The 130,412-nt window shown below is 29.9% G+C and overlaps 7 protein-coding genes across 7 annotated transcripts; 3 read left to right on the forward strand and 4 right to left on the reverse strand.

Annotated features, from left to right (window-relative positions):
- Positions 1-68,677: 68,677 nt before the first annotated feature.
- Positions 68,678-74,989, reverse strand: LOC119669985 (DNA repair endonuclease XPF). The gene is made up of 9 exons (XM_038080059.1): positions 74,633-74,989; positions 74,417-74,578; positions 73,764-74,360; positions 73,548-73,702; positions 72,920-73,488; positions 71,479-71,802; positions 71,181-71,417; positions 69,211-69,726; positions 68,678-69,143 (listed from the first exon to the last, which is right to left on the reverse strand). The coding sequence occupies exons 1-9, from the start codon at positions 74,893-74,895 to the stop codon at positions 68,943-68,945; spliced, it is 3,024 nt and encodes a 1,007-aa protein (XP_037935987.1). The 5' UTR covers positions 74,896-74,989; the 3' UTR covers positions 68,678-68,942.
- A 1,283-nt stretch (positions 74,990-76,272) lies between these two features.
- On the forward strand, positions 76,273-79,334 carry LOC119669986 (SWI5-dependent HO expression protein 3-like). Its single transcript, XM_038080060.1, has 2 exons — positions 76,273-76,587; positions 76,651-79,334. The coding sequence occupies exons 1-2, from the start codon at positions 76,299-76,301 to the stop codon at positions 79,221-79,223; spliced, it is 2,862 nt and encodes a 953-aa protein (XP_037935988.1). The 5' UTR covers positions 76,273-76,298; the 3' UTR covers positions 79,224-79,334.
- Positions 79,335-90,130: 10,796 nt separating this feature from the next.
- Positions 90,131-91,882, reverse strand: LOC119670044 (dentin sialophosphoprotein-like). Its single transcript, XM_038080150.1, has 4 exons — positions 91,360-91,882; positions 91,135-91,275; positions 90,662-90,700; positions 90,131-90,352 (listed from the first exon to the last, which is right to left on the reverse strand). The coding sequence occupies exons 1-4, from the start codon at positions 91,721-91,723 to the stop codon at positions 90,183-90,185; spliced, it is 714 nt and encodes a 237-aa protein (XP_037936078.1). The 5' UTR covers positions 91,724-91,882; the 3' UTR covers positions 90,131-90,182.
- Positions 91,883-96,453: 4,571 nt separating this feature from the next.
- Positions 96,454-99,318, forward strand: LOC119669989 (bifunctional lysine-specific demethylase and histidyl-hydroxylase NO66-like). The gene is made up of 3 exons (XM_038080063.1): positions 96,454-97,204; positions 97,261-97,869; positions 97,932-99,318. The coding sequence occupies exons 1-3, from the start codon at positions 96,667-96,669 to the stop codon at positions 99,056-99,058; spliced, it is 2,274 nt and encodes a 757-aa protein (XP_037935991.1). The 5' UTR covers positions 96,454-96,666; the 3' UTR covers positions 99,059-99,318.
- Positions 99,319-101,851: 2,533 nt separating this feature from the next.
- Positions 101,852-103,587, reverse strand: LOC119669990 (importin subunit alpha-like). Its single transcript, XM_038080064.1, has one exon. It carries the CDS (start codon positions 103,444-103,446, stop codon positions 101,959-101,961), a length of 1,488 nt encoding a protein of 495 aa, XP_037935992.1. The 5' UTR covers positions 103,447-103,587; the 3' UTR covers positions 101,852-101,958.
- Positions 103,588-103,991: 404 nt separating this feature from the next.
- Positions 103,992-104,452, forward strand: LOC119669991 (39S ribosomal protein L33, mitochondrial). The gene is made up of 3 exons (XM_038080066.1): positions 103,992-104,085; positions 104,157-104,260; positions 104,315-104,452. Exons 1-3 carry the CDS (start codon positions 104,045-104,047, stop codon positions 104,362-104,364), a joined length of 195 nt encoding a protein of 64 aa, XP_037935994.1. The 5' UTR covers positions 103,992-104,044; the 3' UTR covers positions 104,365-104,452.
- Positions 104,453-117,732: 13,280 nt separating this feature from the next.
- LOC119666670 (protein mono-ADP-ribosyltransferase Parp16-like) lies at positions 117,733-118,881 on the reverse strand. The gene has a single exon (XM_038075951.1). It carries the CDS (start codon positions 118,879-118,881, stop codon positions 117,733-117,735), a length of 1,149 nt encoding a protein of 382 aa, XP_037931879.1.
- Positions 118,882-130,412: the final 11,531 nt, after the last annotated feature.

Below are 130,412 nucleotides of genomic sequence, written 5' to 3' on the forward strand. Positions count from 1 at the left end.
TGTGCGCCTTCTTCAATCTCGTACATCCGGTTAGAGCTCCCACAACTTAATCACTCCACCGGAGACACGACCTACCTCTCCGCCTTCTTCCCCCAACTATTGATTCAAATAATTTTTTCGCATTGGAGCATCTTCATCTATTCTCAAGACATGGCGAAGTCAACAAAGCCATTGGAAGTTAATACGCTGAATTATATCAATGTAGTGATAAAGTGGTAGTTGTCGTATGGAATTTTATGATATAAAATTATACCATAATATATTATATAAACAGAAAAGTCCACTAGCCAAAGAGTGTTTGGAAATGCGTTTTGCAAGAATTGAAAGTTTTAATGCTAAAGAATTATTTTGTCCAAATTTAATCATATTTAATATTAATTAATATCATATATATTAATCATATTTAATTCATTTTTAATTAAGTATAATTTAATTTAATATAATTTAAAGATTATTGTAATGTATTGAAGAAAACTTGGTCCACCTTCAGAAGAGTATATACCTTGATCAGTTCGATGAGTTGAATACATTTAGTTTTGTCTCTTGTCGGTCTGTCAGTTTGAGTTAAAACTAGTTACTTAACAAAAAATTACATCTATCACTTACATCTATCAAAAACTAAGTAACGAAACCCATAGCGAATAATGATAATTATGTTAAAATGGTAGTAATTTCAATAAAGATGAATGAATGTATGTACAATGTATGTTCCAGCAGGTGTTAAGGTGGTAGGTACTAAGTATAATCAGTTAGCATTATACGAGTATCTTATTTAGATGGTACCATTTTCTAGCTTTTTAATAGGAAGCACTATTTCGGCAATTAATTATTAGCAAATTATTACCTATTGAATTATTCAAAAATAATGGCATTTAATAATTAATTATTTATTAATATTTATTAATAATATTTAATTATAATTAATTGTTTATTAATTACTTATTATTATTAATAGAATGTATAACTTTCAATATTCTTATCTATCTCTATCCAATTATTTATTTTACTATTTTCTAAATTACTTTCCATATTCAAATATGTTTTTGGAAGCAACTTTTTACGTATATTTAAACTTTATATAATGCATTTTATTCATAAAATCTATTTATTGATTCAAAAAAAACAAAAATATATTTAAATAAGACTCACCCAACTGATAAGAGAATATACATTACAATAAATTAAAACATTTTCTAAAAATTTTGATAACCATAAGCTTGTAATCTAAATCCTAAAATTGATTGAATTCCTTCAAATTAACAACTACCGTTTTTGGTTTTCATAGAACAATTTTATTTAAATTAACAAGCAAACTCAAACTAATTGAACAAATGAAATATTTTGGAAATAAAATCTGACTCGAAACATATGCAGTGTACTATGGTATAACATAATACATGTGTACTTATAATCTTTTCATCTACACTGAAATCATATCGACATGAAATGATGTGCTTTTGATATTATGTATCAACTACTGAGCTTATTGAATTGTAATGGACATTCATTTTGGTAGAAATTTTCTAAAAAGTAGCTGCATATGAAATACAATAATACCGACTATATAAACTTTTCAATAGTTAAAACTTACAGTCATTATACGATTTGGAAATTTTTGATTAAAGAAATACACACTGGGGAGCAACAAAGTTCTCTTGTAGTATAAATATATTTTCCACATATAAAAGGATTTGAGGTATTTTTAGTTAATAAACTTAGAAAGCAATTGTACATATATAGTATATATATCTAATTATATATATGTAAATCTATAAAAATAAATGCATTGTAAACGTACGAACTTACCAAGTCAATTGTATTTCATAGTTTTATTGCGAATGAATGCATTTTAGTGATACTTATTTGAAGCTTATAACTGTTGCTACGTCAAAAGGACTCGAACACAAAGGATTCCTACAATCTGCCTAGGGTGAAGCTTTATTGAACTCTGTTCTTCCTATAAATGTATCCAATATGTGTACTCGTAGTACTTTTGATACAATTTACTTACTTCTGCTTTCCGTTCGTTTGCTACTTTTTTATTTATTATCCTTAAAATTTTGTTTATTGCATTGTTACTATAGTATATCAATATTTTTTTGTTTATGGACTGAGTTGACGAAATTGAAATTTCTTCTTCTTCGTTTATTTATATCGTTTGTTTTTGGTTTTGTCATTTTTTTAAACAAATTTTTATGTTTAATTAAACTTTTTTTTCATTGTTTTTTAATTTTTGAAATATGAAAATTGAAATTTATCTTCAGTAAAAAACACCAAAAAAAAATGACAAATGTCTATTCCATTCTCTCCAAGAATTTAAACGCCAACATTTTTGTAAAATTAATTTAGAATATTTTTTGATTAATTAGCATATATTCCGATCAAATTTCTAATAAGCTTGAAATAAAAAATAAATGGAAAAAAGTAGAAATTAACAAAAAATAACAGAAAAATAAATAATATAATTATTCTATGTGTATTCCCAAATAGACGAAAATAATGGATTCACATTACGGAAAATTAACATGGAATATGAATGTGTGGTATCTATAAAATATTGGATTTATATATTTCATAAGTGTGTATACCAAAATAGATTAATAAATAATGAAATTATATTTTGAAAAATTGAAATAAAATATTTATTCAAGCACGAATAGAATTATATTACATTGAAATAGACGAATTAGCCTTCCTACAGAGGGAAGGCTAATCCAACTTCCTATCTGAAGTGGGGAAATACATATCCCTAAAGCCTTAAAGATTTTAAAAATGGAATGTGTTTTTTTTAAATTAGGACTGTTTATTCAGTATGTGTGTATAGCTCCTGAATAAAACAATAAGCAACCGTGTGAAATGGATTATTGCTTGCAACAACAATGACAGTGATGTGAAAATAAGAACATCTTTTATTGATGAGTTTTACTAAAACTTAAAAATTCATTAATAGTGTATATTTATATTTCACTTGCAGTAATAAATATCTAAAATTACTCAAATGAAAAATATAAGGAATATATCAATCTTAAGTAGCAAGATTTCTTAAAATTAATGTTCACTAATACTTCTATAAAACTCATATCGTAAAAAAAATTATTATAATTTTTACAAATATTTTTTTATATTAAATTTGATGTTTCTGAATTTTTTTATAGTTTATTATAATAGTTTACTTTTTTATAATATGTTTTCACATATATTTAAAAGTATTTTTTTATATATTCTTTTTTACTTAAAGAAAATTATTGTATTTATTAGAAAAGCATCGAAGAGTAGTGAATTGCAACAACAAAATATTTTATTTATTTTTTCTAAGAATTGAATTTATGGCTGACCATATAGCTGATTATATACAATTATTCGTAAATAAATTTTTAAGACTGCAAGTACTAAGAGTTGATGCCATACCCTACCAAATTTGACTCTCAGAGTCAGTGTTAATTATCCAACTGACCCAAAGCCGTACTTAACTTGTGTGTTTGCACTTGGAATTTTGTTAATTTGTTAATTTGCTGTGAAAGTTCATTAAAAAACCAGCTGCATAATAATTTAATTAAACAATTATAGTTATTTACAATTATTAATTTTCAATACTATTCTAGAGGTAGAGGTAGTTTTTATTGTGTGCTTTTATATTATTCTTTCTTGTGTATAGAAACTAATTTATGAAAGTAGTACGAAGAAAGTTACGAGTTAAGTTAATAAAATATTTACGAATATTAAAAGATAAGAAATAATTCCAAGACCCGTGATGATAGGTATTTTGCAATATTCGAAACAGATGTACGCTTAGCCAAAAAAAATTCAATTAATTAAAAATAGATAAAAATTATGTTGCTACAGTTCACTATTGTTCGAACCTTAAAGCACGGTTTTAACTTCAAGAAATAAATCTAAATATACATAAACTTACAGAAGAAATAGCAGTTGGATAAGGTTGTGATAAATATTAATAATAGTGAAATATATATGACAAATAAACTTTCTAGTACACAATTTTTAATATTGAAATCCCATTTTAATTCAATAGTAAGCCAATAAACACCATCATATTCGGTAATGGTAATGAGAGTCTCTAAATAATGATAACATAATCTCATCAAAATGCCTACTAATAGATGACTGCTTTAAATTTTTGCACCATTCAGTATACCATTCACACTGGTAACTCTTTGACTTTCTTAGTACTAATCAATTCGTAAACTCTTATTATTATGATATAAAATTTATTAACAAAAATCATGTTATCTGTTTCTATAGCGTATAATGAAAACTAATTATTACTTAATACTTTCAAATGTATTTGAAATACAATATATCTTTATTTTTCATACTTTTAGCCACAATGTATGTTCGAGACCCTCAACGTATATTGGTTTATATTGATTCAACCTATATGTAGGTTGAATTTCATTCCAAACTACTTCTTGTCATAAAATTTAAACAAAGATCCTTATAATATTTGAAGTAAATTTTGTACTATTGTATGACACTATATATAATATAAGAAAGTCTGAAAAGTCAGATTTTAACACATTCAAATCTGATTACTGATGTAAACAAAAGAAGAGAAACATTATACTTACTTAACTTAACTGGAATGTAAAGATATTCAAAATTTAGTTAATGTATTAGACATGCAAATGGCACTTAACTTCCGCTACCATTTAATGATTACACTTTCTAGAGTTTCACTCTCATGTAACTACAAATTTCCCTTTTTAGTTTAAAAATTTTCAAATTAGATTTTCACTGTAGTCAAAGATGGTGGAAGGAATGCTAATGACTTGTACTTGCAAACATGGCAGAAGGATATGTGAGCTGACAAAAACTGCTACACAAAAGGACTTCATACTCTTACAATAAAAAATTGGTCCTGGTATGGCATTGTAGAAGCTGCTGCTCTCTGCTTTTCCACACAATATTTGTTAGGCTTCAGTCAGATACATATTATTTTTTTGTTTTTGTACTATTAGTAATTTTTATTTAAAGGGGTTGCCGTCAATTTATTGTACTAAATTACTTTGCACTTAAGAAACTCATTAAGCAGAGATGCAAGCACAGCCTTTGATTTTCTCTCTATTATTCTGCAATTTTGCTGGCTTACATGGCATATGAGTAATTAATTTTTTTCACTTTCTAGCTTTATATTGAAACCTTATAAGGCGAGGATCCTTATATTGTCTTAAAAGCTTTTATGTACTTTTTCTACTTTGATATTTTTTTTATTATTTATGTTTGCATTGATATGACTTTCTATTTTTAATACTTTATTTAAATTAATACTTAAAAGTTGTGTTGATTAAAATTTAATTACGAACACTTTGAAGAAAATATATTGTTTGTGTTAAAATGTATGTGTTTCATTTAAAATTTTATGTATTCTTTTTTATTTTTATATTGTATAATTTTATTTTGTTATAAAACTTGGTGTGAAATAAATTAGCCCAACTCCCCGCACTCACTCACTGCATTGGTACGTGCTTTCATTGACATGTCATCAATTTCAATTTGTAGGATTTCCTCACTCGTTTTGAAAGAAGTACGTCACTTTTATGTCATAGAGCAACGTATCTTTCCTTGATTCTTCTCTATTTTTCCATTTTTTGTTTTTTTGCTTTTCCATGACACAGAATTGCTTAAAAAAAGAATTGCTTTCGTTTATCCGAAACAAGTAAGCCAGATACAAGCAACTTCGCGTATCTACAAATGTCATTTGAGTCATTTGTAATCATTTGGGCGTCAAAATTGTTGGCGCTTTCAAAACGTTTCAGTTTTTACTGTGTTCATAAATCTTCATTTCGAAATTTTATTTTGCCTGCAGCATAACTTGCGGCAAATAAGAAAAAATTAGCGGGAGGCTGTTAAAATTTTTTGCAACTCAGTCAGACATTTTTCGCAGTAAACGTGGAGATAAGAACTTTTAGTGGTGCGCAGAGCAAATGCTCTTTGACTTTATGTCGTTCCGGTATAGCTAAAATATAGGCGAGACAAATTGAATAGGAACAGAGATTAAAGTTGTTATGAGTTTTTGTTTTTCTGTCAGGATATTACAAATGCCTGAGGCAATATCGCGCCCAACAAATCATAAAATTGGTTTTAAGTGGTTGATAGTATTGATTTTTCAAATTAATTTTTTTAGAAAAAGATTCTTCGATATATTAAAAATAGATTCAACAAGTAATATTAACAATATTTTAAGGTTAATTTTTTTTGTCGAATGTGAACTGTCTTCTGACGAAAAGAGAGCTAGACGGGTTTCAAGCAGTTCGAAAGAAACAACAGCTACAAAAATTTTATTAATTTATTGAAATTTGACTGACCCATTATCAGTGATGCTAGGAAATTTGCGAATTTTTTTTAATTCGTTTATACGTATATACGGACTATATAATTTGTTGGAGTTTCTAAGCCAACAGCACTTACAGTCCAACAAATTTTATACGAGCTGTAACATAAACTAACTAAATGAAAATTCATATATTTAGAATTCTCGAAACAGCGTTGTATGGTCAATCAAATTTTAATAAATTATTCAAATTTTTGTAGCTGTTGTTTCTTCATTATAATATTTTATTTAAATGAATTTATTTTGAAAACAGAAAAAATTCTATAAAATTGTGAAAAATAAATTCACAAAAATTAGAATAAAATAATCTGAATCAATCTTCAACATTTGTTGCTTAATTAAATCTACCATATAATTTTTAAGATTCTATACATATCCATACTCTATAACGTTGCTACCCGAACGAGAAGTGCTAGCCGCGCAAATTGGTATATTCTCACCAAGGACGGTGACAGAAAAAATGATGGAATATAAAGTAAACTAGGATTGCAAAGCAGTATTTACTGAAAATATTATGAGGTTGAAAAAATGAGATCTCGACAGCAAGCAGTTGGAGACGAAATGCAAGGGTTGACGAAGTGCAAGAGTAGGTACTTAAAGCAGCAGCAGGACGTGGACACTGGTCACACCAATGGATATCTTAAACAACTAATACGGATACTATCCTGATGTAATACTGGCATAGTCTCGGGGTAAGACAATAATTTTGATAATTGGTATTTGTAAGTAAAGTTACTTTTTTCTTCTTCGTCTGTTTCTTTATATAATGCTGCCTATAATTTATTATCTTCTACTTTTACATCTCCTTATTTTTTATTAAAGAAACAATAATAGCACAACTATAATTCGATTTTCATAGATTAAATACTCATTATTGCTAGCAATTTTCGAATCATTGAAGCCATTTCGTTGCAAATTAATTCAACCACTAAAATTTAAATAGTAGCAGTGGTGTTATGGATTGAAATCTTTGCCATACACATTCCCATCTCATCCAATGCTATTAGACTTCATTTCGTTTTTTTTAATAATACAAGAATTTTACCATTTGTAAATAGTCAATTCTTTATTTTTCTATCCATTTATTCATATTCATAATTTCTATTCATGTTCATATTCTAAATAAACACTTTTATAGAATCAATAGTTTCCTTGACGAACTCCAGTTTTGTTCATTGGCACTCCTTTTTTATGGTCCAAGTATCACATTATAATGTAGGTATTGGGCATATAAAATGTCTCGCATATTCTCAACTATGAGGATATGATATATGGGACTATGATATATATAAAGTATATATGAAGCAGCATTTCTTATTATTTACAACTCTCAATTTTCTTTTCTATGGGATCAACATATATAATAGAATTTTATTCTATTGTTTTTTATATATTTTATATATCCAATGTACAATCGCCGGACTGATTCTCTTAAGAGTCTAGTTATTTAAAATTAATAATTATCTAGAAATTATTGTTGTCAGTAGTCAAGTTCTAGTGTTTGTTATTACACAGCAATATTTATATTCATTTTTTATATCATTCTTTAATCATTCTTTAATATTCGCTTGTCAGCAAAAATTGTCTAGTCTTAAGAATTATTTTTATTTTGTTCACGGAATTGGTTTCAGTATTAGATCGTTGGAAATGGATGTGCATTCCTTATAACCTTGTCTAAAGCAATAATGAACAGTTCTGTTCAAAAGTCAAAAGTCTTGATGGACGACTGATTTTAACTAAAGGATTGCGAATAGTCCTACAGGATCCAAACAGAACAATATTCTGCCTACGCGATTAATCGTTTCCGTAGTCGTTTCCGTAACCTACTTGAAGATAATAACTTTCTGATTGGTAATTAAAGCCAATTAAATGTAGAAACACTATAAATTGTTTCCTTGTAAAATCTTGTTGGTCATATACTCTAGCAAAATTCTTTGTCGCGCAACTTCCTTCTTTCCGACTGAAAAATTTTAATTCGATAAAATTAATTGCGTGTCTGGAATTTATTGTGCTTCTCTGCATTTAGAACGCACTCACTGGTGCATCTTTTGTCTGCATGTGGCAATTGAAAATTACTTCCCACTTTATTTTCCGCAGATATTTTCTGCTAGTTATATGAAACGCCTTTTAGGTTTTAAGCTCATGTTCGCCGTCTTATGGGTTGCACTGCCAAGACTAAGACTATTTGTTTTCTTTGTAGAATTTTAATTAAGCTTATTAACAATTTAACACGCAAATTCCAAAAACCTACGTTAAGACGCCATGAACAGGAAGTAGAAGAGTGGAAAAAACTTGTATTTTACAGAAGAAAAATAAAGTAAAAGGTGACTTGAGGTTCTTTAAAATATTTGTTTTTTGTATTAGTTTCAAAATAGCAAAATACGTAATTAGTACGAAGCAATTACACTTCCGGTTATTGTAATTTTCTAGTTTATGTTTGTCAGGCTAAATAGATTTTTTTAAGTTCCTACATATACATAAACCTTAGCATAGTTGCTGGCTAAGGTAAAAGGATTGATAATACTCCAGAAAAATATTATTGTAAAGAATTTTAAAGTTCAATAATAAATTTACATTAAAAAAACAACCTAACTTCCGAACATAAATTAACTTATATTTGCCGCAGCACGAAAGATGTGAGGGACTTAATGTTGTCATCATGAGTTATAACACCTCTTCTCTCTCGCTCTCTCTCTTCACTCTTTTCATTTCTTTCGTTTGAAAGTCTGTTTGTTTGCTGCAGCCACGGTTGCCACTTATGGTACTTTAGTACCAAAATTGGTACTTTTTCTTTTTTTTTTTTTCGTTTGGTACTCACGTTCAAAAAATGGTACATTTTTGACGACCCAACTTTATTGTGGATATTTCCAATTAATTTTTTTTATAAATGCAACTTTGAACTATTCTATATTTTGTTCATTTATAACACTATGAAAAACACAGAACGAGAAAACAAAAAGGTCCAAAAAAATTTTGGACCTTTTTTTACAGAAATGGTACCTTTTTAAACTAATTTTGGTACAGAAAAAAATTTTCAAGTGGCAACCGTGGCTGCAGCATAAAAGATGTAGGGAATTAATGTGGTGATCAGGAGATTAACACCTCTTCTCTCTCACTCTCTCTCTCTTTTCTCTTCTCTTCTTTCATTGGAAAGTCTGTTCGTTTGCCGCAGCACGAAAGATGTAAGAGACATAATGTTGTGATTATGAGACATAACACTTCTTCTCTATCGTCTCTTTTTATATCTTTCATTTGAAAGTCTCTTCATTTCCATTAATTTCTAGGCGAAAATATATCCTCGAAGTAGTTTTCAAAATAGGGTTAGATAATCTGATGTAATACCATATAGGTAAACTTTCGCTTTTCAAATAAAATCGGTTCTCAATTGAGATATACCATTGAATTTTTTTGGTTTCAGTTCTAATATTCGCTTCTGGAAAAATATTGCTTTCTTTTTTAATTTGGTTTCAGTTCCAATTCGAATAAAGATGATAATTTTTTAAATAAAATGTTTCAAATAAAAATATTTTAATGATAACTTCTGCTCAAAAAGTACCCGGATTTTGTTGTTTGTTAACTACTCCTTATTACTTAAGGACCTTTTCCAAAAAAATTTTTTTTTGTTATGTTGGTAAATCCTTTAATGTGAGACTACCTCAAGTGCATTTAATGATTTCTACTATGGAAAATTCTCGTTGTACGCGATTTTTTGATCAAACACGGCACCACAAGCACCATATTCGCCAGATCTGGCGCCGTGCGACATTTTCCTGTTCCCGAAACTTAAATTGCCCATTGGTAGTAAGCGTTTTGAGTCGATTGAATCGGTAAAAGAGAATTCGCCGAAGGAACTAAAAGCCATACCTGCATGGGCCTACGAAAAGTCTATGGAAGATTGGGTAAAGCGTTGGCATATGTGTATCGGTTTACAAGGAGCATATTTTGAAGAAGATAAAATAAATTTGGTATAATATTTACTAAATTTTGTGTGTTTTATTTATAAAATCCGAATACTTTTTGAGCAGAATGTTTAATCTACGCATCTGATATTTAGAGTCAATGAGTATATATTGAAAAATTTGTTAAATAGGTATATTACTTAAATTCTCAGAAGTTGTTGTTTTTTCATATAATCATTAATGCCATGTCAAAAAAAAAGTTCAATATTGATATTATAACATTTGCATTTGCATTATTATTACACTTTTATGTTTCAAAATATAGTACAATTGTATCTAATTATCATTAAAATATCTTCCACAAAAAATATCTTCAATGAAATATTATCATATTTAATTTCCTGCTGAATTTCGTGCCGCAGTTGAGATACATTAATATTCATTAGAATGAAATGAGAAAAATGTGTTCTTGAAATGAATTTTGGAATTAATTCTCTGTTTTCTTAATTCATAGCAAAAATAATTGCAAACCATTAATTAATATATGGTTAACATGGTTTTACATTAAAGAAGATTGAATATCAGATTTTCGCATTACTTAAATTAGTGATGTAGTTGTTATTGGTAATATGAGATTTATATAAATTTCATCGTATTAATATATATATATATGTAATATATACTTCAAATGAATTGATGATATTGAAGTAATAATTTCTAAGTTCATTTTTTTCTGATGAAGTCAAAAAGAAAATATATATTATGTTATTTAAAGATCGGATATTTTTAGAATCTAAATTTTAAAAATTTTGCTTATTTTTTATTTTTATTCTCATTTAGACATCTTTGGCTTATGATGTTAGGTTAGGTAAAGTTGAGAAAGATACGAGTCCTTCTCAACTAGCTAAAAAACCGTTTTGATTTCACAATTCCTCGTAAGGGTGGGTAGAAGAATGGTTATGTTAGAACAAGCCGCAAACATTGATAAGAGCGAGAGCTCGACAGCTACTAATGGTGAAAATGTCGCCGAATGTGTTGAAGAGTGCGTCATTCAATAGCTTAAGGTTCTAGAAAAGTTTTGATATAGATACAACAGGTGTTCTGGTGTCTTTTCTAGGAGGGCCGGTAGAGATGTACTGCAAGGGACACTATAGGATAAGCTAAACTTGGAGCAATGCCAAGTGCAATGACCTGTTAGTACAGATTTTAACCTAGATTCTACTGATTTGCTTCTGTATATTAAATCAAAGATACTACATTTTGCGTATGTCCGCCAAATAGCCCCTGATTTGAAGACCTGCTGAAGAAGTCTTACCCCATTTCCTTTTTACCTATCGCAGAAAACGGTCACAAATCAAACTACGAGTGTGACTGGTATGGGCAGCGATTGAAACAGGAGTTTTTATAAAAGTCGCGCGCGGTCTGACTAGTTAATCTGCGCGCTCTCTCCCTACTATATGAGTATAGCCTGGAACCCAAACTACGGTTACCTTGGACCACTCGGTTACCTCACTTAGTACTATAATACATTACCAGCATATTTATACTACTCTAGACGAAATGCAGACTACTGATATACTTTCAATAGCTTTCTGACTGTATATAGACATCCTCTTCGTGAAAGTCCATGCTCGCAGTAAGAACATAGATGACTAAGATTTCTAAACGAAATATTGAAATGGAATCAGAGATGTGGTACGATTTTCTAATACCGTAAAAAGATGTACTTTGAAAATAATTCTTTTAAATTGTATTTTATTGAAACAAAAATATTTATAAGTTCATTTCGCATTTAGATTCCTTTCACTGCATATACTTATACTTATTTATAGAAAATATTGCACAAATTATGTTTTTAAATAATTGTAGTATATTACTACTATTTTTTTTTAATATACTTTTATATAATAAGAATGATTTACAATATTTTCCTACATAACGTGTATTATTTTATTAAAATTTTTAAAGAAATGTTATTTATTTTCGTAAAGGAAGTAATAATTTACTGAAAACTAACTTTAAAAAAAAAAGTTTTAAGTTAAAAAATACAAATAATTCTTATTTTTGAAAATTTATTAAAACAATTAAAATATTTATGACAATTGTAACTCATTAATCTGCACTCGTTGCGCAAATCTTTCTATGTAATATATTTATGTGTGAATCTACAAATTAAACAAATTTAAGGTACTTCCCTACCAAACCTTAACATAAATTATTCCATAAATTCTGACAGGAAAAGAGCATTAAAATTTGTTGCATTACGGTTATAAATTTAATAGACCAAAAACATTGTGTGCATTTCGTTGTGCGGCAAAGTCGTTAAAAATTACCCCAAATGAGCAAAATGTGTTACTGTTTTCTTTGAATTATTCCTTCTCAGTTGCCTCATTTCTTCGAGCATTAACAGCTTCACTTTCTACTTTTTGGCAAGACGTTACCATTTCACTTTCTGCCATCTTGCCAGGCAACCTATCCAACCTACGAGATATTTGCTGAATCATTCTTCGAGGCAGCACAAATGCTGCTCAGTTCAGTTTTGTATGAGTCCTGATACTTAGATATGAGCTCACATAGATTGCGTCATTATTGCTGATGTTTTTCTGCAGGAACAAACAAATTGTGTACTTTCTGCTCTTTTGCTATTTGGAATCCTAGTAAATAGTAAGATAAATGTGAAAAGGAAAAGCTATTTTCCTCTTAAGTAAAAGGAAATATTTTTGTTCACAAATATTTTTATTTGCTTTATTTGGTGCTGAATAGGTTTATTTTGTCAGCAAACGTATAAATAAAATTTGAGTCAAAACTATATATAATTTTGTTTTATAAAAATATTATGATATAGTAACAAAAATATTTTCTTAATCTTTTAAAAGATAAAACAGTCATCTTTGATATATGTAACATTGGTTTGCAGTATTAATAATTAAAAAAAAATCTTATTGATTCTTTAAAATCTTCAAGTTTTGTTGTTAAACAAGGTTTAGGTGGTTAACTTATTCTAGTTAAACAATTAAAATGCTTTAATAATATATTATTGATATATTATGATGAGCATTATATGTACATATGATATGTAGCAGATTTTTACTTAAGAATATATGCAATATTATATATGAACACCCCTCAAGCAACAATATATGCCATACATTTATTCTGGTAAATCATGATCATGCCTGACCATTCCGCTGATATAAACGGAACATCCAGTTGTTTAATCACACAACTAAAAATATTAGGTTGTTCAGAAAGTAATTTCGTTTTTTTTTTTTAGAAATGAAAAACATTTTTCGTACATCTTACTTTGAGGATAATCAAAGTAAGTCATAAACTGTTAACATAAATATAAACTTGATTGATAAATTTAACCATAATCCGATCTCACGTTTTGTTATTCGCCGGTTGGCATCAACTAATGCCTTTATCGCATCGCGTCTTTATCAGCTTCAACTGGCCTTCCCAAACGTGGTGCATCTTCGACATTAAAATTGCCGGATCGAAATTTAGCGAACCAGTTCTGACACTGACGTACTGTCAACACAACTCCTCCATACACATTGGTCAATTTCTTTCTAGCTTGAACAGCATTTACCCTTTCTGTAATAAAACAGTAAGATATGTCGAAAATGCTGCTATATGAGCTCTCAAAGCGTATAAAAATTATACGGCTTAATTGTGAAATTGGGTGCAAAAAAATACAATTACATCCTCTGTCGGGAAAAAACGAAATTACTTACCGAACAACATAATAACTCAGATACCTTTTTTCTCCTAATCTCACTGACAACAGTTTTATTTGGATGACATGATTTATATTAACTTTGCCTCTGATCTGCTTTATTCAGATTAAAAGCTAAAACTGATATCATCAAATGTGCAAATCTTAGTTTTTAGTCTCTTGCATGGTATGGTGCCATTACATCTATGCTTAAACAGTTAGGCATTTCAACATGTGAATTGGGTAGATGAAGCCACAATGAAGAACAGACTACAGACTTCTTCCTCTTAGAAACCATTTCTTCACTCATTTATATAACGAAAGGTGGATCTTATCGGATCTTCTTTGCTTTATACTGCAAACTAAATAGATTTTTAATGACAATATATGTAGATAACAAAGGTCTGTGTAACTCACCTCTCCTAAGCAACTTTAAAGGCAGTACGACATATGATATCTCTAATTGGAAATACTGATAGTTGTATCAGCAATCACTCTCTCAATCTAACGGAACCTACCTTCCATATGTTCTCCATTCTTTGAAGAAGTGTAAACAATTTTTATAGAGAAATATACGTTGTGCTTTTTTTCATTGCACATTTTTATTTTTTGTACTATAAAGTATTTATGAAAAATGATCTGTAATTATTAAATCAAACATATTGATACATCTATAATGTATCGAAATATATACTCTCACCTTCAAAGAAGATTCCATCGGGTGCGATTTAATTACACTAACGTTTGAATAAATACGTATATTTATCATTGGCTATGGTTGATATCATCTTCAATTCCTTCGAAAACAGAAGAATGATCTGACAGCTGAATACGATATATGATTTAATCCTATTTGTTGAGTTTTTTTGTCAAGTACTCTTGCAAAATCTTGATTTTGTGTAATGTAATGTACATTATTGTGAGGTCAGATAAATAAATTGATGTTCAAATTCAATTCCATTTCAAATTGAGCCACAAATTTTGGCAGATACGCTCGGTATAACTTTATTTGGATATGATAATATTTCTTATCTAGTAGAAATTTAGATTACATCACACCATGGTAATCACAAAAAAAAACGGTCAGCTTGACCTCGACTTTCGAGGAACTTCAATGCAGTTTTCTGGATTTCGTAGAATTTTAAAGTGCCATTCCAAAGATTGGTGGCTTGTTTGCATTTCGTAATTATAAAGCAATAGCGCCAATAGTATGTGCTTTCGAATAGAATTATTTTGGACATCAAACTTTTTGTCTTGCACAAAATATTAATCATAATAATAATGGATGAATTTATTCGCTCAACTTATCTCCTCGTCCTCTGCGAGTACCAAGAAACTAGTACAGCACTTTTATTTGATTTTCATTGAGCTGAACAAGGTCTGAGAACTAAAACCAGGAGACATTTATTAGATTTATCGATACCTTAATTTTTTTTCGTTAATTTAGGAAATTGTCTCCAGAAATAGCACAATAGATCTTTTAAGTCGCAGTAAATTATTGTCATTTCTTTAAATAATAAAAATAATAATAATTCTAACAACAATAATAATTATAGCCCTCTAGAGCCAACTAATTTTTCCATCATTAAAATCGTAGAATACTAAAAAGCACGACCGCAAAAACACATTAGGTAACAGATCACACTCAAATATCGCATTGTTACTGAGCACAGTGCTGCCAACTTAGAACAAAAAAATTATTGATATATTTTTTACGAAACTATTAAAATATTAATAAAATTTAATAATATAATTTTAAATTCGTTTTACTATTATAAAGTGAATAATTGAATATATTTTCTTTGTTTGCCAAAAATAATTTTTTCTTTAATGGATGAAAAAGTTTATTAATTTAATTAAATGTTTTTAAAATGGCTTTTAATTAAATATTCATTATTCTAAAGTAGCTGAAACCCCAATAATGAAAATGCTACGAAGCCATATATCACTGGACGAAGGATGAATAGTAAAGGCGTAGCTATGTAAATAAAAAAGCAGAGTATATGTGAGAAGCCAAAGCCCAACCGATGAGGCAGTGCTTATTTGGACGTAACTTTTTATTTTGAAACAGCGAGAAAATTCAGCAAAAGAAATTGCACATAAAAAGCCTTTCCACATCAAAAATAGAACAAAATTGGATGAGAATGGTAGGAACATAAAACCAGACATATCACGTAAACCGACAAATCTGTCCAAAAAAATTTGCATCAAAATGCAGGAAGAAAACTTCTGTGACAATGTTGCTGATGACAAAGTTCTACATATTTTCGAATTCTGGCGATACATGCTGGCGAAGGATAATAAAATAGAGTAGAATAGAAAAGTGCGGATTAACAGTTCACAGAGGTTATTGTCATGTTGCAGTAGATGTCTAACATCAAATTGGTTTACTAGAAGCAACTGCGAGTGGGTGTGATGACAATATTTTACTCTAGATTTTTTTGTCACTGTACTTTTGTGGAAAAATAGTTTCTGTCACTTTTGCAGTCTTAGTTCTTGCTTACCCTGTCAGATATGTTGCTGCTGCTGTTGACTTCTGTAAATAAAACTTTTCATATGGAATTTTGCAAAAGGGGTACTAACACTTCCACAAAATTAAATTAGATTTTGTTTTAAAAATTTTAGAAATTTAATATATCAAATTAATTAAATCTATTCATGCATTTAATTAAAATATATTTTATAACTCATTTTAGAATTATTATAAAATAATTTAAAATTTAATTATGTTATTTAAAACATTTATGCATATTCATGCCTCACTTATATTCTATATAGTTTTATTTGAATTAGTTTACCAAAAGATTTTTTCATATATTCGGTACTTCAATGGACAGTAATTGCATAATTTTAAATAAATTTCAGTTCAACGTCCACAAAATTAAAGTCCTTGCTATTTGCTATGAACAAAAACTTATGTATGTAAATATATAACTAATTTGTTTATGTACAAGGATATGGAATCTGTGTAAAATATCCCTACAGTTGTTATAGTTTGTGGCCATTGTGTTTATTTCGTGGTTAAATTCAACAAAATTTTGTTTTTATTATGGATTTGTGTTTATTTTATGCGCATCCTGGGAGGGATTTGTAATATTTATGCTCTTAAATAAATTATGTGTCTGGACTTTTACTAATTTCACAGACAAACTGTGGCTGTGACTATATGTAAATACAGGCATCATGTGATTCATATTTTGGAAGATAAATAATTTTTTAATGAATTCATTCTTTTTTTTTTGACATACTCTTAAGATCCACTAATCATAATTAAAAATATGTTTTGAATTTATAAGTGAAGAACTACTTTTAAGAGTAAACAAATAAAAACAATAGCAAAAGTTATAGGATTTTAATATAATATTCTTTTTTAAAAATTTTGAAAAATTGGTTTTAATGGGTATTATATAAAATATTCATTGTTTTTTGTCAATAAAAACTTGATGAAATTTTGCAAATCGTGAAATTAGACTGACACGCAAGCTGTCAGAAAATAACAGATGCTATATATGGATGTGTTCAGAAAAATATGCTCTAATCACATACTAGTTAAATTAACTTGATCATTTTGTTAGAAAAATTTTAATTCATGGTATGGTTGAACCCACATGATGCATCCAGTAAGAATATTTTGACCTGAGATTTATATCTCAGATATAGTAGTTAAAAAGTAATTGTTTTATTATAAGATTAATATTAAGTTATATTTTGTTGATGTGAACTCTTATTATTATAGACTCTTATTTTAACTTTTGACATGAATAATAAATGTCAAAGATATATATACCGAGATTAGTGTACAAAAAAACTTATTTTGTTTTTTTTTGCCAGATCTGACGATCTTTTATTTTATAAAAAATTGAAAACGTTCACGGTCTTTTATAATCATCTAACGAAATTGCCCTACTTAGGCTCTGCACATTTTCTCCATGCATCTGACCTAAAGCTTTAGGGTTACTTTATTTTCTTAACTTAATTAGATAAAACAGTTATAACTTTGTTTATTCTTATTTTTTCTTAAACCGGTTTTCTAAATTCTTTGCTAGTTGTTAAATAGTTTCCAATTTGTAAAACAACTTCACAAATTTTTCTTCACCGAATGAAATTTCATATGCAATTCATCTTTACAGACAAAAGTTAAAGCATTATTAACTCCTGCAGGCTATTTTGAAAAACTTCCACAAACTTTGCTAAATATTCCCTGTTAAACAAATTGTAATATGTTATATTCACCTGTTAGGGTGAAACTATATTCCATCCCTTTTGTTGTCCTTAAAATTGTTCATTGAAAGTCTGATAAAAATACAGAAAAGGTATAAGTTTTATGACCACAGTTAAGGAAGAGTTTCTTAGTAACTTCATATGATATGATTTTCAGTACTTAAATACATTGCGAAGCTCAGAAAGTTTATATACATAGTTATATACATATAACTTAATAAATTTATTTCAGTAAGTTATGTTCCTCATTACTAATGATGTCATAATTACAGTTTCTTCACCGTGCCATTATTTGTTAATACATTAATAGAAGATGTATAGTACTTATATTAATAAAATTACGATAAATAAAAAGTCCGGAATTAGTAGGAGTCACTTAGATTTTGTTATATCAGAATTTGTTAACTCATTTAAATTTTTCTGGGAACTATGGTTGAAATAGCCAAATTTTAGACCGATAACTCCTTAATTGTTTTTATGAAATAAACAATACCTATAATCCCTATACTCGCGATTTGATATTAATCCTTAAAGATCAGGACGTAATGCAATTTCTGACAAATATCGGATAGTCACAAATCAGATGAACAACACTTTCCTATATTGTCCCACCGCTTTAATAATAGTCATTGAAAACTCTCTCCAATAGGACAAATAAGACAGTGCTCAATTAGCAGAACTAATCATGTGTTCAACTTTTTTTTGATTGTGAACGAAACATGTCATACTAAGGATAAAAAGGAAACCGTGCTCACTTCATGTTTAAGTATACACTTAAACAAGACTTAAAATCTTCCGGATTTATAGAACTGTCAGATTGGTTCACTTGATGGGGGAGTCACGCCTTTAAGCGTTGCTTGAACCCTTACCTCTAGTTGGCGCACGTACAAACGCTTATCCGTGGAACTAAAATGAGCCATTATTTGTGCGTAAGTGAGCTTTTAAACACAAGACCTATGTCATTCTAAGATGACTCTTATTTTTCGAAAAATGGGTTTCTTATATAAAATATAGCTTTTTATTTTTACAATTAATGCAAATTTAATAGTGGCGCTCTGCATTTAATATATTGGAAAATCAAGAAAGGTATCCATTTTTTGCAGGTAAATAAATATTGATTTCAGAAAGCTTAAATGTCCCACTGATCCATATTATTTTTCAATAATACAACTTTCTTTCATACATTGTAAATCTTTGTCATTATTGTCGACATCTTTTTTAAAAGTTCATTCTCTTTTAACGATTCAGTTCATATCTAAGACTAAAGCATATTATTTTTTTATAACAAATTTTTTTCTATTAAATTACAAAAATCTGTCCCAGAAATTAATATCACTTTCCACACAAACGTAGCTCATTTAATGAAAGTGAACGGTTTTTGGGCTGCTTAGGAACTAAATATTAGCTTCAGAGGATTAATGTTTATGACAAACTTTTATAAATTTCTTATAGGGAATCTTTGCTAGATACATTACGAATCACTTTTTCAAAAGCATAGAACACCTCCACACAAAAGTCAGTTTTTTGTAAAAAATCTTCATTTATAATTATTTAGTTTTTTTTGGAAAATTTGTGAGATCTAGTTCTTTCTAAAACTTTACTTTTAACTTTTAATATATGGTATATAGTATCTTCAATTCAATTGAATTCGATTGTTAACTTTCCAAACCAAGATTCATGTTTTTTGTCCAGCGTCACAGCTTTCTTAAGAAAAAACTAGCAGTAACAATGTTGATCAAAAAGGGAAGTCCCATAAGTCACTATTTTCCATAGATGTTGGTTTATACAGAAGTATACTGATGTATACTAAGATGCTTGCCTTCCTCAAACAAACAATATTCCGACATTCCATTATGAGTGTCCTCAAGTATAGTTTTTTAAAGCTTATTAAATTGGTCTCATAAAGTGTGAGCTTATTTTTTATTCCTTAAATGTATTTTATTAATATGAAAAATATTTTAAAGCTTATCAATACAGCTTATATATGCATGTGCAGTTAATAAGAATTTATGTTTCAATCAAGGATATAAGACTACTGTGTATTTTCACTTACCAAACCACAGAAGTATTTCATTCATTGTGACTTACAACGTTTGTCGGCAGTATTTTAGAATCAAAAGAACTTTATTAACAACACAAAAAAAATCCAATTTTCTTTAAATTTATTTTGATTTTGTTTTCCACTTTTCCTGTTCCCTTCTTCAGAAAGAAATAACCACTCACATTGACAGATTAAAACCAAGGAAAATCTTCCTTAAATCCAAAGAATGAAATGAGTGCAAATGCCAATAGTCAAATGTCAGCTAAAGGCTAGATGTCACTACGTATACATAAATTTAGTATTTCATTGCATATTTTTAGGTGTGCAAGCACATTTTTTGTGAGTCCATAAATAGAAAAGCAGTTTTCAATTTTTGTGACCAAACTGACATTTACGTGCAAAAAATGTTCTTACCATTGTATATTTTTGGTGCACTTCTTTACTTTACTGCCTCATATCCGTTTTATCTGATAGCTTTTTTATGTGTTGGCCTATTTCCCACCTAACAACTCAATACGTTTTTTGTGTATTTTACTTAAAAATTTTTCGATTTTACAATATTTGCCAATTTAATGCTCGGATTTTTAACTTTTCTTTACAAAATTCAATCTTCTCAACAGTAGTTCTTTTTTTTTCCTAGCAGCACTATAATTTGCAAAGGATTTACTTTGTTGAAATTGCTTCTAAGCTTTGCCTTGTATGCTGATCCTTACCTAAAATGCAAAGACTTCACAAAAGAAAAATCTTAAATCCTTTCGTGCTTTTCATCAATGTGCCGGTAAAACTATAAATGTGTGTGTTGGTTGATAGCAAATGTATGTGTGTGTATCTATGTTAGCTTTAGTGTTGGTGTTAGTATTAATACACTTTTGGCCTCATATGTTTTCTTGTCTTTATTGCTGTAAGACACTTAAAATCTGTTGATAGTTCAGTTTATTACTGTCTTATGTTCTTTGTATTTGTGTTGATGTTGGTGTTGGTGTATTTGAAAGTATCTGTGGGTGAATTTCAACTTCGTTTGTTTAGTTGAGCTTCACTCGGTTTATTTGTGTGGTAAATGTGCTTTATACCTTCTGATCCAGTTTCTTATTTCTACTTCCAATGATAAAACTGTACACAATTCAGAAAGTGTTGAAATTCACTTATGCCTTGACTGTAGTATGATAATTCAGGGCAGACATTTTAATGCACTCCAGTGCAAATGGATTAACTCAAGTAGTTAGCATAAATTTAAGCCTTTTATGATACTGCATTGGCTTTCCAAAAGCAATTAATTGAGACACAGGTGCTATTAGCCTTAAGGCGAGTTGTTATTTTCAATATGTTGAAATTCATTAAGATATTAAATGATATGAGTTGACATATTTGGATTTAATATGCCCTTACTTTTACTTTATGTGATTTGAAAGATTTTATATTTTGTGACTTGGAGATATGAGAAAATCACACAGTCAATTTTGAATTGTTTCAACAGCATTTTGTTAGCAGCTTTTAATAATTATTTTAACTTAAATTATGTAGAAAACTAAAAAATTTAATAAAAACGTTTTCTTTCGGGATTATCTGGTTAAAAAAATATAAAGTTATATTAATAACTACTAGCTAATAAAGTTTATTATCATTTTATTTATTTACTTATGTACTATTAAGTACCTTTGTAAAAATGTTCTTCAACAACTAAATTTTATTTCAGTTTAATTTTAAATTAAATTTATAAAGCTTTTCTATTAAAAAGTATTTAATAAATTGTAATTTAACGCCAGTGACCACTTTATTTAATAGTAAAAGTATTGTATTTTGTTAGAGAGATTTTGAAAAGTAGTCTTGTGGATAAACACGATTAGTCATCGCTTCTAATTTGACAGGCACGAGTTCTAAGCCTGGCACTTGCAGTCCAAACAAATTATATACGGACTATAAACTAATTAAATAAAATTCGATTATTTCCAAAGACCAGTGATGAAGAGTACTTAGCAATACTCGAAACAGCGTTGTATGGTCAGCCAAACTTCATTAAAATTAAAATAAAGTTTTGTGTTTGTCCTTTATTTTTTCTTTATTATTCGAAACCCCTCTAAATTTTAATAGAGCTTCTTTGTCACTATACAAAGAAAGTCTAGCTTTACAGCAACACGAATACTTTATTCATAATAAATTAACTTAATAATAAATTAACATAATAATAAATTAACATAATAATAAATTTACATAATAAAATTAATTTTCGAAACTTTACAATATTGATCAACCAATATAAATTACTAAATCTTAATTGATTAATTTCAATATACTTCAAATATTTAAAATATATAATATTTTTATTATAAAAACTCTACTTTTAAAAGGCCAAATAAATCTCGTTCGTATGGAATGGGTAACTACTGATGTTTAGATTTAGTTTGAACAAATAATACATTTTAATTTTAATAACTTAAGTTCCTTTTATAAATTTATACTATTTTCAGACATAACTTAATTTCACAAAAATTTTAATTTCATCTTCGTTTCAGCGAAATTAAGTTGTTTTTTCCAACAAAATCCAATTTTAATGTTAGAACGAAATTAAGGAAAATTTCCTTAATTTCCTTTAAACGAAGGCTGAAATTAAGGGACATTTCAAATGCAACTATGAATTTTAAGCAAAAGATAAAAATGAGATTACGAAAAAGTGATATTATTTTTATAAAAATGACAGTGACAGTTGACTTTAATGAAACCGGGAAAATATTTTGAAAGTAGTGCAAATTTTTAAATTTGCATATAGAGAAAAAACTATAACTGTTATTAATTTAAAATAGAGTGAAAAATAATAATTCACTTTTTTGAAATTCACTAAAGCTAATAAAACTACTGAATGCCATCCTTTATAGTTATAATAATCAACTTTTAAAATTTCCCAGATACAAATGGTGTTTGGAGCATATAATTTTTAATATTCGATTTGTTAAAAAAAAACATATGATATCCTTAATTTGGGCCAGTATGAACACGATCGAAATTAACTTAATTTCATTTTTCCGAAATTATGGAAATTTGGCTGTCTGAACATAGTATTACAATTGAAAAATATAGTTTTCCTTAATAAGTTACATTATACCTTATAAGCTTACTAAATATTTAAAAAAGTATTATTTGTCTAAAACTTATTTTAATTAATCTATTAAACAACATTATAGTTTTTATTTCTACATGTAAGCAATTTCTGTTACACATACCAAGTCAAATTTCATTTTAGTGTCCATTAATCTTTAATAAAAATTGTTTACATTATTGTATTAAATTTCCAAATTAATTACTATTTTTTGTAATTTTTCATAACACCTTTCTAAACATTTTCCTCTAACATTTACACTCCATTATCTCACATCCTGAACCACTTGTGCAAAAAGTAACGTATACGCACCGTGTATTTTAGCTTGGCACATATAAAATTGATATGCGTGCACTGTTTGTGCGTGTCACACTAGATTTCAAGCATGTTTATCTATTATTATATTAAATCGAATAAAAGGACAATATTTTCACCTCCCGAAGGTAACAATAAGTAAAAATTATTATTACATTATTATTATGTCTGCAAGTAATTTAACCACAGTCTCAGCAGCGACCAACAGAACCGCAACATTACAATTTTATAGAAACCACAAAAGCTTAGTGTTTTTCGTTACTGCATGCTTTCTTTAGAAAATCTACTAGCATGAATGTTTATGTACTTCAGTAGATACCAGTGTGCTTAGTTACAATAACAATAAATTTTTATTCACATACATGTATGTATCTCTGAGGTTTTCAACCTTTTGCTACAACGGACTCTTTTACACTTACTTATCCGAAATATACAAGCATATACAAGTGTATAACTTTTGATACAAGCTGCGACGTACATTTCCCTTTAATATTAGTTATGTAATTTATACACTTTATATTTAGAAATAATAACAGTCATTAACAGGGTGTACTAATAAATAAAACAGATAAATTTGCTGGTAATGAAATGCAGAGTACACCAAATATGCAGTGATATTTTTTTAAGGTAGGTAGGTAGGCTCCTTAGTATTTACAAAAAAGAAAGTGAAAAAATTTAAAATAGAAAATTCTTATAATTTAGAAATATTAAACTATAATCTATATAACTTACGTTAAGTTACACCGACGATCCCTAGGGGATCTATATGGGCCGAATGGCCCATTGTGTTTAAAACCACCTAAAATCTTTGGTGAAGCTTAGAATGCTGTTTAGTGGAAGGTATTGTAATTCATCAAGATTCTCAAGAAAGGAAGCCCCTAAAGTGCTGAGTCGCCGCTGATTTATATATAATCTATATTAAACTATATGAACCTCGAAGCTAAGAGTATACAATAAAAAATTATTGTTGAACTCGATGAAATATTAAGTATAATGCTTGCAGTTTATTTATAGTACTAATTTATAAGTTTTTTACTTACTTAGTTGGCCTTCACAGACATAAGTCGTCCTAAATCACACCAAGTAACCTACTTCAGGCAATCCAATTTGTGACTTGCTGTAATATAGAGCATAATCTATTAGCTATAATTTATGGTCTATAAATTATAATCTATAATCTAATGCGTGTGAACTAGAATAAATAATCTATAATCAATAAACTACATATTATAAGCTATTGTATACTCTAAAGTTCATACTCTATCCATTAAAATCTATAATCTATACGCTTGATCTACAATCTATAATTTAAAATATCAAATCTATAATAACACATATTCCATAATTCATAATGTGTGATCTGTAATTTATATCTATTCCATAATCAGAAATATATATTCTATAATCTGTAATCTATGATGTATAATATATATTCTATAATATATAATTTATAACCTATTACCCTATTAGCTATAATTTATAAGAGGTTGTATCTAATATAATTTAACTTGTAACATAATATATATTATCAGAGCGTGAATGTCCTTACAACTGTACCTATGTAGTTGGAACTAATAGAAAAGACCTATTATTATAAAATTGTAAATCGCTCTGCAAAACTATAAACTTCTTCGGTTGTTAAAAATTATACGTAAAATATTGAAAAAATATTGAGATCAATATTAAACATCTTTTACGTCTAATCCTAAATATAAGCAGGAGTTGAGAATATACATTTAAATAAGAATTCTATACAATATATTATTGATGTTAAATAAACTCACGTCTTCAGTTCAAAATAAAAATTTCCAAAAATTTGATAAAAACTTTTTAAGAATATTGTAAAAAATTTAATTTATTAAGATTATTTAATTAAAACTGAACTTTTAGAAGTCACCCTGTACATACAATGTGCATCATTGTATATAGTTTTATTAATATAGTGAATAAATTTCCGATAGTTTTCTTACTTGTATGCCTGGATTTTCCTTCAAGCAAACATTTTAAGTAAAAAGTTTTCGTAGGTAAGGTTTTTCAGCCACGTGAACATACCAAAGATTTACTCACATGAATTGTTGCAATTAAAATTTTTTGCGCTGGAAACCTGCGTCATATGTTTTTGTGGCATATGGAGTGGGGAACATTATTCTCAGTGTAAATTTGTACACAAAATATAAAAAAAGATAAAAAACAAATAAAAGTTTAAATATGAAATATAAAAGAAGTTTTGATTAAATCTGTTGAAGAAAAAATAATTGCTGTTTTAATATTAATAGAAACTGTTTTAATATTAATATAAATAAAATCAATATGCTAGAGTTGAATAAATTAAAAATATATAATTTGTAGCGGGGTCTGGACGTAGGTCATACCGATGGAAGTCTCAAATGACTAATAGGAACCCTACCTCGAAGTAATACTAACGTAGTCCCGGGGTAGGGCAAGGTCTCTAGGAATGAGGGGGACTACGTTAGTGCGTGCGAGTTGGGCACTCACTTTCCGGGGCGCCGGATTGTGCTCAGTACGTTAGCATTTCACTCCTCCTTGCCACAAAAAAAAAATGGAGTCATAACATAATTTACTTGATAGAAACTAATGTATTTAATAAAGAGGTTACAAACAGTAGTAAATTAGAACAACAAAGTTTTTTTTATTACTTTAATTGTTTTTATTTTTGGCTGACCGTACAGATGTTTCGAGTATTGCCAAATACCCATCATCAGTAGTCTTCTTTTGTCAACTACTGCTTCAAACAATTTTTTCGCCGGAGCGTCTTCATCCATTCTCACGACATGACCAAGCCAGCGAAGCCGCTAGATGTTAATGCGCTGAATTATATCAATGTCGTGATAAAGCTCGTACAGCTCGTGGTTCATTCTAATGAGGTAGTCGTCGCCAACTCGTAGAGGACCAAAGATCTTAGGAAGAACTTTTCTCTCGAACACTCCCAGTGCTGCTTCATCATTCTGTGATAACGTCCATGCTTCTGCGCCATACAGAAGCACAGGGAAGATGAGCTACATCCCAATTGCCTACTGAGCCCGTAGTAGCACCTATTAGCAATGGTGATTCTTCGTCTGATCTCCAGACTGACATCATTTGTATTCGTTACGGCGGTGCCAAGGTAGATGAAATCCTTGACAGATTCGAAAGTATAGTCGCCAGCCACTAGCCCGGTGTCCGAGCGACCCACATTTCTACCAGTAGCCGACATATACTTCGTTTTTCCCTTATTCACCGCTAAACCCATTCTTGCAGATTCCTTTTCGATAGCAACAAAAGCAGCTGTAACATCACGCTTGCTACGCCCAATGATATCAATGTCGTCGGCGTAAGCAAGGAGCTGGACACATTTGTAGAATATTGTTCCATTACGATGAACACCTGCCCTGCGCATGATCACTTCCATGACGAAACTGAAGAGATCACATGATAAGGGATCACCTTGTCTGAAGCCTTGCACGGTATCAAAAGGTTCAGAGAGACTCGATCCTACCTTGACGGAGTTACGAGTATTACTTAGCGTCATTCTGCAAAGTCGAATTAATTTTGCAGGAATATCGAGCTCAGACATTGCAGCGTAAACGCGATCCCTAAAAGCGAAAGCTGCTTTATAATCGACAAAAAGGTGACGAGTGTCGATGTTATGTTCGTGGGCTTTTTCCAGGATTTGTCGCAGTGTGAATATCTGATCAATGGTGGAGCGACCAGGTCGAAAGCCGCACTGATAAGCTCCAATCAGTGAGTTGGCATGTGGCTTCAACTTTTCACACAGTACAGTTGAAAGAACCTTGTACACGACAGGTATAAGGCTAATCCCGCGATAGTTGGCGCAAATCGTCGGGTCACCTTTTTTCAAAATTCTATTGATTAGTTTAGAATATTCAGTCTAAATTTCAACCCTATTAGCAAATACTATTCTTTCTTAAATTCTGTAATCTTTAGTCGGTATAAGAAAGCCAATTGAAAACTATTGAACACTAGTTATATATACATATCTCTCTCCAAACGATTATGCGAACTGAATTCGTACAGCAATAAAAGGAAATTTATGTAACAACTTCTTTATTTCGCCTGAAGTGCAATGCACATAAAGTAAGTAAGTATGTAATGCCAAAAGCCATTCTTCATACGCATTTTTACATATGAAAATATGCATAAATCCAACTTTAGTGAAATTGGAAACGGAAAGAAAAATAAAAATGTGAGTAATGCAAATTTAACGCAAATACAATCTGTGCTTTAATCAAATATTGACAGCTGCACGTACTGCGATCGAAGGATTAAGGATAAAGCATTTCCATTTCTTCCATAAAGCAAGCCAAAATGCAATACGTAATGCATTTAAAATACCTTGATGCAGCCGTATTGAAGAAGGCATGATGAACACGGATGAAGTTAAATAATTATTATTAATGTGATTTATTAAGATTTTTGTAAATTAAAAAATATTTGAAGGGGATGAAAAATTCGATAATGGATTGAATACTTAAGCAATTATTTAATATGGTTCATTATGGGCTTAGCTATAAACTTGTGATGATATTAATTAATAATATCAATTTTTTATTATGCAGATGTTGATATAATTATTGAATACTCAATCATCAATCAATAGTATCTTTGACTATTGGTTTTCTTTATTTTTCTTCGTAAATATTCATTCAAGGATTAATATATATATGAATACTATGTATTATATTTATATAGCAATAAAATTCAACAATCAAAAATAAAAAATATAACTAATTAATTCAATTATTCTACTGCTGGTTCATCATTTCGTTCTAATACAACACAGCAAGTGAATTTGTTAATGAACTTTCACAGCAAAAAAACTCCAAATCAGAACATACAAGGAAAGTACGGCTTTGGATCAGTTAGTTAATGAACACTGACTCTGAGCTTCAAATTTGGTAGGGTATGAGTTCACCCCTTCGTACTTGCAGTCTCAAAAAAAATTATTTACGATTCATTAAATATAAGAAATAATGCCAAGACCTCAGATAATGGGCACTTAGCAGTACTCGAAGCACCTGTATGGTCAGCCAATAATTCAATTATTTAAAAATAACTAAAAATTTTTATTGTTGCAATTCACTACTGTTCGATTAAAACTTCTCTAGTGAGAATAAAATTTTATCAATAAATTAATTACTTTTATCAAAACGGACGTTAAATATCAATTTAAGTATATATATTAATAAAATATATATTTATAGAAAATTTTATAATTGAAAACCTACGTTCACCTACTTCAAAGTATAAAGTATATTTCAAAACTAATGTTTAGTGCATATACATTATACACTAATATAATATTCTTTACATTCAGTTGTATTTTAAATTTAAACTATGACATATTTTTAAAACTTTAAATAAACACTGCGTTACTCCCATTGATTTAAAATCAAAACTATGACAATTATTCAGATTTATATTGTACAGTTTTTATTACTTCAAACGATTGCAACAATATTTACTATCAACTTAATATCGCCAACAACTTTAATAAAAAATTATTTTTGGCAACATATGTCCAAAAGTTTAAGTAAATATCACAGGATTAAATTAAAAAACTGTGAAATTGTGTAAATAAGTGCTTGAACAGAGCACAAAATGAAGAGAAAATTTTATACGAATAATTTTTCGCAGCTGTAAAAATCTATTTACATTGCAGAAGTTACGCTTTTTTGTTTTTAAAAACTTCAGATTTTCAGTTATTTTTTTATTACGTATTTCAACACTTTAGAAGAAGTTTTCAATTAAAAACAACAAAAAAAATTATAGGAAATATAGTGAATGGATAAAAAAAAGTGATGCAAGGCGTAAGAACTTTGCATTAAAAAGTTTTTTATTCTCAGAAGAGAATAATTGAAAAGGTAAAATAAATTGAAGTGATTGAATTGAAGCTATAAAGTTAACAAAATTTTAATGAAGTGATTTTTAACTTTTTCATAAATAATAAAAAAAAGGTAGCCGAAATTATTCCATTAAAGGTATTAATACTTGGTTCAACTAATTAACATAAACTTTTATTTATTCAATCTTCTTACGATAACGAGTACTCAATTGTAAACGAGCTCTTGTAATAGTTGCTTCAGAAAATTAGCTTTTATTCTTAAAACATTTTATAAGGTGCATAATACAATTTTAAAGTAATAATCCAATTAATAATATACAAAACTATTTGTGTACTTAAATCTTAACTGCATATTTATTCAGTTAAATTCGGCTTTTTAATCCTATAATACTATCCTTAGTCTAATACCCATAGTCGTTTTACCAAACTTAGCAAAATGCTTTACTTCCGTTATATCTAACATACAAGAGTTAAACATGACACAGAGTTGAAATAGAAAAAAAAAAGTTTGCTTTATATTTAATCAGAATAGGAAGAATACAATCTAACGGATAAAAAAATATATATTAAATGCTTTGAAGAAAAAATTTGTTGATAAAAGATATGGAATCCAAAGTTGTTCAACGTAGTAGCCTCCATTGAAGGCTCAACAGCACGGTGTTCTAAAAACACATATATCAAGATAATGAGCCGATAAATGCCCCATTGACAATTTCAAGGTATTTTCACTAGCACCAACTGAAATTATGTGTTTAACATAACTTTCTCCTTGATAAGGAGCGAGAGCTATCTTTCCTCTGCTGATCTTTGAGTCTCAGCACCAGGTGTAAATATACAACTCCACGCCGAATGAAAGTAAAATACGATAATTCTTCCCGCGTAAGTTTGGGTTTAAGCACAGCCACCACGAAACTCTCGACCTTAATTGGTCAAGACATTCGAAGCTGCGGGCACTGTGTGGTACCAGATACACTCCTCCGGTCGGGTGTCGCAAGTAAATTCCACTCAGTACTATTTATCAATCTCTGATGGTGCTGGGATTTCAGGGATTTCAGTGGCCTCTTACGACATGAATGCTTTACCTGTCGGTAATCCTTACCCGCAGGGGTGTGATTAATGTACAGTAATTTTTGACTACTAAGTAATATACAATTACTTTTTAAAACTTTTCAAATCTCAGACCACAAAGATTTTGAAACTTCTCCTAGCTTATAATAATCACCACATGAGGTCGTATAAAGAGTGCAGTTAGAGGGTTATTAGAGTGTAAGTCTTATTGCGTGTCGTCTGATATGCTGTGACCACTTAGCATCGATTTTGTTATGCTATGTAGGTTCCGCTTTAGTTAAAGCAGCTGATGGGGTCGAATCATATCCAAATTTTACAATATAATAGTAGCAAAATAAATGCGCTAAACTCTGCATATCACAATATCTGCAGGTGTCCAGACTAAAGTTTTAATTTAAGGATTTGAACTACAAATTATATGTATTGTAATAGGAATTGATTTTTAAACTTTATGTCCTATGTCAAAAAACCCATTTTCGATTAGTATAGTAGTGTATAAATTCTTAAACTTAAAAATTTAAATTTTAATAAACTAAATTATTGTTATCAAATGTAACGTAATTTAATTATATTTCGAAGAAAATATTATTTAATTTTTTTTTTCTTTCATAATCAAGAACATATACATGCAATCGTATCCGTATAATATGATCATCGCCATGGTAATCATATCTATCCATAAATGGATCATATCTACCTATTTCTATATTTAATTTCTTAGATTATCTGAACAATTATCACAAAGGAATAATTTATTTTAATACAAAATATTTTTTTTTTGTTAGAGAACACAAAATTCTCATTTCTTGATATACACATTTCTTTTTCAAGCTCAATATATATGTTAAGAGTAGAATTGGAAGTTATTTTATTTACTTCACTTTTACTTTTACATCAATTCGCGATCTTCATCAATGTTATTCAAGAAAAGTAAAGAAATACGTCGTCTTGTTCGTCTCATGAGCTACAGTTTTTCTAACAATATTATCAGCTCAATTTGACTAGTATGTAATTAGAACATATTTTTCTTAGTGTATTTAGTTATTTACTTAACTGGCTTTAACAAGTCTTTATCCGGTTTCGATCGGACGTAGCACTTCACCTTAGACGCCTCTTCTGCCTTCTGCTTGCCTGCTATAATCTCAATAAAAATGAAAATTAAACTATTAACTAAAATTTTTTTGAGAATTTATCAAAGTCAACAATAAAAATATACATAAACTTGCAAAAACTTAGAAATAATTTATTTTAATTTTATTCAATACAAATTCCTTCTAAAATCATCTCATTACATTCTATTTGAGAGCACTTTTTGCACTTAAGCGTATTAAATTTAAATAAATAGTTTTTGAATGCCTTGCAGAGAACAGTATTTTCCTTCCACTATAAAGTGCAAGAAGAACCCAGAAAGTTTTAAAGTAGCAAAATGCTTTTGCCCGCATTATGGCCACTTGAAACGATATTTTTTCCTTACGAAAATGTAAAATTTGCCGCAGTTTCTTCGCCATCTTAATGCCATCAACAGTCGTTGTCGTTAGCCAAGCAACGAAAGGAGCAAAACTTTTCGTAATGTCCTTGTTGCTATATAAAAAAGTATGATAAATTAAATACTTTTTCGAAATATCAAAGAGCAAAAATATCCTAAGGCAGCATTTAAGCAGCATTGACAAAACAACTCAAAGAGAGCCTAAAGCAAAATCACTCAAAAGGACAAAAATATTTAAAAAATAAACAAATTAAACTTAATTTTGAAAGCAAAAATTATTTTCAAATATAATTCGGCGAATTTGGGTTACAATGCCACTCTTAACAATTGTTAAATGGCATATAAAACATTTTGTGGATGCCGGAATTATGAGAAGGACTAAGAAAAACATTAGAAAAAAAAAACAAAACTTTTGAGTATGAAGAAGTTGTACGGACGAGGAGAAAACTTCCTTAAAATAGGCGATATACTATCGGTTACTAATAGAAGCGTAAATCATTGTCATTTGATATTTATGGTTCGGAAGGAATATTCAATATCAACGTAAATTAATAAAAATAAAAATATAAATTCTGAGCGAAGAAAAATGCAGCAAATGCAGCGTAAACAAGTAAAAATAAACGGAAATGCCAGAGCAAACAATTTAAGCACGAAAGTTCTAAAAAATTAAACACAAACTTCCGGTCGCCATAATGGCGTCCGTTTATGCGACGTTTTTTATTGAGTTAAGTGGCCCTTAGACATCAACGCGCGTTGACAAACACACGAAGTCTTCTCTCTCCATTACACATTAAATTTACCAACAATTTTTTAAACACGCCTCCAGCAAACAATGCAAAATTTGTTCACTCATCAGTATTAAAGCAATCGCTGAAGTGTCAACAGCGGCTGCTATGTGTAATTTCCTTACGAAAAATGATGTTCTATATTTAATTTATAATTTTAATATATATATTTATATTTATTTTTATGATTTCAATTTATATATTTATTTTTATATATATTATATTTTATATAATTTAATTTTTTTTTTTTGGTATATTTTAATAACAAATTTTCCGTAAATGCACAATGCAATTAATATTTAAAACAAAATTTTCATTGTAACTTAATGTTTAGTTATTTTTTTTTAGCCCAAGGTTATTAATATTTTAATCTTCTTAATAACATGTTTTGGAAATTAAAAAATTTTACCTATTTAGAAAATACAAATATTTAAAATAAAAGATACAATTCATTCATATTTGCAAAGGATCGCTTGCTAACGACGAATCATGCGTGCATTTAAACGATGTTTACGCTTCTACTCCTCAAAATAAATTAAATTTTGCATGCCGACCAAATCCGACTGTATATGCAAAAACACGAGCGTGGTTGAAGAAATATCAAAATTTTTTGATTTTCGTCAACACATTTCTTAAAATTTCAAATGTTACTATTACACAAACAAATTTCGCATTTCACAAAGTAGTAGGAGATAAGTAGGAGAAAAAATTCTCATGTGAGAGCAATTTTTTAGTATATTTGTTGTTTTATCTGGGGCGTGTTTAAAAAATTTTTAAAAAATTGTTTGTGTAATGGCAAGCGCGCGTTGACAACGAACGTTGCTGTCTAATGGGCCCTTTATGTGAGCGAGCCATTTACTGTTATTATTTCCACTACATTTTCTTGAAAGAGCCTTTGTGTCGATGTAGATTTTATGCGCTGCTTTACGACTCGGTGCGAAAATTCCAATAAAGCTGGCAACACTTGAGACACATAATAAAGCCAAAAGCGGCAACAGCGCTGAAGTGCTGGTGTGCCTCAGCTAATGCCGCTGTGTGTGGGTGGGTCTGCAATTTTGGGGTATTCCTGAGAAAGTCTGTGAATATGTGTATATATATATGGCTAAGTCAATTTTACAATTTATTTTGTGCTTATTTTTTACAAAAGAAAAATAATGAGAAGGGAAAACGTTGTTTGTGTGCAGACAACATGTTTCTGAAATTGACAGGATCAGCAGTATTAGCGAGAAGGATGTCAATTGTTGCTGGCAATTTATTAAATAAACACCAAATACATAAGTCTAAAGGAAGTGAATGGAATGACTTAGTTTGGTTCAATTACTACGTGAACTAAGCTGCAGCTGTTGGGAGTCTGCGGTCTCCGAAATAATAAGAACACTTATTATTTTCTTTTGAAAATTGTTGTATTCATACTTGAGAAGACTTTGAATATAAATTAATTTTATATAAAATTGAATGTGGAGCTTTTTTTTTATATAGAAATTGAAAGCAAATTATTTGTGATAAGTTGTCAAACACGCAAGGGTTAGAAGACTGCTAGAATAAAATTGTGAAAATGACAAATTTTATTAAAATATTTTGGTTCAGAGATTCAAGTGAATAGTCATATTATTAGTTCCAGTGTTAGTTATTTGTAGTTATTTGAACTGCTTTTCCTAGCTTAAGCTCAATTTGAGAAAAATGGTTTGTATTAATAAACAAAAACTATTACACGCTTAATCCATTTTTCCATTAAAACCAGACCATTGATTTACAATCAATTGCAGTCGTAATTCATTTATTTTAATTTATAATTTTTATTTTTCCCGAATATTGGCTAGTTTGGGTTACAAAAGCAATGAAATTCATTTACTTCGACGGAAAAAAAACTAGCAAAACTTCTTAGTTTATATTATCGCACATATGCGATTAATAGTACATTCACACTGTCTCATTTAAGCACTTGCTCATTTATAATAATGAGTGAACGTTCACATTATAATAAGCTTATTTATACTGCTGATAGAACTTTCAAAAGCTTCACTTAATAATACATCACACAAAAAAAATTTAATATATAATTGATATTTCAAATAATTTATATACAATTAATAAAAACAAAGATTTTATTAAATAGTTTCTTTCTCAGTATATTTGTTTAAAGCTCAGCTGCTGTTTCTTTACATTTTACATATAAAACATATGACGCCAGCTAGAAATTGCACAAAGCTAGGCTCTGAGAAGACTTTTCAAAGTACCATGGTACATTAAGACAAATGACATCCTCAGGGGCCTCAAGATTGATCCCATCAAAAAATACATAAAGGATAGAGCCCTGAAATTATTTGTCAAATAATTATCAAATCTCAGAATGGTTACAGGCTCCTCGGGGAGGTATGCAGATCTGAGATTAATTATTGCGTAGTCTAATAAAGTAATAAACAATAATCCATTCAAGGCGTAAAGTGTTTGTTGTTTGTAATTCATTAATATTTACTCTTTCAGATATAGTTCTGTATAGAAGAGATAAGTTTTTATCTCGTATATTGAAAACATTTTTTGTCGAATTACACAGTTTACCTTGTTACCATTTACCTTGTTTATTCATTACGTAATCAATTTTTTAAAAAAAAAAAATGACTACTTTTTGCTCAAAAAGGTCAATCCAATACTTTTAACCTACAATTACAGAAATAATTGAATATTGAGAATTAAGTCTTGTTAAGAAAGAAAAAGAAAACAGGAGCAATCCTTCTTCATTCAATTGTTTTTTTAAGCTTTTCAAGCTTAATTTTTTAATTCCAAATGAAACTGAATGTTGACTTTTTCCTAACTTTTTATCAACAGTTCTTTATTTAAGGATTTTGGATTTTGTAAATCATTGAATGCTACTTTTTCACTTTATAATACAAAACTTAAGTAAAATGCACAAAAATGGACAAAAAATCTATTGTACCACAAAAGGCAAGTCCATTTATTGCTATTATTTCGTTACGCTGATTATCCTTGGCTTATACTGCAGCCATATCAACGGAACCTTTATATGCTTACTTTCAAGGATATCTTGCATTACCTTTCCCATTCGAGCATAAAATTCCATTTCATTTCATTTTGATACAGATTTTGTTCTTTTCCCTCCATTTTTTCGTTGTTTTTTAGGAATTCACTATTTTATTGTAAGGCATTTGTTATAACAAAAACTTTTGACATTTTTTATGCGAAAATATGTTGACTTCTGACAAAAGTCTTAGGGAAATAGAAACACACAAAAATGAAAACAATCTACCCAGAAAGCTCCATGACATTTTGTTTTTTTTTTCATTATTTCATTTAGTTTCGCATTTTGTATCCTTAAGTTCATCTTTAGTGTTCTTACTATATTTTTTTTATTTTATATTTTTTTCCTTTTCTTTTTATTTTTTTGAGAAGTTTAGTATGTTTTACTTTGTGCATTTTGTGGCTTATTATTCCCTTGAGTATTTTTCTACTTAAATTGAGGGGGAACATCATAGTTTACCTACCTTTAGAGCACTTCAAGTATACTTCTATTGTGTACCTTATTATTTCGAGTGGGGGAAAGAGGGTTGTTGAACTACCATTTCTTTCTTATTAAATGATGCAATTACAACTTCATAAGTTCTATTTTCAGTCTACCAAACTTTAGAGTGAAAAAGGCATCGCCGTAGTCAATTTATGAGTGCGGCTAAGTTTCTTTAGTAAAAGTTTGTGTTTTCACATGTTGATATATGTTTCAGGTGCAATTAAGTTCTGTATTTAAACGAAAGGTCAATGGAGAGCTAAACTTTGCTTCACATTTGCAATTTTATACATAGTAAGTAAATTTTCTTAAGCATAAAATTTATTTGACTTTAAAGTAGTTTACCTCATAGTTTTATATACTTTTATTTATTTCAAAAAACTTACTAACATAGGTCTTATACCTGGAAGCATTATACATAGAAGTAAGTTGTTTTTTCTGTTCTTAAATGGATTAAGTATAATTTAAAGTCAGAAATCTTTGTAGAATCTTTTCTATTTATAACTACTCTTCTTATTTATTATATTATATTCATTACTTTTATCCGTCACCTGTCTTCTCCAATTCAAAACTAATTAGTGCTTCTTTAATTACTTATTGGAATATGTCATCTACTTATCACCTGCCAAACATTTTTCATTTCAGAATTTTCCTTTTATAGAAACCATTTTACTGTAATCGTCATTCAAAGCAAGACATCGAAGTAAGATAAGAGTCTTAAATTCGACAGACAACAAGATGTTGTCTATTCGCATCTCAACAAGAAAAGCCTGTTTTGAAAGCAGATAAGACCTCTTTATACAGGGGGGAATACTAAACCTAGAGCTTCTATCTTCGTCTGGTATTATTAAACCGTCAACAATTTTAATTTTGGTTTTCATTCAAGAGTATTCATCTTTAAGGGGAGAATACTGAACCTAGAATTTCTGCCTTCGTCTGGTATTATTAAACCCTCAACAAGTTTCATAGTGGCTTTCATTCAAGAGAATGCATCTTTAAAGTGGTGGCATATATAACTGGTTAAGTCCCATTAATGTATTTTGCAGAAGCTGTGAAAATGAAGAGAAAGAAGAAACAGTGGATAGCAGATCTTCTGTAACTGCCTAATTCTAGCTAGAGTCAGAGCGAACGTCTTGGGAAAACATATGTTTAGCTGTCCTATAGAGGTATCTAGAGCTAAAATGAAAAGCATCCTACTCGTTCACTACCATTTATACTCCAAATAATATCGGGTGAAGCCTATTTAATTTTAATTCCACCTTACGTAAAGTCATATCTTACGTCGGGAACATTCGGGCCAGACAAAGAGACCCTAAGTTAGTGAACTGATCTAACCTAGCCAGGATTGAAGTAAGATGTTTTAATTTTGTATTAATCTTTTTATCTATTAACTGCTTGTATTCATATTTGGATTGCTAGCTTAATGTCTTTTAGCTTACCGAGGTATAACCGAACATAGGGTAACTGCAGAGCGGACGAGCTTTCCAAAGCAGGCACTCTTCTCCGTGATAATCACTTCTCAGATATTGGTGTACCACTTGCAACAATTAAACTGGCAATTAAACAAAAATATCAGTAACAAAACTAGGCAGATTAATCTTAATCTAAACTAAACCAAAAATGTACCAGTCACTACTTAAACTAAAGCAGAGCCTGCTCAGCACATCGGTAACGCTGCTTACCCACTTCATAATAGGGAGCATGCTATAAGACTGGGTCTACCCTATTATGACTTTTGTCTCGGAGCAGAAGATGAGGAAGGTACTGTGGTCCATCTCATGTGTAAGTGCCCTTTTCTTACTGATCTAACGAAGCTGGCATACTGCAAAAATAAGATTTTGGCCAAATTCATAGAATTTTGAGGTTGGTTCACCTTAACCTATTAGAGTACTCGTTGCCTTTCAGCTTTTAGTTTATGTATAAACTAATGCCATTCTTGAGGTACCACAACGGGCTATTATTTGAGCTCAAATGGAGTCTTGGACACTAGACCGCCAATCAAACTTAACCTAACCTATATGTCTTTTTTAGTGTTTAGTATTAACTGGGATATTTTAATGTGAATAAGATTTCGAAACAGACATTCTTTAGAGTGAAAATATTTTGGATTCTTCAATGACTCATATGCATCATATGAATCTTATATATCGGTTTATAAAGTATAATTTGTTTTTTAACCAATATTATTAGCTAAACAAATTTTTTTGATGTTTGATGTTAATTTATTGAATCTTCCTAACGAAAATTTTCAATAATTTTTAAGATATAAACTGTGTTAAAAATTTACTTAGTTCGCAATAAAAAATAAACTATAATTTGATATAAATAAAACAAACTCAGTTCAGAAGATTATCATTATAAGGATATTAATTGTTTCCTACATAGTCTGCTCTGTCAAAGCAGCTTGTTAATTTGAATGAACATGATGTTTCCATCTCAGCTTTAATCTTCGAGACCACAAAGCTGTAAAGATCTTATGGGATATTTTAATTTCTGACATAGCAGAAATCCGCAGTAAATTGTTAAAGTCTTTGATTTTACGTTCCTTAAATTCTATCAAATTATATATGGATATATAATCATAGCATCAGAATTTTTTACCTTTTCTATTTGAAGCATTTTAAATTTCTTGAAATTGAAAAAACAAGATTTATTGATTCATAAAAATATATTATTAATGGGTTCAAACCTTTATAAAATTATTTAAATAAAACAAGCTTATCTCATATAAAATTTATTTACAAATCAATAATGGTACTGATTTCATAACTAATTCAATGACCGTTACTCTGTTTCCTTAAACAACTATTTTCTTTTACTATATTAAATTCTTGATTATTAATTTAAATGCTTAACAAATATGTGCTCAATTTAACCAATAAATCTCATATTCAACTACTGTAAACCCAAAAAATCCCTTTGCTTACATTAAGATTTGTGGTTTTGCATTTCATGAAATTCAATTTGAAGCATTCAAAAACGACTCGTTTAATTAAGAAATGTATTCAAACATAATTTGATTAAATATTTAATCATACCCTGCACTGTAAATTATTTAAATTGTGTTTAAATAATTGACTATTTACATTGCATTTGTCTGCATGAAATGTTGCAATACGAGTACTTAGCATTTGTGCCTAAAAGCACACTACACAATTTGTTCTGGCAATGATAAATGTGGTCATTGGTATTCCAGAATTTATGTTGTGACCATTCTCCATTGGATAAACAAGAAACTTTGCCAACAATGTCCAGAGGGCAAGAACGTAGCTATTGAATTTGCTAAACACGATTTCGAATTGCACTAAAGCACAAATATTTTGAATATTTTTTTCACTCTACTTCACACTCGAAAGCAAATGCTGAATGTGTTAAATATTTTTTACTCAATACTTTGGCTGCTCACTGATGTGTGCATTTATTTAAACGTCATAAAAACGTTTGTCAAATCATTTAATATTTACATTCGATGCATCCACATCCATTTAAGTGAAGTAAATGATTACGCAAACATGAAATTGAATTTTATTCCCCGACATGACTGCTTATGGTTGGGTTTAATGCATTAAAATTCATAAATAATTTTTTAAATAATTTACAGCTGCAATGAATGCATACACTCTAGATGACCAGAAATTTATTTAAAATCAACATTGCAGTTCGCAAGTTATATGACATTTGTGTATATCTTTAGAAAAAAAATAATTTTTTACTGCAGAAACTCTAGCAAGTAGTTAAAAGTTAATCAAATTTCACAACACCCCGACTCCATGATCCTAAAGGAAAAAGAAATTATATTATAAAAATTAGAGTAAAAATAATATTATAAAAATGAAATACAGCATAATCTGTAATTAGTATAGAGAACATATTTTTAGGCGAACACCATCGGAATCTACAATTCAAACAAGTTAGGAGAACGGTTTATTTTGAAAAAAATTAATTATATAAAAATGAAAACTAAGAACTAACAATATTGCAAGATTAAAAAAGGTAACTATTTTCTCAGCAACCAATTAATAATGATCTAGTAACAATGACCAATTAACAATAATTAATAATTAATTAATTAATTAATGAACAAATTAATTGATTCTTGATAATTGATTTCGATGGTAAATGGTAATAGTATTGGTTTATAGGTTAGGCTAAGGCCTTTATGCACTGCGATTACCTTGAACTATTGTCCACCCCTTTATATTTAGACATTTAGTATCTCAAAAAATTAAACCAGATCCTTCGAAGGGATTTTGTATAGATGCATCCCTTTATATTTAGACATTTAGTCTATTTGACTAATCTCAACGTTTGATACATCTCAACGTATCAAACCAGATCCTTGCAAAGAATCCCTTCGATCCTTGAAGGTTTTCATCCTCTAGTTAGTACACACCTAAAATTTTGTGTTTTCTATGGCCTAGTGCATCACAGTTGTTTTTAAAATGTAAAGAACTGTCTTGTAATCTAAAGAAAAATGAAAGCGGGTCAGTAACACTATAAGAATAAAATGATTGTATTTTACTTAGAAAAAAATATATATTCAAGTTTTAATAAATTTCATTAACACCTCCTTCATTTAAATTGTAATATAGTTCCTCTGGAGATTTTCTATAGGAAATCGAGAGTTGACTTTGATATAATATTTCACAATAGTTTGAATAACAACTCAAGATTTATGAATATTCTTAATCACGTATTATGATACAAAGAAATAAATTTTAATATATTTTTAAATAAGATATTCCATAGATTAGATTTAGGACAATCGATTACACATTATGCAGCAATATTATCACATATGTCCCGACTGTCATTAAATCTCTCTAAACTGTTGAGACTAAGTCAAGAGTAGTGAAGTCATGAGTATATCCCATCTCACTAAAGGATCTTAACGAGATAAGCGAATAAAATAACCCTTATTTAGTTTGGGATTAGATCACTTTAACATTTCGCAAAACAGTAGAGACAATAAACTGATCAAATGTTTCAGGAAATAGTGGAACAATGATCTCTGATTAAACGCGGCACTTACCTTCGCAGGAGATACAATATTAACATTATAAGAATTTCTATATTCTCGTACAAAAGTCTTATTAGACATAATATCACTGAAAGGCAGAAAATATCTGGCAGTTAAGACACGCTTATGACATATCAAAGCAAATTTGGCGAAGAATTTGTTCAAAGAGAACTACCACCCTCCTAAGTCCAACATGAAATAGAATTTATCTTCTTACAACCGTAATTTCAGGTCATTTTTTGATATATATACAAGACAAGATTCGACGCCTCTAACGGAGACTTCTGTAGAAGTTGTCAGGATGAGGCAAGAGGGAACCATGCCATCGAAACCATTGAACAATTATTGTATCAATATCCATAACACTATCAAACCAGTTTTGTAGAAGTACTACCGATTTTGAACAAGCAGAGCATACAGCATCAAGGCTGAGCTTTAGCTAAAGCTACGACAGTAGTCGGTCAAAGTAGCCCCCGTCGGTAAGATAAGATCATAAGACAGTGAAAATCAATGCAAGGTAAACAGTTGCTCTATTACTATTTGGTAGTAGGCGGGCCATGCCATAAGTATTGTTTTACATGTGTGTTCTTTAAGCTTTCTTTGGGACGCTATTTTGATAAATTCAGTACTATAACCCCATTGTATTGAGACTATGTCCATTGGAATTAAGTTGTATGCTACAACTGATCAGTTATCAGAAATATTTCAGTTAGTACAGTCAACCAACATAATGCGTCGAGTAAGAATACTCTATCCTGAGATTTAGTTAAAATTTCATTAAATCAATCAAATTATTATTCTGACTGTGGACAGTTTGTTATTGTTAATTTATACTACAGTAAAATATATTGTATTTAATTACCATATAAACTAAATTATAGCGTAATATGTTTTTATAAAAAAATATAAGTAAGACTTTTTAATTTACAATATTTTTTTTTTGTTGAGCTTTCTTTAAAAACGAAACTATAATAATTTTTCTACTCTAAAGGCCACTTAAAACAATTTACATACACAAAATTTTTAGAAGTCCCATAGGTTCACATAAATAAAACACGGTCAAAAAATATTTTTTATCTTGTTTTCCACTTAAGCCTTGCTGATATGGGAATGCTTTCATAAAAATGTACCTAAAGTGCACAACAGAGTAATGCAAATAAAGAATATTTTCATTGTAGCTCCAAAAATCCTTAGAAAATTGCAATGAGGCTATTTTTTATAAAGATAAAAATTCTGTAAATTCCACTGAGTTCCAAAATTTTGAGAAAAAATACTATTTAATTATTACGACATTTATTTGAGCTTATTTCATTGCTCAACAGTCCTAAAGTCACTGATAATGAGTACTTAGCATTACTCGAAACAGCATTATATGGTCAGCCAAATTTCAATAAATTAACTAAATTTTTTGTTGTTGTAACTTCAACTTTTCAAACTCTTCTAATTTTTAAATAGTTTCTTTTGTATTTTAGTGAAGTATCCATTTCACAAAAGCGGAAGACTATGGTTTTTAAAAAACTCATTTTATTGAGGTTATGTCTCAGTCTGTACAGCTCTTTCATAAAACCTAGAGAGAATTTTGAAGTCCTCTCTGCTAAGCGTAAGGAGTTTATTTAAAACTGTTTCAGATGGATTGATTGATTAATCTCTTAACTTGTCTTAACCCTTAAACAGTGCATTTTATAGTTTAAAATTGGAAATCTTCCTAGTATCTGAGTTTGTCTACAATGTATCCCTTCTCCAAAGTGCAAAAGGACTTAGATCTTATTAATTGATATTGAGGTCACCGTTTCGTAGGACAATCAGACAGTACTTTGCAGTCTTGCCTTTCATATCTCGGAACTCATCTTAATATTAGACGGTTGCTATGTCCCAGCTTAGTAAGGAACGGTAAGCAATTGCTTAGCATACCTGACAGATCTAAATGGCAGTAAGTTCGTCTAGCTAACTGATATTATACTGATTGCCACTCTGTATTACTTGTGAGACATTTTCAAACACAGATTTTAAATACAGTTGGTTATATATATATTACCCAAGTGTAAGAGTTCTTAGGCAAGTTCTATAATGTTTGTCTCAGTGTTAAGGTCTACAAGCCTACTGTTTCCATTTTTCATTTTTTATTGCATACAATATTTATAAAATTACTTATGTATATGTGTGGATTCGTACAACAGATAAAGTTATTTTTAAAATAAAAAAATTCAAAACTTTTAAAAATTATAAATATAATTAAATGCATACTTGGACTTTAATAACATTACATTTAAATATAAAATTCATATAAAAATTTTAAATGAGCAAATTCAAAAACTGCCAAAATGCAACGACCATGAATTCCATTAAATACTCAAGTACCACAATTACCACAATATAATTAATGTGAAGTGGCTGTGACGTTTCCATTCTTATAGTGAACATCCTTTCCTCCTTGCTATATTAATTTATCTGAATGCCCACATGAATTTCCATTTCAAATATTTGACTTTATTCGTGCAGTTATTTTACTTTTTGCCCGCAGGCGCTGATTTTAATAGGCCGGATATTTTCAAACAGGATATTAATTGTCGTTTTCGAAATTGCCTCTATCAATGAGATTACCATGTAAAAGAATTAATAATTGAGTTTTGTGAAATGATTGACTTTAAATGAAGGGAATGCCTTCTCAAATTGCAACAAATAAAAGTTGTTCAAAACAATTTTAAATAAGTGATATTTTAATATCGGTTAAAACCCCAATTTAATCTAAATTAGAAATAAGTACTTGGTAAGTTTTTTTTGTAATTAGGGATATACGAGTGTTGCTAGAAATGCTTTTAAGAAATCTTGTAAAAAAATTATGAGTTCGATTTTTTGGGGTTGAAAATAATCAAAAAATTGTTATGCTCTGTCAAATCTTTAAGTTCATAATTAGAAATGTTGTAAGAATTAAATTATCGTTTGAAAATACATATATTATTTATCGTATACTTATTGATGGGTGTTTATTTGGATGGACTACGACACGTACGGTCTAGATTTAAATCCAACTACTCAAAAAAAAAAAGAACAGTGAAAAAGATCTTTTATATATGCTTTATCTCTTCATATCAGGAATAGAGCTTTAAATTCAAAAAGAATATCTACTATAAAATTTACATTAAGGTTCATCTCAATCTATCGCTAGGAACCAATAGGTTTAGTTGTGCGCTAATGCCAGCTGAACCTAACCTATTGCAGTGTTTCACAACAAGCGCTTTTAAATCATCTTTAAGCTGTGTTGCAGTATATTTAAAGTTTCTTAGAAATGTATGAATAACATAATTTACTAAAATATTTTTATCATATATCAAACCATATTTAAACTTAATTTAAATAATTTAAATGTAAAACTTATCATCAACATATACTAATTCGCGGGATCCATCTACTCATTAGTCTATATTTATTTCCAAATGGTAAAGATGTGATGAGGGGGGGGAGGAGGTTGTTAACACCCTTAAAAGCAATGTGTTGGAAGTGTACTTGATTGTTTAAAAGTGATTGTTCATGCCTTATAGATAACGCATAGATATAACATTTTAAAACGATATCAGTTATCGTCGTAAAAATACAGAATATTTTCAATAAGAAAATCACAGTTTAACCGAGAGAGACTTTCTAGAAGTTCTAGATACTTTATTATATACGGTAAATAATAATTTCATCACAAGCTTCGTACTTAAAAAAAATACATACACAGTAGATGACTAAAAACACATTTTAGACACAGAAAAAGTTGGTTATTAAATTACCTCCAAAATAATAAACTCATATTATATTTAAAACCTTTTAGCATAACTGAAGACAAAAATTTTCAAATAACCCACTTTACAAAATAAAAAATATTTACCAACAACTTAACACAAGAATCCAACAACTTACACAGTTCAAAAAAAAGTATTGCTAAAAACAGTATATTAAACTAGCACTGGTAGCCTTTTTAACAGATATAGCTCTCTTTGACATCTAAGAAGTTGCTTTATAACCAGTGGCATTCTCAAAGATTTGGCACTCTGAGCCTATAAGATTCACCGCCCCGTATCTTAACGAAAAATAAGAAAACTATTTTAATAATGGCAAATGTCACATTACTTACTTACTGTTGTCCTCGTCTCCTCGTGGAACACTGGGCTTCTACCATTGATATAAACCCAACTCTATATGTTGCTTAATGGCATAAATCATTCCAGTTATAATTTGCAATATTGAGTTTTCTGTCTATAGTTCTGCACCAGGTTTGTGTTGATGCACCTGGTTTTCAAGAGCCTTGGGAGGTGCATCTGTGTTCTGTTCTTGCAATATGGTTCTTAGATGTATGAAATGTGTGGCTAATCTATCGCCATTTGCGTCGAACAATCTGAAATGGAACGGTTTTTTGCTGTGTTCCGCACCAAGTCTTGATTTCTTATACTTTCAAGTCATCTTATACCAAGTATTCTGCGCAAATACTTGTTTATGAAGGTCTATATTTTTTAATCAATGCGGTTGAAACCTCTCCATGTTTCATAGCCATAGAAGAGCACAAATTTTATATATATATAAATTTTATATATATTTGGTTGAATGTTGGTTACAAATTTGTCATAAGAATCCTAAAACTAAATGTTTTAAGCAAGAGTTTGATATATCTAAAGAAGTAATAAATAATTAGATAAGAAATAGATAAGACAAGAGATTATCTATATTTTATCTAGAGAGATAAAGAATAGATAGTATTACTAAAGTGGGGTGCAGACTATCATACTGGTGTGTCATACGAGTTGCGCTCTCTCTTGCTCAAATTTCTTCTAGCGACCGAATTTGAACAGGTATGACACACAAGAGTAGGCAAAATTTTTGAAGAGTGCTTTTGCGGGTAATGTTGTGAAAATTTGTGTGTTTAAAATAAAATTTTAAAATTGAAAAAATTGATAGTTAACGTATAGGTTGTGCTTTGCTTATAATTGATTATAATTTTGTATATTTTATATATGCCGCGTTTTTTTTGCGATCTTTATATTCACAGCTTTGGACATCCCACAAACAGCGATTACTTTTATTAACATTCGATGAAAGCATCTAAAAATGCTTTATCTGCATCCATATTCTTATTTTTTTTAGGTTTATTGGTCATTAAGCACAGTAGTTAAAATGAAAAGATCAGTAAAGGACCGTAGTTAATTTCATTCACTACCTGTAAAGTTTCTTAAGAAATTTTTCATAAATAGATCATACAAATAATGTATATGTATATATACATATGTAAGAATGTATATATCTTCATTGTTTTTGAAGAAATTTGATCATTTCCATATTTTTGTTAGTTAAAGGTTATTAACATTTAAAATTCTTTTATTTTAATAACAAGTTTTAACAAAGAAAAGATATTTAGAATACAAAGTATTATATCTTAAATTTAGGTTATTAATTAATTGTTATTACGACCAATTTTCAATATGTTTTTTTATTACTGGGCTTAGATCATAAATTTAACGATATATATATATAGATGTTTTTTTAAAAAAAATTTTACTTATAACCATCGTTTATAAATTAAAATAAAAGAAAATAAAATATTTAATAAATTAAATAAAATATTTAATTGTATTTTAATTTTTTATAAGAATCTTATGTAAAAATTTATATTTTTTTTAACTAAGATACAATTAAATATTTAACACAAATTTATAAGTGTAATTTTAATAATAATAAATATTATAATAATAAATATACATTAATAATAAAATAATAAAAAACATATTAAATTTATATTATAATTCTACATATTCCACCTGCTTACAATAAATTTGCAAGGCAAAAATGCTCTTGTATGACGTATGAATCGTTAGGGGTGACAGACTATCATACACAACGCGTATGCGAGAGCTGTTCACCAAAATTTTGGTGAGCACGCCAACACGTTGGTAAAGGTGGCAGACTATCATACCTGTGTGTCATACGACGTTTTTCTCTCTTGTATGACATACCAGTATGATAGTCTGCACCCTACTTAATTACCAACGTGTTGGCGTGCTCACCAAAATTTTGGTGAACAGCTCTCGCATACGTGTTGTGTATGATAGTCTGTCACCCCTAACGATTCATACGTCATACAAGAGCATTTTTGCCTTGCAAATTTATTGTGAGCAGGTGGAATATGTAGAATTATAATGTAAATTTAATATGTTTTTTATTATTTTATTATTAATGTATTTATTATTATTTATTATTATTATTAAAATTACACTTATAAATTTGTGTTAAATATTTAATTGTATTTTAATTAAAAAAATATAAATTTTTATATAAAATTCTTATAAAAAACTAAAATACAATTAAATATTTTATTTAATTTTGTTTTAATTTATAAACGATGATTATAAGTAATTTGTTATCTAAATATAAACATCGTTAAATTAACGATCTTAGCTCAATAATTAAAAAACGTATAGAAAATTGGTCGTAATAACTATTAATTAATAACCCAAAATTTAAGACATAATACTTTGTATTCCAAATATGCTTTTCTTTGTTAAAACTTGTTATTAAAATAAAAGAATTTTAAATGTTAATAACCTTTAACTAAAAGAAATATGGAAATGATCAAATTTCTTGAAAAACAAATAAGATATATACATTCTTATGTATATACATATATACATTATTTGTATGATCTATTTATGAAAAATTTCTTAAGAAATTTTACAGGTAGTGAATTAAATTAATTACGGTCCTTTACTGATCTTTTCATTTTAACTAATGTGCTTAATGACCAATAAACCTAAAAAAAATATGAATATGGATGCAGATAAAGCATTTTTATATGCTTTCATCGAATGTTAACAAAAGTAATCGCTGTTTGTGGGATGTCCAAAGCTGTGAATATAAAGATCGCAAAAAAAACGCGGCATATATAAAATATACAAAATTATAATCAATTATAAGCAAAGCACAACCTATACGTTAACTATCAATTTTTTCAATTTTAAAATTTTATATTAAACATACAAATTTTCCCAGCACTCCCCGCAAAAGCACTCTTTAAAAATTTTGCCTACTCTTGTGTGTCATACGTGTTCAAATTCGGACGCTAGAAGAAATTTGAGCAAGAGAGAGCGCAACTCGTATGACATACCAGTATGATAGTCTGCACCCCGCTTAAAACTGAACGACCAACACAAAACTTCGAAATTGAAAATCTTTTATGAACACATATGCATTTCTAGATGATTTATCTCATTCTGTATATTTCAATACTTGTTATTTTCTGATGTTCATTATCTAACATTTTCAATTAAGTCGAGAAGAAATTAGTTTTAATATACCCTTTCGAATGGAGCAATATTATGTGCAAGTAATAAAAATTTCCAGTAATCCAATAAGCTATGTATGGAATTCTTTTCCATAAAAGTTTTTTCGACGAAAATGTGTTAATAATATTGATTATTTATTTATTTATCATTTATACGAATCTAGACATAAAAATCAAAAAAAAATTGGAAAACAAGAGCTTTTAATTAAATTTGATTGAAAAAATATTATTAACAATTGTATGATATCACATTGTTACCTTAAAATATATCATTTTAACTATTTGTTGGAAATACCAGTATTTCAATCTATTGTTTTGATTGAAATTCTATGAAAATATAAATAATTGTTAAAAATTATTCAATTTGCGATATTGGTTTAAAATTTCTAACTAACTCAATATGTCCATTTGCAAAAATATTTTCATCTACCAAATATCGCAAATATTTCCAATTTAAACGTTTCAACTTTTTACGACTTTTCTCAATTTATGAGAAGAGTTGAAAAAAACTCACTAAATTGAAAACTGAAATATTATTCATCCAATAATAGCGACACTATCAGTATCCACATCAGGATGAACGGCAACGAAAGCGACAGTAACGACAGTAGCGACAGCAGTACAAGTAATAACTCCCAACCGCATCAAAGGAAGAGGAAGATACACAAACACCCAGTATCAATGGCGACTATTAAAAATGAATCAAAAAAGGATATTCATGAAAAGTGAACACATTTTAGTAACACTTAAGCTGTGGGCTACTACTAGGACGTCCTCGTTGTTGCTGCAATTGTTATTGTATAGCTCCAATATACACAGTTGACCAACGATATTGTAGACATCCTTGAAAGCGCTGATGCTGACGCTGACGATGCGATGGCGATGACGATGAGTAAGGATAACGAGGGGGTGTGTTATATGCCCGCATTATGGCCACAGGGTTGCAATATCAATTTAAGTGCAATTTTTTACATTTTTACAGTTTGTGTAAAGATTTTTGATTTCTTAAGAATATTTTTTTTTAATTTTTTTTATTCCTTCAACAATTTTTATTCTAAAATTCCTTTTCTGTTATTTTTCGTTATCAAAATTTTGTGGCGAAACATTTGTCGTGTTTGTGTGAGATTTTTATAAGAGCAAGAAGAATCAAGAAATTCAAGAAATATTTTTTAAGGATGCAATAAAGCAAAATTATATTTTGCTACTGGTGATTTTTTGTATAATATTTTTTTTTTATTTCTGGACACGTTGTCCTCGCAGTTGTTGCCAAATAGAATGCCAATTATATTCAAAATCGATCTGATGAATTTTTTTCACTATCAAAATAAGTTGGATAATTTAAATTTCTGCAAGCAATATAAGCCAGCAAATTAAAACCGACCTACTTATCCAAAATATAACTAAAATTTAAATCAAGTTTTCGGAAAAAAATATATATTCCGGAGAAAAATACGTATGATATAAGTTATTCACAAGGAGACATTACCTCGTTTTGGATATCTGAAGTAGTAACATTGCAAAAATTCATCATATTCGAAACCCCAAACAAAAAAGGAAGTAGAAATGGTGTAATTAAAGGTATATATCGCCTGTTCTAACTATAATAACAATATCGATAATGTCTGTATCTCTCCATAAGTATCTGAGATCGAACTGCAAACATCGAACTTTGCACATAGCAAAGTATTTGTTGTTATAATTTAATCATCTATAAAGTTAGTGCTTGTGACAAGCACTAAAAACATAATAAAGATAATCCAATTGTCTATATTTGCAGACAATTGGACTGGTATGAAAGCAATTTAATCGAAGTTTGTGTGGCAATACCACACCAATGCGCATTGAACATAAAAAAATCTCTGGATTCTCATATAAGTGAACCTAATGAACATAAAAATATTGCAGCGGCCAGCTTATTATAGTACGTTACACACATAAGTGTGGCCGACACCTCTATAGAAGCCACGATGTGTTAAATGTTAAAAAGTATAAATCAATTCTCCATCGTGATAACAAATGAGTTGTGAGTTGTAACTTGAGCCTGGATCACACCTGGAGCCTGGAATAAAACGAAAAGCCTTTTAGGCTTTCTGCAGTTCATCTACTCACCAGTATAGTAAGTTATCTAGTATTAACTTGGTACTGTGTTATTGCACTAATACTTCAAGGTCAGAATATATCGAGAAATGGATTGTACAAGAGTTCCCATGATAAAAAGAAGATGAAATCTATTATACATTTACTATATCTCTATACAGGAATACAGACGAAGCAAGTTCAATATCTTCGGGACCGTTTCTTCAATGACGTGACAAATATAACGAAAGTGGACTTGTGGGATCTCATTGGATTGGTAAGGAAAACCATATGCTTTAACCATATGTTTTCACACTAATAATATTTGTAAAAAATAACATTGAAGAATTGGAAAACATTGATTGTCAGTTAACCAAAAAGAAGGATCCTTATCGATATAGATATTAGGATTTAGAAAGCGAAGACTTCGTTTGGACAGTTAATGTAATATTAGACATGTTGAACTAAGATAAGTTCAAAGATACATTTAAACTATATTAGACGTTTCATGACCCATAACCAAAAATTGAAAGAGGTATTTTGCGGAAGCAAATACAGGAGAGTTGGTTACAGTTAGTGGAAAGCAACTATGGTATAGTTTTCAAGGCATTTGAGTGCGTCTCGAAAGGATTAACGTGTAGAGTAGGGCTAAAAATGAAGTGGTGGGGGAACCTAGCTCTCCCCACCACGTCCTTCTGCGAACTACTGGCAATAGCTATCAACAAATTTCTAATTATTAGTTAATTTTATTTGTGAAAATTGTGGTCGCAGCATTCAATTATAATTTCATTAATAAATATTAAATGAAATAACATTTTAAAATTACTATCCCAACATTAATATATATAAAAAATTTTAAATATTCTTTTTTAAATCAGAGAATTTCAGTGAATGAATATTAATAAAATTCATATTCATTTTATTCACTGAAATTATCCATTCAATAATGACAAAAATAATTAAATATACTTAGGTGTACGCACAAAGCAGATTATGTAAATTGATTTTAAAAGATATTAAAAAATTTAAACAAATATATTTTATTTTTGAATTTAGATAAAAAATTCATATTTCATAAATATTTCTTTTTGTTAGTTTTTTTAACCTTTCTGAATTAAATGTGTTGAGAGATTTTAACTAAATTTTTATGTTCAGTGTCATTTCCATTACAGACAATAAATTCAAAATCCTTTGAAATTCAATTATTTATATGAAAATATAATAATAAAAATCTATTCTATTCAGATTTAGTAAAAAGTTCACATATTTTTTTTTTTGAAATATTTAAAATATTTTTCAATTATATTTTTCATGCGAATGGCTTCCTTTTGATTTAAACATGAAACGAAAGCTAACTGGCAAAAAAATTGGGTTTTTATGTTTTTAGTCCGATAAAGGACTTTTAAAACTTTTTCACTGCAATTTTCAGCTCGATTGCATGTCTGGTTGAGAGCCATCAAAGAGTTGATTGCTTAAAAAAGCAGAAAAACAATTTGTGTTCTCGTGTAAAAATGCAACTAAAATTGATTTACCAAAAGCCATTGAGTAACCCGTAAAATGAACTATTAAACCATTTAATGTTTATTAAAACTTCAATACGTCACTCAATGATATATTTCCAAAATACTAACTGTTTATTATAATAACAACAAACTTGAAAAAGTTTAAATATACAGGCAATCTCTAATTTATGAACCAAAAATAGTTGGTTCATAAACTATTATCAATCAACACAAGAAAGTATCAATCAACAAAAATTGAATTTGGCATTATTGTGTCAAAATCAGTGATCACCCAAAACAGGGTGGACCCACATTTAATATAGGTCCTAACAAGTGCAACTCTATTGTCCGAGCGTTTGAATTAATCCTCTTTACATTTCTTCTCGATTGAGATATGACATTAAACTATTTCATCCAATTGTCCTTTTTACTGTAATTTAGTAAAGGTCCTAACAAATGCAACTCTATTGTACGAGCGTTGGAATTAATCCTCTTTATATTTCTTCTAGATTGAGATATGACCTTAAACTATTTCATCTAATTGCCCTTTATGACTGCAATCAGTTCAATCATTTTTTAAGTAGTTGCACAGATCGTTAAGGTGTTCTGAGTAAAGTTCTGAAACACCCCATCTGGCTAGCCGAAAATATTCCTATGACCGGAAACCAAGATTAAAGAACTGTTGAACTGCGACAGCATCTCATTTAAAAGATGTTTAGCAGTCAAAAAGCATTCTAGATGGAAATTGGATTAAATTCAAGGACTTTAAAGCAGCTTGAATACTTTTAGACTGCCTGATAGTACGCATATATTCCTGTTAAATAAATACTTTTTAGGAATACTTTTGATGGCAAAAGAACAGCATCAAATCGATTCGTTTGGACTTAGTGATCAAAAATGTATGTGGTTCACACTATTCCAAATATTTTCTTCTTTGTTTTAAATGTATCGTGTGCAATTTAGTGTACTTCAATTGTACTACTAAATGTGTGTGAACAGTTCGACTAAGTAATAAAATACTTTTCCTTTGAAGATATAATAATTATTACACAAGATTCAATTACAGAACTGAAACCCTTTTCGAAAGCAATTTATGACCTCATTCCGGAATCTGCAAGGACACACTCGGCTACCGTAAAAACGAGCAAAACGAATGGTGGTCGGCAAGCTCAAGGGAGCTCTTTTAACGCACAAAGAAGGTGCGTTAAAACGAAAATATTAAGCGAGGCGGATCCGCTTAAAAAAACCAAATACAACACAACGTACAGAAGTCTTAGTAGCTTTTTTTAGCTTGAAAGCGCAAGTAGCATCAAAAAAGAACGACACGAAGGAGCTGTTTAAGCTAAATAAACAACTGGGTAGAAAATCTTTCCAAAGCCGGGCTTCAATTGAAAACGAAAATGGACAGCTGGTGTTTGCTAAAAACGAGCAGGTAGAAGTATTTTAACATTTTAAGAAAACCCTGAATATCATACACAATGAAAGTGACGAGCTCACAATACGAAGACATCTGAATCCTAATAGACAAATAGATACACGGTACTAACCGTTGGCATGCATGTATTGCCGCAGGAGGAGAGTACTTTGAATGGGATAATAAAGAAAATTATTAAAAATTAAATTTTTGCGTGTTTTTTAACTTCTCTTTTAATCAAATGGTATATAGCACTGTAATGTATACAGTAATATATGTTATATATTAATATACATGTATTATAATATATGTGTAATATATAAAATATGTACGTATGTATAATATACATATACCTATATATATGTGATATATAAAAACCACAGTGTACAACGAATTCTTTGGAAATTTTAAACTAGTACAAATATATTTCAAAAAAATTTAATATATGATAAATTCACTACTTTTTGTACTGAAATATATTTAAAACTCCTATTTCATGCTATACTCCAATAAGAAGCCACATTTGGTAGGTAACATAAATCATTTCCTTATTCATGCATAATGCAAAATATATCAAATATTTTAGGTACTGTTCCATTTACTTATTGCAAGTATATAAAAAACGCAGGGATCGTGATTCTCATATATTGGGATATATGTTGGGATATATGAATGTAGGGATGACCCTTTGCTCCAGGAAATATTTTGTACTCGTTTCTTGAAATATTTCCAATTTTTTTATTCCTTTCATTTATTACATTAACTTGGAATTTCTTAACTGACTGCATTTTTTCACAGTCATGCATCAACGTCGGTATTTGCTTTCATATGCTGGAATATGACAGCATTTCCGGTGCAACATGGCGACGTGCTCAAAAGTTGAATTCAAAATGATGATTTTACTTAAGCAAATAAAAATGTTGTAGTGAAGCACAAAAAAAAAATTAACTTCAACTAAAATGCCATTGCGAAAAAAAATGTTGAAAATGACAGTCGACCTCTAAAGTTTATGATGTGGAAAAAAAAAGAAAAAAAAAGAAAACACAAAAAAAAAACAAAAAATAAATAAAATGTATATTGTAGGAATTTTTGTAAATAAAAAAATGTATCTAGCAAATTGTTGACCCTGCAGGTTGTTTGACAATATTCAGGCAACATTTTTGCTTTTTAACTGAAGTTTTTCTTTAATTTTATATAAAGTAAATATTTTTTCTTACTTGTCACACAGAAAAAAATTTCAAAAATCCTTTTTGTTTTTCAAATATGCATAATAAATTAAATTATTTGCCGTAAGTCACAATATGTTATAATATTATTAATATATGAATTTCTGTTTCTTACTAAAATTCTTAATAAATAATAAAATTGATTTGAATTCCTTAATCAATACACGCACAGAAAGTTAAATACTTCAATGCTTATTATGTGCTTCCTGAAAATCTTATATTAAATCTAAATACTCGAAAGATGTCTTTATGAACTGCTCTAAAGAAGTTAGTTGTGTGGAGTAGCAGCTCACGTGTCACTCACTTACTCAGCCACTCCTGATTTACTTCTACTTAAGTGCGGAAACATGTTTAAGTATGCTGCGAGCTGCCTCTGAAGCTGCTTACAGATTGTAACTCTTTTCTACTCTTGCCACTACAGTAGATACTTTACATGCTTCGATTTTTCTTACTGAAATATTTTATAAAACTTTTTGTACTTTTTGTTGTATTTGTTTTTTTTTTTTTTATTTTTTTGGCACTTCTAATGCACTTCTATGCACGAGTATTGTAGCTCGTCAGCCAACTGTCACCTTAGTTTTTCTTGCAGAGCATTTGGCATTTAAATTTGCTGCTGCAAGTCTTCCACACCGAGTACACGATTTACTTCATTTTACTGGATGGCAAGTGCCATGTTGCTTCGCTGCTTTGATATTTCCCAGAAGCTATTTTTTTTTTTGGCTTTAAGTTGATTTTAATGTTCGTTTCCGGCAGTTACATTCTTTTCCGTCTTTATTTCACGTTGATTACTTACTTAGAGTAGATTTATAATAAAAATTTTCATCATTTGATTTAGAATGAAAGTTTCAAGATATATGAAAATATCCAGCACACCACTTGATAATTGGAACATCAGTATATAGAATTAAAATAGGAAGAAATCATATTTAAACGAAATATATACAATATATATAATAAATATATAATATATATTAAAAGTTGCATATTGATTCAGTTATAAAAATAATGTATATATGGTATATTGTTTCAAATTCAAACTGAATTTAGGTCAGATACGGGTAAGATATTTCGAATACATAAACAAATGTCATTGTAAGCACTGATAACATTATCTTAGGCCGTGTGCGAGTTCGAGTAAATTGAGGTAAAGTAATTTGAAATTTCATAGGGATTTTTTGCATTGCACTTATGTAAATATTTATTTAATTATTTATTACACTTATTTATTATTTTTGATTAAAAATTCTCAAATATATTTATTTAATATAAAATTTTTATAATGGTAACACTTAATTTACCCAATTTTTATCTAATTTACCCAACTCGAATTTCGGGTAAATAACAACATTTGCTGCCATACCGACATAATTTACTATTTCCCTCAATTATATATATTTACAATATAAAATTGTTATAATGGTAACACTTAATTTACCTAATTTTTATCTAATTTACCCAACTCGAATTTCGGGTAAATAACAACATTCGCTGCTATACCGACATAATTTTATCATAATTTTATGATTTTATCGATATCATAATGTTAGAGATATATTTCCAAAAATTCTATATGGATAATTTCAACAATCTGGTTTAAACGAAGGCTGCCATTTAAGTCGTGCGCCTAACAATGAAAACACAGTGGTTAATCAATGAGAATTGTTTTATAATTTATCGAAGAATACTCCGTGATGATCAATACATTTTTGCATTCGATTGAACTAATTTTCGAAACAGTTTTGCCACTCTTGAGTTGATTTTTCCTAAACCATATTTTCAGTTTTGGAAACCTCAACGGCCTCTTGGGGTGTACACGATTGACGTAATTTTTTTTTTTAATGTTTGGAAGCAACTAATCCATTTGTTTGGATTAATTCAGTCCGCGAACAACTTTGGTCGAGTTCTACTCACTTTGGAAGATTGCTATTTTGTTTCGAGGTCATTGAAATAGGTGTATGATTCGTCACTTATCACGATGTTGTAGACATATTTTGAGCTACCTTCCTTGCATCAATCAATACGTGCCTTCTTTAAAGTGATTATCAAATTATGGTATAGGGAATCCAATGGGAAATAATCTTTCTGGCATCCAAATGTGTGTGAAAAATTGAATATGTGCTGATCTCACTAATATCCAGGGATACCTTTACCTAACGGTAGGTAACATACCGATTAATCATTTCTCACACTGCAACGATGTTTTCTGAGTCAACAATTCTCTGTAAAATTTTTTTCTTTAAAATCACCAAGTTGTCAAAGTCTTTTTAAGTATTTTTTTATCCAAGCTAATTATATGTTTGTATCATTTTAAATTCGTAACATCGAGACTATAGTTTCTAAAATTCGTATATACTTATATTATTTTATAACCAACATATTCACCTGAATTAGCACCCTGTGACTTCATGGTATTCCTATAACTCTAAGGACTGTTCTGGGGTTACCGTTTCGAAACAATTGAGAAAATAAAACCGAATTATTTCGCTCATTTCCAAATCATTTTGCACATTTACCAATTATTTTGCTCATTTCGTTAGAAAAATATGCTCTAACCATATACTAGTTAAATTGACTTGATCACTTTGTTAGAGAACTTGGACCTTATATGGTAAAGAAGTTCATATCAACATAAGGTATGATTGAACCAACATGATGAGTCGTATAAGAATAATTTGACCTGAAAAGTAATTAAAATCTAGTTAAATGAACTAAATTATTTTTAAGAATGTAAGTACCGAATGTAAATACCTTCAAATAGTGCTCCTTAACAATATTCGCCACCCTTGCTGAAAATGGAGTTTGCAATACAGTCATCCTTTACTAATGTCAGTTTGATGTGATGCTTTATTCGGTAAATACACGCAATCACTCCAATTTCATTTAAATTAAAAATGTATTTTATTAACTTTTTAGCAAAAATTAATAATCGCGTTAAACAATTTTTTATTTAACAAATTTCATAATTAGATTTTATGCCGGAAACTGTTGGTAATTTCTGATACCCATATTTGCATTACTTAATTTTACACTTAAAGCACATGAAAAAGTAATTTAACGAAGAAATTCTATGGTAATTTTTACACTGTATAAAAGCGTACACAAAATATGGTGGCACGGAAACGGAAGTTCCACAAAATAGGTTTTGCGTTTAACCGAGTACAAGTATTTCTGCAGCCTGCAAGCACAATTTAACACAGTACTCAGCATAACAACAAAACCAATAACAACGAGGACATAATGAGTCAACTTATCGCTCCTTGGAAATCTCTAAATAAAAACAAAATATTCTAAAGGAAGGAAAAACTCTGAGGAGGCAACGACAAGGTAAACAGTGGAGTTGTTAAAGTTACATGTGCTACAGTTGGCAAGCGTGTATGTCGCTAAGTCGCTATGTGTGTACGTGTGTATGGTTTGAATTAAGCCAACTTCCGGTTGCTGGCAATAATGGGAAAACACTATCAAGCGCTGGCAATCGCGTATGTCTGATTGCCGTTGATATGTGTGTTTCCTTATGATTTCGTTGCCTTAATTCTTGTGCTTCAATTTTGCGATTTTATTGTTTCCTACTTATCCCGCTCTTTCACTTTCTTCCAAACTTTCCCAAGGAAAAGTTCTGTAACAGTTTTTATTGCCACTTTTATTTTGCGAATTTCTATTGCTTTCCAGTTTTTATTTTTTTTTTTTTTGAAACATTTTGATTTTATTGTTATTTCGTTGTAACGCCATCAGCTGTTGTAATGACATTGAACAAAATGGCGTTGATGATTGTCCCTGTAATAACACAGACTTCCTAGCCCAGTTCTTCTTATTCGGATGCCATTACACTGAAAGAAAAAGAAGCGCCATTTGTGATAAGCCGAATCTTATCATGAAATTGTTTCTGTGATCGTTATGACTATAAGCGTGAAAGTAAATTATCCTGTTAATGTTTGTTATTTTTATTTTTCTTACTATTTAATGTAGTAGCAATCAATTTTAATGTTTGTTCTAATTTCAGTTAACAAAAAAAGTTTTAAGTCAAGGAAAAGATTCTTCAAAGATAACGAAAAAAATTTAAATTATTTTACTTACACTCATTTCAGTTTTTTAATAATTTTAAAAATTAAATTACTGAGCTCAAGAAACTTAAAATACACAAATATACAGGGTAAAACACATTTTTACAAATCACTGGTAAAGTTATTATTATTTATTTCAATCTAATTTATTTATTTATTTATTTATTTCTATTTGAGCCATTGCACTTGAGCAATTTTACTCTTTCTTAACTCGAGATATTTTTAAAACCCCTCTTTACGTCTTGACTGGATTATTGTTTATAACTTCATGACACTAAGCAATAATTGACCTCAGATCTGCATACCTCCCAGAGGAGCCTGTAATCATTCTGAGATTTGATAACGCTGTATTGGTAAGTCTGTCAGTTTTCGCAAATAATTTCAGGGCTTTATCTAATGTGTAAGGTCACTATAAAAAAGCGAAATCAAAACCACCACTACGAACTACAGAAATTTTTGGTCCATCCCTGATAAAAGCATCTAAATTGCAACAGAAATAGAATAACTCGTGAAAAAACTGATATAATGCATAAAGCTAAAAAGAATAAAAAAGGAGACTTAAAATGATTGCGCCTTAAGAGCATCTAATAAGGGATTCATCAAGGTTAGAAGATATTTGCGACCTAACCGAAAACATGTATGGAGAAAATCACCATAACGACAGAAGTTAAATTTGTCGACATTAATCCAATTGACCCAGTTCTGCGTTCATCGTTTGAGTGATTTTCCCTGCACATGTCTTAAATATCGCGCAACATTCATATATGGATGGATATGTAGGCTCCCTTTTAAGTCTTACGCATAGGCAACACTATTGGCAGATGAATATTTATATTTCTGTTCGTAAATTTGGCATTTTTTTAGCATAAATGTTATTAAAAAGTTTTAGTTTACGCGTACTTATTGTATTGCTTACATCAACTCTAAATTGTGCCTCTACGAAAGAAGTGATGTGATGATTTTTTACGATTCCCGAAGCGAATTCATCAGAAAATAATACATCGATCAACTTAGTTGGATATTTATTGTCATAAAATGCCACATCCATCAAATATACAATGATGTTTCAATCAGTTTAAGAGTGGTCGTCATTTTTTCTACGACGAATTTCGTGAAGGTCGTCCAAGAACAGCATAACATCAATGTAGTGCAAGAAATGATTGAGATGGATTGGCATGTTACATACCAAGAAATAGAGAGGTCCATAAGTATTATTGCGACCAGCATATATTCAATATCACAAATATATTTAACTTACAGAAAGATTTGTTTCCATCAGATTTCCCAAAATTTGACAATCGCTCATAAGAACCCACGTATAGATTGGTGCAAGGAAATGGTGAAAAAATACGACCCAAAACACAAGTGATAGGTGATGAATTATGGATCTATGTCTATGAGTTTGAAACAAAACAACAATTCACTGTTTGGGTCTACCAAAGTAAGCAGAACCCGACAAAAATTAACCGGAGCAAATCCCAATAAATGTTCGCATGTTTTTTCAGAAATATCGATCATTTCGCAAATGTACCACTTAAACAACGTAAAACGATCAAATTAGAGTAATATACAACCATTTATTTGCCGAAAATCTTCGGAAATTTAAGAAAAACCAACCGTTGAAAGAAGATTATCCTCCGTCACGATATTTCACGCGCTCACATATCAGTTCAAACAAAATAGTTTTTGAGCACTCAAAACGTCGAATTGATAGGTTATTTATCCGTTTTACAGTCCCAAACTTCTTCTTATTCCTAAACATCAAGAAAAGAAATGCATGGCGAATGTTTTTCTACGTCCGAACAGACCCTGGTTTTGAGGATACCAACTTCAAAGTGGCAGAACTGTTATGAAACCTGATTCAATCGAATGCAAAAATGTGACTTAACATACATATAATGTTGATTTCTTTGGATATCGTTAGTACTTTTAGAACACGTTGACATATTATCGAGTAGCTTTAAATGGAACCCCTGTAAAGCCTCCTTGTTAGATATCGAAACCAGGAGTATCTATTGATCGGCTACTGTAAATAACCTATCAATATTAATATTAAAATTAATACTGTGTATTAAATTTTATAGTTAATATTATTAATGGTAATTTCTTCAGTAGTGGATTAAAAAGTATAATAAATAATTTAATTTTAAAATACAATTTTATGCAACTCTGAAATGAAATAAAATAAATAGTGCTGTTATTGTCGAAAAGGGTATAAATGTTTCAATTTGTACTTTGTGCATTACATCTCTTCTCCACAGAAATGTTAAGATAATTAAATTTGAATTTAAAGCAACATTTTCTATATTGAATAAAAGCAATAAAATACACATTTTGTAATTGAATTCGGATATTTTATGCAAATACACAATTGTGTCAAATTTGTTACATATTGCAATTCATTTCAATTAGTAAAAAATTGCTTAATTCCTGACTAGCAAATCGAATGAAATAAATTACCGACAAGATATGTAATCTTTTATTTGAATAAAAATCTAGCATACTTTTAGGTGCAATTGCCATAAATTACAAAAACTAAATATCAATAAATTAAGAAATGGAAATTCCCTATAGTTTGAGTGCTAAGAACTATTAAATGTAAGGAATTTTGCATTTTAATAGGATCTACATTTTATTTTATTTTTTATTTAATATTAATTAGTCAGAGCATTTAAATAAATTTTATGGAAAACCATTAAAGATATAATCTAAACAGTTAATTAAAATTTTATTACTTTCAATGTTATCAAGAAACTATTTTATTTATAAGAAATTATCAATTTATTCTAATAGAATACAAAATCATAAAAGAATACAGAAAAGTACTGAAAAAAATTATCTTAAGATAATACCAATAATTGTTAAACTAATGTTATATGGTGTGAATAATAGGTCCCGATAAATATATGCTCAACAATAGTATTCAGATAGCAATCTTTTTTGGCTACATTTAAAAAAAACTGGAGATTTCAGTACCAAAGATTATCAAAAAATATATATACAGTCAGTGTTCCATAACTCAACTTCTATATTCCAGAGGTTTTCACTTCATTCACGCCTTCTTCAATATTATACATCAAGTGCATTTGTTACTCTCTCACTTTGAGCACTCCACCGAAGACATCTTCGTTCTTCTTTAATTACCGCTTAATACATCTTTTTCTTTCATCCTCATGACAAGACCAAGCCTTTAAATTGTTGCCTGTTCAGTAGAACAATGTCGATGTCATATATGTTGCTCCCACACTTTCAACACTCCACCGGCTCGGCATCTTTATTCTTCTCTAACTATCGCTTGATACACGTTTTTGCCTAGGACACAACACGACCAAGTCCACAAAATGTCTGCCTGTATATAAGGTGTGACAGTGTCGATATCAAGATAAAGATTGATCGTAGTTCATTTAAATGCAGCAGCTGTTGTCAATTTGTATTCAATTCAAATATTTATCTATAAAATTGAGATATATTTTACTTAATAAGCGGCACAAAAATAAAAGTAGTGATAAAAAGAAAAACAAATCAATAGACGGTTGTCTGCTCTTGTAATGCGGAACAAAAATAATTACTTCTTCTTTGTCTTTATCTATTTATTCACACTTTACCTTCTGCTCAAAAAGTATCCAGATTTTGTTCTTTGTTAAGTACTCCTTAAATAATAGACCTTTTTTAAAATTTTTTTGTTATGTTGGGACACCCTTTCTTGACATATGATACAAATTTGAGCGCCATCTGTCAATTAGTTTGTTTACAGCAGCTGTTAATGTGAGACAGCCTCAAGTGTATTTAGCGATTTTTACTATGGAAAATTCTTGTTATACGCGATTTTTTGACCAAACACGACACCACTGTTATCGCTAAGGCACCATATTCGCCAGATCTGGCGCCGTGCGACTTAATCCTGATCCCGAAACACAAATTACCCCTTCGTGGCAAGCGTTTTGAATCGATTGCATCAGTAAAAGAGAATTCGCCGAAGGAACTAAAAGCCATACCTGCACGGGCCTATGAAAAGTGTATGTAAGATTGGGTTAAGCGTTGGCATATGTGTGCACGGGCCTATGAAAAGTGTATGTAAGATTGAGTTAAACATTGGCATATGTATATCGCTTCAGAAGAAGCATATTTTGAGGGAAATAAAATAAATTTGGAATAAAATTTAAATGTGTGTTTTATTTACAAAATCCGGGTACTTTTTGAGCAAAAGGTATATGATTCTCAACAAATTAATTTTATTGAAAAATAAATTAAAAATAAAAAAAAAAGAAATTTTAAGCATTTAGATAAATATAACAAAATTTGCACAGGAACAAATAAATCAAATACTTAAGATATTATTTTATGAGAACGAATACATTTAAATTCCGCCCGCATATTTTGGCAAACAATTCTGTTGATTTATGTTACACACTTGTCACAATAATGACTACAACAACTACAACAAATACAAAAACAATAGCAAAAACAACATTAATGATAACATAGCCAACAATAAAAATGATGTCAATACCGCAATGTCACTTAATAATATTGCAACTACAGCAAAGACATAAATAATGCCAAAAATATTTTCCAATTTACTTTAAACGCCTAAAGATATGCAACATTATTGAGAAAACTATTTATATGCATAAAAATGACAATAAACGAATTTTCAAAAAGAAAATTCTAACAAAAAATAAATTGTAAAAATGCTAAATGAAGCAATTCCAAGACTTTACTTAAAATTCCTTGGCAAACAGAAAATTTCAACGAATGTCCTGATAGTTAAGTGCAGCTTTTTCGCATACAATAAGTTATATCTTCCATTACTGGCACTATGTACTAATACTACATTGTGAACTATAGAAATTTATAACGTTTTAGTTTTTAAAGAATTGCATTGTGTGTATATATGCATTTGGGATCTTTTGAATATGCAGTGGAGTTCACTGTAATATACAAATTTTTTTATTATCCTTTTTGTCGTTATGTTATCTTAGTGCTATTAGTTTTATTTAATGATACAGTGATGAGATTTTAGTTGCAGACTATTGAAAAAAGAGCCTTTCGGATGACCGAGAAATTAAAATTTGGCTGTGAATTTGCATTAATTTTATTAAATGGTTTTCGTTCTGCACAAATTATATTTTATAATAAATTTAAATAATTTTAAACAGCCAAATATTAGCATTCGAATTATATTAATGTTTCCTTTGGTTATGATTATGTTTCCAGAAGTTGTCATTTATTATTATGTTAAGCCTTTTCCGAGTTAGTGCATCTAAGCACTTTTACTCTATGATAGCTGGAGGGATTCTGCAGAGTCCCACCCATCTCACTGACTAATTTGACTATCCCTCATAATCTTTGTGATTATTCAATGATTGATCTAAGATCTGCGTACCGCCCCGTGCGGTTAGTGATTACTCTGAGATTAGATAGTGCTAAGTAGGCCAGTATACTTCGCATATAGCTTCAAAGCTCTGTCTGTATTTTTTGACTGGAACTTCTCTAAGGTTTCTTATCATGTCATTCGTGCGAATATACCATGAAACTTTGAAGAGCCTTCGAAGAGCCTGACTTTGAGCAACTTGTAGCTTTTGGATAGTAGAGTCGGCAACTTTGCTATACGTGACACACCCATAAAGTAGTGCTGGTCTTATTATCTGGCTGTAGATCAGCTTTCAGCTGTTCTTCACGCTAAGTGCTTATAAATATATATATATATCTGTAGTTATTTAAACAAAAAAAAAAACGCAATGTTTCTTGATATTTTTATTAAACTTCAAACTTTTATTAAATTAAAAACTACTTTAGTCAAAAATAAAATTTAGTCTTTATGAATTTATGTTTTAACTTTAACTTTGCAAACTTATCAAAACTTCTATTTTTCTTCTTCTCTCTTCTTATATCTTTCTTTTCTTCTTATCTTGCTTTTATTTCAATCTTTGCTTTTATTTCACTGTCTTATCTCCCCTATTACACTACTTTATTCACATATGTATGTGATGCTGATGATAAGATTCAAATCAATCAGTTCGCTAGAAAATAGTAGCTCATAATGTATAGCACCCCAAAAATCTCAACTAATCATTAGTCCCGGCTTTGTAACTATGTGTAGAGTTTCTCCTCCACAACTGAACTTTAATGCAATCAAATTGAAAATTGACTCTGTTTACGTCAACCTTGCACTATCGTCCTTTCAAATAGAATCAAATAGAATTTTATAACTGAACGATATTCAATTTTTTTTTCTATTTTATAAAAAATTATCTAGGTGCAGTATTTCAATTATTGGCAAAAAGCTCTCCAAACATATGATGAAGTCAAAACTTTTACAATTATTTTGTTTTAGCGTTGCCACCTGTTGTGAAGTCAGGTACTTATTAATGCAGTTCGTATAACTTTCATTTATTGTACTTCTTAGCCAAGTGCACAAATAACGCCGAATACTTTTTGCCCAATATATACGATTTCTTTTCACAGAAACAAAAAACGGTTTATGTCACTTGTTCATTATTTCGTACTTTTATCATTTAGGATTTAATAATAATACACTTTTTAAAAAAATTGTGTTTGCGTTTTAGAAATCATTTAAGATTTATATTATACATTTATATAACTATATATATTTATTAACTATTTAACAAATGTCTATTACAATAATTAAATATTATTCCATATTCATGTACATATTTAGTTGCTAAAATATTTATATTACCAAACTCTTTAAATTTAAATCTCAGTTGCATTCTTAACATTCGCCAGCATCCCTACAACATACTGTTCATTTTAATTTTTTTTTTTTAAATAAAATACAACTAATTTTTTTCTAAACAATTACAAAAACATGTTTTTAGGCACTTCAGAATGCACCAAAGCGTACTAATCTCCTGCCGGTATAAACTCGACCAGACAAAAAATCTGTAGAATATAAAAACAGTAACACTATTTAAAAAATTTCACTTTTTGTATAGCTTAAACGACAACAATTTGGCAAAGCAAATACTTTAAAGCACCTAACAGTATGCAACAAAAACTAAAATAATTGGCAAACTGCCAAAATGGATTTGAAAGTGTTGATAACATAAGAGAATTTAAAAAATGCTTGCATTAAATTTTTAATTAAATTGTATGAACTTTAAAAAGCATAAACCACAAACACAGAATGTAAAGCATTCTTTTAGGCACTTAACCTAAATGTGTGCGGTAGAGTATTTAGAATAACACAAATGAAAGATACAATATCAAAATTTAATTGATTTAGTAAAATTTATCTCATTTCGGTAAGCTTAACAACTATAGACTGATACATATTCGACATATATATGTACCTATATATACATATGGTATAGTTAAGTATAATAAATATATATGTATAAGTACATGTGTTTACATTTTTGTGTGGTCTTATGTACTTAAGTTTGATTACGTGTAAATCACATAAACTTTGTTCAATAGACAAATTCACCGAATTCCAAAGATTGGCACTCTTAACAAACGAAATAAACTAAATAGCATAAATCTTTTTGGTGCGAGTTTTTGGCCGCTGTTCGATTCACTTCACCTGCCGGTAGATGGTCTGCACTTCCTGATTATTCGCTTATTTTCGTTGTGTACGCATTTTGCGGCTTTGGTACCTCGAAAACGTTGCCAAAAAACAGTTAGCTGTGGTCAATGACTCAATTGAAACGTTTCATTCGGTTGATTCACTAGCTGGATGCATAGTTGGTTGAATGGGAATTTCGTGCTCGCATTTGTACGTTCTCGGACTAAAATGTTTTGGGCTTTTAAGCTGTAAATTAAGGTTAATCATACGTTAATCAGCACATAATTGGATTTTGACCAAAATGTGTAGAGAGCTCATAAATTACCATTATTTTACTTTAACGAATAGTTTTTACCAGCGTCATTTAACAATTTAATTAAATTAATTAAAATTTAATATTTAAGCCGGCAAAGTAGCTGTAATAAATTGGTAAAGAATAATACCAAAAATGGAAGATTAAAATTATTAATGACAAAACCAAGGCTATATTTATAACTCGAAAAATAAGACAGTATCCTCCAAGAGTGAGCGTTTGTGACACAAAGATACGGTGGGAGGATAACATAAAATATCTGGTTGTCACTTTTGACAAACGGTTCAATTGGCTTAAACATTCGAAAAACAAACGTAATAGCTACTCTAAGATTCTACATTTATTAAAACCGCTATTTAATAATTATCACTTCAACTTTAAAAACAGAAAGTTACTTTATACGCAAGTAATTAGACCAGCACTACTGTACGGATGTGTTACATCTGTTCTCACAAGCTAATGCACCCACAAATGGGAACCTTATTGATCTGATCCGCTCTGACCCACAGAACTAGCCACTATCTAGGCAAAATTCAATTAAAATCCTCCCATCCCGTCATTTATCTTTCATCCCAAACGATATCTTACTATATTTTAACATTCCATGTTTTCTGCTATATATGTGAGATCTTCACGGGTAACAAAAACAGCAACAACCGGTAATTGGTTATAGATTACGATGAGAATATTTGAAGAATAGATCCGATTGCTTTCAGAAACATAACCTACAAATTCCACTTTCGAGATTCTACTTTCCACTTATTCTCATTTCAAATACAACAACTTTTCACTTATATACATACACTTTGTTTCTCATTCAAGAGTCGATTAACTCGAAAGTCTTAGGAATTCAATCTTTATTGTAGGCCCGCTCTTTCAGATAGAGTGCTACTACAAAAGATATTTTTCGCATTCTGTTTATTGTAACAGTCTATTTTGGGCATTAAACTTTTTGAGAATGATTTTAAATCCGGAATAGTAACACTTATTTAGACCAGCCAGTATTTCTAAATGGATTCCTATGATCAACATAATAATCCAACTTTATAGTTTTATGTAGAACTTATGCAACAAATTCAAATCCGTTACACCCTATATCATCGATATAACCATAATGGCATACCATAACGACCATACATATGCGTACAATACCTTTTTGTATAATTATTAGCATATTTATTTTATTTTAAATTAATCCTTATCGATTTAAAATTTTAATATTTTCGTTTACAGCAATTTTTATTCATTTTCCATTGACACATCGCATCATTAACTGTGAAATCACTTGAAAATAAGTGTACAAACACCCATCCCAGCTGTACTTGTCCTCTGTCGAATTATGTACCAACAAAATATTGTAAAATATAAATTAAATGCACACGCAGTGTCAGTCATCAATCCAACTGTCAGACAACCCCCGACCCATACCGTCCATCCAAAAAAAAATAACAATTAATTCATATCAGTGATGCACTCAACTGCTTTTCAAAAAACAAAAAGCCAAAATCAAAAAATGTTTAACATGTCTGAGTTGACCACTCAAAAAAATGGCATATTAAATCCCCACCGCACATACAATATGTGAGTTGTCAACAAGGAACAAGGAAGCACATAGTCAGCCGGAAGTTGATTACGCTAAAAGCGTCCGGCAACAAACCCCGAACAGTTAGCCGAACATGGATGACGGGTACTCAATAGAGTTTGAGTTTGAGAAAGAGTTTATGCACATTTATCGTTTTGCTGTTAGCTGTTAACATAGGACGGAGGGAAAAGTACCAGCAACAGCAATAGCAACAAAAGTGAAATTATTTGAAGCCTTGTGTTCACTTTCAGGCGCTAATTAATCAAATGAAACAACAACTGACAGAGAAATTAATTTTTAATTCAATTTATCACACAAACACAGCTTTTGGCATCCAAAATGATGGCAAATTGCATGCGATGCCATCAGCTGCCATTAAACTATTTGAATAACAAAATAGGTTTTAATGAATAAAGTTTAAGAGCAAATAGGTTTAAAGAGGAAAACAATAGCAATGTAATTACAATATAATATAAACAAACTTAATAAATACTCAAACTAAATAATAATACAATTAATGCTCTGCCTTAAACTTAAATAAAATTAAGTAAATGCTTAACTTTTCAGCTTTCGGCCAGTGCCTCTAGCAGCAGCTGCACCGCGTCTAAAACGTGAGTGTGCGCCATATGACTTGCCAGCAGCAATCATCGCAGTTGAGCCCTGTACTTCATCCTTTTCAGGTAAGTGCGCTACATGTAATATATCCCACAACAATTTGCCATTTTCTCTAGAATCAAGCAGATCACTTAATTCACTCTGCAAATAATATAAAACAAATTATTTCATTTTATAATTAAATAATCTAAAACCATAAAGGACTCACCTCGGTTTTTTTAAGCAACTCCTTGAGACTACCACCAAGTCGCATTAGTTTGTGTATATTTTTTGTGTTAACACCAGGTAGACGTAGGAGAAAGTCATAGATATTTGCATTATATTTCAGTTCATCGTATGCACCACCAGCTTCATCACTACCCAATGTAGCAGCTTTCTTCGAGTCGGGCTGTTCCTTACCCATTTTTAAGTCCTCAAATAGCTGTGAGGTGGCATATGGACTTGGTGACCAAATTAAACGCAGCTTAGGAAAATGTAAAGTTAGTAATTGCAGTTTCTGTACAATGTCGGCATTTGCTGTTGAAGTGTTCTGTGAAATCATATATTTTCCTTGCAAATGGAACGGTTTATTCTGATCAAATTCTATCAGCAATATGGGTTTAGCATAAAATCGCTGCATTTGTATGCATTGATTATACAAACGACCTGAATTTAATGAACCAATTAAATCAGATATTGATTTACGTTCCACACATATGTCAGGTGTTAAAATGTAGTCACCAATCTAACGAAAAATAAAATTAAAATATTTCTGGTTATTTTAAAGTCAAATGTTTGGATTTTAATAATGATATGTAAAGGCGTATGTGAACAAAATGTTAATATCAAGTGATAACCTAACTCGCAGAAAACCCGCGACTCGATCATGCCGTAAGAGACGCACAAGGTTTCGCTTTGACACAAAAGGTTTGGCGCTGGGACATAAAAATATTGAAGCGAACGAATGTAACAGACAACCACGATGTGTAAATAGTCACAATGTAAGATTTCAACTACTAGATTATCATGGCCAAGGCTTTAAGAGCGACCGGGTTTATGTCCGGAAGCTACAGTTGTTGTTATTGTAAGCCGAAGGGATCTGCTTCTGCAGTACTTTTTCAATTCGAAGTCAACGGGTAGCTCCGGGATGTAATCCCGGCCATTCTTGTATCTCTCAGAGTCACTTCTCCAATTCGCCAGCAGATCTCCACGAGTTGTAACAACAACAACATATGTTAAGTGTTTAGAAGTATAAAAGAATTCAGCATCACGTCAACAAATTTCTTCTGGACTAATTACGAGGACTGTGGGGTCGCCAGGACCTTATGGCCTTGATTAGACAAGAATAAAACGAAAAACTAAGTGGGCTTTAGCAAACTCGCAGTTCATGTACTTACTAGAGCACTAACGGGCCACTGTAGCATTGTACTATTGCTTAAATTGTGTCGTATTCCGATAACTGGATTATGCAGCACTTGACACCGTGAAGAGGCGATAGAATTCAACCAGCAATAACTTTCTGTTTTTATCCAGAATTACAGACAAAGTGAGTTCAATACCTTGGAAATCGTTTTTTTACTGGTCTGTCAAAACTATCAAAAATTAACTTATAAGATCTTATCCTTATCCAAAAAAACCAAATGGTTTAACAAGAATAACACATGAAGTGAACAACGGTTACTGTAAATCATCCCTCCCACTTAACTTGGAGGATAATGGGCAAAAGATGACTACGACGATCTTGGTAGTGGTATCAGCACTCGCCCTCTCAATATAACCTAACCTAAACAGAGAAAATGGGCCTATCGTGATTCCACAATTATTAAGTTACGCTGACTATTATAGACTAAGATACCCGTATGTGTCTTCACAGGTCAATGTCTCTGAAGTTTATATTGAGTAAATTCGACAAATATGTAATGCCTTCGAATTTTGGAAGTTATTTTGCGTACTTTCTCAGGGCGGGTCATTCTAATAACTTATTAAGTTATTTATTCAACTTATTAAAATAACCCGCTATGAAAAAGTGTTCAAGAACCATCGTCGATTTGTAACAAAATGATTAAAAATGATTACTATATGTTTAAACATTTTTTATAGTTTGTTAACTTAAGCGTTCACATATTATAAAATTAAAATAATAGATTATTTTAATAAATATTATTAAATCTAAAAAATTAGTTAATAAAAGGCACTTACTGTTATAGTCACTGGTTGCACTTCAATGCCTCGTTTGTGTAGCAAACAAGGTAGATCAGAACGAAATTCACGCATATCAACAATGACTTTTGGTATCTCACGTTTCTTTACCAACTGACCACCGGCCTGTGCAGTTTGTTTATTATCCAACTCATCATCATCAGAATCTATATATTTTTTGTACAACGTAAATGCTTCATCCGTCTTACCATCCTGATATTCTGGTACAACCATTGTCTATTATTAAAAAAAAAAAAAAATAATTATATTTGAAATATAAATTTTTAAAAATTTTTACTCTTTTAGTTTCTATTATCAACTCAAAGGCTTGTTTTTCTCTTCTCAGACTAGTTAAATAGGATTGTTCTTCAACTGTACGTGCATGTATCAAAAAGAAAACCTTTATACGTTTTTTGGCAGCTCTTTTTTGCCTCGCTTCATATATTTCCAATTGTCTGATAGCTGTTACATTTGTGTTATACATAATCACATAATCTGGTTCCAGCTCTTCAAGTACTCGATCCAATGCCAACGATCCCTCACGTTCCGTTTTAAAAGTCTGTATACAAATAAAAGGTTGCTTACGTGCCGCTACTGCAGCAGTTATATCAAAGTTTTCCAACTGATAAAAATAGAATATAAATAGATTGTTATTATATATCATATGTATAATTGAATTATATATTTATAAGCATATATATTTAAAAATTTATTTATTAATAACATAACATATATAAACTTTCCAACTGAAAAAGACAGGAACATATGGATAATAAATTTTCTAATTCTAATTAGTGGTGCGAACCGGTTCCGAATCGAACTAGTTTTAAGCTAGTATCACTGACTATTTAGTTTACTTTAATTAAAAATCCATTCATTCCCAAACCAAGCTCGTTTCCAAAGCAATTCCTTTCCTTTCCTTACTTGATATAACCATATTAACCATGGGTTAGAATATGATTTGGTGTTAGTAGTGTGAAAAGAAAGGGAATTGTTTTGGGATCAAGAATGGTTTGAAGGTGCATAAGACTTTGATTGAAGTCAACGTAAGTTAAGGCGGGGAAAACTAGTCACCAGCAGAACTTGGTGGCCTGGAAACATGAGTAACTCTGGGACACACCCCCACCGGATCCCTTTCTCATTGATTTCATGTAAATTATTTGAAATACATACAAAATACAAATTAAAATTGTATTTTAAGTATAAATAATTTTTGGTTTAAAAATTTACTAGAATTTTAGCCTAAGTGTTATCAATAGCCATAATAATTGAGTGTTTATTGGAACTCCGTGTCTTTAAAGTGGCTAAGTTTCGCTGTTTTGATCAGAGCTTGATTGACTGTTTTCTCTTTTGAAGATAATTTAATTGCCTTCTATCTCAGGTTTCAGTGTAATTAAAATTTAACCCAATCTCAATTCATCTCTAAACAATTCTCTTCCTTCTCACATTACGTTTACCCAACCATATACTAACCCATAAGATATGTGTATAGATCCTAGTGAGTTACTACAACAACACCAACAACTAGCTAACTTCATCATTTTACCAATTCCGTAGTTGATATATATTACATTTTGATCACATAACTAAATCTCATGAATTTCACTAAAGACCACAATAGTTTTTATTCTTAGGAGAGATCTCATTGAAATATCTTTTTAGCCTAAGGTTCCTAATTAAATAATCTTAATAATAACGAAAATTAATATATTAGTAAGAATATTGTTTATAATATTTACTTCTGGAAATGGTTCAAAAACGGATAGATCTGCATTAACCTCTTCATCATTTCCACTGTCATTGAAAAGTGATAAATTCGTATCATCGAAGTTTTGTGTCATTGTTAGCATATAACTTTCTTGAAAATATTTAGCATCTAAATTTTCCTCAGCTTCAATACCGCTCAGTAACTGCGTTAATTCATCCATTTGTGTTTGTTCGCCATCAGTGGTCTCATCTCCATTACTTTTACTTTGCTCCTTAACACCGCTCGCATTTTTACTACTAACATTACTAGTGTTTTGCGTAAAAGTCAACTCTAAATCTTTAGCATTCTTGACTTTTTGAAAAGATTTACCAAGTTTTTTTATAGGTATCTCATGCCTCATAGCATTATAGAGCATATAGCGTTCGCCACCTTGTGTTAGGTATTGCTTGAGCTGAAAACAAGTACGCGTATCTTGGCAGAGTACTAATACTTTTGGTGGTGTGATGGAATCTGGTTTCGTACGCTTCATATCGGCCGGTATTTCAACGCGCAATATTTCGGTTAAGTATTTCCATTTTGGTACTGCTTCAGGTTCGAATTCTAGTGGATTTCTAGTAGGTTAAATTAACGGTTATTAATATAGCTACAATTCAAATTACCATCTTCTTTATTATAAACACGCTCTTTAGAGTGTTTGAAAATTTGCTCAGCAGAGTCCAATAATGTCCAACCGGAATTTGTCATGGCATAATCAGTTGTGCGATAACGTTTTATTAATGCATAAGCACTCACGGCATCATTATACATTGTGGAGCTGTAAAAATGAGTAAACGTATTTAACAAAATTAACTTTGTTTAAAATTAAATTAACTCACATAATTAAACTTCTTAAGATTTTTAAATCAGCAACAATTAATTTTGTTTGTGAATTTAGCTGATGCCATATGCAATCCAGTTGCGCTTGCAAAATCTTATGAAACTTCTTCGTCACGCAATTCTCGACTGTTATTTCCTCCAAGTCAATTGTGCGATTTATGCGTTTAATTTCGCGTACCAAAAAATTCATAGTATCTAATAAATTCGTTTGTATGAGCTCCATTTTATGTGTTAAAGGTACATGGATTTCTATAGTCTGTGCTTCATATGGCTTTATGGTTTGTTGCACTGTGGCATGGAAGCGGGGCCAAATAAAAAGATGCTTCAGAAACAGATTACGCAGTATACGTTCGATGTGATTATAACCAATCGTGAATGCTTCAGCGCTGTTGGAGAATGCTTTAATGAAACCAGTTTTGTTTTGTTGTCTATATAAACGCAAGACAAAAGCCTCCTGACATGACTCAATGATGTTGTGGGCACGCATCACAATAATTCCAGTTATCAATTCAACAGGTATTCGTTGTTTTAATAAATCAACAACCAAAATGCGTGTACTTATGAACTGTATTCCACCTTCCAGATAGACTTTTTCACTAAAATTTAACTATATAAATACAAAAAAAAACTATATTCATATTAAACGACTAACCGTTCTGCAGCAGTATTTGCTACTTCATGCACGTATTTACGTTCTAATTTTGTTTTGTAGTATTCCTCTTCCCAATCGGAAGCATTTATAACTAATATTAAATTACCAGCATCACTATAAGCTTTTAGTATATTTATTAGCACGCGATCATAATGTAGACCCCTGAAAATAAATCCATTTATTTAAATAATTACAATGGCTGAAAATTTTTCTCACTTTGCACAAACTAATAAACCATCCGCATGCACCATATCTAAAAACATTTGCTTCTCATATTCCAACAGCACTATATTCTTATGCATTATATACTCCTCAGCTGTGACAATATTCGCCAAATCCTCATCATCCTGTCGCTCTCGTGCAGCTTTACTAGTACTCGGCTGCTCATCCTCACATATTGTAACAGAATTTTCCTCTATTTTATTATTTGCTGCTTCATTTAAATTTTTAACTTTTTCTACACTAGTTTCTGAAGCCATTATAAAATTTTCACATTACATTTAGTTTTGCAATAAGCACAAAATGTTTTGATAAATCGGCGGCAACAATTTGCAAATTTGGTATATAAACAAAACCAGCTGTCAGTTTTGTTAGTTGCCATTCACCAACGGTTTCAGTTAAACGTTCACAATAATATAATTAGTTAATTCTATTGTGACTTTGTGTGTGGTAGGTTTAAGTCTTGACTTAATTACATTCACAATAGATCTGCAATATTATTTATAAATACAAACTGTATTCAGGCTGTGACAAGTTCAAGTAAATTGTGGGAAATAGTATATGATGTCGGTGTGGCGAAGAATGTTGGTATTAACCAGAATTTCGAGTTGGGTAAATTAGATAAAAATTAGGTATATTAGTTGTTACCATTGTAAAAATTTTATAAGATGTTTAATAAATATATAAACAAATTTCAAAACTTTTAATCAAAAATAATAAATAAGTGCAATAAATAAGTAAATAAATATTTACATAAAAGCAGAGCAAATAATCCCTAAGAAATTTAATATTTCTTTACCTCAATTTACCCGAACTCACACATGGCCTCAATATAACTAATGGATATAAAATACAATAATAATGCTATGTTCAAACACACCTTAATTTCACAGAAATCTTAGTTTCATTTTCGGCTCAGCGAATTGAAGTAGTTTTTTCACTGTTTTAAGAAGTATAATGTAATATAATATATATTGTACAGTTTTAATTTTGTACAAAGAATATATTATTGTGAATATTAAAATTTAACTTTTTATAGTTAAAAGTTAAAATTTTGAAAAATACTATTGTATATGTAGTTTCTAGGGGTTTATTTATTTATAAATTCATATTACACTGTTTTCATAAATATAGGACGTGTGCGAGTTAGGCTAAGTTGCGTTCTAAATGATTGAAATTCTACGTTGTGCCTATTATGTAGTGATGTGTCAATACGTGTTGCTAAATGGCTAAATGTGTGCAGTGCAAAAAATCCCTATAAAGGTCCCATTTGGTTTAGCATCAACTTAGCCTAACTCGCACACGTCCATAATGTAATGTAATATAATATATATTGTACTATTTTGATTTTATAAAAATATGTTATTGTGAATATTAAAATAAACTTTTTGAATATTTAAAAATTTGAAAAATGCTATTGTGAATGAAATTTTATTGGAATTATTATTTTATGAAAATTAATGATAATTTCGTGAATTAACAATTTTAAATATATTATATAAAAATGAATATAATTATATATATAATTAATAATAATAATAAATTTCTAAAATATGTATGGTAACTTTAATACATATACATATATAGATTATTATCTCATTATCCATACGGTACAATTTATATTCCGTTACATGACAAGACAAAATTAAAAAATGCCCACAAGATGGACGCATATGACGAAGGAATTTTAACTTTTTATTATCGTGCGGGAATAATTTTAATATTTTTACGAATGTTAAGTTTAATAAAAAAATTTGAAATTTATAATTTAATATGCAAAATGTTTAAAAATAAATGGAATAAATATAAAAGGCAAATAACCGATAATGGTGTGGTCCTGATGGATTATTTAAAGCCCAAAGCCACGTTGTTCGCAGAAAAAACTGTGGAATATACAAAAACCGTAATAAATTTATTATTAGGAAATTATGAAAAAGTATTTGCAGAAGAAAGTGAGTATATATAAAAAATATTATAAATCATATTTTATATGTGAAGACTTACTTCAAATTTAGATCTTGCAATAGCTGAACCAAATGACATGGAAGATCGATTACTATATCGCGCAAGTATAGCAGCAACGCAATGTTCATGGATATTTTCAGACATCGAAGCAGTACAAAAGGAACTACAAAATTCAACTATGGAAAATTCTGAATGTACCTTCAAGTCAATAGCGGCAAATAGCACAGCTGAAAGCTTTCTGAGTTATGGCGAGGATGAATATGATTCTGGTCTGGTACATAGTAATGAAATGCATAAACAATTTTCCCACATATCAGATAGCAGTGCAACTAGTACATTAAATTCATCTCAGCATGATAAAAACTTAGTTATGGAAAGTGAGTTGATTTTGGAACCAACAGATTGTATTACTAATGTTGAGCATGAAAATAGTCAAAATGTTTCCATAACTAATACTGAGGGATTCGAAGCTATAGATGAAGTTCAAAAGGAGGTAGAGGAAAAAGCTAATGAAACAAACACTGAAAAAATATATGGAACTCACTTAGAAGTGGAGCTTAACACATCAAATGCTGAAGAAGGGTTGTTGAGCAAATATCCGGAAGATCAACTAACAGATGATAAGATAGAAAATAACAGTTTAGTTGAAAGTTTAAGTAAATTTTCCGGAATGCAATTGACAAATGATGAGTTAAAAAATATTAATTTAATAAATGAAGTAAATATTAGTGAAGAAGTTCCTATATCTACTGCCGGATTTGGAACTAACAGCAAAAATATATATGAAGAATGCTTAGAAATGGAATCACTCATAGTGGATGAAGCAGAAGAAATGTTTGAGAAATCTCCCGAAATGCAAAAAACAACTAAAAAAGGAAATGATTCCAATGACTATAAAGAAATGTTGAGCAAATTTGCTAAAGCTCATTTAACAAATGAGAGTGAAAAGGATACGAACTTGAAAGAAATGCTGAGCAAATCTTATGAAATGGATTCCATAAAAGATAAGAGAAGTGATACATACTTGAAAGAAAAAATAAACAAATCTACTGATGAGGAAAGCCAAATCTACTTAGAAGAAAAGCTAAAAAAATATCCTGCAGTGCATTTAACAAATGATGAGAGAAATGATATTAACCCACAAGAAAAGCTCATCATAACTTCTGATGTGCATTCAACAAATGATAAGAGGAGTGATACTAACTTACAAGAAAAGTTCAGCGAATTTAATGAAATGGCTTTGACAACAGTTAATGGCAGTGATACTAAATTAGAAGAAAAGGTGAGCATAACTCCTGAAGTGCATACAGCATATGATGAGGGAAGAGTTACTAACTTAGAAGAGAAGCTGAGCATAGCTCCTAAAGTGCATACAGTAACCGATGATGAAAAACCTTTAACAAAAGATAAGGAAAAGGTATTTAAATTAAAAGAAATACTGCGAAAATATCACGAAACAATTCCAACAAATGATAAGAGAAAATATGCTGATATAAAAAATATGGGTAAATCCCACGAAATACATTTCACAAATGAACAGGTAAAATATTACAATTTAATGGCTGAAAATGCTGTTGAGAAGAAGACCACTCTTTCATTTAATCATGATTCTTCATCAACTGCTCAAAAGACAAACACAGACAATATGAGCGAAGCACATAATCAAATCTCTTCATCACCTATTGATAACAAGAATATTGATGCTAAGAATATTGATGCTAAGAATATTATTGCCAAAAATTATCAGAAAACATCCATCAACAGCAATAATTTAAATTTAAAAAAAAATGATCTTAAATCATCTGTAGACAAGAATTTCTTTTCCACTTACTTCAGTGATAACGCAACATTCAGGGATTCAAATAATAATAAAACAAACTCCACTAGAAATTATTTAAATACTTCCACTGCCACAAGAGCTAGAAAATCACCAAAAACGCTGATTGAACCGATTGCATCTAAAATCTCAAATATCTTTGCCAGTCAAAAAAATAAGAGAAGCATATATGCAGCTTTGGCAAATGCACCAAATATTCAAATGACTTCAAATTTGAGTAAACAGGGTAAACCAAAGACGAAAACAGCATCAGTAACATTTCATGAAGATTCAATAAAAGCTACAAAAAAACTTAAGAAAACCAATAATGCCCAAACCACAAATCGGATGCTTAGCAGACGTTGTTCAAAGAGTTGCGGCGATATATACTTTGATCCATCCCAAACTCAAGATACAACAACAGTAGACAATAATTTCTTAAAACCTCATAGCAATAGAGTCAGAACTACTAGTGACTGTGTTAGTACAAATTCTTATCATTATTTTTTGGATCAAGCATGTGGTTATAACAATAATTATTCCAACTTTGGTGGTGGATTTCATTATACTCCCTCAAATCTACAAAAATATTCCACGTCAAGCACGGCATACAATAATAATTATTATGAGAGCAGTGCTGGTGATGTTGGAAATACTTCGCTGTCTTCTAACTCATACAGAAGTACTGGATCTTCACAGCAAATTAGAAGACTACAAGAATATAATTCCGACTGCACAGTTCATAGTCATCAGCACAATAACAGCCCCCAATGGGTGAATGACTTTCACTTCCAAAGATGGTGCTAATAATGGAACCTAGTTAATTTATGAAGCTGGCTTTATTTCAGAGTGGACTATGCCATAATGACTACAAAACAAATTTTATTTAAATAATTAATAATATATATTTATTCTTTTAACGATTTTTATTTGTAATTAATTTTGTCAATTTGTGTTTAACTTAATTTTGGACATTGAATGTTTTATTTAAATGTATTGTGTATTGTTAAAACTATTGTTTAAAAGAATTTTTGTGTAATAACTTAATTAATGTATGATTTCCAATATTAACATAAATTTTAACCATAAACAAAATCAGTTAATAAACTATAACAAATATAAACGGTTTGAAAAGTTTTTTCTTTGTGTGATTCAGGTAGATTCCTGTTGTCGTGATAAACCGCTGAAATCTGCTTGTAAAATCAATTTAGAGAGTGTTTTTTTTTTGGAACCTATACACGATGTTGGGGATTATAAAATCCACAATTGGGCTGATAACGGAATGTATAACGGAATGAGTGGAGCGAGTCATCTCATCGAGGTAGAGAGAAAGGAACTGAGAGGGCCTGTGAAAAAGGGCTTGAAGAAGCCCAGAAGGAAGAACCTCGTCATGAAGAATATTAAGGGGGAGATTGTGTCGACGAGTTAAGTGTCTGCGCGCAAGTGAAAGAAAGTGCTCGTCGAGTCTTTTAATCTTGGCAGCGGAGCAGAGTACTCGACAAGAGTGGTGATATTCATTGGGTTTGCGTCTGTAGTTGGTGCAGTCGCGAAGGATTTTTCTTACGAGGACTCGAAGGCATTCCATTTTTTTAAGGAGTGTTGAGTAGCAGTTGGTCATCAAGATAGACGTGTAGCTCCGGGACGTAGACCCGGTCGTTTTTGAAACCATTCAAGTGGGTAGACTGTTTCTGTGAGGCAGCGTACTTGATCTACCTACTAACTTAAATGATTGAACTCTGGCCAATGTGATAAGTTAACTTTAATCTTTATGAGTGACATTGATACTGGTAATTGCAATGGTAATAATGAGGAAGGAAGTATCTCTATTTGTATTAAAAATATTTTTCAAAGTTTTTCACAAAAGCTTGGTATGAATGTTGTGTCGATGTGCTGTTAGCTGACAATTCCTAGAAATTTTTCATTTTTTAATGCTGTCTAAATTTAATAACTATTGCGTGAAATCAGTAATATAATTTTTGAGTTCTATCAGTTTCAAACAATTAAATACACGGTGTGCAGCCATCTGTATGTAATTTTTTCAATACTCTCATTAAGAGAGTATACTCTCATTAAGACGCCCTGCAAAGATATGAGTCTGGTTGACAGATCATTCCCCATTAGGAAACCATGCTAAAAGATTCAATTACTCTGATATCAATTTTGTGGTAAGTTTATTGATACGTCACAATTGATTAGGGATACTAGGGATATCATACTAGAAAATTGAATTACTCTCATTGAGTTGTCATATAAAGGCAAGAATCTTGCGGTAGGCTTTGTTGACGGGTTACAGTCATGCTAAAAGATTAAATCTCCTATTTAAACATTCACAGCCTAGTCGTTGTTAGGATCACGGTTAGGAAAGTGTCTAACATCTACTTTGTGACTATTCAACGAATATTTATAGCAGTCATTTAACTCCAGTCATTTATCCAGAAACCAAATGCTTTACACTCTTCTAATTCCGTTACGGTTTTCTTTCCACGTATCAACTCATCGATAACAAGTCAAAAGAAGCAGTTGCGCTAAAACACTACAATGCTTACAACCACTTTTCAAACTCAACATCCTTAGCGCGAAGAACAGAAAACTGATTTATAGCCAGATAATTAGACCAGCATTACTTTATGGGTGTGTCGCGTATAGCAAAGCTGCCGACTCTACTATACAAAAGCTACAAGTTGCTCAAAGTTAGGCTCTCCAAAGACTCTTCAAAGTGCCTTGATACATCCACACAAACGACATCCTAAGAGACCTTAGAATAGACCCGATCAAAAAATACATAAGGGACAGAGGCCTGAAGTTATATGCGAAAACTGACAGACTATCCTACTTAGCACTATCTAATCTTAGAGTAATCACTCTCCGCACGGGGAGGTATGCCGATCTTAGATCAATCACTAAATAATCATGAAGCTTATAGGGAATACATAAATTAGTCAATGATATGAGTGGGACCCTGTAGTACCCCCAGCTATCAAAGAGTAAAAGTGCCCAAATGCGCTGACTCGAAAAAAGGATCAACATACATACATACATACTCATCGATTAATGAAAAAACTAAGCTATATATATCATAATATTTAACTGTCAAAAATATTTTGAAAAAAATATATTTGAGGTTAAAGAACTTTTATTCTAGAAAGTTTATATTCCTTTCACCAGTTTTTCTTCTAATATAAGCAAAATTTAATTAAAAACTGTTTGGCCACTTGTTTTTTTTTATTATGAAATGAAGAAATTTTGGGTATATTTTAATGAAACTCGTTACGAAAAACATCCGTTGGTTGAAGACAAGATTATTTTCGATAAATTCCAATGGATTTTCTGGTTTCTCTATCTTGGAGTGTTCTTATATACGACTTATTTGCTGGCAAAAGTAATGGTGCTATATCAGAGACATCGCAATCGTGTTATGGAAGCTACTAGATTATTAAAAGAAGCCGTTGATAAAATGCGCCAAGATATCACTGAGCCATTACATGCAACGAGTTTAAAGAGCATACATAATAACGTCCAAAATATCATACAATCGGATAATAGAAATCAAAGATATCATATAGCTTTTGTATACCCGAGCACTTCCGAGGAGCAAAGTGAAAATGAATCAAATGGAAAAGAGTTGATGGCACGTGAGTCAACTTTTGTACTGCTCGGTAAATGTGATATACCACCAGATTCAACTGTGAGCAAAAATTTAAAATGTAAAGCAAGTAAGCAACCAGTAGAGAACGATAGGCTAGATGGCGGTAAGACAAATGGACACAAAGAAATCACCAAAAGTTCTAAATCGTTAACAATGTTTCAGAACAAAACTTCTGAAGAATGCATTGAGAATAGTAAATTAATACCAGTGACAGAAATATTCACTACAGATATTATTACAACTGAGGGCTATCGGGATGCTGACGTCAACTTTCGTAGACATGACTACGTTAATTTGGATTCAGCTGAATTATTATTAAATATGGGCTCTAACGTAAATGTTAATATTTGTGATGACGTTTACTTTGGGTTACCTACACCAATAGCAACCGTTAGCAGAACAGAATTATATTTTTCCAATATCATATCAGATATTTCTGGCTCAAGTGAACTTAGCACGAGTGAAGCCAACATAGATTGTAACGAGCACGCACGTGTAACTCAAATGCCCGATAAAATGTTATTTAATGATTCTTCAAGCGAAACGCCGACGAGTACAGTGTCAACATTAAACATATCAACAACTTCAATTGACACGAACTCAGATAGTACATTTTCAGATAACGAAAGTGTAGTTGATACACATACTTCAGATTCTGGCGGCCCAGACTCAATTGTCGTTACTCCAAGTTTTATACATAAGTGGAATCTACAAACCCGCACCTGTGACGTTGATGTTATGGTTCAGGAATTCGAACACATAATACCGGAACTTGAAGTAGTTATGCCTATGTTGCGTTCACGTTCAGTACCTCGTATGTCGGTAAGCAGTGCATTTCGACGTACTCGCAGTGCTCCGGCAACATGTTCACAACGTCGCATACCCTGCGTTTGTTCAAAGCTCTCTAAATCGGATGAGTCACTCCTCAGTTTATTGAACTCAAATTATCCATATAATAGCTTTATGAAGAAATAACAAAAAATTAAAAGTTGCATGTTTACAATAGTTTATTAGTTTTTAATATAGCTAATATATTTGAACCTTAATTTGATTTTTTCATTTTTAAAAATTTCTATTCGCTTCAGGTTCGCTTTGGAATACAGAATTTAGAATATTTAAGAATCTTATTTTTTGAAGAGAAGATTCACTCTTTTCATATATCAACAGAACTTTACCTCAGTCTACAATTGAAACTTTTTTGTGGATTTCTTAACTAATGAAAGCATTTAGTATCACAGGTACACATCACAGATAAACCATAAATTCCATACATTAATTCAAATTTGACGAATTTCGAGTTTTACCTCTTTTGAAGAGAGTATGCGATATATACTGCTATGAAATCGTGGGAGTCATTTTTTTTGTACTCGCAATCCGTATATTATTGGTTTGTGGTTTTGGTATTGTGTAGAATAATTTTTTTTAAAATGGAAATAGTGAACAATAGAACAAAACAATAGTTGAGACGCAATGCTCTGGTGATATTCATTTGAAATAAATACCTATGTACTGAATAATATATCGCATAAATAAATAAAAATAAAGAATTGATATATTAAGTCATATATATGTATATATATACATATGTGTATATATTATATACATTCAAACTTCCTTAACTCGAACTTCTATAACTCGAACCAAAAATAGTGCACCAAGGTTTTAGTAAACAAATTACATACAATTCTGCTTCCATAACTCGAACTTCTATAACTCGTATTTCTCTATAAGTCGAACAAAAATTTTTTCTCGTACCGCTAGGAATATGGAGAAAGTGCATTCTATATAAGTCGAATTTTTGTTTTAAGTAAAAATCCATTTTGCTATTAGGGAAAGTCCCTTTTTCCAAACCAAATGTTTAATTTTTTCTTTGGTTGCTTCTTTGTGCAAATGCCAGTAAAATAACTTCCAATGCTACTCTTAACGATTATATTGAGCTTGATAATGAAATTTGTACATCAAGCTTTCCTACAGATGATAATATTATTGTACACTATAGCTCTAAATTACTGGATCCAATTCTAAGCGCAATGGAAAGTGATGATGAGAGTTCGGTGGATGTAATTGTTTCCCAGCCTTCCTAGAATGAATAGAAGACTCATTCAAAATTCTGAATTTATATTTGCAAACGAATGATAGTTCTATAAGAGTATGAATAAAGTGGAATCTCTTTTTACTGAAAATAAGAAAAAAATTAAAGACCTAAACCCTAATTTCTGAATATTTTACTTTACTATAACTTCTGTGTTTTATTTGATTGCAAATAAATAAATATCTTAAGATGTAATTCTAGTTTCTTTCAAAAATGAAAAAAAAATTTAAAAAATTCTCTAACTCGAAGTCTCCATAAGTCAACCTTTTCTTTGCAAAAGTGGACTTCGAGTTATGAAAGTTTGATTATATATCTATTACATGTTTAATTAATAAAAACTAAGATTTTATTAAATACGTACTTTCTCAGTATGTTTGTTTATAGCTCAACTGTTGTCTGTTCACATCTTACATATAAAATGTTTAACAAATATTTCCAATTTTAGTAATTTCCCTTGTAGGAAATTTATTTTTAAGGGTTGCATTCAACATTTTTCGCCTTAAATCACTTGATTTATTTATAATGAGCTCATTTATATAAAAGCTTTTTGTATGGTAAATTATCTACGAGACAGTGTGAATGTGCTATTAGTTAATATGAAAGAAAATTTTTAAGTGTATGTAAGAAAACTTTCCTTTAAAAAATAATTTGTTTTACAGCACTAAAATATTTTCCCTTAATAATTAACCGTTTAATCTCAAATGTCAATGGAACTTGAACTGACGAAGCAATAACCTTCAACTATTTTTTTAGGTATATATTAAAGCTTAATACTTCTTGGTATGATTCTTAAATCCCAATAATTTAAAGTATTGTTCTGCTAATTCGGTTAATTTCAAATAAAATAAAACAAGTATAGTGGAATCTATTTGCGTTTCTAAAATAAGACCAATTACTGTAATAATTAAACGTAATATTGATATAAAGACAACAATAATAAGTTCGTTGCCAAAAACTCAGCTGAAAATATGCAAAAATCTAGAAAAAATAACAACTTAAACTCAAATAATTCTAATAATAACAAAATCACTAAAAATAATACAAATAAAAATATTAATGAAATATTAAATCAAGAACGAAAATTTAATGGAAATTCACAAGATCGAAAACAAAATATAAATGAAATGAAGCCATACTTAACGCAAATGAACGAGAAATATAAAAGTGAGAAGCAGTTTCTAGCATTAAACAAAATGGCACCTACAAAGATACCAACGATCTCAGAACAACAAGCTGCAGTCTATAAGTTAACTCGAACGAGTAATTTAACTGGAGCTAGTTACTTAACAACTGGAACTAGTAGGTCGACTGCATCAAAAACTTTAACTATACCAATGAATCCGACTAAAGCAAATAATATGATTCAAAAAACTACAACCGATAGCAACACCCAAACTAGTTTTATTTTCAATACTAAAACTAGTGAGAATATTAAAAATCCGATTGACGAATTCAAATTAAACAACAATGGACAATTAACAGAATATTTAACAAATGGTTACGGAAAGAGCACAAATTCTACTAAATTACCAGTTAATAATTCAACGAATTGTTCAACAAATTTAGAGTTCCGAGGAACTAAACAGAAAAATTTGACCTTAACCAATAACAGTTCTGAAAATGACTTTTTAAATGAAATAATAACTAGTGAGAATGTTGGCAAATATATTAACGAGTTGATATTAAATAAAGCGGGCGAGTTAACTGTAGAGCAAAAAAGGAAAAAAAATGAATTGACTATGTATTTAGCACATTTGCAGGAAAAATCAAAAGAATGTCATTTAACAAATAATGAAATTTCAACTCTATCTATAGATAAACAAAATATGGTACATTATTCACCTGGACCGACTTTTTTTACAATAACGAACCACTTAAAGAAAAAAACAGTTCCAGCGAGTAAATTAGCTACATCGACCAAGACAACTAATAGTGTGAAATCTCTCTCTACTGTTAAAACTAACTCGTCGCCTAAAACAAAATGTTCAAGCAGTTCTAAAACCAGATGCCATAACAATAGAATTACGAGTGAACATTTGGAGAAAGAAATTGAACATGTAAAATTAAACCAACGTGATGAAGGGATTAAAGACCGTAATAAACTGGAACATAAAGCTAGTGAAAAATGTAATTCTGTTAAACAACATGATTATAATAATACACTGGCAAATCGTATTAAAATGACTGATAATAATGTAATTAATTCTCCCAGTAAATCAACTATAAGTCGTATGCCAGTAGCTAGAGCTTCCTCAACTCCGGTTAAGAAATCAATTGCAAGTTATAATTCAAATGCTGTGAGTAATTCACCTCTAAAAAGTAATTCGTCTATAACAAAAAGTACATTTATGGTAAAAAACTCGACTATAATAAATAACTCACCTAACTTATTGTGTAGTGTATCTCAAGTCTTCAATTCGTACGAACGTCATACAAATAGTTTCTATAATAATAAAATAACTATTGAAAATGTTAATATGTATATCAACACATTGATATTAAATCAGAATCAAGTGTTAACCAAAAAAGAAGCAGAGAAGAAACATGAATTGATAACATTTTTAATGCAATTTGATCAAATTAAAGAATGTGAAGAACAAGGTAGCTCTATTGAAACATGTGCCAAAAAAATGGGTGTACCAACTCCAAAATCCAACAGACCATCAAGTACGCACAATAAACCAACTATAACAAGTAGTACACCATTAAGGTCTGATGTATGCGTAGGACCCCACTCTTCACAAGTACCTAAAACTAATCGTGATTGTTCCAATAGTTGCTTCTATAATGAAAAAATTACTAAGAAAAATGTTGAGTTCTATATTGATAAATTGATCTTAAAGCAAAATGGCAAATTAAACGAAAAACAAGAACAAAAGAAAAATGAATTAGTAATGTATTTGATGCAAATTGATGAAGAGAATGAACTTAATGGAAAGGTGAACGCAGAGAATCTAAACACAAATGCTGCTACTAAGGACATCAAATGTACCAATAGTGATAGTGCGCTTGGACAACGCGTTGCTCATAACTCTGGAAACTGTATGGGTTCAAATAAAGCTACTTCGGAACCGTGTAATTGTAAAAAATATGAAAAAATTTTGAAAATTTTAGATAGATTAGCAGTTTCTTCCGATAAAGAGCCCTACAAATTTATTCCTCTTAAAAATATTATTAATAAAAGAATTGGTTAGAAAAGTTCTGGAACAAGTATATATCATAAATTGTAATAGATAAGTTAAAGATTGTATACTGATTGTGTGTATTATCATTATGACCTGTCTAATCTCTATGTTGTATGTGTAATGTTATTGTAATAAGTATAAAATGATTGTTAAGAATATAATTGTCTATTTTAAGTTATTCACCATTATTAAATTGTCACTAATAAACGAAATTATATAGCCGCTGGGTATACGGTTTTTAAATAACAAAATTATTTGCTTACTTGCTTGGTCTTCAACGAGTTGGCGAGAGAGGAGTACATCTACTATTTACTTACTTTTTAGTTACTGACTTACTTTTCCTGCGGAACAAAAGTTCCGATAATGTCCTTAAGCTAGACTTTATTTTATAAGGTATTATATTTCCTGAAGTAATTCTATATAGTGTGGCGTCTTTAACAAGACGTAGAGTTGGAGTCCATCTACTTTTAATTAACTTTTTAGCTAATGATTTATTATACCTGTGAAGGCTCCGATAATGTCCTTAAGCGAGACTTCATTTTATGAGCTATAACACCCCGTGAATACGTGTTTTAGATTATTAGTATTATAAAGTTTGCTAAGAAAAAAAAGAACTAAATTAATATATTTTATCTTCAGTTACTTATATATCTGCAAAACTTCTGCAGATAACATGGAAGACATTACATGCCACGTACATGGAATTGGATGTGGGTGGGTAATAATGTAATAGAGGGAATGTGTTCCAAGAACTGTCGGGCCTACATCCCAGAGCCACTCGCTAATTGTAACGAAAAAGTATGGTTCACCACCTCCTAAAGGAACTACACAACCAAAAAGCAACGTCTCTGTGTAATATATGTCATTTCAACAATTATTCTAAATTATAAATATGTGAAGACTTTGCAAAAAGGACCATAACTAGAACTGAGTTGTACTTCTGAGTCTTTTCTGATCAGGATCAAAATTGTAGAGCGGGATTACAGGAAAGGTACGGACGATGTCGCCCAGATAAGGGGACAGAAATTGAGGAGGCTTGTACCTCATATTATTCAGTAGATTGATAAAAAATTGAGCTGGTTACGTCATTGATTAGGCATATCCAGTCTATAATTTCCGAATATTTCTTTTGTATGGTCCTATCAAATTTATTGCAATCTATTTCAAGTTGATTAGAGATTTGACATAGCATTATTTGATTTGAGTCTGTTCATCGAATAAAATTTTTTTTGTTTTCAATATTTAAATAATATTAGGTAGTCAATGAAATTACCTCTGAATTTCTATTATAAAAAGATAATATTTTTTAACAAATCCATGTACATGTTCAACTGATCTCATACTTTAATGAAATTATGCTATATAGAGAAATCGACGGCATTTTACCATACGTTAATACAATATCAATTAACGTATTTTCGCAATTAAATCGCTAATTGTGTATCAATTAGTTCCACTTTCCATACAATAACGTTCGACATAATTGACCAAATTGACTGCAGTTAAGGGAATACTAGAAAAACAAAACTTATTTAAATAATTTTGTATAAAAAAATGTACATAGCAATTATTTTGATGATTATCGGTTTTAAGTCTCGAAAGAAGCAATAAATTGACTGAACATTATGTAAGAAATGTATCAATCAATTGAGCAAGACAGATGCTACATTAGAACCCACAGAAATTTTTTTTGTCTGAGTCAGTAGTCAAATCGTAATTTTAAATTGTAATAGAAACTGCGATGAAAGTATTTAAGTAGATGTGGTTGAAGCGATAAGAGATATATTGTCAAGACCCTATGATTCATTGTGAGGTAAGGGTTCATAGCAAGTAAGTAAGTTAATACCCTAGGATTCATTTTGAGCTAAGTAAGTAAGTTAAGACCTTATCATTCATTGTAAGTTAAGGATCATAGTAAGTAAGTAAGTAAGTAGTAAGTTAAGATCTTATGATTCATTTTGAGTTTAGGATCATAGTAAGTAAGTAAGTTAAGACCTTATGATTCATTGTGAGTTAAGGATCATAGTAAGTAAGTAAGTAAGTTAAGATCTTATGATTCGTTGTGAGTTAAGGTTCATAGTAAGTAAGTAAGTAGTAAGTTAAGACCTTACAATTCATTGTGAGTTAAGGATCATAGTAAGTAAGTAAGTAAGTTAAGATCTTATGATTCGTTGTGAGATAAGGTTCATAGTAACTAAGTAAGTAAGTAGTAAGTTAAGACCTTACGATTCATTGCGAGTTAAGGATCATAGTAAGTAAGTAAGTAAGTAGTAAGTTAAGACCTTACAATTCATTGTGAGTTAAGGATCATAGTAAGTAAGTAAGTTAAGACCTTATGATTCATTGTGAGTTAAGGATCATAGTAAGTAAGTAAGTAAGTTAAGATCTTATGATTCATTGTGAGTTTAGGATCATAGTAAATAAGTAAGTAAGTAAGTTAAGATCTTATGATTCATTGTGAGTTAAGGTTCATAGTAAGTAAGTATGAAGTTAAGACCTTACGATTCATTGTGAGTTAAGGACCATAGTAAGTAAGTTAATACCCTATGATTCATGGTGAGTTAAGGACCATAGTAAGTAAGTTTCAATTTAAAATTCAATTTTATTACATTACATTTAAAATAAGTTTACAAATATAATCATATACATAAAATAGTTTTGTTTTTAACATGGACATATTACAAAATTATTACAATATTTCTTCTTCAAACGTCAACATATATTAGGACTTACAAATAAATTATTTTTTAAAACATTTTAATTCTTATTTGTTTAATGAAGACTAGACATAGCCTTCATGTTTAATTGCAAAAATTTCATTAGAAGTATAAACACTATATTTCTTAATATCTGGAACTGTCACTATCTTCAGAAACTGATGTACTATCATTACTTTCTTCAGAAACTGATGTACTATCACTACTCTCTTCAGAACTTGATGAACTATTACTGAGTGAAGAATTACTTCTATCAGAGTTATTGAATAAACTGCTGTCACTTGTATCCGAAGCAACTAAAATTTGAACAATATATGAAATTTATATATAAACATATATATTTATAAATGTACAGTAATCTCCGTTATAACGCGGTAGATTGATTCCGCTTTGTTAGAAAAAAGTATTATAGGGGTATCCCGTATACCCCGTATACACACGTGGAAAGGTAGGCGAAGCTAATTCTGAACTATACAAATCCCCGCGTCATATGGTGGAATAATTGTGTCATACGCGGGATTGAATTAGCTTGATATGAAAACGCGTTATAAGGGTACCGCGTTATAGGGGGATTACTGTATATATCTTCAAACTTTAGTACTTACAATTGAATTCACTCTCTAAATAGCTTCCGTCACTCGAACCTTTTGCAGTTGTAAAAAAAACAAACAATTTAAGAATTAGTTAATTATTGAATTTATTTTTTTTTTGTTTTTTTGGAAATAGATTTTACATTAAAAAAGTCAATAGATACAATTAATCAAAAATACAAAAAAAAAACTGACACGACATTGATACATAAAGAATTAGTTACAATATTAAAAATTACAATTATTACAATCTTTTTTCACATTTTCAAAATAATATACCAAATACTTAATAATTGGTTTTAATAATAAATTATTTTTAGATTAATTGTCACAGATATTAGTAAGAGTATTTATTATGAATTAACGTTTCTTTTTTGGTATGGATTTTGGTTTAGTGGTCTTAGTACCTTTATTTCCAACCACAGCCCTTAAAGCCTTTAAACTGAAAGCAGGCCCAGGCACCTTACCAGAACCTTTTTTTGACTTACTGGTATCCTCCTCACTGGAACTATCATCACTGTCATCCGAATCACTGTCACAACAATCACTACAACTGCAACTGCTGCTGTCATCACTGCCACAGCAATCACTGCAACTGCAACTGCTGCTCGAATCATCAGAGCTGCCACCTGAATATCGGGATTTCAAAGTAAATATTAATTTGTCATACATAATAATATTAAGTCACTCATTTCTAGTACGTATATACTTACATTTGCATTCGCAGTCCGACGGACATGACGACTCATCATCGTCTGAACTACTTTTCTTTTTAGATTTTGCTTTTCCACCGCTCGACTTTTTGGCTGGCGCTTTTTTGGGTTTAGCCGATTTCTTAGTATTCGAACTTTTATCACTTTTCAGCATCTGCTCTGCTAAATAAACTTCCAGTTTCTTTTTGGTTGCTTGTTGTTCCTTACTCAGTTTTCCCTTTGGTTCAGTTATCAATTCCTTGATGTATTTATTGACATTACGACTATTAAATTTAATTGGAGCATTTTTGATATCTGGTGACTTTAAGAGTTCCCCTTTAATTTTTGTTCCAGTGGAACGTCTCGCAAGAGGTACCCCAGGCATTTTGACAAATTTTTAAAATAAAATAATTAATTGTTAAATATATTAATGGTTAACCTTGGAAATAATTATATTTTTAACTGTTCAATTGTTCCGTTAAGACCTGCTTTTTTAACGTGTTCACAGAACGAAAGCTAAAATTAATTGCATTTATTCTGATTTTTGTTGCCCGGCTATGACTTGCGGATTTAAGAATAACGGATCGCGGTAAAACACAGTGTTGAAAATAAATTTGTTTATAATATAGAAATATCTTTAAGCCCAGCAGCAATTTAATTAGGACTGAATAACGTTATCTATTTGCTTAAAATTGCTTAATAAATGAACATATGTGCAAGTCTGCTTATATCGAGCGATCAGATGACTGTTTGTTATCCCGAATGCGAAAATAGTTTACCAGGCGTCATAATCTTTTCTCTGGTGTTCTTCATCCAGCAAAATTTCTCATCGACCTGCTGAATATTATGAGGTAGAAGACTCCACAATTTCTGACCCTTTATCTGGATGATATCGTCCACATTTCTTCTGTAATCCCGCTCTACAATCGTGGTTACAACAATCTCTTACAAAGAGTTTACTCTTAGTCAGTAATTACTTCATAGCAAGAACATTCTCCGTCTCTCTAGTCACTTATTTACAAATTTGGTTTCAATATATTGGTTGCCTATATATATACTAAGCTCTTTGTATTCTATTGTCTGCCTTTCCCTTGATAACTGGAATGGTGTTTCAACTTTCGACCTTAACAGATCAATGTTTATATTACAAGTTTCTCATATTTAAATAGGCACAATCAGTTCCTTTTTATATTTTTAAGAAAGTGCTTCTTTTAATACCACGTCAAAAAAAACTCGAAAAAATTATATAAACTAATTTTAGCAAAGTTGAATAGCGAAAATAGGTACTGTAAATATGGATTAGTTTCATTTAATACCTTTTATTGTATATAGCTCTGAAAATAATATACTATCCATAAGTTTTTAGTACAAAAATATCGAAATGACATATTGTTTAACTTTAAGTGCAGCTAAATCAACTTATATAGTATTAATCAACTCAATATTTAGTCGTTCCCATTGGCATAAGTTGATTTATGCATGTGAAAGAGCTTGTATGTCAGAAAGTTCTACAAGCTGTAGTTTATTTTCATTTCAATTGTTAGCAGATAAGGTTTGATTTTGTATTTCGAGAAAATGGAGAAATTGATGGACTTTTGTTAATATGGGTAGTAAATATTAGGCCTTTTCGGTGGCTCGCAAGTACGGCAAAAAATGCATGTTGGCCTATGTTGGCCTATGTTGGCCACGCAAGTCATTGGCATCACTGTTGCAATCTGTCAAATGTTTTGTTTTGACAAACAGCAAATCTTGTATATGTGCATATAAATCAAATATATTTTTATAAAAATATTATAAAATTAAAATGAACACGGAATTAAAAGGAATTGTAAGAATATTGGAAATTTAAAAATAAAACACTAAGATAAGTAAATTTTTGTAGGTACTGTCGATGTTGGGAGAAGGAAGCAACGTTTTGCAGTGGCCGAGGGATGCAAGTTGTTTCACGGATTTTTTAAATGTTATGAATGCCGCAACAACCTCCTCTGAAGATTCTCTTCCTTTCGTGTCAAGTAGCACTCTAGAAAACACTTCGTTTCCTTTGTGGTCCATAGTTTGGGTGTATTTCTATAAAAAATTTTTTAGAAAAACTTCAAAAATTATGTTTGTTTATTAATTTTACGTATGTAAACTACAAATTAAATGAAATAAAATAAATGTTACTTGGTAATAACTAACATAATAAAAAATTCAATGTGCTTAATACTTACGATTTCTCCATTCTTATTATTTCTTCGTTACTTTTCAAGATTTTTCAAATTTTTGAATTCTGTTTGAATTTTTATTTCCTCAATTTTTGCCATTTGATTGCACTATTCGTTGGAATTTTCAATGAAGGTTCACAATAGTTCGCTTATTGCGTTGGTAACATTTTTTTTTTTACTGGCCGATGTGGTTGGCCAGCATAACTATGCTTGCCGAGGTAGAGAAAATATTGTTGTTGTTTTGCATACATTGCGGCCAGTATAGGCCTGCATAGGCCAACAACTTGCTGTTTTTTGCCGTACTTGCGAGCCACCGAATACGCCTATTATTGAATTGTGTGTGTAAAATTTGAATATGTTGGTATTTTAGCAAAGATATTATATATAAACACATTTATATATGTCATTTATATGACTTAATTATACAAAAACAAACATTTAAAAAAATTTTAACTTCTAGTATCATGTTTCCACTGCAGATAAAATAACTTATTATAATGAAATTAAGATTAAGTCTTAATTAAATCAATTACTTTCTAAATATATGACAAATATTTCAAATATTAGTAATTTCTCTTGTGAGAAATTTACTTCTTATGACTGCATTGAAATTTTTGAGCTGATTTATTTATTATGAGCTTATTTATATGAAAGCTCGTTGTATAGTAAATTATTCTCATTAGAAGTCTTAATGAGCAAAATTCCTACAAGAGAAATATTTTTCATGTATTTTATATGTAAAATGTAAACAAACAACAACTGAGCTGTAAATATAAGCACTGTGGAAGTAAGTATATAATAAAATCTGTATTTATATTAATTGAATACATAATAGTATTGAAATTTAAAAATTAAAAATAAAAATATAATTGATTAATTCAATTATTCTACAGCCGGTTTATGATTTCGTTCTAATATAATCACAGCAAGTGAATTTGTTAATAAAACTGTCACAGCAAATTAACAAAACTCCGGACAAATGTGCAAACACAAAAGTTAAGTACGGCTTTGGGCCAGTTAGTTCAGGTGGTAGGACACGAATTCGATTCCTGTTACTTCCAGTCTCAAAAAATGATTTAGGAATAATTAAATACAAGAATTATGTCCAAAATCACTAATGATGGGTATTTTGCAATACTCGCAACAGCTGTATTGTTAGCCAAAAATTCAATTAGTTAAAATAATATAAAATGAATTTTTGTTGTTGTAGTTCACTACTTTTCGAAAAACTTCTGCATATTTAATTATATATGTAATTGATTTAGAAAATGTGTATAAATGATTTAATATTTTATTTATAAATATTATTTTTTGTGTGTTATATTATTATGTGAAGTTTATAAAAATTTATAAAAGTTTTATGAGCTGCATAAATGAGCTCATCATAATGTGAACATTCACTCATTGATAAAAGTCAGCAAGTGCCAAATGAGACATTGAGAATTTACTATTAATCAAGTTGATTAACAAATAAAGTCAATGGGAACATATTATTATACTATTTTATATTTAAAATTTATATGTTGTTGTTGTTTAGTTAGTGCTATTGCGCACTTTTACTCTTTTGTGGTTGGGGGCCCATCACTGCCCCACACTAACCTGTAACTATACTAGAATTATTATCGTTTATTTATCTTTTAACTGATGACGAACCGTTGATCAGCATATCTTCCTATGCGTTCTGATGTGGACTTAAGGTTTGTTCACGTATCGACTTTTGTCAATAATTTTAGGGCTCTGAACTTGATATAGTACAGAGCCTCTCTGAACATTTTGATACCGTGCGAGGCTTCAGACAAGGTGATCCCTTATCATGTGACCTCTTCAATTTCGTCATGGAAGTGATCATGCGCAGGGCAGGTGTTCATCGTAATGGAACAATATTCTACAAATGTGTCCAGCTCCTTGCTTACGCCGACGACATTGACATCATTGGGCGTAGCAAGCGTGATGTTACAGCTGCTTTTGCTGCTATCGAAAAGGAATCTGCAAGAATGGGTTTAGCGATGAATGAGGGAAAAACGAAGTATATGTCGGCTACTGGTAGAAATGTGCGTCGCTCGGACACCGGGCTAGTGGCTGGCGACTATAATTTCGAATCTGTCAAGGATTTCATCTACCTTGGCGCCGCCGTAACGAATACAAATGATGTCAGTCTGGAGATCAGACGAAGAATCACCATTGCTAATAGGTGCTACTATGGGCTCAGTAGGCAATTGGGATGTAGAGCCCTCTCTCGACAAACGAAACTTACGCTCTATAGGTCGCTCATCCTCCCTGTGCTTCTGTACGGCGCAGAAGCATGGACGTTATCACAGAATGATGAAGCAGAACTGGGAGTGTTCGAGGGAAAAGTTCTTCGTAAGATCTTTGTTCCTCTACGAGTTGGCGACGACTACCGCATTAGAATGAACCACGAGCTGTACGAGCTTTATCACGACATTGATATAATTCAGCACATTAACATCCAGCGGCTTCGCTGGCTTGGTCATGTCGTGAGAATGGATGAAGACGCTCCGGTGAAAAAGGTGTTTGAAGCAGTAGTTGGCGGAAGAAGACGTAGAGGTAGACCGTGTCTCCGGTGGAGTGATCAAGTTGAGGGAGCACTAACTGGACTTGATATACGAGACTGGAGAAGGCGCGCACGCAGCAGGGGCGCCTGGAGAGACATGCTGCGTCAGGTCGAAACTCGGTAACGGGTTGTTATGGCCACATAAGTAAGTAAGTACTTGATATATTTTTTCACTGAGTCGCTCCCTAGATCTCTATGCATATCTGTTGTTTTAATATAACAAGAAATTTTAATTTATATATATATACATATATATAAATAGCTATCTTCTGTAATTTTCTAAATTATATCAATATGTCAATTTTTTTCTCATTTATGTTATTTTATTTAAATTCCCAATAGTTGATTTTAAAAATATATAATAAAACAAATTTTGTATAATTGCTGTTTTTTATTGTGACTTGCACGTTTTGTAAGAAGAAGCAAGTGTGAAGGCACGTGTAGTGAATTTGACATTTTTCTGCAATATAAAAACAAAACATTGAAATTAATATACACATTTTTTATAAGGAAATTAACAGTTAATAGAAACAGTAAATCCAAAAATTTAAAATGTCAGAAAGAATATCTGCATTTGCGGCTTATAAAGCAAATGGCGTAAGCAGAAAACCAAAAAGCGTTTCAATAAAAATCGGGAACTCAAGCGCAAGAAATGCTAAGCTGAAGAATATCAGTACCAACACAAAAATTAACAAAAAGATCACCAGTACGATCAAAATGCCTACTGTGGCTCCAACAAAACCTACGACAAATATTGCTAAAACCACCGCATCACAGATAACTACAAAAAAAATGCCAGTAAAAGCCCATACTAAAGAAGTCACAGTACAGAATGGAGCCAGTAAACCGGCAAACAAAAAAAATCCACAAAAGCCGAATAAATCGGCAACCTCTGTTCAAATTGATAATTCCAATATCAATCTATTAGTTGAGGAACTCTTCGATAGTAATAAAAAGTTAACCAAAGCGCAAGAGAAAAAAAAGGAGCAATTGGAAAAGTATTTATTGGATCAAATGCAGACCGGTGGATCCAATGGTACAAGTAGCACTTTGGAATCCGAGATATATGATGACGAAGATGAAACGAACAGTAAGTACTAAGTGAAGATCACAACACAGTTTTATTTATATTAAGATATTTTTAAGGTTACTCTAATTCAGAGAACGAAGTGAGTAGTAAAACGTCGTCAGAAGTGCTTACCAAAACATCCAGCTCAGAGCCAGCGGCTAAACCAAGTAAAAATGGCATAAAACGCAAACATGACACTGCGTCAGCTTCTACAAACAAGGAAGAAGCAATTATAGAAACTAGTGTAGAAGCTAAGAGATCCAAAACACAAAATGTTAAAAATGCTGAAACATTCAACCGGAAATCTACGTCTTCGTTAAAAGAAAGTAAATCAAAGCTACAACAAAAGCGTTCACTGGGTGGTACAGCTATTGCAAGTGATAAAGAAATAAAATGCACACCACATAACGTAGGTGCTGATATCAAATTGGAACCACTTTCACCACCGCATAGCATAATAAAAATGAATAGCATAAAAGAGGGTGAAAAGATGTTCCATTGGTTATTAAATCCAGTGGAAATCAGAGATTTCTTCACAAAATATTGGGAAAAAAATGCTTGCTTTATTAAACGCCAACATGCCAATTACTATTCTACGCTAATCTCTTTTGAGGCCATTGACAAAATGCTTCTTAAGAACTATATTGAGTTCACCAAGAATATTGATGTCACCAGCTATGAAAATGGTTAGTCATAACTGCAGTATATAAACTGTTTTGTTGTATATGAAACTATTTTTATTTTATAGGTGTACGTATGACGCACAATCCAGAAGGACGTGCAATGCCACCAGTTGTATGGGAGCATTATGGCAGAGGCTGCAGCATACGTTTGTTGAATCCACAAACATATTTGCAACCGATTTACACGCTAAATGCTTCAATGCAAGAGTACTTTCAGTGCATGGTTGGTGCTAATGTATATCTAACTCCACCCAATAGTCAAGGTTTTGCACCACATTACGACGATATAGAAGCATTTGTGCTGCAGGTGGAAGGACGTAAACGTTGGAAACTATATAAACCGCGTAGCACAAGTGAAATGTTGCCGCGTGTTTCATCGAAAAATTTTGAACAAGCGGAAATTGGTGAACCTATAATGGATGAAGTGTTGCATCCAGGAGATGTACTTTACTTTCCACGTGGTGTTATACATCAAGCATGCACTGAACCAGGTTACCATTCGCTGCATGTGACTATAAGTGTTTATCAAAAACATTGCTATGCTGATCTTATAGAACACATGATGCCCATGATCTTACAGCATGCTTTTACCAATAATCTTGATTTAAGACGTGGAGTACCAATGCATATGTGGCAACATGCTGGTCTAACGTTTAGCGAAAACGATACTAGAGAACGTGCAGATTTGTTGAAGAATGTCTCACAACTAATAACGAAATGCATGCGTGATTTTCCTCTTAATGAAATTCTCGATGCTTCTGTCGATCAAATGGCAAAGAAATATCAGCATGAAGCTTTACCACCAGAAATACACCCATCTGAATCAATACGCACTATATTCGGTTCACGTAATCGCACCAACGAGAAGGGTGAGTGTATTTGTGATGATTATGACATTGATTTAACAACCAATGTACGACCTCTACGTGCTAACATTATGCGTTTGGTTAATGAAGATGGAAAATTACGCGTCTACTATTACTTAAATAATTCCAAACAGTATTGTGAGTATGAGCCAAATTTTCTTGAAATCGGACCCAATGATGCGACCATCATTGAAGTGCTCATCAAATCGTATCCAGAATATGTGGGTGTTGGTCAGCTGCCTTCTGATGATGAGCAGCATAAAATTGAAGTAATAACTGGTTTATTTGAGTTAGGTCTAGTGATGCTAGAGAAACCCATTAAATAAGTAAAGGCTTTTTAATTGAAAATTTATTCTTTTTGATGTTATAAAACCAATGTCTTATTTTCAAATTATTAAGTCTGCTAGTTTAAGAAAATTTTTTAACAACTAAACAAAATATTAATTGCATTATCTAGAAATATGATGTCTAAAAAAGGAGACTACTATGTAAAACATATAATTTTTGTTAAATGCTAAATTATGTTGTATATTCCTATAAAAACTAAATTGATTGTTATTTTAATATATGTCACATTGTAGACAAATTGACTATAATTAATAATTTGTTACTTTTTTAAATATCCATATCCATATATAGCCCGTGTCGATTATGTAGTGAGCAATGGACGATGCTTGCTCGTCAAAAGTGACGCATGGCTTCGGAATGTAGACCCGGCCGTTCTTGGAAGCACTACTAGTAGTTGTAGGTCTCAGTAGTCTGATGAAGCTTTTACATTTCACACACTCGGTTACTACTTAAGGGTTTGAATAATGCTTATAGTCTTCTATGATAATTACTATTTCAATTCTTTGTAGATTAGATACTAATTGTTACGATTGTCTTCCTCTCAGAGTACACAGAATATTATATCCACAAGCTAAGCCTTTATAGAATGTCTCTTAGAAATCTGCTCTAAGAGCTTTGTAATAGTAAATGATATATATTATGTGATACAATCATAAAATAGTTCTAGTTCCAAGTACGACGGTGTCACTCTTCAACCACGATAACTAAGTGCCGTTAACTATCTTCAAAGAAATTTAATAAACAGATCCCTGCGAGCTACTACAACAACAAGAACATAAAATAGATCTGTGCTGAAGATAATTAAATTGACGTTTCACACTGTGGGCCACTACTTAAGGGTTTTAATAGTGGTTCTACTCTTTTACGATAATTAAAATTTGAAATCTTTGTAGCTTGGATTTCAAGTGCTACGATTTTAAGAGTTTTGTAGTAGTAATGTAAAGATCGTATACACAATCATGTATTAGATCAGTGTAGCAGTTCATTGAATTCCGAATACCGATGGGTTTGGTACTCTGTGATTTATTTTTATTTTATTTTTTATCTTTTGTTCTCACAAACCCGTTTTATAATTTGTTCAATATTATTTTTGATACTGATAAAGAGAGAGAGAGAGAGAGAGAGAGAAAGAGAGTATTTATATTTATATTCACTTGGAATTGAAGCCTTAGGTTATATTTGCGATCATATATTAGATCCGTATAGGAGAGTTCATTGACTTTCTAATACGGATGGGTTTGCTACTCTGTGATTTATTTTCAGTTTGGGATCTTTGATCTTCTCACAATCTTGTTTTATAATTTAATTAGGTCTGTAACATATAGAATCTTAAACTTATTGTACAGCTTCTTTTTTTTTTTAAGATCATGATTTGTAACTTAAAAAACGGTTTAGTTCTTACTCTGTGAAGACATTAGTTATACCTTCTGCTCAAAAAGTATCCGGATTTTGTTGTTTGTTAACTACTCTTTAAATAATAAACCTTTTTCAAAAATTTTTCTTTTGTTATGTTGGTACACCCTTTCTTGAGCGCCATCTGTCAATTAGTTTGTATTCAGTAGCTGTTATTGTGAGACTACCTCAAGTGCATTTAGCGATTTTTATTATGGAAAATTCTTGTTATACGCGATTTTCCGACCAAACACGGCACCACTGTCATCGCTTTAGGCACCATATTCGCCAGCTCTGGATCCGTGCGACTTTTTCCTGTTCCCGAAACTCAAATTACCCCTTCGTGGTAAGCGTTTTGAGTCAATTGAATCGGTAAAAGAGAATTCGCCGAAGGAACTAAAAGCCATACCTGCACGGGCCTATGAAAAGTGTATGGAAGATTGGGTTAAGCGTTGCCATACGTGTATCGCTGCAGAAGAAGCATCTTTTAAAGGAGATAAAATAAATTTGGGATAAAGTTTAAATTTGTATGTTTTATTTACAAAATCCGATTACTTTCTGAGCAGAAGGTATCTTCAATATTTTTTTTTGCTGTTCTCTTGTGTTCAGATTTATTAATGTTTTACTGTACTTATAATCTACATTTCCATACAGATAAGTTCTTATGAAATTTCTTTTCTTATTTCATTTCTTCTCTTTTTTTTATCATGTGGTATCGTTTTTCTCTCTCCCTGAGATGTAAAATCGAGAGGTTCTATTTTATTTATAGTCAAAATTTCTTTTCAAAGAATATCTTACAGGTTTTTTTGTGCTTTTATTATGGGAAGCAATCAGTTGGGAATTCTTGAGGTTTTATTTTATTCTACTTACAATCTAAATTTTCATTAAAAAAGCTTCTTATGGAAGTTATTTTAGTTCTATTATATGGAACCGGATTACTTTCTTCCTGGGATGTAAAATCTAATGATTCTATCGTGTTTACAATCTGAATTTATTTTCAAAGAAGATCTTACAGGATTTTATATTGTTATAGGTTAGGTTATATTGTTTTCACAATTTAAATTTCTTTTTAAAGAAGATTTAATAGAATTTGCTGCTGCGATTATGTGACCCTTTTTTCTTTTCCTCTGAGATGTGAAATCCAGAAGTTCTATTGTATTTACGATGTAAATTTTAATTCAGCGAAGATCGCATAAGATTTTATCTTTGCTTCTATTCTGTACACGGTTTGCTCCTCCCTTGGGATGCGAATTATAACGGTTCGACTGTATTTACAAAATACTCTAATTTAATATATTGGAATATGCATCCTTTTAGGAACAAATTTGCAGTTTCGAAAGTGAAAAAATTATTCTCTTTTTACATTCATTTATTTTGAGTGAAAGTATTTTAACAGATTTAACAACCTTTCAGAAATTATAATTTATTTGTAGTTCTAAAATTATAATTACATTATTTAAAAAATTGTATCCGACCTCCTATATCATTAGTCATTACTGCAATCATCTCTATCATTACAAAAATAAGTGTCTATGAAATCATTGGCCTTTTTATAGATACACTCATTTTCATGTTGCTGTAAAGCCTCTATCTTATCCAAGCCATTGATTTCCTCCAAAGTAATACACAGTCTTTTCAAATCATCGACGCTCTCATATAGTTTAAATATTTTTCCTAGTGCGCAGAGAACGATTAATATAGTATCTGCATCTTGTGCCTTTAGTAAATCAGTAAACGGTTTCAACAATTGATATTCATTCAACATATACATTATTTGCTCCGGGGAACCCATTGCTATAGTATTACTCACAGCTAATGCAGCCTCAATTTTGCAATCGAAATCATTTTGCTCCAGTATATGACGTATGTAGGTAAACAAATCAGCATTTAAAACCGCTTGAATTTGATTTTGATTACCGGCAGTTAAATTGCTAACAATCCAGGCCGCATCTTTCACAACCAACTTATTCTCATGTTGTAATAATCCAACCAACTTTGGCAAAATCTCGGCTTTAATTACTTCATCGGTCTGAGCATCTGTGCCAGTAACTATGTTGCCAATAGTACGTAGTGCAGGTATAGTAATGGTATTCTCTTCACAGTCTAATATGTCAATAAGACGCGGCACGACACCTGCATCAATCACGGCTTGAATTTTAAGTTTATCATTGGTGGTTATGAAAGATAATGCAAAACAAACATTACTTAAAACCTGCTTATCACTGATATATAGCAACTGTGACAACAATGGTAGCAATTGTCTTATATTCTCGAATGGTGGAGAAGTATTTATATTACAACATAAATTGGATATCAACCATACTATTATCCGTAAGAGAGATATGGGTATTTCATTTACTAACAATGGCAGTAAACTGTCTATAATGTCATGATTGATAACTATATTTCGAGTTACCGCGCTATTACTAGCAATAACAGCTAAAGTCCAAGCAGCTAGTTCAACATGAATAGGTACTTTTGATTTCAAAAGATTAATTAAATGTGGTACTGCATTATATTGTATAACAGACATTATTTGTTCAGTAGTACCAGATATAATATTGGCTAGTACCCAAGCTGCCTCAAATTGCAACATCGGTTGGGAATTATCTTGCAACATTTTAACGCACACCGGCACAACAGAATTACTTATCATAATCGCATTTGCTTGATTTTGTTCACAATCAAGTATGTTACGAACCTCCTGAAAGCCAATTAACTGTTGTTTCTTATCATCGCTATGCAATGCATGGAGCATTTCCTCAACAGTCATTCGAATTGCTGAAGACTCTTCATTATCTTCCTTAACAGGTAACGCTTCATTTTCATTAATATTACGGCGCTCATTTATTTGATGCTCCTTCTTGGATTTGCGTAACTCAATAGTGACCTGATGACGACGATTACGAAATTCTTGAAAATTAAGAGTATTGCTCTTGTAAGAAGTTTCATGGTTTGATACTGATTTACTCATTTTGTTGTAAGTTTTAAGTAAATAATATTATATATCAATTTATTTAACACAAATTTATTCCGCTTTTCTATACACACAATTTTTGCAAACAGTTGTAGCGCACTCTAGTGTCAGCTTGATCTATCAACAACATAAGCTATATCACCTGGGTTAAAATTTATACCCATGTCAAAAAAAACAGGCCTTTTTTTTAATACTGACTCCACTGTTAGAATAAATTTGAAGATATAAACTTTGTAACATTGAAAATTAATTACATCGTATAGTAACTAATTAATTTTCCAAAAATAATTATATTAATTCTATTATATTAATCACATTCAATATTTTTATTAAATTAACGTTCAATTTATGCTTATATTTAATATAACCTATAATTCTTGATTTATATATTGCGCGTATTAGTCTTAACATCAAACACTTTTAAAGTCATTACACTAGACATATAACTACAGTTTTAAGACTACTGCTTTATAAACACATGTGCTGTCAAAAACAGCTGATTTGCTTATTGAACATATCTTTACAGTTGTTGTGCATTGCGGTGGAAGCATTATACAATTTATAAAAATATTAAATAAATATAAAAGAAATTAAAATGCGTTTAACAAATATGCTATTGAAAAAAGTGAAAAGCAAGTAAGTATTAATAAAAATATATATAAACAATATATAAATATTATATTGAATATTTTGGTATTCTTGTCCAGGCGCGTAATGGTTCTTATGGAAAGCGTTGTCAGTAATCATCAGTTTACCGCAATGCGTGATCGTTTAGCAGATAAACTTGAATTAATACGTTTTGATCCATATAGTGAGTTAATATTATTATGCTATTGAATATTAAATTAAATATATTTTATTTCAGTACAACAAGAGTCATTGTATCGCGAGCGCAGAAGGATACGCAGTGCATAAACATGTGAACACATACATAATTAATTAATTTACATTCGTTTTAAAATTTAAAAAAGATTCAACAATAAACATATGATTTCGAAATATACGAATAAAAAGTGTGTTGTAATTATGCAGTAGTGCTTTAAGTAAATAAGAAGTTTAAGTTTACCATTCCTTTAAACGAGGAAGAGTAATACTTATGATCTTTTTTAAATCCACGGTTTAAAGAATGGCTAGGTCTACGTCCCGGTGCCACTCGTCGCCAGCGACGGCCAAGTGCAGTTCGACACCTCCCAATCATCCTTTTTAAAAGGATTGAAAAGTCGTCAGCTCTACGTTCCGGAGCTACTCGTACCATCAAGTGCTATTCAATAGAGACTACAACACAAAAGGTATCTCTGCGGGCCACAACAACTGCATCTCATTTATTATAGTGGATATATGCTGACAATTTCGAAGTTCCATTTTTTTATAAATTAAGAACCAGTATTACAACTAAAAGTCACAACTAAAGTCTTAATACTAATTTAAGTCATGCTTAAGCAATCAACTTTACTGATTTACTGATAATTTATACTTAAGTCAGTTTGGAGATTTAAGTACCGGGTATGAAAGCGCCACTTCAGTGGTGATACCTTTAGTATTAAAACAGTTACAATTAAAGTTAAGAAAATTAATTACGTTACTATTATAATCGAAATATAGCTGTACATATATTCACAAAGAGTTGAATTTGCTTTGGAATTATCTGATAAGTATGTAATTACTTACAAAGCAATATGCCGTCTTCAAAGCAGTTCATTGCCTAAACAATATCAGCTTGTGTCAGAATTAGCAGAGTTTTTATTTTAAAACTAATTATATAGTCATAACTGCATACAACTATAGGCGGTTGTTGTTGTAAATAAACGGTAAAATGCTTGCCTGACTTTGACTGGAGAACTGAACTGCAATTAAACGTCTTTGGAGATTGTGTTTCCAGTCGGTCTTGGAACCACCATGTACAGTTCAAGAGTTCACAGCTCTTGTTGTAAAACTGGGGGTAAGCTGGGAGTCAGAACTTCTGTAATAGTTCTTAAGTTATTGAGTTATAATAACAACAACAACAAGAACATAATTGGTAGGTATAAACATACTCTTTTCATTGGTCCAGATCCTTTCTGTGAAGTGACAAATAGCTTCAGAAATAACTTAATTTGTGAACGGGAGAAACGAAATCTACTTTGACACTGGAGCGCCCAAACAGGCATGCGGCAGTCAAGGAGATTTATTGATCCTGAACACATCAAAGTTGACACTATTCTAAATTTTATGATATTAAACTCTACACTGAACTACTTACAGGACAATATAGACTTAATTATCACGAAGAATATAGGTGTGGTGGAATGTGATTGCTGTCGACTTTGTCATGAGAAGAAGGAAACATCAATACGTGTTATATGCGAATGCTCAGCGGTGGCAAGACGTAGATTTGACTACATTGGAAGAGAGACCTTCGCAATATTACGAGAATTACGAGATTACAGTAATTACGAGATTTATAAATAATCTAGAATTGTTCCAGTTGAGTATTTAGACGCACATATCTTTTAGGTCGCTTTGCATTAATAGTCTAATATATACAGTTAACAACCTTTATTGCGTAGTTTGGAATGTAAAATGACAAAACTCAAAGAATTAGAAGGGGATTCTGAAATTAAGATATTTATATGGTGTAGCAGTCACATAAATGACTCATATCCTTCAAATCTGCAATTGGTGTGCACGTTGAGTTGGCCGTGTTTTTGTAATTACTTATAATTATAATTATATATAGTAATTACTTATATTTGAATCTAAAGATATTAATAGACCTGATGTTTATTCTAACTAAGTTCGCTTCTATTGTATTTACCTATGAATTTCGTTGTTTTATACTTAAGTTTGCTGTTTTTGTGTTTCATCTAAATTCTAAATAACGTGACCGAGTCATTTTATAATATTTATAATAATATTATAATATAATAATATTATAATTTTTTATAATATTATCTTTTATCTCCAGGGGTTTATACACGTTTCAAAGTATTTTTCATATTGAGAATAGACGAAGGCAGATATTAATGTCTTGCGAACTATAGTCGTCGACAAAGATAGATAAAACTGTCTTCCGGACGATAGTAGTCCACAAAGATAGATGAAACTATCTTATGGACCCTGTAGTCAATAAGCAATAAGATGCAAGGAAGGCCTCAGAAGAGATGACTCGAATATTGTAAGCAAATAGCAACAAAACAGTGTCGCATGGTGCGATAACGTTAAGCAAGCATTAACTTATTTGGTGCTATAACGCCTACCGTGCAGATTGAAAAATCTATTATAGATGCATGATAATAATTTTTGGTTTACTTGCAGTCTTATATCATGAGTGTTAATATCTTATGTTAGAAACGGGTGTGTTATCGTTATATATACTTTAAATTTGGTTTCTATTTTTAGGAGTTTCGACTTAAAATGTGTTGAGTGTGCGCAAGTTAATATGAGGAGATGTATTACATGTACTAAAAAACCCATGACACCGATATACTTTATATTAAAATAATAAATTTTACATTACATTGAATATTTAATTTAATTAGTTTCCATTCACTTTGTTTAATTTTTTGAGCTTCAAAATTAAAATTTTTAACATTTTTATAGTTACTAATTTGACATAAATCCAATTTCCTAGGATTATTTATTTACAGTTTATACTAAGCCATAGAAAATTCTTAATGACATTGCGGAAAGGCAATGAAACGTACCTTGTTTTGCTGTGAAGCTCATGGGAAATACATTGGAGAAATATTTCCGCTTATTCATCGATCGAAACCTTTCAAATGCGTCTTCCTTTATTGATTCTTTTTCAAAGAAGAACAAAATTAAAATTAAATTAAAATTGGTATTTCTTGAAATATTCAAGAGAATTCTATAATACATAGTTTACAACTAAAATGTATATTTGAAGTCAGTTAAAACCGAAATTAAGAAGATTTGTATGTTTTCCGATGTATTTTGAACCACTTAACTAGAAAATCAAATTGAAAAATTGTTTATGATTGAGATAACCTTGTATCTCGAGTAAAAAACATTCTATTCGAATATGAAATTAGAGTAAATCAAATTACCAAAGTGAAATAATTATTATTTTTATTTTTCAATTAAAGGCAATTTCAAAGAAAAATCGCTTCTAGTTTTAAGATATTGCTGAAGGCATACATAAGGGCTTTTCTGGTTCATACTCATCTGAAACATTCCGGACTATTTTATACTAAATACAATATTAATGGTTTTTCAGTTTTATGTTTGTATATGAATTTTGAATTAGTATTCTCAAACTCCCGTTAAAATGAGTTTGCGACTAGATGTGTGGATATGGTTGTTACATCTTCGTGTAGTATTAGAATTCTGCAGGGTTTCTGAATTTTTGCTAAAGTTTCTATATTTGTTTTTATCACCAATATACTGAGCCTTTCCTGAATCTTATGTGGTAAACAGACCATAGTTTTATATAACTATAGTCTCTAGTTTGAATTACGAAATCATTCCAAAATATTTTATCTATAGCTTTGACCAAGTCGGGCTCGTATTTCGAATATTGTCTTTAGTATCGTTTGTTTCAGACATTTATATCTTTCGCGATTGTCATTTCAAGTCAATTCCAAGCGTGGGTGTGACTTCTTAAAAAATGAGACCATATTAGTACCTCAATTTTTATTAAGCTGACTTTTCGAAAGAGATCATCAAAAGGGATTACAGGTGTTTTTGGTTAACTTATGGGTGTTAAGACTTTACCATCTACTTTTTTATCATTATTTTTATTGCATACATACATATTTGACGGGAATGTGAATATAAACATAAAGTGTAGAAAGGAAAATTTGTTTGAGCTTTATTAATGGTAGGGCTGAAAGGTTTTTGTCTCATAGCTTGAACAAAATTAATAGGTAGGGGGTGTCAACGTAAAGAATATCAGAGGGAAATGATCGAATGGGGTAAAGTGTTTTCTAGCTAGAGAAACTAAATAATCGTCTAAGAGAGTTAGTTAAGGTAAGGTATCTAGATGGTGCGTGCTAGTAGAACTGAGCTTATAGTTGATGCAATCACGCAATACTTTTGTTTTAGACCAGTTAATTTCAGATCAGTTTGGATATACATATGTATAGAAAATTATTTATAACAATATATCGCCAAATTTTGAGTGCACATGTATATATTTCTATATGTATATATATTCAATCTATAAATTCAATATATAATATATTAATATTATTCCATATTCCATTAGGAGCTTAAGAAATCCACAAAAGTTTCCCTACAGTTTCTATTTTGTGTTTTTTTATCTTAATTTGTTAAACGATTTAGTGATGTGCTGTTTTCCTCCTGGTCATTTTAGGTCTGCCACTGTGTCATGTTCTTTAGAGTTTGCAGGTAACCACGGTATGGTGATGTCATCATAGGGTTTACGTTATGTATGCCCTATATACCCATATTTTCGCTTTCGTATATCATCGTTTATATTTACTTGACTTGTGACCCTCTATAACTCTTCGTTTGTTGTCGTTGGGTTATCCGAACGGTGTTTGCGAAATCTGACGTTTGTAGCTTGCTTTTAGTTTCAGCAGTCACGAGCCAGGTCTCAGAGTTCTAATATATAAATCAATTTTAAAATATTGAGCACTCTTTGACTAATAAATTTTTTTAGGTTAATCGTTCTTTGACACATTTCATCTCGGTAAATATTCCATACTTAATTTGTAGTTAGTTTAAAATAAAAAAATTTAGTTGGATTACTTGCTCTTAATAATTTTTTCATTTACGTATTGTGTCATTACTTAAGTTAAATTATTAAAATGAGCTGTGGAAATTTTTTCATAGCGGCAACCCTTAAAGAAACACGTTGAAAACTGTCAGATTTGGAACGCTAAACATCAAAAGCTGCAACCACAACTCCATTTACTCGTGCCATGCTCACACCTAAGGGTGCTAATGTGTCAGAGTATCAGAATGTAAACACTAACCTACCCCATTCAAAATTGCTTTGAATGAAACTTCGTTAAGTTTACTCACGCAAAAGCTTTTGCAAAAGATTTCGCTCCTTTTTTGTTTTCCAAGGCAGATTCGTTTTTGCAATTTTATCAATTAAATCTTCCCCTGAGCTTTTGGCCTGCTGTTTTGTTGTTTTGATGTTACCACTTCATTAACACTTCTTCAGTCTGTTGAATGGTGAGTTTTCCATATGGCTTTCTCTTCAATATTTTGATTTATGCTTCAAAATAATTAGTTTTCTTTGAACTAAACTCATAAATTTCCTTAATAATAATATATATCAGCAGATAGAAAACTCTCTCTATAGTTTTATTTTCTAATAAAAATCATTTAATCATTTACGTTTATAGTGGAAAATGAAGTAAGTAAGAAAGGCATGCCCGTTGTAAAAAGCGACTAAAATCCATTAGGTACCACCATGTATACTTTTGAACTCCGCCGTAGCCAGCCCCAAACCCGACTGAAAAAGGAGGAGGGAACGTGGCCAGCTAATCTGAATAGCTTTTTGAACATCATAGAGTCTCAGAATGTAGGTGAGGATAAACAATTCTTCTAGAACTCACTACGAGTTCTAGAAGACGAGTTCACCATAGTTTTTGAACCCATCACTCATTGACTAATGTTTACATATACTCGCAAAAAACATGAGTGAGAACCACAGCGGAACTATAACTCTGCGGGGCAACAAGTTTTCGGCTAATCCCCCTACCACGACAGCAGCGCATTGGATGTGAAGACGTCAAACTCACGTTTGAGATCCAGACGATTGAAACCGAAATATCAAATTCAAATCTAGGAGGCCCTATAAACTTCTTAGAAGAGAAGGACAGCAGTAAGTAAGTAAGTAAATGAATACTTTTGAAGAATGACTGAAGATGAACTCTGGTGCTACGGGATCAAGGTGCCTACGCACAAGTTCCTACACACTGTGAAGAATTCATGCTTCTTTACATAGATTTTTTAGATGCCTACAACTCAGAACCTTCCGTTACTAATAACTCTATGATTTCCTTTAAATAGTAAATCTCTAGGATCACAGTAATAGCCTAACCTTAAACTGTTCAAAGAATTTTTACCATGATTGTTTTTTAGCAATAATTCTTTTTGAAACAGTTTTAGGTTAGGTTATTACTCTGATCTTAGAAGTCCACTGCGGTTTGTTTATTTATTGAGTTGGTGTATAAATTTGAAAGCGTTAAATCTTCAAGAAGAGGTCTTGCGGCTCACGTCTTAGAGGTTCTAGCTCCCTAGTACTATATTTAATGTACTTTTTGTATATGTTGGACAATATCAACGTAGATGTTAAACACTTTAAATGATGGATACACTTGATATACATTGTATTTTTATATTAAAATTCGATCACAACTGTCTCTTTAAGAGACTTTTTTTCGATTATTGTCACGTGAAATTCACAAATTGATGTATTTTTTTTGGATCTTGATCGTTTTTTGTCGTACATTCTAACAGCTGTTGACATAATACATATTCAACTCCTGGACCTATGTTCAATCATATGTAACAATTTATTCCAATATGTGAGATCATAGCTGTTATGATTTTAAGTGATTATTATCTTCTCGAAAGTTTTAGTAAAAATAGGATAATGGCTACTGTTATCAGAACTTAATTTTGTGGGGTCTTGCGGCGATGACAAATTATAACAAACAGTTATCTTACAGATTTAAACTATTTCAATTAACAATTTTAGATCTATTAATTGTAACTAGTAATATATAGGACAAATATACGCTACTATTGAAACAATATGGGTGTTTGTGTGGATTTGTGTGGATTTGTAGACTATCATATCTATTTAATGACTAATTCTTTTAAACTGAGAAGATAGGAGGGCTTTACAATAAAATATTATCAAAGTCGTTTGCAAAGAAGGTTGAAAAAACTATTGTTTACATTTTTACATGCCTGGTAGCTGTGTGATATATAATTGATTTTGGAATTTTAGAATTTCATTAATTTTAGGCCTGATTCTACTGCATTCAGCCATTGATTCCATGTTCTTGTTTTCCATCCATGATCCATTTAAGCAATTTTTTACATTGTGCTTTGACAAAAAAGATAATTGTGTCATTGTTAGACAGCTATTTTAGATTTTGGAGTTTTAGAAGTTTATTAATTTTACTTACTTGCGGTCTTAAGCTTTGTTAATTCTTATTCTACAACCTTAGACTAGTGGATAGAGGTTTGAATATTCCCAAGTAGGATATGCCAAGAGTAAAAGGCGATTACTCCATAAAAACCGGTTGCCTCCATAAAGAAGTGAGGGTGTGGTTAAATTGTAAACTCATATTCTGCAGCTTTAGACTACGGGGTAGGGCTTTAAATATTTCCAAGTAAGATATGCCTAGTGTTAAAACCGATTACTCCATAAAGAAGTGAGATGATGGGTGTGCTTGAATTGTGAATTCATATTCTGCAACCTTAAACTACGGGGTAGAGGTTTGAATATTCCCTAGTAACATATGGCTGTTTTAATAAGCGATTTCTCCATAAAGCCGGTTGGCTCCATAAAGAAGTTGATTGGTAGGTGTGTTTAATACTTAAATTTACATAATATAACACAAGAGTAGAGTTGTATTTTTTAGCTGGGTGCCAAAGACCAACATCTTACTAGAAATAAACTCTGATAATATGAAATCCAAATGCCAGTACCAACGTTTAGTTTGGACACTTAGTCAGTCCCTTAAACAAAGTGTACTGGTTCTTGTGATGCATTTATGGACGCATTAATGTTCTTTAAGAATACTCTATCCGTCACTGAGTAAAACAATTAGGACTTATATCACCCCGCAGCCATAGAAGTTAATGCATTTGCATTTTATATAAATTAAATGTGATATCTCTTGTTAGGGGTTTCGATTTGTTTACTTTTTCAATTGAATTATATATGTATAAGAAATGTTCTCTTAAAATAAAAGTATCTTAAAATGTTTTTAGAATTTGTTAACTGTGTATAATCTTTGTAATTTAAATCCTTTTATTAGAAGCTTAAGAAGTTTTTCCAAAGAAATAGATTAGTTTGTTGCATTTATCGGACTGTGCTTGTAATCTATCAAAATTAAATAAAAAAAGGTTTTAATTTTTTTTTTATTTTTAATATTATTGAATTTTTAAATACTTTTAGTAAATGTTACCTATTTTGCTAGAGTGGATTTGTGTTTTTTTTTTATTTAACATTTTAAAATTGCTTTCTTAATCCTATATTTTTTACTTACAATAGAATTGTTAACGCGTGTTTTTTACGGTGGTTCCGTTTCCGCTAGGTAAGCACTTAAAAAAACCTTTGGATCTTAAAATTTTCTTATAGTTAAGAAGAATAATTTAACGCTCATTTAAAATACAAAGAAAAATCTTTAACAGACTTTGTTGTTGTTGTTGTTGTTGTTGAATTTCCACTCGCCCTATAACTTTTTGTAATTAATTATAAAGCTGTTTAGGTTGAGCATCGGCTTCAGGTACATTAAGGATACTTCAATCTACACAAAAAAACAAAAAAAAACAGAAAAAAATGGATGAATGTATAAGAAAGTCATAAACTACAACAACGATAATAATAACAACAACAAAAAATTTACTGCTTTGGTTTTAAGCTGCAATTAGTGTTTTCCAAAAACAACAGAAAAATAAATACAATAAAAAAAAAACTTAAGTTCATAAATTAAATTAGGAAGCAACAAAAGACAACCTCAATCAATGGCAGCAACACACGAAAAAAATTTTTATGAAAATCAAGTAAGAAAATTAAAAGAACACGGACGGGCACCCTTAGTGGCCCTGAAGCTTTCACTAAGGTCAATGTGAACGTATGTACTACTCGTACATAGAGCAACAACAACAACAACAACAATTACAGCAATCCAAAAAAAAAAATAAAAACAAAAAAACTCTTAAGTTGCATTGTTTTCGCGACTTAGTACGCCTTAACGTCAATTGTTGTCAATTTGTTGTTGTTGTTTTTGTTGTTGGTTTTGTTGTTACTTATAACATTTTTATTGTATTTTTATACCTTCAACGTCACGTTTTCCGCTTTCAATACTAATACTTTTTCTTGTTTTTTGTACTAACAAGGAAGCCGCAAAAAACTTCACCACACATAAAAGACCATTTGCAACAGCACAGCAGCTAAACGCAAAGTAACCAAACGAACGCAATACAACATAAAGTGCTGAGTAAAGTGAGTGTGTGTGGTGAGTAAAGCTTTTTTACACGTGAGCTTTCCACCCTCCTGTATGAGCATTAATTGCATGTGGCTTGGTTTTAGCGACGAGACCTAACGAAAGTTTAGTTTTTCAACGTCGGTCGTATGTAGTGCATGCCAAGAAATTGTTAAGTGAAAATTGTACGGTTTATTGAGAAGAAAAATTATCCGTGAAACATTTTTAAAGTCGCCGGATGTTTAAATATGTGCATTAATATAAACAAAATATAATTTAGTTTCTAAATTGTTTATAATTCTAATTGTAAAAAAATAATAAAACAATTTTTGTGTAATTTATAGGTAAATGAAATTGATTTGTAGTCTTTTGTATTAGTGTTGTGGTTGTTTTGTTTTTTTGTTGTTTTTTGATATTTTACTCTAAGACTCCGTCTTTCTTGCAATATCATTTTTGCTTATTTTATTTCTTACTTCATCTCTGGTTTGCTTTTATTTTATTTTATTTCATTTATTTTCTATTTTTACTGTTTTTTTTTTGTTTTGTTCAATCCAAGAGAAGCAGTAAAATGTGTGCTTTTTTGCATTACTTGCATGCCGAGCAACTTTGTAAGGATATTTGCATATTTTTAGGCGCGTGAGTCTACTGTGTGCGGGGCATTAAATGAAGCATATGTGTTAGTACTGTTGTTGTTGTTGCTGTTGTGTTCACTTATTGAGCTGTTTGAAAACAACAACAAGAAAAAAAAAATAAACAAAATATTTCGTAAATATGCCAAATATTTTGAATTTTCCTCAATTCCTCTAACAGAAATATATATAAATTTAAAAATATTGTCTTAGTTTTGTTTATAGGAATGTCAATATTTCTATAATAAAATTCACACAAAAAAATCCCTTAAATTTAGTTTTTAATTTTTTGTTTTTATTGGTATATTTTATATTTAAGTGTGGGTTGTAATAAAATTTTAAAATTTTACTACAATTTTATTAATTTTATTTAAAATTTATTTGTTGATAATTTACACTATTAATAGAGAAACAATACAGTTGATATTTGTATATATAAAGTAAAGCAGATTTATAAATAAGGTATGTTATAATTTATATGAAGATATGTATATCAGTAATTAAATCCAATTGAAATTGTAACTTTTATTTATTCATATTTTGTTAATATTATTATTATTGTTAGGGAATGTGACACTGCGACCGTCGGGTTTGTTGTGTCCCATTCTGGGTTTAGAGTAGGTTTCTAAGCCCTGTTGCTTCAATAAAAAGTAGTATAGAACCTACTTTACAAAATTTTATTGCCTCTTCCGTAAGAATATACATTCCCACGAGCCTGTACCCGTATTTTGTTAATAAACAACAATAAAAATTAATTATGTTGAGGCTAGTTGAGTTAGTGCACTTGAGCACTTTGACTCTTTACTAACTGCTAACTTCATAACCCCTCTCTACGTCTTGACTGGATTATGGTTTATCACTTCATAAGACTAAACAATAACTGATCACAGTTATCTGCATACCTATCCGAGGAGCCTGTTAACATTCTGAGATTCGATAACGCGGTGTTGATAAGCCTGTCAGTTTTCGTAAATAGTTTCAGTGCTCTACCCTTTATATATTTTTTTATTGGATAAATTTTGAGGTCCCTGTGGATGTCATTCGTCCTACAGTACTATGGCATCTTCAAAAGTGTTTTCAGAGCCAGGCTTTCTGCAATATCTAGCTGGCGAATAGTAGTTTTTGTGGTCTTGCTGAACGCTTTTATAGATGAAATTGAATGTTGTTATAAAATTTAAGCTCAGAAAAAGTTAAAATGCAATTATATAATGTTTAATTTTAAAATAATATTCTAAAAGTAAACATTATGTTAGGTATGGCTTAAATAAATAAACTCTGCTTTAAACATAAAATGTTGTTTTGATATTTGTAAATAAAAGTTCCATTATAGATACTGATTTATACACCTAACGTCTTTAAAATGCCCTTTGTCGTGTTTTAAGTTGCTCGAGTTAGTGACTTTAAGCGCTTACATTATCTTATGAGTGGTTGCAGTTATAAATCACAAGCTATATCGCATTTTTATATATACTTATGTAGTTAGTTTTTATTTATAACATAATCACTTGTAGTCATGCATATCTACCAAAGACAATAAAGATGCTGTTTAGTTTAAGTCTACTTCGTACTGGATATATTTAAGGTGTTTAAAGCTTTTCTTAAGTCTTTATAGATTTTGATTTTCGTCTAAATACTTAGTGCTGAATTCAAATGAGCATCTTTTGCATCTATAGCTAGAACGCATTACTATATATTGCTTAACACTTTCGATTCTTAAGTCGTTATCGATTCCTTTATTTGGTATACACTATGAAGATTTTAGAAATGATCTCAATATAGTACATAGGTAGGTCTTTAATAGTGAAACTCGTCTATTTACTAAATGTAACGCAACAAAAGAAAATATTTGGTCTTAATACTTATTTTTACAATAAATTTTTGTTTGCAATTTCCAATATTCCATTCCATAGAGGTCTTAATATGCGAAATTTCAAGTTGCACACTATCTATTTCTAATCATCCAATCAATAATCAAGACCAAATATTTTACTTTATTCTCTTAATCTAATTAGGAATTGTTAATCGTAAGTTTTTCAGGTAAACTTATTATTAAATTTTTAAATTACTAAAAATTTTAATGTTCTATGGCAGGAATTAATTGTCTTCTGAACAATGAGTAACAGTGAGAAAATAATCAAACCAAACATTTAATTGTTAATCAAAATAATGTTTGAGATTACATAGCTTTCTTGAATACTATCAAATACCCATTATCAGTATTTAAGGGGTAATTAAATTTTTTTTGTCTTTAAGATCTCAAATTGAACTGTCTTAACATGGATCATTTATTTTTGGCAATATTTGGTATATGTATAATGCATATATGATAATATTCAAAATCCTTGTGTGAACCATTTACATATAGGTAATGCATATATGACAATATCCAAAATCCTTGTGTGACCAGTCAAAAACCCCCGTAAGTTCAGTCAAAATATCACTCAAACTATATTCGATATATATATTATATTGACCCTTAATCGTTTAATTGTTCTGCATGCTATTAATACTTTAAAATATGAATACAAAAGTGTCGAGCATAGGTTCTAATAATTTTATATAGAATGAATGTTAAAGGTGGTCAATATTCAAAAAAATTTTAAATCGAATTTTCTCCAAAACCACTCGATCGATCTATAGGATATTTATATCAAGGAAAAGTCTTTACAATAAATATATAAAAAGTGGAATTTAGGCTATAACCTACGTTCTTATCTAGAATTAATTTTTTTGGTTGACACTATATAAATAATTCTTAAAATCGATTTTTTTAAATTTGGAACGACGAATTCATTCTAAAAGTCTCATTAGCTGAATAAAAGATGAAAAATTTTATTATCAGAGTTCCTATAAACAGTGGCTTCAAAACGAGACGGTCGTTTGACTTACAAATAAATTTATATATAATTGTCGATGATGTTGTTAACAATCCAGTTGAATCCCCGATTTCGATAGATATGTTTGGGGTTCCATCACACAAATTGACACTTCAATTTAGAGCGCCATTAATCCACGTAAACTGGGACTATATTATGGGACTTTAATACTTGTCAAAAAATGTAAATTGAAGAAACAATTTACAAAGGCAAGAAGTAAGGGATGTTGTTCTAAGAATACGTATTCTCACCACCTATCTATATTATAAACCAACTTAAATGATGTCTTCATCATTATATTATGTTATATTAAATTGAATATTTGAATAAGAGTCAGTCTTATAAATTTTCAGATAAAATCATTTACTATTTACTATTTAGTCTATGTAATATATGTTTAAGGATCACCCAGTCATATAGCCTATATGCAATTTGTTTACTTTACAATGTACCTAGCAAGACAGTTGTAAAGTTAGTAGAATAAAAAAATTAACATTTTTTTGTTTAAAACAAAGTTTTACTCTGCAAACAATTTTACAATACATTATACAGTTGCATGATGTATATATAATGTATCAGCAAAATATATATGCAAAGTAAAACTTATTTTAATTTATTATTATTTTTTTTTTGTACTTATTCTAAGTCATAACAATTTAAAAAAAAATTACTAAATACATCAGAGCATTTATTAATTGCTCTTTCCATATTAGAATCGAAAATACCCTTAAATCCCAAACAATTTTTCTTGTAAGCATACATGCCGATTGCCAACATCACTCCAGACATCCCCAAAACCAAATACTTTTGTTCACAATTGGTAGACGTCTGTGGAATTGGTTTAAATTCGACTTGAGTACTAATGGATGGAACAATCTTTAAGTTATTGCTCATAGACATGTCAGTAGTAGATGAGAGTGATTCTGGTGTTTCGGCGAAGAACATGAGATAACGTGGACGAACGATATCACCTAGCAGAATGGACACACCTAAGCAATTAGAAATTCTTACATGGCGAAAATATTCACTACGACAGATGTACTGACACAAAGCAACACATTTCAAATCAGTACCCAGACTTGAACCTTCCCAACTAGATTGAATACTACTTTCCTGCAAGCTCATTAAGATATTCTTAGTAAGATGAAGAGATGCATTAGGGTTGCGTTTCATTTCTTCTTGGTCCAAAAAACCGTTATATAGGACTGAATAATATTTATCGAGTGAAATGCCACATAAGCCAATTTCTCTTCCATACTTTAAACCTTGAGCATCAAATGTTTTTTCTTCCTCGGAATCATGCTTATAATATATTTCAAACATATCTGTGGGTATTACCGTACCCTCAAAGTTTTGAATTAGACTGAAAACTTTATCATCCTCATCTGCAGTCATGCTTCGAATAGTCGGTATTTTTTTCTCACACAACAAATAATGCAACAAATGAATGATGCGTGGATTGCAACCGGAAAATTTGGAGTCTTTTATTTTTTGAAGCAAAACATTCAATTTTGGAGTTGCATTAATAGTTTCGAGTAGCCCATGGAAATCACATTTGCTATCACTCTTGATAAACATTGGTGGAATCAGGTCTCGCAGTTGTTCGCGATCAATGCTTCCGACCGCAGAAACGAACAATGTGAACTTAACATCACAACCTTTAATATCATGCTCTAGGGTTTCCTGCACTTCAGTTATAGTTTTAAAATATTTAACATTGTCCACATTTGACGCATATGTGCCAATTGCCCTATTTTGTAGATTGTCTCCAGAGGAAATCGACATGTCACAGCTTTTGAGTTTAACAAACAAGTATTAATAAATAAATATGTAACAATCTTCACCATAAGATTTTGAGAGAAGTCAGTTTACTAATCGTAAACAACAGTTCAATACTGTAATAATTCAAAACTAAAACCAAGTTCTATAACAATTTTTTACTTCCCAAAAAAATTTGAGTAAATGACATTTATTTCAATGTTTTAATCATTTTTCAGATTAATCATTTTGACAGATAATATGTAATAAGGTTGCTCTAATGAATTATAAATTCAACTTTAGCTCTAAGACTTTTAATACTCTCTGACCGCTTGATAATCACACCTTATCTACAAAGGTACAGATAAATATTATATAATATAAAATATTTTATAATATGATATAATAAATAATAAGGGAGGCCAAGGTTAATACTGGACTGCAGTGCCAAATAAGAAGAAGAAATAATATAGATTATGTTTTCAAAACCTCTCTATTAAATGCAATAGTTTCTATTAAGTAAAATAATCACTATCGCCATATTGACGTTAAAATCAAAATGTACGAGGTTTCTGGTCAAAAGGGATGAAAGCCTCAAAAAATATAATTTCAAGAACACTGACGATGTGTATTTGACAATACTCAAAACAGTTAAACTGAATAAATTAAAAATAAATAAAAATTTTTGTTGTTGCAATTTAATACAGTTCGAAACCGCTCCATTAAAGAAATTTTTTTATCAATATCATATTTAATAAATATCAATATTAAATTTAATAAAATTTATTTTAATTCACTACAGAAGACGCCATTTTGATAATAATGTTTATCGATCCCAACTAAGCATCTTTCATCAAGAATAAACCTATAGGCCATATCTTGACTAGTCCCTCAGATATTACATTTATATTAAGTTTACAATTTTTATTCAAATTAGAAAGCATTATCTTATTATTCATGAAACTCTTTTGTTTAAATAAATATATTTATTTTTATTAACAAAAAAAAAATGCAATGAAATAAAATATAAAATATGTTTAAATTAAATTTGCTACGTTTCTAATTGATTTTTTATATTCTATAAAATTTTTAATATTTCGCAATAAGAATATTTCATTAGTAATAGATTGCCTTTTTCTCAATAAAAATTATTTCAAAAGACATTATTTTCATTAAAATATTAAATCATTAAATTTTTATTATTATATTTTTATTACTTTTAATTGATTTTGTCTATAATTTTTTTTCAATTTTAATTTTTGTCATTTCGATTCTAAGTAAGACTAATTTGGTAATGTTTGGACATTAATTATATTCAATATAAAAAACAATAGTAACGCAATAGTGCTTAAATAGTGAATTATGATTTAATTGGTAATTATAATTACTTGATTTTAATAAATAACAGAGAGTTATTGTATATTTTTAAATTTTAATTAAGTTTTAAGTGTTAACAAATTTTAAAGTAAATAATTTTTATTTTAAAATATTATTCAATACTTTTAAAACCTGGAATTTTCATTTAGAAATTTTTTTATTTATTAAAAACAATCCTTTTTTTATGTATATTATAAAGAAATATAAACCAATTCTTTATCAAATTTATTTAAAATAATTTTATTTAAAGAAGTTATATATATATATATATATATATTATTGAATTACTTACATTATATACTAGAGTTGCTCGAAAACTTTTGCTCCCAATATAGAAAAGGTCGTTTTTAATGTTTTTGTTGTTGGTATTTTTACTACATAATCTATGTCTGCTCAATATAATTTTTCTCAACAATCCCTCAACTGTTTTAACTCCTTTAAATTGTGCATTGTGTTATTGTGTTCCATGATTTATGGTGGATATAATTTGTTTATTTGATTAGAATTTTTGCCACCTAATCCAGTTACTTGGATCTAGATCTCTAATCTAATCTCGAACCGCAATCAATTCGAAACGCAATCAACATAACTGAATTAAACGTTGCTTAAATTTCTTCCACATAACCATTTACGGAGGATATAACCTCTCTATTTGTTTAGAATTTTTGTTATCCAATCCGAGGCTAAAATTTGATAACCACAAAATAGCAACTTGGATTCAGATCTCATAAATAACCTGGACACTCAATTAAGTCTAAACTTAATAAGTAAAGATAAAGGATGAAGACTGCCGAAATTTTAGCCGATATACAGTTTCACTAAAATACAATTTTTGTCTTTTTTAATGGAAACTGCTTGAATATTTGAATATTTGGAGTAATATTGCTAAGAAATCTCTAATTATAATGCATCTTTATACAAAATTATAAATCAATAATATGTCCTAAGCATACCAAATTAGAGTTGATCTAACTCTACCAGCTGACAGGACTTCCCTGTTAAAGTTAAAGAAATCATTCATATCTAATTAATTAAAAATCAAAAAATATTTTATATAACTTAAATCTTATTCAAGATATATTGTCCTGTAATTAATAAGAAATTTAATTGCTTTAGTAGGAGCATAATAATGCTACTTTGTGGTACTTTTTATTACTGATTTCTATATAATTTCGACGTGGTTGATATTCATTAGATTAATTTTCATTAGATTGATTTTCATTAATGTAATTAGTATATCAAGACATTTGAATTGCACCAAATATTTGTGTTGATTTTATCATATATACTGGAATATATTCTATAGTATAAAATAAGGATAAGATAAGGAGAATTGTGATTTAACTGAAATGGTATATACTTTTGAGTGCATCAAACACATGCGTGGATAATAAATTTGTATTTTTTTATTGTTATTTTGATTAATTGGGTCCATATTTGCGAACTTAAATCATGCGAAATTTTCCAGACGGAGTCAGGCTTTTAGGCACATAGCCTAAAACCATTTAAAACGTTTTACAAAAGTTTTCGTCAGTGGCGGCGCTTTTTGACCATCAAAAATGGGTCTTATTAACTAAGCTGAGACGACCATATTAGTGATCTGCAATTTCTTCTTTTAATTTCTGCATGTGATGTCATAAAGTCTAAGTAAATTTCGTCTAATTTAATTCGAATTTGCAAGAGCGTAGTATTTTTTAATCACACAAACATATCACTTGATATGTTTCCCTGCATTTCTACAAATATTTCAAATGTTTGTCAATTAAAAAAATTATTAAATTGCTTATTAAATTTTGATAGTAAAAATAGTAAATTTTTTTAGGTTTACATTCTAAAGTGTTATTAATAAAAAAATACATACACATGATATACACCCGGGGTAGGGCGTAAACTATTCCAATACCCCACGTATATATAAATAAACTTTATGTTCTGAACTTTAAACTTTTCAAATTGATTAAATATTAGCTATATCAGTATACGAGTAAGCATTATTTAATTATATAATTTTTTTTTTGCATTGTAGTTTAAAAAACCTTTATTTTTTGTAACATATAATAAACTATATATAGTACATATAATAGATAATAATAAGAGTGATTTTCGTTAAAATAAAAGTAACTATATATCATATATAACTATATATCGATAATATATACCTACATATATAAACATATATAGCCCACTAGGATATAGTATAAGAACTTTGGAGGTCTAAAAACCATCTTGAATCTTTTGCAAAGCTTTAAATGCAATTTCTTATTTTTTTGCTATTGAGTTATTAGAAACACATTCCCATTCACTTCCAGGCAAAGCTATGTTATAGCTATGGTGAAGAATGACTTAGAGGCATGTTATGCAGAAAGTCAAAATTGGCTCGTTTAGGTTATGGCGAAAATTCATGTTATGTAGAGTGTCACAGAAATTGTAACAATTTACTACTAAAAGATACAAATTTTGACGGACATTGACTAAGTGAACAACATTGACTAAGTGACAAGATACAGATAGCTTCGTCTCTCAAGTGACTTAAGTGTCTGTGTCGAATATTGTCAAGCACTCATCATCAGTGGTCTACGGAAAAATTCAAATGTTTTGATTAGTTTATAGTCCGCATATAATTTGTTTGGATTGGAAGTGCTAGGCTTGTAGAACTCATGCATGTCAAATTACAAGCGATGACTAATCGTGATTTTCCACAAGTAGACAAGGCTGCACAAACTTTTAGCGGTCAAGTTCCAAGTTTTTTGTCACTTTTTTATATTAATTAGTGCCGATAACCAAAGCATGTGCTTTAAATTAGAACAAGCTTATAAACTACAGTTTTATTTGGAAACACAAGTTTACGTGTTTGCAGTAATTTAATAATTGAAAGTTCATTTAAACAATAAATTTAATAGTTTTTTAAATTAACAAAAATTCATTTTTTATATTATTTCAATTGATATTTTGGCTAACCATACAGCTGTTTAGAGTATTGTCAAATACCCATCATCAGTAGACTTGGAACTATTTCTTTAATTAATTAATTAATTAAATTATTCTTAAACAATTTTTTGAGATTGCAAGTACCAGGAATCGAGCTCGCGTTCTGCCAAATCTGAAGCGCAGAGACTTTGAAAAGTAGTGCACTACAACAACAAAAAATCTTTTTATATTATTTTTTATTTATTCACTTATTTTATAATAGTGAAGTGTTAGAAAAATAAAAATTTTTGTTTTTGAAGCTTACTTCCTTTCGGAACATTTCTATTAAATATAATAGATTCTACTAAGTAAAAATAGCCGCTACTCTCACAAAATAAGTTCTTAAATAAAATAATTTATTAAATAAAATAATTTATTAAATAAAATAATTTATTAAATAAAATATTTTATTAAATGAAATAATTTACTAAAAAAAATATTTTATTAAATGAAATAATTTATTAAATAAAATAATTTATAAAATGAATAATAAAAAACGTAATTATTGAATAAAATAATTTATTTAATGAAATAATTTGTTAAATAAAATAATTTATTTAATAAAATATTTTATTAAATGAAATAATTAACTAAATAAAATATTTTATTGAATCAAATATTTTCTAAAGAGGTTTTTTCGAACAGTAGTGAACTACAATAATATTTTATATTATTTAATTAATTGAATTTTTGACTGACCATAAAGCTGTTGCGCGTATTGTCAAATACCCATCATCAGTGATCTTAGAAATACGTCTTGTATTTAATTATTCGTAAATAATTTTTTTGTGACTGCAAGTACCAGAAATCGAACTCGTACTCTGCCAAATTTGAAACTCAGAGTCAGACCAACTTAATCAACTAACCCGAAGCCGTGATTGAATTTTATGTTCGCAAATTTTTCTGGAGTTTTGTTACTTTGCTGTGAAACTTTATTAAAAAATTCAATGGCTGTGTTTATATTAGAACGAAATCATAAACCAGCTGTAGAATAATTTAATTAATTAATTATATTTTTATTTTTTAATTGTCAAATTTCAATACTATTCTGTTTGTAGAGGCCTTATTAAAAAAATTTTTATTTGTTTTTAAAAGATTTTATTCTAAGCGACATTTCAACTATAATCTATAGTAACCATTAGGATATCTTTTTATAAAAAATAAACATTTTTTAAATAGTTTATTATTGAACTATTGACCAATCAGCCAGTAAAAAAATAAAATTATTATTAAAAAATTTTTTTTGGTCATTAAAACAATAAATTAAAATATTTTTTTTTTAATATAAATTTTATTGCAACTCTAGAACAACAAAAATGCTGAATGTAATTTTGTATTTTGTTGATAATAAAAAATAGATTTTAATGAAAATTTAATTTAATTAGGAAATAATTTTATTGCTTCTAATGCCATGAAACTATTGACCCCAAAAACAAAAAAATAATTGATACTGAATTACTTTTCAAAAAGGTGCACGCTAAGCTTTATTCAATCATTATTTTGTTTTTGTCGGCTTGTGAGTGAGTGAGCGAATGACTCTATAAACTTTTATCGCCGTCATCATCTCAAACAATATTTAAATTATGAATTTAATATTTTTTGTGTTTTTTTTTTATTTTATTTTAAATTTCTCTTCTCTCCTTCTGTCTACACTTATTACTTTTAAATATAAATTATTCATTGTACAACACAAATCGTTGTGGTTTTTTTTTGGATTTTGTATTTTGTTTGTTTATAAAAAATTTGAGCGCATGCACTGCCAAGCATACAAATACTCAAATTTACTCTCAATTTCTTATTATTGTATGTATTACCCGTATTATTGTTATTATTTTGTTGTACTTATTTTTTTTGTTGTGGCCTATTGTTGTTATAATTTGTGGATTGTGCAATAAGAGCAGACGCAACAACAATAGCCACAACAACAACAACAACAGCAGCAACGGCAACAAAAAGTAAAGAAGCAAAAAGAAAAACAACGGAACAACCAACAACTACCGCAGCTTTTCAAAAACCATTGGTAGCGGCAAAGTTTTTTTTTAAAGTTTATTTAGTCAACAAATTCATTTAGCAGGAATTTTACTCGCGCGCTGTTAAGTTTACTTTAGCAGTATTTTGTTAATAATTTTAATTATATTTTTGCTATATTGCGGAATAAATTGCTGCCAATTTGATTGAATTATTTTTCCTTTAAAGAAATTTTGCATTACTCAAAGGAAACGATATGTAAAGATTTAGAAAAGAAAAGTTCTTCAAAGCAATTTTCATAGTGCAAAGTGTTAGAAAACATAAATTTTAATGTTATAATAGTTTGTTGTTGTTTTTTTTTTGTTTTGTTTAATTTCCGCTATTCGGGATTTTGTGTGTAAAAACTTTGCAAAGTACACAATATATTATAAATTTTATTTTATTTTGTTTAAGTGCGGTACGGTTAGAAATAACAAATTAAGTTGTTTAAATAAATCAAATAAGAAAAATTAACGTGTTTATTTTTTAATTGAATTAAACAAAAATTAATTGTTATATAGAAAAACGATTAATAGTTAATATAAATTTAAAAAAAATATTTTACAAATTTTCTGTTGAAGTTTTTCGTTAACTAAAAATGAAAAATTTCAAAATTTGTTAAACGCTCAAAATATTAATTAATCAAAACTTGTGCTATTCTCATTATAATTGTTGTTGTTGCTGTAGTCGTCGTTGTTTTTGTTTTTGTTGCGTACATATTTTCAATAGCACATGTTGCAGGCAATGCTACTTTATACCAAAGGTGAGTAAGTGTATGTTCTGTAAGTTTACTTTATATTTGCTGCTGCTGTTGTTGTTGTTGTTGTTGTTGTTGTTGTTGTTGTTGTTGTGTTTGTGTTATTGCTTTTAACCAAATAAGTGTACAAACATACACACATACATGCACATACATGCATTTTGTAAGTAAAATTATTTTATATTAAAATTTTCATGCTCTGCTGCTTTACATTCCTTTAAAGTAGAAACGTTTGCTTGGCTACAAGTGGGCACATGTTTTCTTTTGATTGTTTATCAACGTCAAAAACAAAATAACAAAATAACAAAAGCAACAACAATAACAAAATAATAAAAGCAACAACAATACCAAACAAAATTCTTGTTGATGTTTTGCTATTATTACTTTCAATTTTTTATTTATTTTTTTTATTATTATTTTTTTTTTGCTTTGGTATGTATTGTTTTTACTTTTGTTCGTTATTATTTAATGTTTTTTTTCTAAAATATGCTTTTGTTTTTGCATATACTTAAGCTTAAATAAGTCTCTAATATAAATTAAATATAAATATTATTTTGCACGCTAATACGAGCTTCGTTGCTCTCATTAGTAATAAAACCATTTGCATGCGAAATGAGTCAGGTCAAAATACTTTAAAAAACTTTGAGTCTGAAAGTAATATAAATAAATTAAACTTATTACTCAGGTTTTTTAATTTTAATATATTTGTAATAATCATACACACATACAGAAAGAAGTATTTAAAATAATTATAAATAATCGGATAAAAATTTTTACAAGTCACATTTATAAGAATAAACGGGTTAAATTATTGACACCTTTAAAGTACAAAGTATTTACATATAAATTATTTAACCCAATAAGTACCAGGCAATTTTAGAAAGTTTACTCTCACTTAATTTGAAAGATTACTCTTACTTTATCTTTATCTAAAAAATATAAAATATTCTTTGAATATTAAAAAATACTCAAACCTATCTGTGTGGTGCACCAGACGGTGGTCCGAAATGGGTTAATCTGTTATCTCCTTCTACACACAATAAGCAATTTTTCTGACTACAGACATTCATTGGAACAGATGGTCTGCATTTAAGATATCTATTAAAAAATTACAATTATTTAAATAATGCATTTTTAATTAATTTAATTTTCAATTTAATTAAATCGTAACTCGTAGGTCTAAAAACTGAAACCAGGTTAATATTAACTCAGTTGTAGACCCGGTATTGTCCAGAAAGTTTAAAACTATATAACTAAGAATAACATACCTACATTTTTATATATGGGTTATTGTTGCAATAATATATACTATATATATAATAGTATATATTGCAAATATCTATTTAGAAAAAAATTTATAATTTTTTCTTAAGACACGTTCCGCTTGTAAGCGGAATACCGATTTTAGTTAAATTTTATTTTATGAACTCCTTTGATTAATTAAAAAAATACCCGTGTCTTGAGACAATTGTTTTAATTTTTCTCAAAAAAGATCGTTATTAAAACTTGCATTTTAGACCAATTTTTAAATGACCATATCTCAGGCACTGTAAATAATAATTTTATACGAAGTCCTAATAAATGAAATATTGTAATAGATACCAAATAGCTTTGACAATATCTTTAGGTATTTTAAATTGGTAACTTGCAGTGTTTTTATGTTGGAGGTACTTGTAGTGTCCCAAAATTGTTTGATATACATATCGCTGACAATATATCGCTGACAATAATATAAGGTGTTTTAGATTGATTCCTTTAAGCGAGAAATTGAGGGAGAGAGAGAGACAGAGTGAGAGAGAAGGGGAGAGAGATTGAAAGTGAGAGATGAGAGAGACGAGAGAGTGAAGAGAGATCCATATTTTACTTTATTAGTAAAATTTATTGTTATCAAAATCCTGGTCTACAAATTTTATTAATGTGTTACAAAAAAATATTGGCTGTTTTTTAGTACATTTAGATCAAACAATTTTTTATATAAAATAATTATTTAAATAAAGTGTATTTTGGCCATTATTATATAAAATCTTTAGCCATTTTTCGAGTAGTTTCAATCGGTGTGAAAATTCTGTGGTTCATTGATGAAAAAATTGGTCAAGTTTTAGTGACTCTTCGATTGGTTAATTTTTTTATTCTTAAGAGTGTTTCCAGTGTGAACTAAATAATGCTTCAAAATTTTCCAATTAAGTTCTGTCAATGTATGTCGAATCATTATAGATGTGTGTGGCTTGATATTGACATTACGGAACATAATTTCTTTTTTGTTAGCCGGTTTTGGTTGATTATAAATCGTTAATATAATAAACCGTTACAATAGGCTGAAGCATTTTATAATCGACAATAGTCTTCCAGTCCCACCAGACATAAATTTGTTTTCTGTCAATCCACGCTTTAAAGTCATTTGTGAAGAACCACCGGTCTTTGACCATGATCGCTTATGTTGGATATACTCGTATTTCATCAATTTTTCATCGTCCGAAATAATTCGCTTTAAAAATGTTTAAATTTCAATGTGGTACCATAAAATTGAAAATTTTTCCGTAGCGTGCTCTTTTTAAATGATTCAAAACTGTCATTTTGTTGATGTTTTGTGACCCTGTAATTACTGATAGCTTACGTGTAGGTCTTATTTTATCGGTTGCAGGATTTAATTGACTCTTTTAGTGACAAAGTATGGCGGTTACTTATCATATCATTCAATGTTTGGCACTTTTTAATTTTTGTATAGAAATTGCGGCCGTTATCCTTAGTCAAATTCTCCTATATACTAAAGTTTTAACACTTTTAAAAAATATGTTATTGTTAGCTATAACGTACGAGTATAAATTGCTTTAATTCTAAATTGATTTTGGTGAGACGTTTTGATATCATTTCAAAAATGATTAACTAATGAATATTCGGAGTCCTTGGGCTTAAAGATTTCGAATACTTGACTCAAATTATTGCAACAAATTTTAATGTATTTTAATTTAATTTTGTACATTTTCAAAAATTCATTTAATTTATTGTACATATTTTCAAAATATTATTAATTACGATAAAATATTTGTTATTTTCCAAAATTTTTGAAATATGACTAATCCAGTCTAAATCGTTTTTCTTATTAAGTTTTTCACTCTCGAATATAACAACATTTACTTACATACATACCAACATATACAAATACTTTTCGGTTTATTTCGCTTGCATATTAAACTAAAAGTTTTGAATGCCGTAGGCCGATTTTGAATCGATCAAAAAATTTTATGAACCAAAATCTATTTTTGTTTGAACTTTTGTGGACTGCGGGTGTGTGATGGCATAGTCATCAGATGGGATGCTCATACCCAGCGGAGAGCTGACGAAAAATTGCATTAAGTTAATATGGCAGTTTTTCATTTGATATTGTTGATTGCCGTGCAATAAATTTTCATAGTGAGTTTTCATTTTCATTTTAATATTTTTTTTGTTTTTTTGATGAAATATTTTGGTTGGAATTTTTTTTCTCGTCAAAATTTTTTGTACTCTCCTTGAATTTTATTGTTTAAGTTTCTTTTGGTGAATTGTATTGACTTATATTTTTTTGACGTTTGACTTTGACAGTTTGAGCACTTTTCGCATAGCTTGTTTTTATGCATATGCCCATTCATACGAGTGTATTTCCCCAGATACTCACATATTTATTCACAAAATTTTTTACGAGTCTGTGCCTTTTTTGAATTGTTGTTACTTTTGTTGTTGTTTTTAGATTTCGAAGTGTTTTTTCCTATTTGCCAAATGCTGTTTTGCCATAAATTTCCATTTATTTATTTTAGGTTTTTCGGTTTTTATTGGCATTATTGATGTATTCTGGAAGTGAGCGAACACCAGTGCGGCTTTGTTAATGATTGTGAAACTAAATAAAATATAAACAATTTATTTTATAACAACTAACAAATTCATTTTAGGTGTAATCTTTGTCTAATATAAACAATTTTTGTTTATATTAAAAGTTTCTTTCGTTTTCATTTTGTATTGAATTGAAGAAATTTATGTTTATAAAATTTGAAAGAGTTATCTAGACTTTTTTATTAGCAAAGATAAATTTGTTATAAAATAAATATAAAAAATACGAGTATCTACCACAGAAACACTACTAAGCAAATATATTTAAGTCAAATAAAGATTTTTAAGATAGTTCAAAGTATATATTGATCACAGTTCTATTGAATGTATTTCTAGATATCGATTAATATTACTAAATTTTAATAGCTAACTAGAATATTACAAATATGCAATATATGTTGTAATTGTTTTAAAGTTTAACTGTTAATAATAGTACTTAAATTTAAATAATTTTTATAACTGAAATTACTCACGAAGAATTTCAATCAATTATCTTTAGAATGCAGTTCAACTGAAATTCTATAGTTTCGCTGAAGATGACTATCAAAGATAGTCGAAATATCGCAAAATATCTTAATAAAATAATTTG

This window comes from Teleopsis dalmanni, chromosome 1 (assembly GCF_002237135.1).
Source record: "Teleopsis dalmanni isolate 2A chromosome 1, ASM223713v2, whole genome shotgun sequence".
Classification (NCBI taxonomy): Eukaryota; Metazoa; Arthropoda; class Insecta; order Diptera; family Diopsidae; genus Teleopsis; species Teleopsis dalmanni.

What these genes read in the sequence shown, in the direction of transcription:
- LOC119669989 (XM_038080063.1), top strand. Translation starts at nt 96,667, where the DNA reads ATGTCAGAAAGAATATCTGCATTTGCGGCTTATAAAGCAAATGGCGTA. An exon ending in TGACGAAGATGAAACGAACA is followed by an intron (nt 97,205 to 97,260) that starts GTAAGTACTAAG and finishes GATATTTTTAAG; the next exon opens with GTTACTCTAATTCAGAGAAC. An exon ending in TGTCACCAGCTATGAAAATG is followed by an intron (nt 97,870 to 97,931) that starts GTTAGTCATAAC and finishes TTTATTTTATAG; the next exon opens with GTGTACGTATGACGCACAAT.
- LOC119669990 (XM_038080064.1), bottom strand. Translation starts at nt 103,446, where the DNA reads ATGAGTAAATCAGTATCAAACCATGAAACTTCTTACAAGAGCAATACT.
- LOC119670044 (XM_038080150.1), bottom strand. Translation starts at nt 91,723, where the DNA reads ATGCCTGGGGTACCTCTTGCGAGACGTTCCACTGGAACAAAAATTAAA. An exon ending in TTCCAGTGAGGAGGATACCA is followed by an intron (nt 90,701 to 91,134) that starts GTAAGTCAAAAA and finishes CAACTGCAAAAG; the next exon opens with GTTCGAGTGACGGAAGCTAT. An exon ending in TTTAGAGAGTGAATTCAATT is followed by an intron (nt 90,353 to 90,661) that starts GTAAGTACTAAA and finishes TTCAAATTTTAG; the next exon opens with TTGCTTCGGATACAAGTGAC.
- LOC119669986 (XM_038080060.1), top strand. Translation starts at nt 76,299, where the DNA reads ATGGACGCATATGACGAAGGAATTTTAACTTTTTATTATCGTGCGGGA. An exon ending in AAAAGTATTTGCAGAAGAAA is followed by an intron (nt 76,588 to 76,650) that starts GTGAGTATATAT and finishes CTTCAAATTTAG; the next exon opens with ATCTTGCAATAGCTGAACCA.
- LOC119669991 (XM_038080066.1), top strand. Translation starts at nt 104,045, where the DNA reads ATGCGTTTAACAAATATGCTATTGAAAAAAGTGAAAAGCAA. An exon ending in TTGAAAAAAGTGAAAAGCAA is followed by an intron (nt 104,086 to 104,156) that starts GTAAGTATTAAT and finishes ATTCTTGTCCAG; the next exon opens with GCGCGTAATGGTTCTTATGG. An exon ending in AATACGTTTTGATCCATATA is followed by an intron (nt 104,261 to 104,314) that starts GTGAGTTAATAT and finishes ATTTTATTTCAG; the next exon opens with TACAACAAGAGTCATTGTAT.
- LOC119666670 (XM_038075951.1), bottom strand. Translation starts at nt 118,881, where the DNA reads ATGTCGATTTCCTCTGGAGACAATCTACAAAATAGGGCAATTGGCACA.
- LOC119669985 (XM_038080059.1), bottom strand. Translation starts at nt 74,895, where the DNA reads ATGGCTTCAGAAACTAGTGTAGAAAAAGTTAAAAATTTAAATGAAGCA. An exon ending in GGTTTATTAGTTTGTGCAAA is followed by an intron (nt 74,579 to 74,632) that starts GTGAGAAAAATT and finishes ATTTATTTTCAG; the next exon opens with GGGTCTACATTATGATCGCG. An exon ending in TGCAACCAGTGACTATAACA is followed by an intron (nt 69,727 to 71,180) that starts GTAAGTGCCTTT and finishes ATTTTTCGTTAG; the next exon opens with ATTGGTGACTACATTTTAAC.